This window comes from Sus scrofa, chromosome 15 (genome assembly GCF_000003025.6).
Source record: "Sus scrofa isolate TJ Tabasco breed Duroc chromosome 15, Sscrofa11.1, whole genome shotgun sequence".
In the NCBI taxonomy this organism is placed as follows: Eukaryota; Metazoa; Chordata; class Mammalia; order Artiodactyla; family Suidae; genus Sus; species Sus scrofa.
In genome coordinates, this window is record NC_010457.5 from 110,690,603 (window position 1) to 110,834,781 (window position 144,179).

The 144,179-nt window shown below is 40.8% G+C and overlaps 3 protein-coding genes across 18 annotated transcripts; 1 reads left to right on the forward strand and 2 right to left on the reverse strand.

Moving 5' to 3' along the window:
• Positions 6,467-15,422, reverse strand: LOC102167165. Its single transcript, XM_021074736.1, has 3 exons — positions 15,224-15,422; positions 14,809-15,162; positions 6,467-6,979 (listed from the first exon to the last, which is right to left on the reverse strand). The coding sequence occupies exons 1-3, from the start codon at positions 15,420-15,422 to the stop codon at positions 6,831-6,833; spliced, it is 702 nt and encodes a 233-aa protein (XP_020930395.1). The 3' UTR covers positions 6,467-6,830.
• CREB1 (cAMP responsive element binding protein 1) lies at positions 14,946-82,435 on the forward strand. Of its 11 annotated transcripts, XR_002339129.1 has the most exons (10): positions 14,984-15,174; positions 36,471-36,592; positions 42,897-43,043; positions 44,486-44,527; positions 51,995-52,095; positions 57,347-57,489; positions 64,670-64,852; positions 66,881-67,031; positions 76,204-76,777; positions 78,047-82,435. XR_002339129.1 is itself a non-coding variant. In XM_021075304.1 (9 exons), exons 2-9 carry the CDS (start codon positions 36,479-36,481, stop codon positions 76,346-76,348), a joined length of 1,026 nt encoding a protein of 341 aa, XP_020930963.1. In that variant the 5' UTR covers positions 14,952-15,058; positions 36,471-36,478; the 3' UTR covers positions 76,349-82,435. The 11 variants fall into 11 exon arrangements, 8 of the variants coding, with proteins under 8 accessions (XP_020930966.1, XP_020930963.1, XP_020930971.1 ...); XR_002339130.1 differs by lacking the exon at positions 44,486-44,527 and having other exon boundaries at positions 14,946-15,174; XM_021075304.1 differs by having other exon boundaries at positions 14,952-15,058; positions 76,204-82,435.
• METTL21A (methyltransferase like 21A) lies at positions 86,975-98,864 on the reverse strand. 6 transcript variants are annotated; one of them, XM_013984428.2, is made up of 6 exons: positions 98,602-98,739; positions 97,783-97,962; positions 95,632-95,743; positions 93,364-93,411; positions 89,320-89,535; positions 88,602-89,180 (listed from the first exon to the last, which is right to left on the reverse strand). In XM_013984428.2, the coding sequence occupies exons 2-5, from the start codon at positions 97,927-97,929 to the stop codon at positions 89,321-89,323; spliced, it is 522 nt and encodes a 173-aa protein (XP_013839882.1). In that variant the 5' UTR covers positions 97,930-97,962; positions 98,602-98,739; the 3' UTR covers positions 88,602-89,180; position 89,320. The 6 variants fall into 6 exon arrangements, with proteins under 6 accessions (XP_020930972.1, XP_003133659.1, XP_020930973.1 ...); XM_021075313.1 differs by lacking the exon at positions 93,364-93,411 and having other exon boundaries at positions 86,975-89,180; positions 98,602-98,859; XM_021075315.1 differs by lacking the exon at positions 93,364-93,411 and having other exon boundaries at positions 89,320-89,394; positions 98,602-98,851.

The window sequence follows — 144,179 nt, forward strand, 5'->3', positions numbered from 1 at the left end:
AAGGGAGTTAAGAACCTGTTAAGACAGTTGAAAAGGCAAGAGAATCCCTATTTTTTATAGTATTATTAAGACCTTAGAATTTTGACTATTAATACTAGAATGAGAGTAGTGCAGTCAAAACGCAGAATTTGGACAGGACTGCAAAAAAGTAGCTGTTATCCTTGGAAAGTCAAATGTCTCCACCTCCCTCAGGGTTACTGATGCTATTTTCCCAGGGCTTCTTGGAAAATGTCACTGTTTTATTTGGGTTCTTTCCAGGTGCTTTATTGAGAGAGCAAGATGGGGGAAGAGGAAAATATCATGAACAATTGATCATGGAAGGACGGGAAATGCTGACCTCAGTATGCATCTGTTCTTTCCACATAAATTCTCATAAATATACTTGTGGAGGAAGAAGGATGGTCAGAAAATGTGGTATTGGTCATCTTCTGATTGTTTTAGCAAAATAATTCTCAAATATATTCATTCTAAATCCTTACATTTATACCTTAAATGTGCACTTCTAAAACCATCTGTGGTGAAGCACCAAATCTTAAAATTTCCAACCCAATGCAAACATTTGTCAAATATAGTAGAAATGAGTTACTAGAAAAGTAATTTTTTTAAAAAAAGCAAAGAATACAAAGCATAAGCCCCTAAACTTTGTATTATTGATTTCAACAGACATAAATACTGTTCCAAATTGTCATTAAAATTTATAAATGCTTATTCTCAGCTTCTATACTAACTTAATTACAGTCTGAAAAGAACTGTCTTAATCAAACACATGTCCACAAACACAGCACACATACACATCACAAGAAGCACACACAAAAACACATCAAAGTATAACTAAATTTCTATCAATTTAAAAAAGAATTTAAATTTACATTATTATTATTATTATTTGCTTTTTAGGGCTGCACCTGCAGCACATGGAAGTTGCCAGGCTAGGGGTCAAATCAGAGCTACAGTTGCCGGCCTACACCACAGCCACAGCAATGCAATATCTGAGCCAAGTCTGCGACCTACACCACAGCTCAGGGCAATGCCAGATCCTTAACCCACTAAGCAAGGGCAGGGATCAAACACGCATCCTCATGGATCCTGGTTGGGTTCCTTGACCACTGAGCCACGAAGGGAACTCCCTATATTAAATTTTTATATGGCATTTTTTTAACTCGCTTCATATAAAAAAAGCTGATGAGAAAACAGCAGTCTGCTACCCCACCTTTTCCCACCTTCTAGTACCTACGCAGAGTGGCAACAAGCTAACAATCAAACCTGTCAGAAAAGCTGTCTATGACTATCTCCCCAGCCTGACCCTCCTCCTAACTCTCCTCTGCCTGCTTGTCACAGCTGCTGGCCTGGGTATTCCCTCTGTCTCTCTTCCATGCAGGTGTTCCTTTCAAGAAAGATTATATTACCGTTCAATATATTTGTTGCTCCTGCACTGGAGTTGATTATACTTGCCCCATCAATGTCAGGCTTGGTTATGACCTGTGATGTCCCATTCATTAGAAGAATTTTACATATCTGCCTTGTTAATCTTAAAAGTGACCATGTGACTTGCTGTGGCCAATGACATGCAACATTCCAAGGTGAGAGTTTAAGAGACACATCTAACATCTCTTTTTCCTCTGCCACCAGACTAGCAATTTCCCAGATAAAGGATGCGTCATCAGCCTGGGTTCCATTTTGAAGGTGACAAGGAGCAGAAACAAATGATGGACATGCTTGGTGAGAAGAAATAAACCTACATTGTAAAACCATGGAGGGTTTGGTACTGTTTGATACAACATCATAACCTCAGCTGACAGACACACCCTTGCTTCCTAGATCTTTTTTTTTTCTTTTTTTTTTTTTTTTTTATTCCCTCAAATACTGGCAATGTTTACCTTCCAGTAGTTTCCTGAGAAAGTGTTCATAACAGGTAAAGACCTAATATGTCTGAAGATAACAGAATACTGAATTTGAAATAATTTTCCCTCAGAATTAGAAAACATTGAGACATTGTCTTCTAGCTTCCAGTGATGCTGTTGAGAAGACCGGTGTCATTTTTATTTCTAGTCCTTCGTACATCCGTACCTTCATCCCCTCACAGAGACTTTTAATGGGTGTTCTAAAATTTTACAGTCCTGAGCTTTGACGTGGGCCTTTTTCAAGAGGTGTGAATATCTCTTTCAATTGTTTTTTTTTTGTTTGTTTGTTTTGTTTTTGTCTTTTTAGGGCCACACACTCGGCATATGGAGGTTTCCAGGCTAGGGGTCGAATTGGAGCTGTAGCCATTGGCCTATGTCAGAGCCACATCTTCGACCTACACCCCAGCTCATGGCAACACTGGATCCTTAACCCACTGAGTGAGGCCAGGGATTGAACCCGCAACCTCATGGATGCTAGTCAGATTTGTTTCCAATGAGCAACTACAGGAACTCCTCTCTTTCAATCTTAATGCTCAAGTTTTCAAATCCAGGAAAATACCTTCAATAGTTTTTCCTCTTAAGATCATCTTTAATTCCTTTTTAAAATAAGAATTTAGTTTTATCAAAGTTATACATGCTCAAAGTTTACAGACTCAACAGCCCTCTCACTGAATATTTACCATTCCCCGAGAGAGCCACTGTGAATTTTCCAGCAAATTCTTTGGAATTGACCTCCAAATCTCTACACAACATTTTAATTGGTAACTTGATATTTCTGCTTTAGACATTACTTGCTGAGTTTTCATTATGGAAATAAGGATTTATTCTCCTGCTTCTATGTACCCGCACCACATACATGCTCCTTTCACTATGTATCATAACTTTAACTAGGATAATAATGAGTATTTACATTATTAGGACTTTGTATTCCAGTTAGATTTGAGTCATATAATAACTAGGATTAGTTTTCCTTTCCTGCCAAACTTTTTGTTTTCCCTGGAGTTAATAATTGTATTGCTCTTTTTGTTTACCTAGTTTCCTAAGCACATACCACTAATTCAAAACTCTCTACTGCTTGCTTAAATCTCATCTCAAATACATTCATACACATCAGACTTTGTGTTTGGTTGGTTAGTTGGTTGGATAGTTTGTGGGTTTCTCTCTTTCATGCAGAATCATTTCCTTAAATATACTGGAGTACCCCCAAACAGAGGTCCTTTCTCCGTATTTCCCAAGATAGAAGGACTGAATGTATTTTAGTTAGCAGCTTGTTAGCTGGGTTTATGACTTTTAAATATTTGAACAAATGTTCTATAGACCTCACTTTGTACCCACTCTTCTCCCACTCTGCCAAGTCATTACCCTTCCTCCATCCATCCCATCTTCTAAATATGTGCTGAATTCTCTCAACAGCTATTATCTGCTTTTCTGTTCTTTTTGCCCTCAAGGAGTTGTATAAGTATCTTATTGCTGCTGTAACAAATTATCACAAACATAATGTCTTAAGACAATACAAATTTATTATCTTACAGTTCTGGAGGGTCTAAAGTCCAAAATCAGTCTCAGTGGGCTAAAATCAAGGTATAGGCAGGGCTGCATTCCTTCAGAAAACTCTAAGGGAGGATTACTTCTTTGCCTTTTCTAGATCCTACTGGCATCTGCATTCCTTGGCTCCTGACCTCATTCTCTATCTTCAAAGCCAGAAGCAGAGCACTTTCCATTTTTTTCCTCTCTCTCTCTGACTCTAACTCTCCTGCCTCCCTCTTTACTTTTTTTTTTTTTTTTTTTTTTTTTGTCTTTTTAGGGCCACACCCACAGCAAGTGGAGGTTCACAGGCCAGGAGTCGAATTGGAGCTTAGCTGCCAGCCTACACCACAGCCACAGCAATTTGGGAACCGAGCCTCGTCTTCGACCTACACCACAGCTCACAGCACTCACTGAGCGAGGCTAGGGATCAAAACCTCAAACCTCATGGTTCCTAGTCGGATTCGTTTCCGCTGCGCCACATGGGAACTCCCCTCCCTCTTTACTTATGAGGAACTTTGTGATTACAATGGGCCCACTCAAATAATCCAGGATAATCTCCCCATCTCAAAATCCTTAACTTAATCACTTCTGAAAAATCCTTTTTTTTCAAGAAAGATTACATATTCATATGTTCCAGGGATTAAGACATAGTATCTATGAAGGGACTACTGCTCTGTCTATCATATGGGTTTATACTTTTCTTACTCCCTAAATGTGGGATGTCAGGAATGAGCAAAGTAAAAAGTATGTATTCAATCACCTTGCCTGATCAGGAGCTCAAATTGTATGCGTGCTGTTTTCAATCCCTGGACTCTTCACGTATCTTGTTCTCAAATAGATATGATAATAGTATACAAATAATAATAGAAATAACCAAATATCACTAAAGCTCTTAATCTATACATATGATTAGGATAGGTCCCAAAAAATGTTTTAATAAATACTGAGCACCACTGTTTATGAGATAATTTGGCAGGGAGTTCCCGTTGTGGCTCAGTGGGTTAAGAATCCAACTAGTATCCATGATACAGGTTCGATCTCTGGCCTTGCCACGAGCTGTGGTATAGGTCACAGACTTGGCTCAGAACTGGCGTTTGTGTGGCTGTGGCGTAGGGCATAGGGCTGAGGGCTGTTTTTAGAACACCCATTAAAAGCCTCCAAATGGACCCCTAGCCTGGGAACTTCCATATGCCATATATGCGGCTCTAAAAAGACAAAAAAAAAAAAAAAAAAAAAAGAGAGAGAGAGAGAGAGAATATGGCAGAGTAGAAATCAGAAGAAAATGAATAAAAGTGGAAAACAGAACAAAGGAATGGGAAAAAATTTTTAAAGGAGGTGCTTAGAAGATTATAAAATATGCTCATCACTCAGTAATATGGGGTCAACCACAGACAAGAATCAGAGATGGGAAGTGAAAGGCAATATCACATGTGGAAAAAAACTAAATCCATTCCCAATTCTCAAACTTACAGTTTGATATTGCACAAGTCAACCAGGTATCTTGGTTGTACAGCTGAAGAAGCTGAAACCCCAAAAAAGTTATCTCAATTTAAATTAGCAGATATATAGGAAAGACCCCAGGAAGACATCTGTCACACTGCAGTTGAATGTTAATTGAATCTGAAGCAGAAAGGGGCACTAACTGAAAACTAGCATTATGGCATAGGTGATGACAACATACAAAGCCAACAGATAGAACGCAGACTAAAAGAAACTGATCTTTCCCATTTCTAAAAATATGGACTAGCCTAGTCACAAGAAAATTCACGAAATGCATGGGTGTGACTGCAGATATTCTATAGAAATACCACCTTTTATCTATTAAAAAAAAAACTTTATTGAATTTTTTCCAATCTGCCAAACACTATATTAAGCATTAAAGATATAGCAGTGAATAAGACTGACACAATCAATGCCCTCACAGAGGTTACAGTCTAGCAGGAAACTAGACAATTAAACAAATAACAACAAGTAAATGTGATAGTTGCTTTGACAGAAACGAACACATGGAATCCAAGCACCTAAACCAGACTGGGTGTTGGTATAGGATGAGGAATTAGGTAGGGCACTCAGAGTTCATTAGCTTTAAAGCTCAGCTAAAGAGTAGGAATTAGTGAAGCAAAAATGAAAGGGGGTGGTTAGGCAGCGTGTTTCAAGGAGCATACTCCTTTGCCTAGGAAGAGTGACAAGGTATCCTGGAAGCTTTTTAGCCTAATTCTTGTGCCGTGCATGAAAATGACAATAGAACCAATATGAGAAGAAAGTGCTGGGCTATGATGCTGCTTTCAGAATCACTCACAGTGATGGAATTATAATTACTTTGCTTTCTTCTCAAAGCCAATTCCCTCTCCCACTTTTCATTCTACACCCAGGCAGTAGAGCACAGTGGCTAAGAGTGCAGGCTCTGGAGCCAGGTTAACAGCCTGGTTCACAATTGGACTCTGCCGCTTCCTAGCTCTAAGACCTTGGAGACATTTCTTCACCCCTCTGTGCTTCAGTTTACTCATCTGCTAAAGTTCCCATTGTGGCTCAGCAAATTAAGAACCAACATAGTGTCCATGAGGCTGCGGGTTACATCTCTGGCCTCACTCAGTGGGTTAAGGATTCAGCATTGCCACAAGCTGTGGTGTAGGTCACAGATGCATCTCAGATCTGGTTTTGCCAGGGCTGTTGTGTAGGCCGGCAGCTGCAACTCCAATTTGACTCCCAGCCTGGGAACCTCCACATGCCACAGGTATAGCCGTAAAAAGAAAAAAAATATATATATATATATAAAATAAAATAAAATGTTCCTAATATTAATATTTTTCTTGCTGAGTTATTATAAGTATATATATATAATATATATAAATATATTATATTATGTTAGTTAATAAGTAAGTGGAAAGAGTTCCCATCATGGCCCAGTGGAAACGAATCCGACTAGGAACCATGAGGTTGTGGGTTCAAACCTTAAGCCAGTGGGTTAAGGATCCGGTGTTGCCATGAGCTGGGGTGTAGGTCACAGACATGGCTCGGATCTGGCGTTGCTGTGGCTGTGGTATAGGCCAGCAGCTGCAGCTCAGATTAGACACCTAGCCTGGGAATCTCCATGTGCCATGGATACAGCCCTAAAAAGCATAAACAAACAAATAAATAAAATGGAAAGTGTATAGAACAGTGCCTTGCACAAAGTAAAGACTCAATAAATCTTCACTTGTTGCTGCTCCTGGTTTTATATGCCAACCACTGGCTTTTTGTAATTTCTAGGAGGATAAGAGGCCATTTGACTTTGTTTACATGGCATTGCTTTTAGTCACAAATAAGACAAGAATGCAGCAATACTAGTAGCTTACCATTTTGTCTTCAAAATAGAAATTAAAAGCAACCAGAATTTTGCTGATCCATTCTCCAGTTCTGACTCTAGGACATGGGAAGATCATAAAGCTTCAAAGAAGTCTTCATCTCTTTCAGGTTATATGGAACTGAGACAGAGATGGCAGAGAGTGTGGCCATGTTGAAACCAGGCCCCACAAGAAGGCAATGCTTTAGTGGACCCACCATGATCCAGGCTGCAATACAGAAACAATATTAACAGGTGCATAAGAAATGAGTAGGCTGAGGGAGACCGGTTTATGAAAACCAATGCCAGGAGATGGGGAGTTCCTGTCGTGGTGCAGTGGTTAACAAATCCGACTAGGAACCATGAGGTTGTGGGTTCCATCCCTGGCCTTGCTCAGTGGGTTAAGGATCCGGCGTTGCCGTGAGCTGTAGTGTATGTCACTGACACAGCTCGGATCCCGCATTGCTGTGGTTGCTGTGGCTCTGGTGTAGGCTGGCAGCTACAGCTCTGATTGGACCCCTAGCCTAGGAACCTCCCATATGCCACGGGAGTGGCCCAAGAAATGGCAAAAAGACCAAAAAAAAAAAAAAAAAAAACCAAAAAAACAAAACACCAATGCCAGGAGAATAACATTAAATCCAGAATTTCAACTGCATCCACTAATAAACATTTGAGCGCCAGCTGTGGATAAGACACTGTCCTAGATGTTAAGAATACAGCAGTGAAAAAAGAGACAAAAGTCTCTGCAAACACAATAAATGACCTAAGTATACAGCACACCTGAAAATGATAGGTGCTACGGAGAAAAATAAAGTAGGAAAAGGAGGTAGAGCAAAAGCGCAAAGAGAGAGGTGGGGTGTAGGGTGAACAATTTTCACCAGGGTAGTAAGGGAAGGCCTCATAGAAATTAGGATGTTTGAGCAAAGAGTTGAGGAGCCGAGGAGTTGGAAACATCTGGAGGGAGCAGCCCTAAACGGAGAGAACAGCCTATGCAATGTCCTTGAAGACAGCGTGTCCAAACTGGTCCAGGAACAGCAAGGGGGTCAACAGGTTTGAAAAGAGAAAGGCAGGGGCAGAAGAGCTGGAAGGGAAGTCAGAGGCCAAATTGTAAGATTCACAGCTTTTTCTGAGTGAGATGGGGAGCTACTGGATAATTTTGATCAGAATCATGGTGTGGTTGGCTTCACAGTTGAAAAGGATCACTCTGGCCCCTGGGCTAAGAATGAAGGTTAAGGGGGATTAATATAAAATCCTAATCAAAGCTAACCGTAGCTTAGACCAAGGTGGTATCAATGGAGATGGGAAAAGTGGCCACATATTTGGAAGACAAAGAAACAGGATTTGATGACAGATAGGATGTGGGGTGTAAAACAGTTTTTGGGTTGGCCTCAGCAACTGGAATGATAGAGTTGCCATTAACTTAGCTAGAGAAGGCTGTAAGAGGTTTTTTAGGGGAGGAGAGATCAGGAGTTTAGCTTTGGACATAGCAAAATGGAAAGGTCTATTAGATATACAGTTAGGGATGAGGAATTTCCTGGATATATAAGACTGAGTCTGAGACTAGCTACTTGTGAGCATATTTATCCTATCTAATGCCATGAGACTGAATGACATCACTAAGAGAGAGTTCAAGGACTGAGTTCTGGGACATTCCAATACTAAGAAGGCAGCAAGCAAAGAAGATTGAGAACAATGACCAGCAGTGCAGGGCAAAAAAATCAGGAGAGGGAAGCGCTCCGCATCACTGAAGAAACAAGTGTAACAAGTGAAGCAAGTGTTACAGGAAGGAGGGAGTGATCCACTGTGTCAAAGGCTGCTGATAAAGTGAGAGGAAGCCTGAGCACCTGCCATTGGATTAAGTAACATGGAGAGCAGTTTGGGTGAAATGGGGTGAGCAAGAACTAGTTGGAACATATTTAACAGAAAATGAGAGAAAAGCAATCAGGACAGTAAATACAGACCTCTTTCAAGGTTATTTACTGTAAAGAGAACCCCCCAAAAGGGGGGGTGGGAGAACAATAGCTAGCGGAGAAAGAAGTTGAAAGTTTTGTTGCTGTTGTTTAAGGTAATTGTAAGACGCAAGGTATTAATTTATATAGGTAACTGTAACTGGTAAACAGACCAGAAATACATCTAACGGATCAGTGCTTTCTCTTCTCTGTTGGAAAACTATTTGTAATTAAAGTCACAGGATTACTTCGTGAGTCCTGACAACAGCCCTGCCTTGCCTTGATTTCCAACCGTGAAGAGCCTCAAGCATTCATGTACACTGCAAGGGAATAACTGCTAAGTAGACCAGATGCTGAAATCAGCTGGGCAAGCGACCTCTCCCTTGCACAGTGCTGGAGAAACTCTAACCATTCATTCATTCCTTCATTCAAGAAACATCACTGAGCACCTACTATGTGCGAATTGCTAGGAATGTAAGTCCAAAAAACCAAAACTGTGCCTTTAGGGAGCTCATGGTTCAATTAAAGGATGCAGACAAGCAAATAAATAGTTCTGTTGTAATGTTAAAAGAGGTACGTGTACATATGAGGGACAAAAATTGAATTAAATAGTTAACTGTTTTAGGCTAATTCCCACCCATCCCCTTTTTTTTTCACTGCTATAGAGATGTTCAGGATTTTAATTGCTTCCAGCAATACTTACAGATATTTGTTACACCAAGATTTTAGGAAATTTTACCATATAAGAAGGAAACCTATTATAAAACCTCTTCATTTTAACTGCAAAAGCAACCAAGTAAATAAATCTGAGCAGTATGAACCACTAGAAGACATGTGAGTTGGAAATTCATTCAACATATACTGAGCACCTATTACATGTTAGGGTATGCTTCCAAGTGTTTAAGATACATCAATGAACAAGACAAAGACATTGCTTTTCAGCACATGTACTTTAGCAGGGGAGACAGACAAGAGTAAACTTTAAAAAGAAGTAAAACAGGTATACAGCATATTTGAAGGCAATAGTGCCATAAAGGGCCGGGGAAGGGGTAAGTGGGTATCAAGTTGAAATTTTAAGTTGTTTTGGTCCAGGCCTCAGTGAGAAAGTGACATTTCAGCAAAGACTTGAGTGAGGTGAGGGAGTTAGCTCTCTTGATAACAAGAAAAAGAGAATTTTAAGCACTGAAACAGCCCCAGGGTGCTAAGGCAGAACCGTGGCTGGTGTATGGCAACAGAAGAAGTAGAGGAACTTCTTAAGAAGCAATTGCGTATTCCAGGTAGGAGATGAAGATATTGCAGACCCAGCTCCTTTGCAGTGGAGGCAGTAAGTAGTCAGTCTAGGGGTCTATTTTGAAGGTACAGCCAGTAAAATTTCCTACAGGAACAGATGTGGAATGTGAGAGAAAGGAAAGTACTAAAATCCTGCCAAATTTTTCAACCTTAGCAATTAATATGGGAAAGGCTAAAGGTGAAGGTGTGAGGGGGAATCAGTCCAGACTTGGACATTCTGAGTTTGAGGTGGCTATTAGCCATGTCTATAGCACCTAGAATCCGCTTGGCCTCCTTACCTGTGGGACCTTTCACCACTTATTTTGTCCCTGTTGCCATGGCCAATCAACCTCAGGCAGTAACCACCCCCAGTAGTGCTTTGCCCAGTAGTGCTTTGCTTAGCTCAGGTCACACATCACAACGCAGGTCTGTTCGGTGCCCACACAAGATCAAAGTATGTGCATGTTGCAGAGAAGGGTAGTGTTAGCATCCACTAACTGAATCTAGACCTCCCCTCCTGGCTCATTTCTTTGCCCTACACTCATCTCTCTAGGATTGCACTGCCTAATAAGATAAGAGCACAGCAGTCTTTGCCTCAGATTCTGCTTTCTGGGAGAACCAAGTATAGGACAATATCCAAATGGAGGTGTGGGTAGATAGCAGTTTAAATGAGTTTGGAGTTTGGGCAAGTGATTTGGGAAGAAGATATAATTTTGAGAGTTGTCAGCGTGGGCACTGTATTTACAATCACGGGACTGGATGAGAGCACAAAGGGGTAAACAAAACAGAGAAATGTCAGAAAGAGGAGGAGTTGAGGATTTTATTCTAGTACTTTTGAGAGCAGAAACAATGTTTATTTGCTGCTATGGCTCCAGTTTTGTAGTACAGGGCACAAAGTAGGTGCTCAATAGGTATTTTTAGAATAAGTAAAATAGGTCACGATGGCCTTGGGGTTAGGTAGAAAAACAAATGAAGTCATGCAAGGTGATGAACTAGAATAGGCAGGGTTCATAGAACTAGAGTACACAGTGAGGGTGAAAATTAGGTTCAACAGAGGAAGCAAGAGAGAAAAATAACAGGAAAAGGAAGCCGTGGTTAGAAAAAAGCTCTCAGATACCACTTTCTCCTTGAAGCCTTTCATAATCATGAGACTGTCCCCCTTTTTTGGACCTCTCTCAAGGCACTTATCTATCTTGTCTACCTTATACTATGTTAACTAGTATCCATGTGCTTGTCTCTACTTTCATCTCCCCAATATCAGCCACATTTTCCAATTGAAAAATTGAGTCAAAAATGGGAATAGCTTCCAAGTCCCAGAGATAAGGACGAATGCTAAAGCTGGACGCTTCTAGTTCATCTCTATGGTTTATGAAGATTTCAGAGCAAATTCACGAAATTAGGAGACTACAATTCCAAACCTCAAGTATATCCAAAGAGTATAGTAAAATAACCTGCCCTTGAATGACTGGATGATTGAATGAATAGGTGAATGAATAAAGGTGAGGACAGAGGCCAGAAGAGCAGAAGTCAGGAGAATACATGATTTAAAAACTGTCTGAGGCCCACTAGTCTGTCAGTAGGGCACGAGTGATTAGGGGAAGTAGGCCTGCAGTCAGAAAGCACCTAGGAAGTTAGCAAAGTAACTAAGACATGAAGAGGTACGGCCTAAATGAAGGTCAGTGTGAATAAAAAGGAAGAATATAAGGAAATTTTAAAATAAAAAAATTACCATATGTGGCAATAAGTTAGGTTATGAGTAAATAATTCCAATATTTTGGTATCATGTATAGGGTTAGAGTGAGAACAAGAGCAGGAAGATGATAAGCTCAATTTTGAAAATGTATTTGATGCAAGGGTGAGATACATAAATAAAGCTAGAAATAGGCAACATCTTAATTAACACTTATTACATGTCCAACATTGTGCCAAGTACACTTTCCATGAATGATCTCATTTAATTACCACAATAACACTATGATGTAGGTGCTATTAACCTTCTTTTCACAGATGGGAAAACTGAGGCACAAGAGTGAAGAATATGCCCAAAGTCACACAGCTACCAAGTAGCCAAACCAAGATTTGAACCCCAAAAATATTAAGAAATGTTGCCTGGGACCACACAGATATTCATTACTTGTTCAACAAATATTTAACAAGCACCCCTACATTCTAGACATTATACTAGGGATGAGAGGGGAGGAGAAATACTGGTGGTGAACAAGACAGACACGGTCCCAACCTGCACAGACCTTACATGGACATTAAACAAATAATTACAAGTATGATGAATCGGAAAAGAAAGTGTTGTTACAGTTAGATAGGAGGAATGGGTGACAGAAAAGAATCCCAAGGGAACTAGAATAGCATGTATAAATATTTTGAGGTGAGTGCCTACAGTAGGGAAGAAGAGAGAAGAGTCTGGAAAAACTAAAAAAGACTAATATGACTGGAGTACAGAGAGCTAGGAGGCTGAAAAGATAATGGAGGGCCTGGTCTCCAGGATAAGGATTTAAGATTGTGTTCAGTGAGCAAAAGGAAGTTACTGGAGGGAATCAAGCAGGGTAGTGACTTGGCCAGATCTGTATCTGTTTAATAATACTGCTTTGGCTACAGTACGGCAAATAGATTAGAATAAGCCAAGAGCAATTTTGTAGGACCTGGGTGGTCCTACAAAGACCAAGCAAGAGATAAAGGTAGCTTAGCTTAGACTTGAGTGCAACGAAAAAGTGGTCATAAGAATGGAGAGAAGCCACAAATCGAATTTTTTTAAGGTGGTCTAAATGATTCTGATGTGTGTCAGAGGTATCTTAGGTTTTTTGCTTTTTTTTTTTTTTGGCTTTTCTAGGGCCACTCTCTCGGCATATGGAGAGTCCCAGGCTAGGGGTCTAATTGGAGCCACCGGCCTACGCCAGAGCCACAGCAACGCAGGATCCAAGCCGCGTCTGCGATCTACACCACAGCTCATGGCAACGCCGGATCCTTAACCCACTGAGCAAGGCCAGGGATGGAACCCGCAACCTCATGGTTCCTAGTCGGATTCGTTAACCACTGCACCACGATGGGAACTCCTCTTAGGTTTCTGAAGAGAGTAGATGGATAGGATACCCTTTACTGATCCAAAGGCTATGGAAGGAGAGTTTGGAAGGAATATGATATACAGGTTGAGTCTGACATGCCCCAGTCACCCAGATCAAAGTGTAGCAAAGGCAGTTAGAAACATGAATCTACAGCTCAAGAGCAAGATCTCAGCTTGAGTATGAGTTGGACAGTTTTTGGCAGAGGGCATTTGAAGATACTGGAAAAGGATGAGATCTCTAGGAAAGTGCGTATGGTGGGTCTCAAGAAGAGTGCTCAGCTTAGCAGGATTGCCGTATTGAGGAGGTGGCTAAAGGAGAGGCTGTCTGTTTAAAAAAAAAAAAAAAAAAAAAAAAAGAGGTAAAAGGAAAAACTATAAGAGTGGAGGGAAGAGCACATTTGGAGGAGAGAATGGGCAATCGTATAAAAATGCCAGAATGAGGTCTTGAAGATGATGACTGACGCTTGTCTGGGAAAATTCAGAGCTGCTTCAAGGGTGTGGTAACAACAGAAGCTAGACTGGAGAGGAGTGGGACATGAGAGAACGCCCATGGGATAAGAGACAATTGCGTGTGGAGAGGGAGTTAAGGAGAGGTATCTTAAAGAAATGAGAGACTTAGCCTCGTTCAAGTACTAGACAGAAATGCCAATAGAGAAGGAAAGGTTGACAATAACGCAAGGAAAGGGGAGTATTCTTCAGCCCAAAGAGAGTGCAGGAGGGGCTCTAGAGTACCAGGCTAGGGAACTCTCACAGGAAGTCAGTACGGGGCGGGGCCTAGATTTGGATACTCTCTTGCTTCCTGAAAGATGTTTGCTTTAAGAGCCAGAAAGAGCTATAACAGACATGAAACCCCGGGGAGAGAACTGCCGGTTTCAATAAAAAAAAGGATAATGGAAAGTCAGTATCATGGTCTCGGGTGACCTCTGCGAGAGCAGTTTCAGTAGCTTCGAGGCAACGGCAACGGAAGTCACGCTGCCGGTTTAGAGAGGGAGTAGGTGGCGAAGAAAAGGGTGCAGCGGGTGCAAACCAGCGCCGGAGAAAACGGGTTGTGAAAAGACAGCGACACGGGATGGTGCGGGGCGGGGCGGGGAGGAAGGGAAGACATTCCGAGAGTGTTAAAGAGCAACCTCGGTCAGAGCAGGTCATAGCTAGGAGGCCAAAGATGTGACCGACGGGCCTGGCCACCCTCGCTGCCGCGCTAAACCCCGCCAGGCGCGCGAAGTCCCAGAGCTTCTGCCCCCCGAAACAGAATAGCCCCACTGGCGGCCGCCAGGTTTCTCACTGGATTCTCAGAGCAGAGCCAGCCAGCCTGCCCACAGAGAGGGAAAACCCTCCCCACCAGGACCCACGACGCCCGTGGGCAGGACCGGGTCAGCGCCGCGGCCTTGAGGCCCATCGCCCGGCCGAGGCCCCAGGGGTCAGGGGCGACCGCAGAGCCGCAGCAGCCTTCCTCCCCGCCTCGCAGGACTGCGGACCCGGAGCTGCGTCACCCTCGTCCCGGCAGCGTCTGAAAGTCCCCGAGCCGGCGGTGCTCCGAAGCCCAGACCCGGCTCGCCGTAGCCGCCCTAGAACCCGCCGCTTACCGCCGAAAGGCAGCCGGCGCGGGGGTTTCCAACAAGCCGTCGACACCCCTCGGGAATTCCCCACCCGGCCACACACAAGCCCAACTTCTTCCTGCAAATTTCCGCAGCCGGTTTTATCCGTCTATACCCAGCGAGGAGACGTAGACCACTCCTCCCCACCCTGCCGCCCGCCCCAGCCCACCTTCTCCTTCCCTCATCCCGCGGAACCCCTCCGCCGCGCCCGAGGGAACCCGAAGGTCTTCGGCAAGTTCCGCCTCCAGAGCGGAGGGCGGGGCCGCTCGAGCTCCACCGGGCCGAGCTCGGCTGTTTCCGTGCGCGGCCGCTGCGCACTCGGCACTGGGCGGCGCTGGCTGGCTCCCTGGCTGCGAGTCCTCAGTCGGCGGCGGCTGCTGCTGCCTGTGGCCCGGGCGGCTGGGAGAAGCGGAGTGTTGGTGAGTGACGCGGCGGAGGTGTAGTTTGACGCGGTGTGTTACGTGGGGGAGAGAATAAAACTCCAGCGAGATCCGGGCCGCGAACGAAAGCAGTGACGGAGGAGCTTGTACCACCGGTAAGAGGAGCAGGAGGAGGAGGCAGGAGCCGGAGAGAGCCGGGGGGACGGAGGGGGGACGGGGAGGCGCCGGACACCCGCGCTCGGGGCCTTCCCCTCGCAGGAGGGGCCGCGGTAAAGATGGAGCCTCCGCCCGAGCCCCACACCATCGCCGCCGCTCGCAGCGAACAAAGAATAATGGCGGCGGACTGGAGCCAGCGGCGGCCGGGGCGGCAGCGACTCTGCCTGCAGCCAGCGGCGGCGCTCATGGCGGGGGGCGGCGGGCGGGGTGGGAGCCGGCGGCCGGGGGTGTGTGCGGGCGGCCGGCCGCGGAAAGCTGGCGCCCGCGTTCCCGCCGCCGCCGCCGCCGCCGCCGGGCCGGGCGCGGAGCCGGGAGCCCGGAGCCCGGAGTCGCCCCGGGGGAGGCCGCCCGCGGGCCCGGCCCGGCCCGGCAATGCCCACCGCGCCGCTCGCCGGCCCCCGCCGCCCGCCTCGCCCCCGGCCCAGCCTGACCCGGCCCGCTGTCCGCCGGGGCAGCGCGCCGGGGTGCCCGCGGGGGGTGGAGGAGGAAGAAGGCGACAGTTGAGGGCAGAGGAGGTGAAGGTGCCTGCCTTCCTGGTCGCCTCCGTGTCTGCCATGCCCGCTTCGCGAGGGGAAGCGCTGCTGCGTCTGACCTACTCTCCTCTCCACTCTCTTTGTGCAATAAAGTTCGAAACCCAAGGTTTCCTCTCGTACTGTATTTTATTCACGCCTTTTCCCTCGGCTCCCACCCCACTGGGAAAATGCTGTTTTCTGTGCTTTTCTGCTTAGATGAGGCGATGAGAACTCGCGCTTTTTAAGATAATTTTTGACTCTTTGCTCACCCTCTTTTTTTTTTTTTTAAGTTAGTAGTCATGGAAATGCATTCTTTGGGGGAGGAAGGGGGTGCTAAGAAAAACATATTTGTAATAACTTTTTAAAAACTGTTGGGATCTTGTAAAAGGGAAGCTGATGTTTGAGAACAAGTTTCGGTTTTAACCCTTTTCAATAAGGTTAATGCTCACTTGAGAGCTATCATTCTGAAACACTTCGTTGAAACGAATATTAGGCGATGTACTTTTGTTTTACATCACTTTTTTTTTTTTTTTTTTGGCCTGACGTGCCTTTGGCGTTGGGTCTTCAAGATCTACCCTCGAACCCCTACCGTGTTTCTCACGCAAATAAGAGATTGGTTAATACTAATTCTAAAAATAGGTATCTAAAAGTATCCATTATCTGTCTCCTGTACTAGGTAACCCCAGCCTCAGACCGACAATAATTTAAACCACAAGATTTATTTTTTCTTTGCCTGTTAGGGAAAAGGGACAGCAGAAAAGTCATTGACACATCAAAGATTAAAAGACAATTTTTAAAGGACCAGAGATATGACCTATTTAAGTTTGTCTTACTTCCCTTCTTGAGAAGTTAGAATTTCGTGCTAGCCTTAGCTTGCTTCATTTCTGCCTTCTTAAAGTTAAGTATAAAAGATGCTTTTCGTCGCCAGCTATTGAAATCTTTTACACTCATTTCCTAATTTGAAAGTAAAGCCAAAATGGTTATTTTAGGTGGTACAAAAGACGAGCTCGGATTTGTTTTCAAAATATCTGTCACAGTGTGATAGAATTGTGATTGATACAAGGTTTCTTGTTAGGAATAAATATTGTTAGTAGAAGCACTGTCTTCTGATTTTCTCTATCCAAGTCACTTTTGCAAAACCTGCCTTGCTGTATTGCAAGTCTTTAAAAAACCACATTAACATTTTGTCATTGCCAAGAAACTTGATTAAGAAGATATAATAAAGAGTTTTCCCATAGGATTGGAAAGATGTTTTATTTCCAAACACTGAGGAAATTATAGGATTGATGATACTGTAGATTACTGGTTTTCCTTAAGAATTTTTCTGCAAATCCGCATAACTTGGGAAGAATTTTTTTCCCTTTAGAGAGACAATGACTCTGATTTTGTGAAAGTTTTAAAAAATGTTTTCCGATGGGCTTTTTTCTTCAGTCTTATCCAAAAGATCTTTTAAATTTTATTTATAAATTCATAATCTGTAATTCTTAGCAATCTCAGGTTAGATTCAAACTTGTGTATTCTTTAATATTTGAATATTCATTTGTAGCTTGGTACTAAGTTGTACTTTTGTTCCCTTCCAGGGGCTAGCAAAAATTACAGTTAAATCTGCTTAAACCTTTTTTCTTTCTTTTTAATGGACATATTTAGAAAAGCATTGAGTCTGACACAGATTGAAAAATGTTAAAGGGACACTTCTTATGAAATTTAAAATTTCAGTGTTACCCCTTTTGAATTTTTTTTCCGCCGCATAAGGACCTAAGGAAACTTAGAAACCTGATTCATAAAATAGCACCTTCCTTTTTCTCCTTTCTGAAATTTATATTATTGATTAGATCTGATTAATAGAAAATGTTTCTTCATAGAGAAGTAGCTTTATTTTGTCTTTCAATCTTAGATATTGAATTTTGTTTTGGTAATAGTAAAACCAAATATATATCCCCCACTTTACTTCATTTGAAAAATCTTTCTACCTTTTTTACACAGTAGAAAAAAATGATTTACTTGTAATCTAATGCTTAAAATGTATCACTGAAATTTATAATTTCATTTATTCTATAAATATCTTACCAGGTGTAGTTAAATAGACTTGTTTATAGCCACCCTGAGACCTAATCTTGTAAGCATATCTTTCTTGTGTATAGTGTCACTTCCAGTGACCTCTCCTTTATTGAGTTAGAGCCCAAATCTGAATTTAAGGATATAGTAGATAGGGAATGGAAAAAAATGAAAGAATCTTACTCCTGTATACTCATTTTTGCATTATCACTTGTGACACAATTTGTTAGCACTTACTGTGACAGAGAATGTAGTTAATGGAAAGAGTATTGGGTTTGGAATCACAGGCCTGGGTTTGAATCCTGCTAGGCCTCTGCTATTTTGTGCCTACACTCAAGGAATTTTGGGACTTACCGGAGGTCTGGACCCCTCTCAGCCTTAGTTTCCTTATCTGTTAAATTAGAATAATACCAGCTACTTTGTAGGATTGAGAGAGAATTATAGGACTTCCTTGGGGATTCAGTTAATGACAGCTATTCATTTTTAAGCTTTAACTTCCTAGCTGTGGAAGCTTGGGCAAGTTTCTTCTCCATACCTGAGGTTCCTTGGTTGTAAGTGTATAGTATCTGTCTCATACAAATGTGGGAATTAAATATAAGTGGAAACATATTAAATGCCTGGTTCAAGTGCTCAACAAATGGGCCAGAAACTGCAGTGAATCCAAAGATGAACTACACTGTTGTGTTTCTACCCTCAAGGAACTTTGGGGGACATAATAACTAATAAGGCAGAATATATAAGCAGTCAAAGAAAAGAAATCACACTTGATGAAGATGGAAGAAAGGAGCATTATGTTTTTATATTTCCAATTTTATTTTTTAGTAAGTTCATTCAGATTCTCCGTAATTCAAAATGTAAAATATAAACGGGCAAAAAGTCCTGGGTTTTACCCCCACCCCCCAGTCATCCAAGTGTTACCAATTTCTTATGTGTCCTTTCAGAGATACTCTGTTTATACACAAGCAAATATGTTTGTGCTCTCCTCCCCAACCCCCTTTTTATTTTACAAATGGTAGTGTGCTGTATACACTCCTATATCTTCACTTCATATGGCTTAGTATTTGGTTTGTGTCAGTGCATAAAGATCTTCATTCTTTTAAATCATTTGGATGTACCTGTTAAGCAATTAGTGAGCTGATGTTATTTTTAGATCTTATGTGACCTTTAGAAGTAAAAGAATTGTCATGCCTTTATTTCTTTTTTTAATTACTTGATGAATTTATTACATTTATAGTTGTACAATGATCGTCACAATCCAGTTTTAAGGTATTTCTATCCCACACACCCAGCACATCCCCCCACCCGCCAGCTTTATGTCTTTAAATGAAAGATTTCATTTGAGTGAGAGATACGAGTTTGTGACAGGAAGTTATTGAACTGCCTCAATTATCTTTTGTTTCTGTTTTTTAAAAGTTTTAGTGAAATGATCGAGATGTACATGAAGAGGGAAGCAAGCTGTATAAGAGTTAACTCTCAAAGTGAATTTCGTCGGAATTTAAGTGTTTTGTTGTGGTTCTTATATCCCTGAACAGACTACTTCTATTATTTCAGCTAAAAAAAATCTAAATGAGAAAGATGTCATATATAGTCCAGACCTTTTTTAAGCAGACTGTTCTTATAGGATATTATCACCCAGTAATCCCGCTTAGCATTCTAGCTTTCTCCCTGAGTTAATTTTTTTACGTACTCATTAACTTATTTTTGATGATGTTCAATATTTCTTAGTGTAATTACCAGTGAGTTTTATATTTGACACCTAAATAAATGGTGAGTTTCACCTATGCGAGTGTCTTCTGAAACTTTAACTGCTTAGGTGAGTTTTTCTTTTCTTTTTACTGTGAAAGTCCTTGGTCAACCAGCTGGACCAAGTAACATTCATTTCAACTAGAGCACAAAACAAATATCAGAACGTCTTTTGTGTGTGTGTGTGTGTGTGTGTGTGTGTTAAGGCTGCATCTGCTACATATGGAAGTTCCCAGGCTAGGGGTCTGATCAGAGCTATAGCCTCCAGCCTATGCCATGGCCACAGCAATGCCGGATCCAAGCCTTTCTGTGGCCTGTACCACAGCTCACGGCAATGCCAGATCCTTCACCCACTGAGCGAGGCCGGGGGTCAAACCCTCATCCTTGTGGATCCTACTGGGTTCATACTGCTGAGCCACAAAGGGAACTTCCTCTTTCTTGTTCTTTTTTGGCTCCTGTAAGCAGCATTTCATTTAGCTATAGTACATTTTAAATGTATGCGCTGTTACTGTATTTATCTTTAAAAAACACATGCTGTAAGTTTTTTAAGTTGATTAAACTTAGAAAGTGATAACTAATAATCCAGCAGCAGAGACATCAAAAAGTCGTTATCTTTCAAAAAAAATCATTAAATGAAGCTTTTGTGATATATTTCATTCTTTCTATGCTCAAGTTGATGTTGCATATGTTAAAGCTTTTAATGTAAAAATACTGTCTTAGAATTATTTTGAGGATTTATTAGTATTTTAGTATTGTATATAAAATACTAATACATGCTATTTTTACCCAGTCAGTAACTAAAATGTTTACAAAGCACTTATCTTTATAGATTCGGGGCAGTGGAGGTAGATAATTGAAACTTGTAAAGACAGAATAGTTCTGGAGTTCCCATTGTGGCACAGTGGAAACAAATCTGACTAGGAATTATGAGGTTGCGGGTTAGATCCCTGGCCTTGCTCAGTGGGTTAAGGATCTGACATTGCCGTGAGCAGACTCAGGTCGGATCTGGCCTTGCTGTGGCTTTGGTGTAGGCCAGCAGCTACAGCTCCGATTAGACCCCTAGTCTGGGGACCTCCATATTCCTTGGGTGTGGCCCTGGAAAAGACCCCCCCCAAAAAAAGGGGGCAGAAAAGTTCTTCTGGAACATATCTGGGGGCTACCAGGGAATTAATTGATTTCTCCCGGTATCATTATATCAGTGAGTTGCCTTTTGGGGTGGAGGTGAGATCATGAACTAAAACAACAAACTGATAGAGTGAAAATGGCTGCTTGTTTTCCTCTGCCAATTTAATATATTAGTCATTATATAAAAGGTTAATCCTGGTCAACTTTCTGAAGTTGTAAGAAGTAAGTATGGTTTTTAATTTATTGTACACTATCAAATCTGTAAATGTAGGTTTTTGAGACATATTTGAAACATAAATCTCCTCTCACTCAGCATGTGCCTCTCCTCTTAATATATACAAACTCATGTCTTGTGCCCTGTTTTGTTTTGCATTCCTTTCTTTTCTTACCTTTGCCAGTCCTGACCCTATAAAGATACGTTTTGTTATTTTACGTAGTTTTGCTCACCTGTCTTCTAGGTTACCAATAAGGGGAAGTGGGGAAGGTTTATCGTTCATAATCAGGTATTTATTCCAACAGATAAGTAGAAGACAGTATTTTACATATTGAGTGATGAAAAATTACCTTTTTATATTTAATTAATTTTTAAGGCTAGTTACATGAATCTCAACAATAGTACCCCTTGTTAAACTTCTAAATAACTTGAGTTGCTTTTTCTCAGAGTTGAGGTAATAAAGGAGTTTACCATAAATGAAATGACTGTCTGAACAAATTCTTTCTGATTGGATTAATCTGGGATCGCTGAATAATCTGTCAACAGTCAAGGTTTGGAGAGTAAGAGATCTGAGGGATTGATGGTAAGTTTTTTCCTAAAGCAAAGACAAGACTGACATTTGGTTGGAGGAGAGAATTGAGAAGTTAAAATAAGTAATGACCTTGGTATCAGTAGAGGATGGATCTGAAAGCTGATTTATACCAATAGTCATAGAAAATGTCTTTCCCAAAGATTAGTGAATCTTCTCTGAAACTAAGATTTTTTTCTGGAGTTCCCGTCGTGGCGCAGTGGTTAACGAATCCGACTAGGAATCATGAGGTTGCGGGTTCGGTCCCTGCCCTTGCTCAGTGGGTTAACGATCCGGCGTTGCCGTGAGCTGTGGTGTAGGTTGCAGACGTGGCTCGGATCCCGCGTTGCTGTGTCTCTGGCGTAGGCCAGTGGCTACAGCTCCGATTGTACCCCTAGCCTGGGAACCTCCATATGCCGCAGGAGCGGCCCAAGAAATAGCTTAAAAAAAAAAAAAAAGATTTTTTTCTCCTTTCTTTCCTTTTTTTTTTTTTTTTTGGCCCGAACCCACAGCATGTAGAAGTTCCCAGGCCAGTTACCAAACTCAAGCCACTGCACTAACACTGGATCCTTCACCTACTGAGCCACTGGAGAACTCCCTCTTGCTTCAATTTTAAATCTATTCCTAATGACCTGGTTATCTGCATGTGAGGTTCTGATGATAATTATGTGACACTATAGATTTAAGTAAAAATGTCTGTGATCTAGCCAAATTTGAATAAGTTTTAAGGGTTATCCCTATTTGTGTAAGTGATTGGCAATAGGAGTCTCAGAAATACCTTGTTTTTCATCACTGAAGTGAATATTATTGCTCGTTTTGAACTCTGTACTCTTAAAGGGGCATCATTTTCTTAAAAGAATCAGCAGCTTTATTATTTGCTGTTATCAGTAATAGTAGTATGACCATTTATCAGTGTAGTCATTTATTCATTGAACATTTATTGACTATCAGCTTTTTTATAGATGGTGAAATAATCAAAAAAATTATTCAGTTGATATTTTTATAGATATTAAATGTATTTTTCTAGTTGCTATAAACAATAAAGCCTATGTATGTGGCTTTAGTACCTTCAAGGAATTTACAGTGTGGTAGAGATGACAAAAATAAGTATAAGAAAGAATGATTTCTACATAGCAGAGTATCAATTTTCACTTCTGTCTTGAAGGACCATAGAGTTTAGAAGAGAAGTTGTTCAGTAAGGAAATGTTTCGTGAGAACGATAGAATTCACATTGCATATGGAAGAATATGGAAGGTAGAAGCAATGGGGAGTATATTCTAGGCAGTGACATGGACAACAAAAATGAAGACATGGACGTAGAATGAAGATATTCACAAGTTGGTGAAGAAAGTGTCTCGTCAACTATAAATTCACACTATGAGGAACCAGTATGAGATAGGAAGCTTAAATCTTTCATGTAAGAGGAGGAATGATATAAATAGAGGAATGACATGATACATTGGACGAAATAAATACCCTGACTCCTAATCCTTTCTTCTTCCATGGTAGGTTATATTGAAGTCTAAATTTTTTTTTCAGAAACTTGGTTGAATTACAATTCAGTCTACCAACTACATATAGTCTACCAATTTCAAGTGTACAGTTCTATAGTTTTTAGTATGTTCACAAGGTTTTGTATCTATCACCACAGTCAGTTTTAGGACCTTTTCATTACTCCCAAAAGAACCTCCATATCCCTTAGCCATCACCCCTCAATCCCTCCATACCCTGAGCCCTAGGCAACTACTGATGCACTTGTCTCTAGATTTGCCTGTTCTGAACTTTGCATGTAAGTGGACTCATACAGTATGTTGTCCATTGTGATGCGCTTCTTTTACTTAACATAGTAATACTTTCAGGGTTCATCCATGTTGTATCTATCAGGACTTCATTCCCTTTTATTGCTAAATAATATTCCACTTTATGGATATGCAATATTTTATTCATGAATTTCATGGACTTTTGGACCTTTTGGCTGTTGTGAATAATGCTGCTGTGAAATTCATTTATGCACATTTTTTCATTTCTCTTGGGTTTACTGAGTGGAATTGCTGGATTATATGGTTACTCTGTTTAACCATTTGAGGAACTCCAAGATTGTTTGCCAAAGCTATGGTTCCTGTTTTTTGTTTTATGTTTTTTGTTTTTTGTCTTTTCTATGGCCGCATTCGCAGCATATGGAGCTTCCCAGGCTAGGTGTCTAATTGGAGCTGTAGCTGCCGGCCTACACCAGAGCCACAGCAAAGTGGGATCCGAGCCGTGTCTGCGAGCTACACCACAGCTCATGGCAATGCCGTATCCTTAACCCACTGAGCAAGGCCAGGGATCAAACCCACAACCTCATGGTTCATAGTCGGATTCATTAACCACTGAGCCACGACGGGAACTCCTATGGTACCTTTTTACATTCCTACCAGAAATGTATAAGGATTCTAACTTCTCCATATCCTCACCAACACTTGTCTTTTTCATTGTAGCCGTTTTAGTTGGTGTGAAGCAGTATCTCATTGTGGTTTTGATTTGCATTTCCCTAATGACTAATGTTGTCTGGCATCTTGTACTTATTGGCCATTTGTATATCTTCTTGGAAAAAGTGTCTGTACAGATCCTTTGCTCATTTTAAAAATCAGGTTTCTGGGAGTTCCCGTCGTGGCGCAGTGGTTAACGAATCCGACTAGGAACCATGAGGTTGCGGGTTCGGTCCCTGCCCTTGCTCAGTGGGTTAACGATCCGGCGTTGCCGTGAGCTGTGGTGTAGGTTGCAGACGCGACTCGGATCCCGCGTTGCTGTGGCTCTGGCGTAGGCTGGTGGCTACAGCTCCGATTCAACCCCTAGCCTGGGAACCTCCATATGCCGCGGGAGCGGCCCAAGAAATAGCAACAACAACGACAAAAAAAAAAAAAAAAAAAAAAAATCAGGTTTCTTGTCTTCTTATTATTGAGTTGTAGTAATTCTTTATTATTCTAGATACAAGTTTCTTACCATATATATGATTTACAAAATTTTCTTTCATTCTGTGGATTGTCTTCACTTTCTTGGCATGAAAACTTTTAATTTTGACAATTTCCAATTCTTTTTTTTTTTCTTTTATTGCTTGTGCTTTTTTGGTGTCGTAGATGTCATAAATTCTTATTTAATTATTACATTTTATAAATTTCTCTGAAAGTCCAGGCAAACAGGATACTATTATTTAACAAAAAATAACTAAATCTACTAATGCATTTTGGAGTTTGGTCTTCTCTCTTATCCTGTGTCCAGACCCCTTAGTTGAGTGACTGATGAAAAGAAGCAAAGGTGAAAATCAAGAAATAACAACTTTGAGTGAAACATTTTAATTCAAAGCACTCTATGTTGAGAAATATTTTTTATGAGAAAATTTATTATGTTTGTGTGGATGTGGTGTATTACTCATAAATTCTGCTGTATTTGGGGAATTTTCACACTTAGTAAACTTTTACCACGAAGGTAAAAACTTTTACCATGAAGGTAAAAACTTTTGCCATGAAAGGTAACTCTTTCATTTTTTACAGATGACTAAACTGAGCTCTGGAGAATTTAAATTTACATGCTGGTAGACCCTTTTTCGGGGCAAGAAATAATAGTAAAGCGTCATCTTCACTCTGAACATTAATAGCATTATCTCTTTAGTGAAGAAAGTTTTCAAGGTTCTAGCTTTATTGATGATTGCTAGAACTTTCTGTTCCTCAAAGTACTTAAGTTTAGGTTTATGAAAGTTCACTTGGAGGAGGTATTGTAGCCAAGGTCTTGAAAAAAGTATATTCATTTCATTATCTTACTAATCAGGTCTCATCAACAGAAAGATTACCATAAATGGCCAGCTCTTGCTTTCCTTTTTTCTGTAATTCATTGTTTCCCTATCATTTCAAAATAGGAGTTCATGGTTTTAAATCAATGTTAACTAGATAATTGTTAGAGAATTTATAGGTAAACTAGTGGTGGGGATTACTGTATACTTTCGAGCTCATATATATACATATATAAAATGATACATATTTTATTTAAGCTCTTGAGAGAAAGATCCTTGTCTGCTTTAAACTGTAATCCCCATAGTTTTTGGCAGAATACTTTTACGTAGTAGGCACAGAAAAGTTGTGATGAGTGAGTCATCTTGGAGGGTCACAAATTTGAAAGACAAGATTAAAACCAGTCCCCCTTGGAGTTCCCAATGTGGCACTGTGGGTTAAGAAGTAGACTGACTGCAGCAGCTTGGGTCTCTGCAGATGCACAGATTCAGTCCACAGTCTGGCACAGTGGGTTAAATGATCCAGCATTACTGCACCTGTGGCTGGGATTCAGTCCCTGGCCCAGGAACTTCCATATGCTGCACCAGAACAATAGCAACAGTCCCTCTTCAGATTTGCACAGGTTCCAGAAAGCAGACATAGATGCTTAGACAGTGAACACTGAAATTACAGATTTATTTTTTAAAAGCCAAGGAAATTAGTTTTGTTTTTCATAGCTTTAAAAAAGGTTTTCTTCCTTGGAGGTTTAATTAATTCTGATGCTTTACTAATACTTCCTACTTCTGAAACATGAGAAATAACATGAGATTGTATTAATTGAAGTGATTACCAGAAGCCACTACTGGGTTGGGTTTTTTTAAAAAAGTACATTTACCTAGAATATTGGACTTGATACTGATTATTTCAGGATTAAAAATACCTAAACCTGAAGTGAGTCTTTATCAAAACTGTACATAAAGTCTTTGCTTTCATCTGCGTGTCATTTATCAGCTTTGTAGATTAACCATGGCTAATTTTAAAATTTAGTTCAATATTTTCTTGGGCTCTTTCTAGAAGCAAGACATGATTAAAATGATTAACGTGTTACTTAATAGTCCATGCAATTTCATTGGCAAATATTTCTTCACTTTTTATAATATTAGAGGCTGGATGGTACACTCTAAACAATCTTGTGAAGTCCTTAAAAATCTCAGAGCTCCTATTGTGGTTTAGCGGGTTGAGAACCCAACTAGTACCCATGAGAATGCAGGTTTGATCTCTGATCTGTATTGCCCTGAGCTGTGGTGTGGTTTGCAGATGATCCCAAGTTCCTGTGACTGTGGCATAGCCTGGCAGCTGCAGCTCCAATTCGACCCCTAGCCCTGGATTCCATATGCCGTGGGTGCAGCCCTAAAAAAAAAAAAAAAAAAAAAAAAGTCCTTACAAATCTCTTAACATCTCTAGTTTTCCATCTGTGAAGTCAGAGCTAAAACCAGAATTCCTGTCTTATGATTCTTACCGTATAACATGTGCTGTCTCACTTCAGGAAAACTGATTTTCACTCTTTGATGTCTAATTTGTAAATGATTCACCAAGAATAACATTTTAAAATTTAATTCAAAACAGAACTGTTAAAATAAGAACAACTAATTTATAAACTTATTTTTTGAAAACATGTAGACATTCATTTTCCATTTCAATGTAGTGATTTTCACAAAGTCCCTCAGGTTTTGTTGAATAAATGGCATAGTGGGCTATAAATATTTAACTTCAAGGCATAACTTTTGTAGGTCCTAAATAACAGTATCAGCCTTGAGCTAGTTATGAGGCATAACTTAAAATTTGAAAACAGTGTCACTCTTTAGTCAACATAGAAATTGCTTTTCTAAAAGTAACTATATGTAGGAGGTGCGTAATCCTTTTTTCCTTTAAAAAAAATCAGCTCCAAAAATCTACTTGAACTTCATATATAGAAATGTACATAGGATTACTTCTTTGAAAGGCTCAAAGTAAAAAGCTATGAAAGTGGTATCAGATGGGTGTTTGGAAAGAAAGGAGAATGGAAAAAGTTGGGTAAAATGTTATTATCTAAAATAATGCATAGTCATCGTTGCTGCTTTGCTAAGCAACACTATTTGTCTCTTGGTGACCAGATACATGAAGGCTTTTTTCAGAGCCATGAGTAGTCTTACCTGAAGGAAAACAAGACAAACGTTTTGCCAGTATTTTAAAAAATAATAGTAACTTTGAGAAAGCACTAAAGCTTTCATATTGAAAGATACTATAGAATTAGTCACACTAGAATGAGGATGGCTATCATAAACCACGTTATGCATTTCTATAAATGAAATTTTTCCTAATTCACTTCTGTTAAGTACTTTGAGGACAGTATCTTTCCCATAGGGCATTCCACACATTTTTAAATAGCTTTACTTATTAAAAATAACATTCAGGAGTTCCCCTTGTGGCACAGTGGAAACGAATCCGACTAGGAACCATGCCTCGCTCGGTGGGTTAGGGATCCGGTGTTGCCATGAGCTGTGGTGTAGGTTGCAGATGTGGTTCAGATCTCATGTGGCTGTGACTATGGCCAGCAGCCGTAGCTCTGATTGGACCTCTAGCCTGGGAACCTCTATATGCCTCAGGTGTGGCCCTAAAAAGCAACAAAATAAATAAAAATAAATAACATTCAAATTCTCTAGTAGTCACAAAACTACAATAAATCATAACATTAAAAGATTGAACTTAAAGCAGTTTCTCTGAGTTCAGTCCAATGAACAAATCTGGAAATTAGTTTTATTAAATAACATTGAAAAGATTCTCCCTTCTCCTGTATGCCTTTTTTTTTTTTTTTTTTTTTTAGGTAGTGGTAGTCGTTATAGTGGCATTTTACTATTAATATAAAGAATTTATTAAAACATAAACAAATTTTCAAGCTTTTATTTTTGTCTTATAAATGATTAAATATCAAGTTCAAGTCACAGAATTAATTTCATATGCAACTTTTTTTGCCTTCCTCTAATATCCAGACAGTAGGCTAAAGTATAGATTTGTATTCTAATTAAGAGAGAGAGAGACCTTAGTAGGAGCATAGAGAAAACTTTCTGAAAATTGTCAGAATTTACTTCACTTTGTAAAGACACCAGTTTATTTTAGTTTATCACATAGCCTGTCCTGACTCTTTCCCTGAAAATGTATATTTATGAAACCTCATTTTGTTAGGGTGTGATTAGTCTAATCTAATAAGGTTCTTATGGTTGAAGTTGATAGGTGAATTGAGAGAGGTTTGTGTGTGCATACACATATATGTACCTACATACATGTATGTAGACACAACATTTGAATATCCTGTTTTTCTATCTGGTTTCAGTGAAAATAGGCTGTATTTAATACCAAAAGACTATTATTAGCACCAGAAACTTAGAGCATTAAATTTCCAGTATTGATTGCATACATTCTGTTAGATAGGACATATGGTAAAGATAAGTGAACTATTTCAAGGTTAACAACAACAACAAAACACCAGGGGAAAAAAGGTAGAGGAAAGAGGCAATGATTCCTGGAAAGCTAAAGTCCATTATATAGCATCTGAATATCTAGCCACACTCTTTAGTAAATTAATGGTAACACTTTAAAACATTAAGACATAGTGAAGGTGTAAGAATGTGTTAGCAAGGCTCTCAGTTATACTAAAAACTAAACAGCAGGTACAAAATAACTATGTAGAAAGTATTGTATATCACCTCTAGATATTTTTAAATATACTTCTGCAAAATATTTTTAGTACTATATTTGACCATGACAACAAACTAGTCATTTAGTTTTAAAATCATGTGCCCAAGTATGACTTTTGCTATGGTTACCCTGGAGACTTAGACTTCTGCTTATGTGATTTCCTTAATCCCTGGACTTTGGGATTGGTGAGAGTTCTAGAGGAGTCACCAACTTGCTCAGTGCAGGGGAAGTTTTTTTTTTTTTTTTTTTTTTTCTCATTTATAATTAAGGTCATTTGCATTTTAAAAAACCACAGCATATATTCATATGTTCCATTAGTTATGAATGTATTATTTCTTGAGCCAGAATTCACAGTTTATCTCTCGGAGTGCTTACCTTTCATCCTAAAGTGGATAAAATTTGTCATAGATTTAAAGTATTAAAAAGTAAACTAAGTTGTGAGGGAAACTGATTTATTTTTCATAAACTTGAACTGTAGAATGTTTAGGATCGTAAGGACTTGGGCACTTCTTAAAGGTCAGAGTATTTTGGAGAAAAGAACAAGGTGACGATTACAGCATTCTTTCCTTTTGCTTAATGCTTGTTAGCAAAAGTGATGTTACGGGCTTGCTTTCTTTTTTGATGACCTTTAATTGACTTGACTTGGTAGAAGCAAACACATATAGAATTAGTGCTGCTAGAAATTTGTCCCTGATTTGGTATAGCTCTGTATAGGTGCACACTGGGTAGGTGAATTTAAAGGCTACCTTTTCAATGACGGTTTCACTGATCTGCTTTTATAATATTGGAAATCCCCCCCAGCATCTTTCTTAGCTCTTACTTTTTACCCAACACTTCTTACCTTATGATTTGTTATACATTTTGCTTGTTTGCTTTTTCTCCTCTGTTTCCCCACACTAGAATATGAATTACACAGTTTTTTAAATATTATTTATCTCCAGTAATTTGAACAGTACCTGATATATAAGTACTCAGATATGATACTGTAATTCAAGAATAATGTATATAATGTAAATTGTTAAAAATTAAAGATCCTATTGGTTTTGGAAAAGTGAATTATTTGCTTGTGGTGAATTAACTCAAGATATATTGGTGTATAGAGTATAAGTAAATACATTGCAACATAAAAATTCTAAAGCTAGTAAGTCACTTTAAGAAGCAGCCTTGGGGGAGTTCCCGTCGTGGCGCAGTGGTTAACGAATCCGACTAGGAGCCCTGAGGTTGCGGGTTTGGTCCCTGCCCTTGCTCAGTGGGTTAAGGATCCGGCGTTGCCGTGAGCTGTGGTGTAGGTTGCAGACGCGGCTCGGATCCCATGTGGCTGTGGCTCTGGCGTAGGCCAGCGGCTGTAGTTCCGATTTGACCCCTAGCCTGGGAATCTCCATATGCTGTGGAGGCAGCTCTAGAAAAGGCAAAAAGACCAAAAAAAAAAAAAAAAAAAAAAAAAGCAGCCTTGGGAATTACCTGGTGGTCTACTAGCTAAGGATCTGTCATAGTCACTGCTGTGGCTCTTGTTACTGCAGTGGCGCAGGTTCAATTCCTGGTGTGGGAACTTCCTCATCCTTCCAGCACAGCCAAAAAAAAAAAAAAAAAGGAGACATCATTCTCATATTCTCATTTTGCTCTAGTAGTTGCTGATTGATAGGGAAAACCATTCTTTGTCTTTTATCCTTGATTTTCTACAAAATCAGACGTCAACCACTGACTCACTTGTTTCTCTACAGGCCTACTGTAATTTAAGCCCTTGCTTATACCACTTTTTGTTATCAGAAAAATTGTTATTCCCAATTTATCAGTCCTGTATTTGTCCTCCATGTTTCTTTGGCATTCCACCACTCCTGACAATTCTACTTCTAAATGTCATGGACATAGTCATTTGACACTTTACTGGGATGTTTTTCTATACTACATTTTAAACTTTTAAATACCTACTGTGCTTACTATATAAAGGTACAAAAGTGATACAGAACAAGTTAGATAAACTTCTTGAAGCTTTCTTAAGGTGGAAAGAAAAAGCTACTTTACCCCCCTCAAAAATTAAGGGACTATTAAACTATTTGATTAATTTTATATATTATATATATGAATGGTAATACTTTTATTGCCCAAGATTAAGAGGCTAGGTGACCTATCCTTAAACTATCTTCTTTACTATGAACCACATAGTAAAAGGAAATAATATATGTATTATTTTATATATGTGTTATTTTAATTATGTGTGTGTATGCCTCCTGTGTTACCAGTTCCTAGGATCAGAGCATTTAAAATTGAGAAGTCTTGGAGTTCCTGTCGTGGTGCAGTGGTTAACGAATCCAAACTAGGAACCATGAGGTTGTGGGTTTGATCCCTGGCCTTGCTCAGCTCAGTGGGTTAAGGATCCATAGTTGCCGTGAGCTGTGGTGTAGGTCGAAAATGTGGCTCGGATCCACATTGTTGTGGCTGTGGCGTAGGCTGGCGGTGCCAGCTCCAATTCAACCCCTAGCCGGGGAACCTCCATATGCCACGGGAGCGGCCCTAGAGAAAAAAAAAAAGGCAAAAAAAAAAAATTGAGAAGTCTTTTACTCCATCTCCCTTGTTTTCAGATGAGGAAACTGGAACACAAAAAGCTTAATTTGTCCGCTGACCACTTGGTGACAGATCCAGCTTTTCACCAAGTGTTAGGCTCTTTCCCAACTACTTAGAACAGCATTCTTTGTTTCTCTTAAGATTATGTAAATAATATTGCAGAATTATTCCCTTTCTGTTTTTTATGTTAGGAGTTAGAACTCTGGAGACCATTATAGCAAAATGGTATATATCTTTGTGAATTTATTTTTTTAAATGTGAGGGTTTTTTAGGCATGACACTTTTGAAATTCATTTTAAGTTCATAGTTTTCAAAAGATTTTTTTTTTTTTTTTTTTGGTCTTTTTGTCCTTTGTTGTTGCTATTTCTTGGGCCGCTCCCGCGGCATATGGAGGTTCCCAGGCTAGGGGTTGAATCGGAGCTGTAGCCACAGGCCTACGCCAGAGCCACACCAACGCGGGATCCGAGCCGCGTCTGCAACCTACACCACAGCTCACGGCAACGCCGGATCGTTAACCCACTGAGCAAGGGCAGGGACCGAACCCGCAACCTCATGGTTCCTAGTCGGATTCGTTAACCACTGCGCCACGACGGGAACTCCCAAGATTTTTTTTTTTTTTTTAATTTTTAGGGATAAATTCATGCAAATACCTAAATCTCAAATATCAATTAAAAAAAAAAAAACCTTGGAGCTCAGAGTTACTGGAAGAACTCTTAAGAAACACAGAACTGTCAAGCTAATACTAGATTTTCCATGATTTCTAAACTCCATTTTGTTTCTAAGTCTCAGGGCCAGTATTTATACAACATTCTCTTTGAGTTCATATGTACCTGATCTTTTTGTTTTATAGTAGCATTCAGTCTTTTGTTTGTTTTTGCATTCCCCAAAAGTATTCATTTGTGTAATGAATTAGGAATCTCTTTTCCTCAAATAATTTTGGAAACCCACATATTAGCTCTATTAACTAACTGATCCTGTGTCTGAATATTGCACTGCTGGCTAAGACTGCTTCTGGGTTAATAGAAAAGTTGAAGACTACATATCACAGCATAACATCTTTTCTTTCCCACCTAAACATAGAAACAGAAAAGAGTAAAAGCCTTCAGAATCATAATTAATGTGCTCACTTTAAATGCTGGTTTAGTTGGAGACAAAAAAGAGTAGTTTTTCTTTTGGTTGGGTTCAAGTTTCTTAGGTGAAGCAAATTGTTTTTCCTTAAATAATTCTCACCTGTACTTTGAGAAAAGCCTGAATTATCTGATGAAAGGCAATATTTGTACTGTTGCCCAGGTGGTTTACATCTCCTCCAGGTAGTTAAGATGGCTGTCCCCCACCCAGGTAAAGGAGTGGTAGTCGGCGTGAATTAGATGATAATAAAACACTGGTAGTTTACTTGAGGGACCCTAACTGTTGGAGATGTCACACTTTGTTTTTAAAAGAAAGTAAAAAATAAATTAAAAGAATATAGTCTAGTTGGGGAAAGAAGAAGGGTGCAAATCACATTCCTGTTTTGAGTGACCTCGTAGCAATAATTGCTCATGTTAGATAATGGTTTTAGTTTTTTGTTATTATAAAGTCATAAATATATATTTTATTTTCTGAAACAAAAAGTTGTGATGGTGCCCTATACCTTAAATGTCCCCCCCAAAAAATTCACTAGCCCTGATGTATTTAAAAGTAAAAAAAAAGAAGATCTGTACCTTAGATTACTTTTAATCAAATGGTAGAGTTGAAACTATATGGCTGACAGTGTATGGGTGTTTTTGTTTGTTTGTTTGTTTGTTTTTGTCATTTCTTGGGCCGCTCCCGCAGCATATGGAAGTTCCAAGGCTAGGGGTCTAATCGGAGCTGAAGCCGCTGGCCTACACCAGGGCCACAGCAACGCTGGATCCAAGCTGCATCTGCAACCTACACCACAGCTCACGGCAACGCCAGATCCTTAACCCACTGAGCAAGGCCAGGCATCGAACCCGCAACCTCATGGTTCCTAGTTGGATTCGTTAACCACTGCACCATGACGGGAACTCCCGGGGTTTTTTTTTTAAATGTGGCTTGGAGTAATCAGTCTTTCAAAAATGGTTGCATATTCTCTGTCTACAAAGGAAGTACTATAATAAATTTGTGTTTATCTTCATTCTCATTAAGGGAGAAGATGGAAAAAAGTTGATGGGTTTCTGCTTGTATTTAGCTTGACATGATACTATCTTCAAATGGATTCATTTACCAATTTTGTTGTTATTAAGATTAGATTTTTTTGCTTTCACGTGCCATTTTCTACCAGACCAGATATATGGACGATATTCAAAATACATAAACTTGAGTTCCCGTCGTGGCTCAGCAGTTAACAAAGCCAATTAGCATCCATGAGGATGCGGGTTCATCCCTGACCTCTCCTCTCAGGGAGTTAAGGATCCAGCGTTGCTGTGGCTGTGATAGGCCAGTAGCTGCAACTCCGATTCAGCCCCTAGCCTGGAAACCTCCACATGCCATGGGTATGGCCCTAAAAAGACAAAAAAAAAAAAAAAACTATTGTCGATGTTGCTTTCTGTTTCTTTTGATGTCTTAAATTTTTAAATTTTTTATTTTTCTGCCTTTTGTCTTTGTAGGGCCACACCCTCAGCATTTGGAGGTTCCCAGGCCTGGGGGTCTAATTGGAGCTGTAGCTACTGGCCACAGCCACAGTAATTCGGGATCTGAGCTGCATCTGCGACCTACACCACAGCTCGCGCAGCAACACAAGATAGTTAACCCAGTTAGCAAGGACAGGGATTGAACCCGCATCTTCATGGATACTAGTTGGGTTTGTTAACCACTGAGCCACGAGGGGAACTCCAAATTTTTTAATTTAAGAGTATGATTTGAAGTGTATAACTCAATGAATTAGCATGGGGGATAATCATCCAAGAAATATGGGATAAACAGTGTACACAAACTTGAAACAAAAACACTAACTTCAGATAAAAAGTATTGGAGTTTAAAAGTGTTTATCAGCAGATATCTCAAAATCATGATTGATTTAAGGTTTTTGGTTCTTAGTTTCAAAATGTTGTCCATCATTTCTAGTATTAACCTTTTTTTTAATTGTACAAGTAGTCGTGAATCCATGCTCATGGGAAGAAAAAAATGAAAAGTAACATACCAAAAGATAGAAAAAGTTAAAGGTGAAAATCATCACCCTATGCAATTCTACCAAATCTTTTCTTCAAAGCCATCACTACAGTTCAGTGTATAACTTCCCACAGCTTCTTCCATGCATATATCTTTACACAATTTATTTTACTTGTTTTTTTAACATAAATGGGGTTCTACTTAATAATATGTTCTGTAACTTGCCATATTACTCCGTCTGTCTTGGGAAGCTTTGTGTCATTACATTATAGATAGACTTCATTTTTTTTCATTGCTAAAAGTTTTTCAGTGGTCTGCCTAACGATGGGCCTAATGAAGTACCTAATGATGGGTACTTGTTTCCAGCATTTTGCTTAAAAAAAATTCTTTTAACATATATCTTTGTGAACTAGTCAGTGAGAGTTTCTTACTGATTAGTAGTTTCTCTCTTCTAGATGTTATTGTGTTGATTATATGTAGCAGATATTTTCTCCTTGCGTACTTGTCTTAGTGGCTTTTGTCATGTTAATGTTTTAAATAATTTTGTAGTCAAGTCTGTTGTTCTTTTCCTTTGTCATCTGTTTTGCAGCTTCTGTATTTTAGAAATACAGAATTTCTACAGAGATTTTTTAATTTGTAACTGTCACATAATTTGTAACTGTCACATAACTTTTTATAGAATCCTGTGAATGATGGCAAAGTGTTAGTATGTAATACATTCTGATGACATGTAATAATCCACCTAAGGATCCCTGACAATTTTGTTTATCAATTCAGAGTTATAAAATAAATGCAATAAATTCTGGAAAAACATTGGAGTTTTTGTGTTATTTATGGAATCACTATAGGAAGTCCTCTTTATTAAATGTATTTTTGACAGGTAATATGCTAGGCACTTAATGGTAACAGTAGTACACAAGTAAGAAGTAATCCTTTTTATTGTGACTTCTTTAGAAACAATTACTTCCCTGGTTATATCTGCTACATATAATCAATTTCTCTAACCTCCAGGTAGCTGCTGCTGCTGCTGCTAGGAATTGCTCTCCACTGCTTTTGCTGTCAGTTAGTGGCTGTCCTAACAAATATACTAAACTCTTGGCGAAGCAGGGTCCAAAAAGTAAGAAAGATCAGCCTTGATTAACTTACCCAGAATTTTGTAGTTACAATTTTAAAAGGGGTGTGTGTGTATATGTATGCATGTATGTGCATATGGACTCCCACGGGTATATATGTAGTGTTAACACACACTATACATGGTAAGGAGTCAGAACACATGATAACCATTTCAGTGTTTGAGGTATCCAATAACGTGGCTATGAATCCCACCTTTTACCTTGATAACCCATAACATGGTCTCTTGAAACTTGGGCTGATTTTTGCCCTACCACCACTGATTTCCTGTGAAAGTAGCTTGTAATTTTTCTGTCTCTTCCCTATGATTGGAGGGAATACGTTTATAGAAGCTACCTTGAAATCAATATCACGTGGACCCTATCATTATCTCAGTCCTACTCTCTACCCTCCCTCCATAACTGATTGGTACATTTTGAAAAAATTGTAACTTTGCTACTTCCCATTCTCCTCTTATTAGTAGGGAAGATTTATGAAAGAGAGGAATCCCTTCTTCTAGATGGAGTAATAGCCTGTTGGGAAGAAATGGCAAAGGAAGAAGCTTTGAAAAGACAACTTTTACAGCTCAGCAAATTTGGACAAGTCTGACTAATTCAACTACCTTATAGTTTAACTCGATTCTGAGTGCATCTGCTAACCTAATCACCACATATACCTATTTTTAATTTGAAAATTGCCTTTGAAACCACAAACGCACAAAGCACTGTAGTGCTTGTAACACTCTTCCATATTATTGTAGGTAACTAAATGACCATGGAATCTGGAGCAGAGAACCAGCAGAGTGGAGATGCAGCTGTAACAGAAGCTGAAAACCAGCAAATGACAGTTCAAGCCCAGCCACAGATTGCCACATTAGCCCAGGTATAAAATACATGGAGAGATTCCAAATTGTGTCTCTTCTAAGAGGAATATGTTTTAGGCAAGAGAAATTTAGTTTTTATTACAAAGATATACATAGAATGAGTAGAGACATTCTTAGAATATCAAAATTCCTATTTATTTAACACTAGCCTAATTTTAGAAATGATAGTATTAACCCAGTAACGTAGTAGAACAATGTATTGTTAAACATTAACACACTGTTACAATGACATAATTCAGATATAATTACACTTAAACTGGTGGGTAGATTGTCTCTTAAACAAAGGAAGAAAACCTAATATGATAACTGCTTTTTTCATATCATACAGGTTTATTTTGGACCATGGGAATATAGATAATCTGAAAGGCTAAGTTTACATATGCTTAAACTGGAAAAAGGATAAGCAAATAAATTGACACACCAGTAAATTTCAAGGATGATAGTAGTTTTTTTGCTCCCTGTATATTTTGAGTCATGATTTTTTCATTTTGTCTTTGTCTTAACATGCTAAGGTTATATTCTCTCATCCTTATTTTTTGTTCTTATGTATTTTTCCTCATGTTTTATTAACAATTGTTTGCACATATATATGAGTGAGAAAAGTGGTTAATAATAAAAACCAAATAGCAACCTAGTAACCTGCTAGGTAAGAAAATGGGATATATTGCCTCATTCAGATGGAGGCTTCCAAGAGAAACTAACGTTACCAGAGGCTCTGGGGTGTTGAGCTTCAGCTTCCCAAACAGTTTTAAAAGCTCTCTTAGAAGGGTCACTGAGCAGGAATGGGTCTTGGGAAATAGTGGGCTAACCACAGATGTTTGCCACACTGAGCTAAAATAGGGCAAATTCTAGACCTCCACAGGGAATGTAGTCAGAGCAGTGGACTGTTGTATGTTTTCTCATAAGGTCATCAGAGCCCACCTGCAGCTCTCTGGAGTAAGGCAAAGCAAAATACATTTAGGGATGATGTAAACATGCCCAGATGACGCAGGTGCAGAAACAAAGGTGAGAATCAGGACTTTATTTGCACATGGTTGAGGCAAACATGCACAAATAAGAATCTGGGCTCATTTAAGCATTCAGCCCTCTAGTAAAACGGTGATACAATGCCAGCAGGAATCTTGTGATGACAACCCTCAGCATATCTCTCTCTTGTGACACCATTCTTCTGATCTGGTTGTTCTCCAAGTCCACAATATAATGTCATCTTGGAAATTTCCTTTCTTCCTCCTGTCTTTCTCTTGTGGAGCTTCTGTTCTTGTTATAGTAAAGCATGTTTTCTAGTGGTTTCTTGAGCAAGTTTGACTGGATAAAGAATTCTTGGTAAAGAAACAATTTTTCTTTCAGATTTTGAAGGCATGGATCCACAGTCAACTTCTAGTGTTGCTATTTGAAAAGACTAAATCCATTTCTTACTTTGTGTCTCTGTTATCATATAAAAATCTTCTCTCTGTTCCCATGCTTCACTGTTTCATTATCAAGGCCTTGGTTTGGATCAGTTTTCATTCATTGTGCAGTTGTATTCAGTGGGCCTTTTTAAAACAGAAACTCATGTCTTCACTTTTAGGCAGTTTCAAGTTGTTTAATGATTTTTTTTTTTTCCTCTTTTCTCCCTAGGATCTTTGTGATCCAGGTGTTGTGCCTATAAGACTGTTTCTCTAGTTTTCTCATCTTTTCTCTCCTCTTTTCTTTGTCTTTTTGCTCTGCTTTCTGGGAGATTTTCTCAACTTGTATTTCAACCCATCTGTCATATTTTTTATTTCTGCTATCATGTTTCCAAGAGTTTCTTTTGTTCTCTGAGTAATGCTTTTGTGTTTTAATAGCATCCTGTTTATGTTTCACAAAGGCAGTATTTTCTCACCTCTGAGAATATTGTTTTGTTTTTTTCTCCTCTTCATATAGATTTTCTTCTGTATACCTTTTCCCCCTTCCATCTGTTTTGGTCTCTATCTTTCATATTAGAAGCTTTCCTCAAATGTTTGATAACTCATGGTTGTCTGCTAGCATTTAAAAGTATGGGACGAAAACCTGTTGGAAGCTTTGTAGATATGTTTTGAACCTAACATCTTTGAATTGTGAGCTTCACGGTGGTGTCATTGTGGCCTTCCCAGTTTCATTATCTCTTAAGTCTTCTTCCTCTTGGTGTTGGCCAGGTTCCCCCAGAGAAAAGCTTGACTAATCCCTTGCTTATAGGGTAAAGGCCTGTGAGCCAACTGAGAGAAGAAGACTGAGGTTTTATACCCCACCTCAGAAATGCCTGATGCTAGGTAGTCAAGAAACCATCTATCCAGAAAATAAGCTTTTTTTTTCTGTCAGCATGAGTGGATTAATTGTTCTTCCACAGGGAGTCAAAGAGAAGATCCAGTTGGTCTCAAAGAGCCTTTAACTAGCCTTCCTTATTTTCAGGCTGTCCTTTCACTCTACCTTCCAGGGTGCCTTAGATCCTGAGCCTCAAGAATTTTTGTGGCACAGATCGGGCTTTCCCTGCCTCAGCCTCATGAATTGGTCTTCTGAGGTCTTCCAAGTTCATTACCATCTGTTTCCATTCTCCAAAACTGTTATCTCCTTTCCCATTCTTCTATGCTGATGTGATTATGCTTATAAAAACAAAATCAATTTCATGAAGCTTAATTGGAAATTCAGGAAGGAACAAAATTATTTGCACATGTTCAATTTGCATGTAATCACTGATAAGTGGAATGACATAATATTTGAATTTTAGGAAAGCTAGTATCTGTTCCCATTTGTTGTTTTGTTTTGTTTTTTTAATGGCTGCACCCGCGGCATATGGAAATTCCCAGGCCAGGAATTTAATCTGAGCCACAGCTGCAGCAACGTTGCATCCTTTAATCCACTACACTGGCCCAGGGATTGAACCCATGCCTCTGCAGTGACCCACACTGCTGCAGTCACATTCTTAACTCACTGCACCACAATGGTTTCTTTACCATTTGTATGGTTTCCTTGTTCTTTTTGTACCTGATTACAGAGGGTTTTTTCGCTTGCTTATCCAAGTCCTTAACCCACATATTATATGTTTTTGACATAATTTCCTTATAATTCTGATACCTGTTTTTTGTTGTTAGTCTTTTAATACTAGAAATATATGATAAAATGATCAAATCCAAGATAATTTGATTTGCTCAGTGAAGAAATCACAAATTCAGCCTAACTATTAAAAAATCAATCTAAGGAGTTCCTGTCCTGGCTTGGTGGTTAACGAATCTGACTAGCATCCCTGAAGACACAGGTTTGATCCCAGGCTTTGCTCAGTAGGTTAAGGATCTGGTATTACCGTGAGCCGTGGTGTAGGTTGCAGATGCGGCTCAGATCCTGTGTTGCTGTGGCTGTGGTGTAGGCCCTCAGCTACAGCTCTCTGTTTGACCACTAGCCTGGGAACCTCCGTATGCCACAGGTGCGGCCCTAAAAAGCAAAAAAAACAAAAACAAAATCAATCTAAAACAATAACGAGTTCCCGTTGTGGCTTAGTAGTAACGTGACTAGTAACTATGAGGATGCAGGTTTGATCCCTGGCCCTGCTCAGTGGATTAAGGATTCGGTGTTAACCATGAGCTGTGGTGTAGGTCACATACACAACTCAGATCCTGTGTGGCTGGTGTAGTAGGCTGGCAGCTGCAGCTCCAGTTCAGCCCCTAGCCTGGGAACTACCATATGCCGCAGGTGAGGCCCTAAAAAGCAAAAAAATTTAAAAATAAAAACCAATAATGAAATGCTTTATTTCACTTTTGGAATTTATAGAGTTTTTTAAGTGGGAAAAAACAATTTTGATTTGACTATGAGAATGTTAATTTTTATGGATGGATTTAACTGAAGAGTTGGGTAAAAGGAAGATTGTTTTACTATTGTTGCAGAATCACTTTCTTGTAATAGACAAATTTGAAAATGGGTAAATATCCAATAATAAGGAATTTATTATGTAATTTTTACCATTATATGGCCATTAAAATCATTAAAGAAGACTACTAATGGTATGAAGAGATACTTATAATGGATTTGAAAAATAAAATAGTTTCCATAATAGTTTTATAAATATTTAGCGTATATATGCATCTTTAGAAACACCTGTTTCTACAGCAAAAATATTAACAGTGATTATCTTTGAGTGGTAGGAATATAAATGATTTTAATCTTTTTTGCTGTATCTATATTTTATAAAGTTTCAGTGACAGGAGCCATTAGGTAAAATGATTAGGGTAGAAAATGGATTATTTGTTGAGTTAGCTTATTATATTACCCTAGAGAATACTCAGAGAAGAGGACATAATAATTGCTTCAGATATTAGAAGAGCTTTCAATTGAGATGAGATACTCTGAATAACTTTTGGTTGTGGTTCTCAGAGTTTTGTGTAGAGGAAAGTGTCCTTGGGTCCATCAGGGATTCTGACTTTATAAACAGGCACCCTGTGTAATTCTCATGAAGACAGTCTATGGACTACATTTTGAGAACCAGGTAAACCAAGCAGGATTTAGAGCGGCCAGAGATAAGGAAGGACTTCCTAACTATCCAAAGGGGAAGCTTGTGGTTTTAGCCTCTACTTTCAGTAATAGGTATCTGTCCCCCAAGCTTCACAGTCAGATATTTAACTTCCTGTTAAACATCTCTACAAATTCAGATATCAGAACAATTCTGTCATCTTCCACCACTACCCCAACCACCCATAAGCAGCTTCTTTTGTTTTCTGTTTGTATGGCATAGTCTACCAGTTAGTTCTTAACCAAGCATGAACTATGTGGGTCATCTTTGATTTCTCTCTCACCTCTTTCAACCAATCATTTATAAAGCCCTTCTGGTCTGCCTCCTGAATTTTCATTAAATCATTCAGTCCATTTCCTTCCCTTCCGCAACTAGTGCCTAATTTCTAGCCTTGATCGTCTTACCTTCACTACTATATATAGAGACTTTCTCAGTTGGTTTCACCTCCACTTTTTTCTTCCTCTGAAATAAGTATCTTTCACACTGCCATAAAGTGATCTATCCTAAAATGCAGGCCTCACCATTCAGGAGTTCAAAAGCCAGTTAGCTCATTTCCAGTCACCTCATGATAACATACAAGTTCTTTAATATAGCAGGTGTAAGATTTCACATGACTGGCCACCTCTGTCACTTCCTCTCTCCACACGTTCTACATCATACAGTAGCAAACCTGTGTGCTCCAGGAGTACTAACTGCTGGTCATCCCTCTCTGCCATGTACAGACACTGCTGTTTCTCTTTGCTTTTGCCAGTGCTACCCCCACTGCCTGAAGGTCTGTGTCTCCCCACTGCAAGTCATAATAACATGCCGTACTTGCAGTCTTTGTTTCAAATTCACATTCTTCCCTAGTAGCCTCCCTGCCTCTTGGGTGTGGCAGGATAGCTTTCCTCAGTGTCTCCATTTTTCTCTTCACAAACCTCATCACTTCACTGAACTCATTCCTTCATACGTATGCCTCAATAATTTCCTTAGGGGTGGGGACCTAATGTTTTTCTCATTTCTGTAGTTTCAGTTCTAACATGGTTTCTGGCACACATACCCTCAATAACTGTACATCAAATGAGCAAATAAAACTGCTCCCCCCGAACACATTCAAGCATAGGGAACAGTAAATACCATCTGATGGACATGTATTTTCATTTTATAATATCTATTAACACTTTGTCATTCATGAAAAGACATGCTTGTAATCAGTTTACAAGAGAAAAATATGCTGTGTACCGTAAGATGTTTATTTGTTCTAGTCTTAGTAGCTAAGTTTTGCTGAAGTTTAGGAACAGGTATGTTTTAGAACATAGCTTATTTAACACATGTTATTCTGAAGATTTTAACCATGTTTCTTCAGAGCTAGCATATCTCTTGACCTTGGGTAAGTTACTTCATCTCTTTGAGCACTTCATATTTCCATCTCCAAAATGAAAAGGACTCTTATTGGAACCCAGTCTTTATTTCTTTGAAGGGCAAAATGAGGAATTGACTATGAAAGCAGGTGGGAAAATGTAAGCAGTATACAAATAAAGTGGTATTCAGTGTTCAAGGGAAGTCTCTTTCTGTATTTTAGTATTACAATAAGATAGTTTTTTGGTTTTTGCCATTTGGGAGGAATTTAAAAGTGGGGGGCAGGGGAGGCATCTATAGTCTTTTAAAAAAGAATATTAAGTTTAATCTTAGTTTCTTTCACACCAATAGAATATTTAATCCAGCAGAAAGGTCATCCTTTTGCTGCTAAAAAGTTGCTTCATATTAAACATGAGTACTCCCAAGAAGGTATGTGTGATGGTAATTTTTTTCCATGTTCAACACTATAGGTATCTATGCCAGCAGCTCACGCAACATCATCTGCTCCCACCGTAACTTTAGTACAGCTGCCCAATGGGCAGACAGTTCAAGTCCATGGAGTTATTCAGGCGGCCCAGCCATCAGTTATTCAGTCTCCACAAGTCCAGACAGTTCAGGTATGTGTATAAAAAGTTCTGCATCTATTTTCATAACTGTCGTTTATAGCCATATCTCTCTCCTTTCACTATGAAACAGGAACACATCTAGTTCAGAATTTATTTTACTTTGTAAGTATGGAATATGTTGCGTTTGTATAGTGAAGTACAGGAACATACATACATAAGAACAGACATATAAGCAAAAGACTTTTTCTTAAACTGAGAAAGAAAAAGAATTGATTAGGAAGAATCATAAAGTACATGGGGTAAAGTGGAAATGTTTAGGACAGATTGTGAGGCTGACGTAGGGAATTCTCGTTCTGGCACAGCAGAAATGAATCCGACTAGTATAGTATCCATGAGGATGTGTGTTCAATCTCTGGCCTCGCTCGATAGGTGGGGGAGTCCTGCATTGCCATGGCTGTGGCGTAGGCCAGCAGCTGCAGCTCCGATTCAACCCCTAGCCTGGGAACTTCCATATGCTGCTAGTGCAGCCCTAAAAAGCAAAAAAAAAAAAAAAAACAAAAAAAAAACCATTGTATCCATGTAAGGCTAATGTACATCAGTTAAGGAAAATCAAGATACAAAAATAATAACTTTGTAATTATTTTCTTAACAGGCAATTAGAGAAAATAAACCCTTATCAATAATAACCTTACCTAAAATATTATTTGAATTTAGAGAAAACCAGCTATGTTTAGGGTTCTAAGTTAAAGTATATAACTTTCAAATAATATATTCAGAAAGTACACCTTAAGAATCAAAGATTGGGGAGTTCCCATCATGGCACAGTGGAAACAATCCAACTAAGAACCATGAGGTTGCGGGTTTGGTCCCTGGCCTCCCTCAGGCGTTGCCGTGAGCTGTGGTATAGATCACAGACACTGCTCAGTTCTGGTGTTTCTGCAGCTGTGGCATAGGCCAGCAGCTATAGCTCCACCCTAGCCTGGGAACTGCTGCAGGTGTGGCACCTAAAAGCAAAAAAAAAAAAAGAAACAAGATTGGAGTTCCACTGGTGCTCAGTGGAAACAAATCCTACTAGTATCCATGAGGATAAGGATTCGATGCCTGGCCTTGCGCAGTGGTTAAGGATCCAGCAGTGCTGTGAGCTGTTGGTAGCAGGCATGGCTCAGATCCTGCCTTGCTGTGGCTGTGGTGTAGCCCGGCAGCTATAGCTCTGATTTGATTCCTATCCTGGACTTCCATATGCATAGGGTGCAGCCCTAAAAATCAAAAAGAAACAAAGAATCAAGTATTATTCCATGCATGATATCTTATTCTTTGGAGAGGTTGTTCCTTTGGGTTGGATCCAAAGAGAATAAAGGCATGTAAACATATGCTTGACTATAGGGAACCTAGGGCTTATACATCTTTGCAATGAGCTTATTGAAAAAAGACTTGAACATTCATTCAAGTAGGCCATAACCCCAGCCTCCCATTTCATATTTTTTGCTTCACAGTCTTCCTGTAAGGACTTAAAAAGACTTTTCTCCGGAACTCAGGTGAGTCCTAGGTCATAGATTTGGAGAGAACTATTTTTAGAAAGGAAGCTAAAAAATTATTCTTTATGTCTTTGTTCCTCTTTAACTTGGAACTCAAAATTTGAATAACTTGGAGGTCTTCTGGATCTAGACCAAACTTGTTACCTATTGAGACTTTAGTCTATTGCTTAAATTTATATATATCTCCTATGCCTCTCCTCCAAATGCAGTGTGGCATTACATGAATACTTTGAGAGGAAGCTCTGTTTCTAGAGGTAACCAATTTATAATTAGGGTAGTTGCTAAAATAGTCTTCCCCTGTGATGAACCAGAATATCTTTCTGAAACTTCTACCTAGTGGGTCCCAATTCTGTTCTCAGAAACTGGTTAAGCAAGTGTAACTCCTTTTTCTATTGGACTGCTTCCTCTCTCCATTTCCCACATCCTTCTCATTTAAAAAAAAGTATCCAAACTAAGTAAATGCCTGTTTTTCTTCAGCCATTTATATATGTCATAGCTTTGATTTTCTCTTCACCATCCTTGTTGTCTTCTTATGGATGACAGCTATTGTGTTTTCCTTGAGGAGAGTGGCCAGACCGGATGGTATATGTAGAAGGGAAAAGTGCCTCCTTTGCCCTGGAAGCATTGTTAGTGTCATCAAAGAACATAATGGATTTTGTCAGCCATGTTATACTACTGAGTCACTGAGCCACTGTTAACCCACCTCTACTTCATTCTGTCTCTGTGCTTTTGGTTTGCTCGGACATTTAAGTGAGGAGAGGGTTGGGAAGAAAGAAAAAAAAGAATATTTTGATGTGAAATTATCACATTGTATGAATATTCAAACTGAAAAATGTTGGAAATGGGATTTGTTCTTACTAAGTAGGAGATAGTACAGTCCAGATAAAGACTGAAGAATTTGGTATTTCTGTGGAACCACACTGACTGAGCAATAATCACCTGTCCTTTGCCTCAGTTTTTATTTCCTTGAATGCTGCCTTACTGTTGTTCATATCTTCCTTTTATAATGGTGGAAAGAACCTGACCTGCTGGTCGAGAGACCTAGGTAGATCCCAGACCTCACATTAACTTTCACTTTTTCTTTTTCACTCACAACAGGAGGTCTTTCTATAAAGAATACAAAAAAATTATCACAAAAGTTGCTAAGATTACAAATTTTGGTTATAGTATATAATGTGTAATTGTCAATTATATTCTTAATTTTAATCTTTACTTTGTGGTAAGAAGAATAACAATCTGGACCTCAGGGTTATATGAACATTAACTTTATGGAAATGTATATTCATCTTTTCACAAATACATTTTTCCATTAAGGTGATCTGTGTTTATAATTAAAAGCCTGAATTCTACAAATGGAAATACAAACAGTATTTTTTTTCTTTAAAGGCCCAAAACCATGGAGAAGCTCTTAAACTTCAGCTGGTTGATAGTGATTAGCATTAATAAGTAGGAAGTGTTTTATATCAGAAGAGGTGATCAAACAAGGAGAGAATTGATCCCTTAAACTTACAGATGGGAGCATGTTAGTATTCTAGAACAGCATTTCCAAAATATACAAGGTACATTTGTCTTGATGTGAGAATAAGATATTAGGACTTCATTTATCTTTTTAATCTCAGACTATTAGAAACTAAGCTATGCTAATATTTCACATAATGCTTGACATCGTGCCCTAACTTTAATCCTGTGTATATGTATAAGACAAATCTCAGAGGTTTTTTTTTTTTTTGGTCTTGTCTGGGGCCACACCCACTGCATATGGAGTTTCCCAGGCTAGGGGTCTAATGAGAGCTGTAGCCGAATGCCTACATCACAGCCACAACAACTCGGGATCCAAGCCGAATCTGTGACCTACACTACAGCTCACAGCAATGCCAGATCCAAGCCGTGTCTGTGACCTACACCGCAGCTCCTGGTAACACTGGATCCTTAACCCACTGAACAAGGCCAGGGATCGAACCCGCAACCTCATGGTTCCTAGTTGGATTCATTAACCACTGAGCCATGACGGGAACTCCCAGATTTCACAGATTCTATAAGAATTCCCACAAATGTATAGAAGTTGACAGTGGCATCCTCACTTTTCAATTGTTAGTTTGGATTCATTTTTAATACAGTGCAGTTAAAACATGTCAGAGGATTTATGAATTTTGTTACCTTAAATTATTACATTCATTCTTTCAGTGGATTTTTATTGATCACATGCTATGTGCCAGTCACTGTTCTAGGTGCTATGAAAGACAGCAATGAACAAATAATACTTCTCTATTCTCATGAAGATCACATTTGAGCGAAGAGAAACAATGAAAAAGTAAAATATGTCAGGTGAGGATAAGTGCTGGGAAGATGATTAAAACAGGGGAAAGGGATAGAGAATGATAATGTGGAGGGAAGGGTGATTTATTTTATGTAGGGTGGTCAGGGAATATGGTGAGCAGAAAACTAGAAAGCAGCCAAGGAGGCTGAGCCATACAAATAATAAAAGCAAGTCCAAAGGCTCAGAAGTGAGAATATGCTTCACATACCAAAATTTGAATTGCCCAACATAAGGATGAGTTATTTTTGTTTATTTTTTACATAAGACAAATGTAAAAATGATGGCAATCGAGGGTTGCAAGGGATGTGTTAGCTAACAGGTATTTTTGGAAAAAAATCCCTTTCAACTGTCCTTTCTGGAAGAAAGTGACATTTTAACAATGCATGAGAGAGTAACTGCTTTTTCCAAAGAAATCTGTGCAGAGAGCACTTTGAGTATAGAAATTTGGAAATGTTCCCATACCTTTTTTTTAACTGCAAACAGTATAAATTTGTCACCTAAAAACTCAAATATGTATACTTTTAAAACTCTGGAAATACGGTTTTCTAAACCATTCAGAAGTCTTAGACAGTTTCAGTAGGTGTTGAACATATTTGTTAAAGTATGAAACCTTTTGTTAGCATATAATAACTGATGAAGAGCCAGGGAAATGAAAATATACTAGGTAAATCTTATCAAAAGTTTGTGTAATTGATAGATGAAAATGAAACATGATTGTTCTATTTAGTAAGACCAGCCAAAAATGTACTTATTTTTATATTTACATCTCATGAGTTCTCTTTTTCAGCAGATACTAAATCGCATTTCAAGAAGTTGAAGCTTAGAATCAGATTTTTAGTCACTGATTTAAATATTAAATAATATTAATGATTTATCTTTAAGAAATTTATAAATGTATTTTAATATTTGTTTATCCTAACCCTTTAAAAATTAACATGTATTATGATACAAATAACACTTAAAATTTGGAAGTAAATATATATAGTTTTCTTATAAATAAGGGAGAGCTGCAGATTAAAAGGGTTTGGAGGTTATCGCTCTAGACTTTTATTAAACTTCTTGATCCAGTGAGTAAAAAACTGTACCTAAACCTGAGTCTAAGCTTTACCCAGGGAAAGTAAGTGCTTAAGTTTCCAGGGGACCAGGTATAGTTTGAGATAACATCTAATAGTATCATTTTAAACATTTTGTTCCAGTTACTGTATATCTTATTTTGAAATTTGAAATAACATCAAAATAGGAAGTTCTTTCCTCCCCCTTCTAAACAGGAGGTGTGGGTTTTTAACAAACAAAGAGAAAATTGAGAAAGATCTAAAACTTTTCATATACAGTGGTGGTTTGGCTTTTTAAAAATTTCTTATCTTGTAAGTGGCCATGGTATAAGACCTATTTAAGGAGCTCAATAAGAGGTTAATAAGAAGTGACAGGAGGTGAGGACCAGAGGAAGGGACTTTATCATTGGAATGTGATGGTAGTCTGTGATACCATCACAGATGTTGGTAGTATAGTTTTTCATATGGTTATTTTTAATAACCATTGAAATATATATTAAACTGTAATTGTTATTTAAGAAGGATTTTCGATAGGATTTTTACTAGTTAAAAATGTGGGTTCAGTGTTTTGAGGGTGTTTTGGTTTTGGTTTGGGGGATTGGTAGATATTCCGTAGGAATTGGCTTCATACTCAGAGTTCCTTTTGTGTGTGGGTATGTGTGTGTTATCTTTTTAGGGCCACGCTCATGGCATATGGAGGTTCCCAGGATAGGGGCTGAATCGGAGCCACCAGCCACAGCCACAGCCACACCAGATCCAGGTTGTGTCTGTGACCTACATACACCACAGCTCACAGCAACACTGGATCCTTCACCCACTGAGCAAGGCCAGGGATTGAACCTGCATCCTCATAGATACCAGTCAGATTAGTTTCCGCTGAGCCACAGCGGAACTCCCTACATTTAGAGTTCTACATTCTTTCTGGATAGTATTCCGAAAGAGGAAGTGTTACATTCATTATGTAGTATTGAATAGTCCTGAATTTCTTTTACATTAAAAAAGTTACAATACATATCACTTACATGTGGAATATAAAATGTGCAACAAACTAGTAAATATAACTTAAAAAAAAAAAAACAGATTCAAAGATATAGAGGCCAAATTAGTGGTTACCTTTGGGGAGGGGAAATATAGGGGCAAAGGATTAAGAGATACAAACTATTAAAATAAGCTGTGAGGATATATTGTACAACACGGAATATAACCAATATATTTTTAATAACTATAAATGGAGTATAGCCTTTAAAAATTGTGAATCCCTGTACTGTACACCTGTAACTTACATTATACATCAATCATAATTCAATTTTTTTTAAAAAGTTACAGTCACTACGTGGTGATAAATTAATTCCTTTTGTATAAGGAAGCAGGGGCCTTTTTTCTGCTGGAAGCAATAGATCCATTGAGTTTGGGGGGAAAATTAAAGGCCATATATCGATCCCTGGCCTCAGTGGGTTGAGGATCTGGCGTTGCTGTGAGCTGTGATGTAGGTCGCAAATGTGGCTCAGATCCTACATTGCTGTGGCTGTGGTGCAGGCCGGCAGCTGTAGCTCTGATTCAGCCACTAGCCTGAGAATCTCCATATGCTGCAGGTGGGGCCCTAAAAGGCAAAAAAAAAAAACAAAAACAAAAACAGAAAGTAATGTTAATTATTTCATTTCAGAATTGTCCATGGACTTCCCGTGTGGCTCACAACAGAATTGTCCAATGGGTGGTTTATGTAACAATTTTTTAAATTGTTTTAATGATTTTCAGCTTGGGAAAGTGTGCCTAAGTTATTATATATCCTTAAAAGAAGGTTGTAAGGATGAAGCTCAAGCAAAAAAGGCAGAACAGGGAGTTCTCTTGTGGCTCACTGGGTTAAGGATCTGACGTTGCCACTGCAGTGGCTTGGGTCACTGCTGTGGCACAGGTTTGATCCCTGGCTGGGGAACTTCCACATGCCAGGGGTATGCCCAAAAAAGAAGGAAAAAAAGGCAGAATGTTAGAGAAACTAGGGAGTTCCCTTTGTGGTTCAGCAGTTAATGAACCCAACTAGGATCCATGAGGTTGTGAGTTTGATCTCTGTCCTTGTTCAGTGGATTAAAAATCCGGTGTTTCCCTAGGCTGTGGTGTAGGTTGCAGACGTGGCTTGGATCTGGCATTGCTGTGACTGTGGCATAGGCTGGTGGCTATAGCTCTGAATCAATCCCTAGCCTGGGAACTTCATATGCCGCAGGTGCAGCTCTAAAAAGCAAAAAATAAAAGTAAAATAAACTAAAGTTCCCAGAACATTGTCGAGAATAAATATTTATCATGGTACTGTCCACTTTGTGAGTTCAGTCTTGTTATTCCTTGAAATTCTAACGTTCTGCTAAGGCCTTTTCACAGCTCCTCATCAGTTCTACATCTGTGAGTGAGTCTATGCAGAGATTATGCTGAGTGAGCTAGTTAGTTAACAGCAGCTATGGATTAGTGGGGATTAGGTTCTGTGTACTCCTTTAGCGGTAACTATAGCGTTATTACAGACTAAATTCAGCCTTGTCCATCTTTTTATCTGTCATTTCTGGATTCATTAAATATTGCATGTTAATTTTTAGGTCTATAATACTCATTTCTTATACTTAAAGTGATGGTCACATTACTTTATTGTAGATATATTTTGTGTAACTTTACTAGATTTAGCAAACTTGAATTTACAGTGAGAGTGTATCACAGAGCCCTATGAAAATGCATACCTGCTCTCCAGAACCCTTAGGCTTGGACCACATATAGAGTTCATTTGGGATTTCTCAGGTTCCTCTGAATATGTTCTTTCTCATTGCGATTGCCATAAATTTTGATGAGGAGCAAAGCCACACAGACCCTTTTGCCTTGGTTAAATCTAATTCTCATCTGACACCATCATGCTCATCTGGTTCAGGAAAGAGCAGGAGGCTCCTGATGATTAGACTAAAGAAACTTGGTAGTATAAATATGACAGACAAGCTTGCCCTGGTGAGTGATTTCTAGTCTAAAAATGGTTCTGGTTGCTGCTTCTGACAAAATTGGTTTGAAATTGGAACCAACAGGATTTTGATGCTGGTAAGGCTATCTAAAATTGTGATGCCAAGTGTTGACAGTGGCTTTGCTACTTCCTAGTTTGTGACTTGAGTGAGTTACTTAACCTTTTTGTGCCTCAGCTCTTCTATCTATAAAATGGGCATAATAATCGTACTTATCTAACACTTTAAGTTACTGACAGTATTAGTGTTTAGTAATGGAGTTCCCTTAACAGCATAGTAGTTTAAGGATCTGGTATTGTCCATGCAGCAGCCCAAGTTGCTGCTGTGGTGCAAGTTCAATCCATGGCCCTAGAACTTTCCCATGCTGCAGGCAAGACCAAAAAAAAAAGGTGGGGTGGGGGGAGATAGGCACTTTAGCATAGCACCTGGCATGTAGTAAGTTTTCAATAAATGATAGTTGCCATTATTATTATCCATGTAAAATCTGTATTCAACTTACCTTTATTACTTCTCAATCCGGGGGTACTTTCAAGAAATGCACAGGTCTTTTCCTTGACATTTTACTGTAAAATTGTAGAATGCTAACTTCGAAATGTGCCTATATGTAGGAGAAAGTTTCTTCCAAAATTGCTAAAAACAAGCATCTGGATCATGGTTGAAGGGTAATGGATCTGATTTGTATAATTGTAAATATATTCACAAGTGTTTACACAGTACTTAAAGGAAAATATTTGTGTAGTCACTAGATTTATGGCCAAGTGTATAGTCATTTATTCTTTCTTCATGTCAGAAACTATTTTACCTGGTAGTTTTGTTCTAAAAACTGACAAGTAATACTGATAGGTTCAGGGTTAATTACATGAACTCCTGAAAGAGATTAGGCTGAATATCACAAAAGTTTGGTTTTGACAAAAAAAATTTTAGGTCCTTTGACTCCTATAGGATGAGTAAGAGAGGAAAGAGGTGATATGATTGTCTCTTATTAAAACTGATTTGTTTTCTACTCAAGAACGAATAAGACATATATCCTTTTTGTATTTGACTTCTTAAAATCTATAAAAAAATTGTGGAGATGAAATTTGATTATCAAGATAAAGTTCTTTTTAATTTTCAGATTTCAACTATTGCAGAAAGCGAAGATTCACAGGAGTCAGTGGATAGTGTAACTGATTCCCAAAAACGAAGAGAAATTCTTTCAAGGAGGCCTTCCTACAGGTATGGAATTTAGTAATTTAAAAAATTTAGGAAGCTCCCATCGTGGCTCACTGGTTAACGAATCCAACTAGGAACCATGAGGTTGTTGCTTCGATCCCTGGCCTTGCTCAGTGGGTTAAGGATCTGGCATTGCTGTGAGCTGTGCTGTAGGTAGCAGACATAGCTCGGATCTGGCGTTGCTGTGGCTCTGGCATAGGCTGACGGCTGAAGCTCCCATTAGACTCCTAGCCTGGGAACCTCCATATGCCACAGGTGCGGCCCTAGAAAAGGCAAAAAGACAAATAAAAAAAAAAAAAATTAGGGAGTTCCCACTGTGGCTCAGCAGTAAAGAACCTGACTACTATCTATGAGGAAATGGGTTCCATCTCTGGCCTTGCTCAGTAGATTAAGGATCCATTGTCGCCATGAGCTGTGGTGTAGGTCACAGACAGGGCTTGTGGCTGTGGTTCCGATTCGACCCCCAGCCTGGGAACTTCCATATGCTACAAGTGTGGTCCTAAAAAGAAAAAAAAAAATTTAGAATCAAAGAAACACTTAGATTGTTACAGATGAAGAGATGTCAGAAGACCAGTTAGCTGCTTGATTCAGGACTGTGCAGAATACTTCTTTTCATTTTGAGTAGCTTCTCTGAAATAAGTTGAAGCTTATATCATACAGAATAAAGTACTTCTTACTCTGAACAGTTCTGGATAAACAACGGATTTTTTTTCCCCTCTGTTTTTGCAGACTATGCTGGCTTGCTGCTTTTTTTCTGTTTAAAAAAAAAAAGTTTGGAGTGCATTTGATAAGGTTATGGCATTTTTTTAGTTATGCATCAGTTTTGCAACTACACTATGTACTTTGGAGCCCATTTGCAAGCCATTTCTTATGCCATGCTACTTAGCATAATTTCAAAATTTAATAGTTGTTTAGGGTGATGTTTTGCTGATACGCCCTAATTTTAGGGGCACCTTACTATAGTTTTGTGTTTAGCTAAAGAAGTTCCCTAACCCAGAGCCCTGGTGGCCTAGGGATTAAAGGGCCGGGCAGGAGTTCCCGTTGTGGCTCAGTGGTTAACGAATCCGACTAGGAACCATGAGGTTTCGGGTTCGATCCCTGGCCTCACTCAGTGGGTTAAAGATCCGGTGTTGCCGTGAGCTGTAGTATAGGTCGAAGACTCAGCTCGGATCCCGTGTTGCTATGGCTGTGGTGTAGGCCAGTGGCTACAGCTCCAATTAGACCCCTAGCCTGGGAACCTCCATATGCCACGGGTGCGGCCGTAAAAGGACAGAAAAGGAGGGGGGGGCATTGTCACTGTAGCAGCTTGGGTCACTGCTGTGACACCAGTTGGATCCTTGGCCTGGGAACTTGGCATCCATGGGCACTGGAGGAAAAAAAAAGCGATATTGTCTGACCCATGCCTTGCCTCCAAAATGAACCTAAACCATTCTTAATAGAAACTGGCTCCATATTAGTTATCTCCAGGAAGAGAATTCTGCAAATCTTCATGAGCTTGCTTCAGAGTTTAATAAAACTTTAAACTTATTTTTCAAAATATAGCTAATTTTATATTTTAGCTTTGAAATATATCTCATGTTAGTATATAAGACATTTGAGGAGTTTCCCTTGTAGCCCAGTGGTAATGAACCCAGCTGGGACCCATGAGGACATGGGTTTGAACCCTGGCCTTGCTTAGTAAGTTAAGGATCAGGCATTGCCATGAGCTGTGGCATAGGTGGTAAACACAGCTTGAATCCCGAGTTGCTGTGGCTGTGATTTAGGCTGGCAGCTGCAGCTCCGATTCAACCCCTAGCCTGGGAACTTCTGTATGCCGCAGGTGCAGCCCTAAAAAGACCAAAAAGAAAAGAGACATTTTTATTCTAAAGCAAATCTAACCAGGTACTAAGAAACAAGCCATATGGCTTCCCTCTATAAATTCTAGGCAAATCTTAGTTGTAGACCTTATAAAATATGAGTTTTATTTTGTAAAAAAAATCTTTTATTTGCCTTGATTGGCTTATAATTATATCCCAGCAAAGGTAATTTAAATAATAATACTTTAATTAAGAATCAGAAGGAGTTCCCATGGTGGTGCAGTGGTTAACGAATCTGACTAGGAACGATGAGGTTGTGGGTTCGATCCCTGGCCTCGCTCAGTGGGTTAAGGATCTGGCGTTGCTGTGAGCTGTGGTGTGGGTCACAGATGCGGCTCAGATCCCATGTTGCTGTGGCTCTGGTGTTGGCCGGTGGCTGCAGCTCCTATTAGACCCCTAGCCTGGGAACCTCCATATGCCGCAGGAGTGGCTCAAGAAAACAAAAAGACAAAAAAAAAAAAAAAGAAGAAGAATCAGATAGAAGATGCCTGAGCCCACGCATGTGTAAAGAAAGCTTTAATTTTATGAAAGATAATGGGATATTCCCTTACGATCAAACCTTCAGTGGAATGTAAGATTATTTTGCTTTTAGTTTATGAACTCGAAATCTAGCCTCTATTCTATGTCTTGATTATAAAAAGATCTTTATCAAAATTGTTTTTTTATTAAAGTATAATTGATTTACAGTATGCCAATTTTTGCTGTATGGCAAAGTGGCTCAGACATACATACATATATATACACACATTCTTTTTTCTTTTTCTTATATTATTTTCAATCATGGTCTATCCCTGCAGATTGAATGTAGTTCCCTGTGCTGTACAGTAGGACCTTACTGTTTATCCATTCTAAATATAATAATTTGCATCTACTAACCCCAAACTCCCAGTCCATCCTATATCCCACCTCCCCCTCGGCGACCGCAAGTCTGTTCTCTATGTCTGTGAGTCTCTTTAACAAAATTGTTGATATTTTTGTGAAGTTGAACAAATAGGAATTATAGCTAGTTTTTATTGGAACAGCCCAGCTTTATTGTGATCAGTTTTTACCCAGAGGAAGTCCTTAAAGGGTTCTCACTTGTTCTCATCTGGCTTGGTACTTTTACCATGAATTTAGCTGAAAAAGGTAGAAGTCATGCTTATCAAATTTACAAATGTCGTAAACTTAAAGGGCTAAGTACCCGAATAGATGATAGAATAAGTATTTTGAAAAGATCGTAGCAGTCAAGGGAGGTGGATTAAAACAAGATGAAATGTTGGTGGTAATTGTAAAATTTCTAGACTTGAGTTTAAGATCAATCAGTTATTCAAATACAGGATTCTGGATTAAGAATTCATCTAAAAAAGATAATTATGTTCTTTAATTATCATTTATTAGATGTGGTTGCCAAAAAACCCCAATACATTGCAATACGCTGTAAGATTACGTTGGTTTTAAAAAAGCAAACAGGAGTTCCTGTTGTGGCGCAGCGGAAACAAATCTGACTAGGAACCATGAGGTTGTGGCTTTGATCCCTGGCCTTGCTCAGTGGGTTAAGGATCGGTATTGCCGTGGGCTGTGGTGTAGGTTGAAGACGTGGCTTGGATCCCATGTTGCTATGGTTCTGGCGTAGGCTGGCAGCTACAGCTCCAATTAGCCCCCTAGCCTGAGACCCTCCATATGCTGTGGGTGCAGCTAAAAAGCAAAAGTAATTTAAAACACAAACAACCAACTAACATCTAGATTAAGGGGCAGAATTAGTTCTACTACTGAGGCCACATCTGGAATACACTCCAAGAAAAAGTAAACTGTATCTCTTAAGGGGAGAATGTCCAAGATGGTCTGGAATAACAATTTGAGAAACTGGAAAAAAAGACTAAGAATGATAAATGGCTTCATGCAAGAGACAAGTAGGTGTATTTGCAGGTCTAGAATAGTCGCTTTTAAACTTTTTTTTTTTTAAATCACAGTAACAAATGTATTTTTACGGTTTTCTCTCTCTCTGCATATATATAAACAGACACACACACCTATATATATAGGCATCTGAAGCAAAATTTCCACAAGGTAGTACTTACCCTTATGTGTGCTCTAGAGACCAATACTGCTCAAAATATGATCCACAGACCAGACTGATAAATCAGCATCTGGTTAGAAATGCAAATTCTCAGGTGCCTACCCTATACTTAGTGAATGAGAATCTCTAGGGAGGGGACCTAGGAATCTTGTCTGTGTTTTAACATGTTCTTCCAGAGCTTCTTCTGTATACTGCAGTTTGAAAAACTGTTCTAGAACAGTGATAGCCAAATCGTGCTCTGTTGACCAGCTGTTGGTTCACAAGCTGTTTAAATATTTTCCTCTTTCACCCTCATTCTTACACAAAGGTATCAAGCTGTTATTTGAATGAGCCTTAGTTTATTCAGCCATTCTCCTATATGAGGGCATGGAGATTGTTTCTAGTTTTTTGCGGTTGCGATCGGTGCTGCCATGAAAAATATTATGCGTGTGTATTTTCATACTGTTGAAAGTATTCCTTAAGGGTTAATTCCCTAACACGTTTGATTTCCCAAATTCCCTCCACAAGGGTTGTGTCATTTTTCTACTTCTAGTAGCAGTGTACGAGACTGCATTTTCTCACAGCTTTGCTAATAGGATATATTGTTATCCTTTGTTTTATTTTTACCAATCTGAAAGTTGAGAACTTAAAAATTAGGTTTTTGTTCTTTTTTTCCCCTTAATTTTTATTTGATTGATTGATTGATATTTGTCTTTTAAGGGCCACACCCACAGCATATGGAGCTTCCCAGACTAGGGATCGAACTGGAGCTGTAGCCACTGGCCTATCCTACAGCCACAGCAACTCCAGAACCAAGCCACGTCTGCAACCTACACCACAGCTGACGGCAACGCTGGATCCTTAACCCCTGAGCGAGGTCCGGGATTGAACGCACAACCTCGTGGTTCCTAGTTGGATTGTTTCCACTGTGCCATGACATGAACTCCTCCCCTTAATTTTTACGTTATTTGTATGTTAGGGATATTGGACCTTTATCTGTAATATATGTAAATGTTTTTCCTAGTATTATTGATCACCTTTTGACTTTATTTTTGGTGTTCTTTGCCATGCAAAAGAATTTTATTTCCTGTAGTTAATTTTATTAATCTCTTCTTTAATTGCACCTGGATTTTGAATCAGTCTTTCTTTATATTCTTTTTTTTTTTTTTTTTTTTTTGGTGCCGAAACCCGGGAGCGAATCCTTATATTCATCTTAAAGAGAAATAAATACATTGGTGTTTTTTACATTTTCAACATCCGTCATAAGTGTTATCAGCTCTGCCAGTTTTCTCATTGTTTCCTCTTCCTTGGTATTTAGCTTATAAATGTTACTTTTAATTGATAGAGTTCTCTATTTTTCTAGGAAAATTTTGAATGATTTATCTTCTGACGCACCAGGAGTGCCAAGGATTGAAGAGGAGAAGTCTGAAGAGGAGACTTCAGCACCTGCCATCACCACTGTAACGGTGCCAACTCCGATTTACCAAACTAGCAGTGGACAGTATAGTGAGTAATAGATATTTCTGTTTTGGAAAATGAGATGAAAAACTAATGGCCGCATTCTCCTTAAAGTAATCTTATAAAGCACCAGCTCTTTTCTCAAACTCAATTGCCGTTATTACATTTCCTTTACTGTTGAATATGCAGTTTTGTAACAAAAGTATTTTCTTCAGGGTTTTAGTAAGGATTGTTCAAGTATGTAAGACCTTTAAATGCCCCCTTGTTTTGTGCAAATGTATGGAGAGTCTTAGAAGTTTTTCAGACCACTACTTCAAACTGTATTTTAGTCCTTATGTAGTATATGATGTTAATCGAAAACATGAATTTTTCAGATAATCATTCAATTGTATTTCAGGCCAAAAATGGTCTCGTAGTCATCTATTTTAATAATTCACCTTTCCTTCTAAAAGTAGCGTTTTAAAATTGTATTACTATTTCAAGGTGGGGGTCGATAGGCTTGGTTACAGTTTACCAGCACATTCATTATTATTCCTTTTAAAATAAATGGTAGTGTAATGAATTATAATGTAAACATAGGATTAATGAAATTAAGAGGATACTTTTTGTGCCACAGAAAGTAAAGCTTTCTTTTGCAGAATTGTCAAAGTTTGTATTTCTCTGATGTCTCTGACACTTAGGTCTCTTCTTATCTTTTACCTAAATCTTTTAGAAAGTACTTCTGAGGTTTGCTTTTATTTGATCAAAGTGATTTGTGTGAATGGTACCCTTTTCTCTTTTCCGCTGTCTTTTCCCCTCCCAAAGTGCCTCACACATTGATGTCTTCATTTTGATTTGTTCATTAAATCCAGTGCTGGCCATCATACAGTTTTTCTCCTTCTCTTCCTTAATTACAAATTAAATGTACACATTGAAAGTCTTTTGCTGAATGAATTTTCTAATGCCTTGGGGGTAATATGTCAGAAATATGTACAAAAGTTTGACTCCCAAGTTCAGTTTTCCAGTTAAAGGTCAGCCTTGGTTTGTATAACCTATTTGCATTTCAACTGCATTAAAAGTAAGTAGCAGATTTTTTAGCTCTACCAAAGCTGAAATTTAATAATAAGTAGAAGTCAGGCATTTCTGACTAAGCTTCTTATCCATTCTGTAAATTCAGTCATCTTTTTCTTTCTTAAGTTCTTTGTTCTTAGTTGGCAGAAATAAGTACTATCTATATATGTGTGTATGTGGGTTTTGGGCCTGATATACAAATAGTTTGAGTTATTCAAGGTATGCATTCTAAGTCATTGGTACATGCACTTTATTTTTCTCCAATGTTAGGAAACCTGAAGGATACGGAATACTCCTGTGATTAATAGCAGTGATTCACTTATTGCAGTGAGTCTCACTTAAACTAGAAAATGTGCTGTTTAGGAAAGAGGCATATCAGAATCTCAAATAGGGAAATGAAGTCGAGGGAAGTAAAGCTGAGAAAAGTAGATGTTTAGTTAGTTTGGCACTCTCCTCCCCTCTAGCAACTGACAGTTATTAATTTTAAAAGTTATTTTTTTGAGTTTTTAAAAGCTTCATATGTTATCTTTATCCCTTATTCTCTCTGCGTATGCACACACGGCCTTGATGGTGCTGATTAAACAGTATGTTGTCATTAACAATAAAAATAATGACCACTTATATTTACAACAATATCAATTCCTTAACTTATAAAACAAATACATGCTTGTAAAAATTCAAGTGGTAGTTTATAATATTAATTAAAATAGCCTTTCCATCTTTCCCCAGTAACAAGAGTTTACTACATATCCTTCCATTCTTTTTTTTTTATATAGCTTTTTTTTTTTTATTTTTTTCCTATTTTTTGGGCTGCTCCTGCGGCATATGGAGCTTCCCAGGCTAGGGGTCCAATCGGAGCTGTAGCCGCTGGCCTACGCCAGAGCCACAGCAACACGGGATCCGAGCCGTGTCTGCAACCTACACCACAGCTCACGGTAACGTCGGATCGTTAACCCGCTGAGCAAGGACAGGGACCGAACCTGCAACCTCATGGTTCCTGGTTGGATTCATTAACTACTGCACCACGACAGGAACTCCCTATCCTTCCATTCTTTTTCATTCTATTTATACATAGACGTTGTGTATCTTTATACAAGTGAGACCTACATTATTTATATACCATAGACAAATGTACGCATATCTAGTTATGTGTATGGTTTCTTTAATAGCTGCATTGTGTTTTGCTTAATAAATATAACATTTATTTCAAAAATCACACACACTAATGAACATTTAGGACATTGCTACTGTTTCAGACAATGCTATAAGAACATTCTAATATATGTAGTATCCAGTGGGGTAGCACCCAAAAAGTGGAATTGTTGAGTCCAAGCCATCCTGCCGAGTGACCCTTCCCGGTGCCTGCACTAGTTTGTACTACCTCAATTTTTTGTTGTTGTTGTTGTCTTTTTGCCTTTTCTAGGACTGCACCTGCAGTGTATGGAGGTTCCCAGGCTAGGGGTCTAATTGGAGCTGTACCTGCCAAGCCTATGCCAGAGCCACAGCAGCGCAGGATCTGAGCCATGTCTGCAACCTACATCACAGCTCACCGCAACGCTGGATCCTTAACCCACTGAGCAAGGCCAGGGATCGAACACACTTGTTAACCACTGAGCCACGACGGGAACTCCAATATATATATTTTTTAATTAATACTTTTACTTGTTTTATCCCTTACTTGGTTCATAGTTCCTTGATAAAAAGTCTTATTTGAGACATTCTGTTCTTAGATAGGAACACCTGTTTCTGTCATTTTGAACTTCAATTTTTTGTTTCACTAAATAAAACTAACCCATTGTGTTTTCTTCGCCATTTTGGCTACTCGAAATCGCAGCTAAGTTTGTTTAATTATATTCTTTCCTTCTCTAGATTTTTGTGGTAGAACCATTATATATACCTAGAGACACATCAGTTACTTCTTTTTCTTCCTTTTTTCTTTTGCCACAGGTGAAGCATATGAACGTTCCCAGGCTAAGGGTCTAATTGGAGCTGCAGCTGCTGGCCACCACAGCCACAGCCATAGCAATGCCAGATCTGAGCTGCATATGCAACCTATACCAAAACTCATGGCAACTCCAGATCCTTAACCCTCCCAGCTGGGCCAGGGATTGAACCTGCATCCTCTTAGATATTAGTTGGGTTCCTTACCCCTGAGCCACAATGGGAACTCCCTGTCTTTTTATTCTTGTTTCAACTAATTTAGTGGGGTTTTTTTAATCTATGTTTTTTGTTTTTGTTTATCTTTTGTCTTTTTAGGGCCACACCTGTGGCATATGGAGGTTCCCAGGCTAGGGGTCTAATCGGAGCTGTTACTGCCGGCCTACACCAGAGCCACAGCAGTGCCAGACCCCAGCCGCGTCTTTGACCTACACCACAGATCCTGGCAACGCCAGATCCTTAACTCACTGAGTGAGGCCAGGGATTGAACCTGCAGCCTCATGGTTCCTAGTCAGATTCCTTTCTGCTGCACTACAACGGGAACTCCTAACCTGTGTTTTATTGTATGTAAGTTTTCTTTTACATTTTCTTCATATTATGGTAAAAGCATTATATTGATTTTTAAAATTTTATTTTATTGAAGTATAGTTGATTTACAGTGTTGCATTAGTTTCTGCTTTATAACAAAGTAATTGTTATGCCTGTATATTCTTTTTCGTATTCTTTTACATTATGGTTTATTGCAGGATATTTAATATAGTTCCCTATGCTATACAGTAGGACCTTGTTGTTTATCCATTCTATATATGATAGTTTGTATTTGCTGTTTTCAAACTCCCAATCTATATCCCTCCCCTGAAATTAGTTTTATTGAAGGCTATCATAAGTATTTTTGGAATAATCAAGTGTATAAATAAATATTAAGAGAAGAACAATAGTAGAATCAGACTTCAGTTTTCAGAGTACTTTCATATATACCTGATCTCATTTGATTTTTTATAACAATTGTACTTAGTGACTAGAACCAGATGTTTTTATTTTTACAAAAGAGATTACAGATTCAAATAATAGTTTAGTAATAGAACTTGGATTAGAATCCAGATTTCCTGATTTCTAGTTTCCTTCTTCTTTCCTCCCACCTTGACTACATTGGTATGTAGTCAAGAAGAAAGCTTTGTATGTTGAATACAGTGGAATTTACTTATTTAACTCTGTATGAGAAATTGTAGTTTGATTCTGTTAACCTTCTGATTCTTTCAAGTTAACCTGCAGTATTAATCTCAGAATAGGTCTTACATACTCCTTTTTTCCTTGTCTAAGATAAGTAAAATTTATGGGATTAGTTAGTTAGAGTGGATGGGTTATATATCCCAGTATCTTAATTTCCACAGGCATTATTTACTAAACTAAATCATAGCAAATAACTTATTTTTTCCTGATTGAATTATAAGTAACCCAATTTTCCATATATAAATGACTCAGGATATTAGGTACCCAGAGCTGGTTGACAGTTGATCCCAAACTAATTCCCTCCCAAAAGACAAAAAAATAACACATTCAAGTCAGACATTCTGACTTAGTTTAAAATCCATTATGCAATTTTATATTAAATATTGTGATTCTTAGTTCTTCTCTTTCTGGAATTCTTGAAGTCTAACAGGGAAATTTTCTTATTAGTTTTCTCCATGTATTATAGCATAAAGGTTAATTCAGGAGTTCCTGTTGTAGCGCAGTGGAAACGAATCTAACTAGGAACCATGAGGTTTCGGGTTTGATCCCTGGCCTCGCTCAGGGGTTGAGGATCTGGTGTTGCCATGAGCTGTGGTGTAGGTCGTATCCTGCAGTGCTGTGGCTATGGTGTAGGCTGGCAGCTATAGCTCCGATTTGACCCCTAACTTGGGAACCTCCATATGTTGCAGGTGTGGCCCTAATAAGCAAAAAAAAAAAAAAAAGTTAATTCAGTTTTTTTATATAAAGTGATACTAGTATCAGCCAAATTTGATTCCATTGTAACACTTATTCCTTTTAGTAAGTGTGATTAATTCATGAATAATCAATGGATCTAACCTGAGAATGCTTGAATATGTAACTTATTTTTATCTAAATGATATTCTTGGGTTCTTATTTTAAACTCCATGAGAGGTCTGTGATAATTAAATTCCATTGCTCATTTCAGTTGTTTCATTGAGTGGACTTTTGTTATAGTTTATGCATTGCTAAGTGAGTCAGAGAACAGAATGTATTACTGAACTGCTTTATTAATTATGCACTTAAACAGTCATTTATTGGGTGTCTATTACATGCCCATATCTGTGCTAATAAGTACATGAACATAAAAAAGAAAAATATTTGTAGTTAATGCCAGAATGAAGGAGTATAGATCACAGAATGGTGCCTTCTTTGAACCAAATAACTTCAAAAAGTATTTAATATTCTCTCATTTATGTATTTTTGTAAGATTATTAAAAGACCTTATTATAAATTATAATGTCATTCATAGAGTACATTGATGTTCTAGAAATTGGATTAGGTTTTCTGAGCAGAAATTACTTGAGTATATAAAATCCATCTTGGCTAGCATCCATGAGGATGCAGGTTCGATCCCTGGCCTCTATCAGTGGGTTACGGACCCGGCGTTGCCGTGAGCTGTGTTGTAGGTCACAGACGCAGCTCAGATCTGGTGTTGCTGTACCTGTGGTGTAGGCTGGTGGCTTACCTCCGAATCAACCCCTAGCCGGTGAACCTCCATATGCTGCAGGTGCGGGCCCAAAGAAAATAAAATCCGTCCCAGTAATGTTATTTGCTGTATTAATTTCTCTTAGATTATGTCTAATTTTTTTATTACTCAAATAAATTTATCACATCCGTAGTTGTATAATGATCATAACAATCCAATTTCATAGGATTTCCATCCCATAACCCAAGCACATCCCCCCACCCCCCAAACTGTCTCCTCCGTAGACCATAAGTTTTTCAAGGTCTGCGAGTCAGCATCTATTCTGCAAAGTTCAGTCTGTCCTTTTTTTCAGATTCCACATGTCAGTGAAAGCATTTGATGTCATGTCTCATTGTATGGCTGACTTCACTTAGCATGATAGTTTCTAGGTCCATCCCTGTTGCTAAGAATGCAGATATTTCATTCTTTTTAATAGCTGAGTAATATTCCATTGTGTATATGTACCACATCTTCTTGATGCACTCCTCTGTCGATGGACACTGAGGTTGTTTCCATGTTTTGGCTATTGTAAATAGTGCTGCAATGAACATTGGAGTACATGTGTCTTTGCGAGTCGTGGTTTTCTCTGGGTAGATCCCCAGGAGTGGGATTGCTGGATCAAATGGTAGTTCTATGTTTAGTTTTCTGAGGCATCTCCATACTGTTTTCCACCATGGTTGCACCAACTTACAATCCCACCAACAGTGTACTAGGGTTCCTTTTTCTCCACACCCTCTCCAGCACTTCTTGTTTGTAGACTTTTGGATGATGGCCATTCTGGCTGGTGTAAGGTGGTCCCTCAGCGTGGTTTTGATTTGCATTTCCCTAATAATGAGTGATGTTGAACATCTTTTCATGTGTTTCTCGGCCATCTGTATGTCTTCTTTGGAGAACTGTCTGTTTAGATCTTCTGCCCATTTTTGGATGGGGTGGTTTGTTTTTTTGGTGTGGAGCTGCAGAAGGTGTTTGTAAATTTTGGAGGTGAATCCCTTGTCAGTTGATTCACTTGCAAAGATTTTCTCCCATTCTGTGGGTTGTCTTTTCATTTTGTTTAGGGTTTCCTTTGCTGTGGAGAAACTTTTCAGTTTGATTAGGTCCCATTTGTTTATTTTTGTTTTTATTGTCAATACTCTAAGAGGTGGATCTGAGAAGATGTTGCTGTTGTTTATGTCAGAGAGTGTTTGGCCTCTGTTTTCCTCTAAGAGTTTGATAGTGTCTGGTCTTATATCTAGGTGTTTCATCCATTTGGAGTTTATTTTTGTGTATGGTGTTAGAGAGTGTCCTAATTTCATTCTTTTCCATGTGGCTGTCCAGTTTTCCCAGCACCACTTCTTGAACAAGCTGTCCTTTCTCCAGTGTGTATTCTTGCCTCCTCTGTCATAGATGAGTTGGCTGTAGGTGCGTGGGTTTAATTCTGGGCTTTAGATTATGTCTTACAAATTATGTCTGCTTTGAATTTAGTGTGTGTATAAGTCTTACATGGTATTAATTAAACTTGTAACAGTAAAATCCATTGGGTTTTAGTTGCCATTACCCAGGGAGGAGCAATTCAGCTGGCCAACAATGGTACCGATGGGGTACAAGGCCTGCAGACATTAACCATGACCAATGCAGCTGCCACTCAGCCGGGTACTACCATCCTACAGTATGCCCAGACCACTGATGGACAGCAGATCTTGGTGCCCAGCAACCAAGTTGTTGTTCAAGGTAAGAGAATTCAAAATTCACAGGTGTGGTAAATTCTTTGAGAGGTTAAAATTTTATAAACTCAGAAAAAGTAAGTATGATACTGCAAAGCACCATTAAAGTATAGTTTATTTTTCTTTGTTATAGATAATATTTTTCATGAGCTCTTCTTCCATTATTCCAACTGGACCAAAATGTCATGGCATAAAAACAACTATTTTTAGTTTTAAAATTATAGCACTTTTTTTGGTTATAGGAGAAATGGGGTAAATTAGAGGCAAAGGCAATAAAATTTTAGTAGTTAGAAAAGCTAGATTGTAAATCTAACTATGTAGCTTTGCTCTGTGACCTTGAATAAGACCCAGTCTCCCTGGGCCTTATCTTTTTTCATGTGTCAGATGAAAAGTTGAACTTAATCACTGATGAGAAACTTGGAAGTTCAAAATTTTGTTTTTATGCTTTGTAGTCAAAAGAAATTTATATCTTCATTTCTAAGATCATCAGTTTTTATTTCAAAAGAAAGAATTAAAGTTGTCTCTGAGGCAGCACAGGTTTGATCCCCCAGCCCAGAGCAGTGGGTTAAGGATCGGGCATTGCTGCAGCTATGGCGTAGGTCACAGCTGAGGCCAAAACCAAGGAAGAAAACAAGCATTATATTCTGAAAAAGCTTATACCAGCATGCAAGTCTGCTGCTCTCTAAGCAAAAGTTATCATTAAATCCTTGATGAATTGTAGAAATAGCTTTTTTCTCTTTACTTTTAATTTTTAAATTTTCTTCATATTTTGTTTCAGGAATCTTTATGAGTAGGAGTTAATCATCTTTCTTTGAGTTCATTTGAATATTTTAAAATATGATTTATGCCAGATTTAAAATTTACATATTTAGGGAATAGTCTTTTTAAAAATTTTATTGGAATAATAAATCTGCTTCTAAAAATATTTTCATTAATAGTGTTTTACCTCTGTTAGGTAATGACAGGTGTGCCCCTTCACTGTGGATTAATTTTGAGTAATCCTGAAACACCCACTAGAGAGTCATAATTTATTTAAAAGGCCCTAATGTTTTTACAGAATATATTCTGTTACTAAACAAATAATATTTGAAGAAGATAATATTTTGCTTATTAATGGGAGTAAAACACCTTTTCACTTTACATGCAGGTACTCAAAAATTGTAAAGCAGGATGTCAGTGAATTTGAATTCTGAACGTCAGTTTGAAGATGGTAACATGTTTAGTATATAAATCTTTTCCACTCAAACTCCACGTTTTAATTGATATTAATACAAATGGATGACTTCATAAAGAGCTTCAAATTCTCTCAAATAATGTTAGGTTTCTTATTCTTAGGAGGGCATATATTAAGCTGTTTTTAAAAGTGGTTTGACAAATAGTGATTTATTTCTTTTCACAAATGATGTATCATTTCGTTAGAAAAATAAAGTTTATTTAGCCATTATAATTTACATTAAAACATTGCTTACAGATAACATAATTGGCATTATGGTTATGGTACACTTTTTCATACTTTCACTTTTGTTACAATTAGAAATTTATAATAGTTGACCATAATGCTTTATTTTCTCTTCCATTTTGCTATCTTATGAAAAATCATGGTCGTTTTTATGTCGTGGCAAGAGTCTACTTGAAATTTTTTAATATGAATTTACCAATATCAAAGGAGGACATTGAGGACTATATCTAGGAAGATCACTCAAGCTGAGTCCTACTTACCTTTTAGACTTAAGGTTGGTAAGCATGTTTACAACAGAACAGAATCACATTCCGTTGAGAGAGAAATGTAAGACCCAGCAGACACAGGTTAAGACCTCTTTCATCCAAATGACTATACTAATAAATACACTAAATTGGGAATTATTTCTCAGTAATGTCCCAAAGAGTGCTGATTCTCTCAACATTTTAGTCAGAATCATCTGTTCCTTTTTTTCCTTTTAATCCAAAATGTATGTTCAGATTGATTGGCACATGTAGTTTTCCCAGGTCACAGTGCTTTGGTGTCTTACACCATGCTCACTATTTTTCTTTTCAGCTGCCTCTGGAGATGTACAGACATACCAAATTCGCACAGCACCCACTAGCACCATCGCCCCGGGAGTTGTTATGGCATCCTCTCCAGCACTTCCCACACAGCCTGCTGAAGAAGCAGCGCGAAAGAGAGAGGTCCGCCTAATGAAGAACAGGTACGCATATTGCATTTACTTAGATTGTTGTCAGTCAGGTACCCTTCAGATTCTGCCAGACATGTGTCTTTAACATCTGCCAACAATAGGATCTTTGCATTGAGATGTTTTTTTTGTTTTTTTTGTTTTTTTTCTGGTAGAATTGATGGACCTTGTTGAAACTTCTTTCTTTCATAAGCTGCACTTATGAGATGGCTAATGGGATTGTGGGTCAATCTCTGATGATAGAGTAGTTGTTTTTCATGCGGTCTCCCCATGGGAGATTTAATGCACAATTTTGCTGTATTTTCACTATTGCTCTAGCTAGGTTATTTAAAAATTGTTTCCTATCATGAGTAATATTTAAGAAGATCAAGAGTATTATGTGTATATGTTAAAATTAAATGTTAGGCTTTATTTATGTTAAATATATTTGTAATAAGGTAAATGCATAATGGCCGGTCCAAGTTTTAATGCTTATTATCTTTACTCAAAATAACAGTTTAACACAAAAATCTTAAGAGTTAGTCTTCAAAAATGAAAATGCTACATATCAAAAATTTATTAAATATGGGCAAAGCTACTCCTTAAAGTAACTTCATAACTTTAAATGGTTTTATCATCAAAAACAATAAAAAATTCTTTTATTTATTTATATTTATCTTAGTATTTTTTTTTTTTTAGCTTAGTTTTTTTTTTTTTTTTTTTTTTTGTCTTTTTGTGTTTTTCTTGAGCCGATCCCGTGGCATATGGAGGTTCCCAGGCTAGGGGTCAAATCGGAGCTATAGCCACCAGCCTACGCCAGAGCCATGGCAATGCTGGATCCTTTAACCCACTGAGCAAGGGCAGGGATCAAACCCACAACCTCATGGTTCCTAGTCGGATTCGTTAACCACTGCGCCATCACGGGAACTCCTTTTAGCTTCGGTTTTAAATACTTAGTTAGCTTAAGATACATAAATAACCGAAGACAAACCAAGGAAAATGAAAATAAAGATATTGAAAGTTTGAAACTATGAAAATACCCCTCTGCTATTCATCCGAAGATTCTTCAAATGTTATAATAAAGCGAAAGAAACCTAGAGATTGAATTTAGAGAGGATCTGGATTCAGGTCCTAGATCTACCCTTTTCACCATGACTTTGGAAGGACATAACCTTCCTAACCTCAGTTCTCTCCTTTCTAAAACACAATCTCACTACCCACCCAGGGGGTTGCTTTAGGGATCAAATAAGATAATTCCTTTGAAAGTACTTTGATTTTGTTTGTTTGTTTTGCTTTTTAGGGCCACACCTGCAGCATATGGAAATTCTCAGGCTGAGGGTCAAATCAGAGCTGCAGCTGCCTGCCTACACCACAGCCACCGCAACCTGGGATCCAAGCCTACAGCTGCGACCTACACTACAGCTAGGCAATGCCGGATTCTTAACCCACTGAGCAAGGCCAGGTATTGAACCCACATCCTTATCATTGCTAGTCGGATTTGTTACCACTGAGCCACAACAGGAACTCTTGAAAGTCCTTTGTAACTGCAGTGCTCTGTTGAAATGTCTGTTTTTATGGAATTTCATGTTTCAACTCAGATCAGCCTTTCATTTCTAAAATATTCCTGTTACAGAATTACATCTAAGCTATGAGAAATGGCAGTTTTTTCTCGGATATTAGGAAAAGAGTTGGAAACAAGCTAACTTATTTTATTTGTGCTGCACCGTCTGTGATTTTCTTTATTTACGTTACAATAATAAACAGAAGCATAAAAGGCATATTCATGTTTAAATGTATTTGAAAATATGAATTAAACTATGCATTTAAACTCTAAGCTTTAAAATGTAAGGAAATGTTTAACACTTTTTATTTTTTTAACACTTTAAAATTTAAAACCATGTCTGATTAAAAAACAAGACTAGATTATAAAATTTAAGATAACAGTATTTACTAAAGAAACCAGTTCTCAGCAGACAATCAGGTAGAAAATAAATCTCCTGATTATGAAAACAACAGAAGGACTTCAGATTACGTCTGTATAGTTTGGCTCTGTGTAACAGAAACATTTCCTCTTACATAGAAAAGACTTTAAGCAGCGTAATCATATTGGTTGAGGCAGCAGCACTGTGTAGCTTCTCGTCTGCTCTGTTATGCAGAAAGCTGCACATTTATGAAAACTCATTAATTTGACTGGTGTGCCAAATTTTCCTTTTTCTCTCTTTATGATTCCCACCCCCACACCATGTTGGGGACAGGGCATACATTCATAGCTACAGTTGCTAACAACCTTTCCTTGCCTGAGATCTTCAGAGAAGCTACTTGGCTTATGTGGATGCTTTAATAAAATACTTTGGCTTGGCTTTAATTTCACTGTAAGGAAACTTCCTATTGTCTCTGTTATAGCCCCCTTTTCCCTTTATTCTCAGATTACTGCTGCTTCTACTTTTCCAACCTCCATTCATTAGAATCTGGCTTACATGCCTACCTCACTCCTATATGTATTCTTCTCATTTCATTTTATTTTTCTGGGAGTATTTGACACTTCTGACTGCTTCTTTCCTTCAACTCTAGGCTTACTCACCTGGCTTTCTGACTGCTTCTTTCCCTCAACTCTAGGCTTACTCACCTGGCTTTCTGACTGCCTTTCAGGTTTTCCTTGAAACTTGCATCCATACCCATATATCATCAGCTGTCTGCCGATACTTCCTAGTTGTATATATTCTGTCTTTGACCTTTCTCCCTTGAGGTATTATTTATTTAGAGCCCAGTGTGTGCTGGACACTATACTTCATTTCTTTACGTATTTTATTAATTTTGCCTACAATGAGAGAGAAACTCATCTCCACTTTACAGAGGACATATGGTTCTAAAAAAGTTAAATATCTTGCCAAAGGTCGCACCTTTTAAGAAATAGGTTGAACTAAAAGATGAGGCTGGGTCTGGCACCAAAGCCTGTGCACATTCTGCCTCCCAGATTCCGGTATGCAGCAGTCATCCGCTCTGCCACTCAAGCTGGAAACACATGGCAGTGTGCTGGAAGAATGTAGTCCCAAGAGGCAAGACATGGTGTGCATTCCTTGAATTTTTATTTTGCTCAAATAAACATAAAATTAAAGATTTAAACTCGCATTAGTAACAGCTGCTTTGGACCGTGCCCCACGTTTCATTTCCTCTGCCACTGTGGATACTTAAGTGGAAAAGTTAGAGAAGCACTCTCCTCCTGGACATGTTCACCATGATGAACATCCCTTATGCACCTCAAACACAGCTTATCCTCTTAAACTAAACTTTGGTAAGGAAAAGTTGTAGGAGTTCACGTAATGGCACAGTGGGTTGATAATCCGGCTTGTCTCTGTGGAGGTACCAGTTCAATCCCCACCCTGGCACAGTGGGTTAAAGATCTGGCGTTGGCTGCAGCTGTGGCGTAGGTCACAGCTCTGGCTTAGATTTGATCCCTAGCCCGGGAACTTCAGTGCTGCAGGGGCGGCTGCAAAAGAAAACAAAAAAATTGATCCTCAAAGCCTGTAATCTAAAAATTGCCATTTACTCAAAAATGAAGTGGTAAGAAGGTATGGATAGTTAAATTGTGTTGCTGTGGTAACAGAAAAATAAAATCTCAGTGTCTTACAGAACCACAAAGATTTCTTCCTCACTTGCGTTATTTTGGCAACTGCAAGTCAGCTGCTGTGGTTCATCTCCACATGCTGCCAGCCCAAGGAGAAGTATCTCTTTTGAGACCTGTCATTCTTGTAGCATAAGGGAAAGGGGCACTGCTTTTTAAAGTATCTCTTTGATTCTGGTGAACACGTCCACTGGGAGTACCACTGGCCGAAGCACAGACAAGGACAAGCCAAATGTCACTGAAACAGGGGTGTGTGCTCTTCCCACAGGGTGGAGGAGAAGTACAAAATTTTGGAAGCAATACAACCCACCACTCCTGTCTTACAATTTTAGATTTTAGGAAGAATTTAATAGGTTTCCTAAAAGCAGAAATAATAAAGGAAATGGTTAATAGGTTTGAGTCTAAAAATATAAAACCTTTGATTAGCTGAGGAAAAGATAAAGTAACAAAGCAAACACCAAACTAGAAACATTTTAACAAAGTCAGTAGACTGATGATTAAGGATATGGATAGGCAAATTCAAAGAGAATGGATTAGAAATGGGGTTCAAAAATTTGAAAATTCAAAACAGTGTATGCTGTGTAATTTAAGGCACATCCATTCAGCTGTAAGAAATCAACCATTAAAAATGAAGATATGGAGTTCCCATAGTGGCACAGTGGTTAACGAACCTGACTAGGAACCATGAGGTTGCGGGTTTGATCCCTGGCCTTGCTCAGCTCAGTGGGTTAAGGATCCAGAGTTGCCGTGAGCTGTGGTGTAGGTTGCAGGCACAGCTCGGATCTGGCGTTGCTGTGGCTGTGGTGTAGGCTGGCAGCTACAGCTCCAATTGGACCTCTAGCCTGGAAACCTCCATATGCCACGAATGCGGCCCTAAAAAGACAAAATTCAAAAAAAAAAAAAAAAAAAAAAGATTGAGATAGGAGAATGTTCATAGTGGAAAAGAGCAGTAACCTTACCAAAGAATATATATTATCCCATTTTTATTTGTGTTTATTACAGAAGTAAAACACACATTATAAGCACATTAGAAAACATAACTTGAAGCTCCTGTTGTGGCGTAGTGGAAATGAATCTGATTAGTAACCATGAGGTTGGGGTTTGATCCCTGGCCTCACTTAGGGGGTTGAGGATCCGGCATTGCTGTGAGTTGTGGTGTAGGTTGCAGACACGGCTCAGATCCTGCATTGCTGTGGCTGTGGTGTAGACTGGCAGCTGTAGCTTTGATTTGCCGCCTAGCCTGGGAACCTCCATATGCTGTGGCTGCGGCCCTAAAAAAGCAGGAAAAAAAAGATATTTAATCATCACTTTTGGGAAACCACAGGTGTTGTATGCACTGTATTAACATGCCCCAGCTAAAGGCTACCAGAAATATATTTGCAGTTGAACCAAAAAAGGGGGGGGGATATTTAATTACCACTAATTGTGTCACTAAAAATATTAACATCCTGGAGTATAACTTTTTCCCTTAATATGTATATATATGTACGTGAAAATAACGTATTTTTAGCATGCAGTTTTTGATTTTTAACTTTGAAATAATTTTAGCTTACAAGAACAGTTGTAAGAAGAATGTAGAGTTCCAGATACTCTTTATCCAGTTGCCTTTAATTTTAGCATATTAATCAGGCTGTGTTTATCAAAACTTAACATTCTGTCATATATAGTGAATGCTAATTAACATAGTATTTATTGTGGTATAATACTCTTAACTCTCCATTTTATTAGAATTTCCTCAGTTATTCCTTTCTATTCCTTTCCCTTCCAGAGTGCAATCTAGGATCCAACATTACATTTAGTCATCACAGTTCCTCACCTCCTCCATCTCTGTAGCAGTTTTTTCCTTGTCTTTCATGGCCTTGTCATTTTGAATAGTAGTCAAGTTTCTTTCAGAATATCCCTCAGTTTGAGCTTGTGTGATTACCTTTGTAATGGAGATAATGGATTTGGGGGAAGAATACAACTGAGGTGTGGTGTGCCTTCCTTGTCACATCATATCAGGGAGTGTATGCTAACATAACTTATTATTGGCATCAGTAGCTCTTGAGTATTTGGTTAAAGTGCCATCCAGGTGTCCCCACTGCAGAGTTATATCTTTCTTTATATATTCTGTTCCTTAGAAACAAGTCACTAAGTCTAACCCACATTCAAAGGGAGCAGAATTAAACTCTACCTCCTAGAAAGGAGATATTTCTCTTTAAAGTTTTCCCCATTAATTTTAGTAGTCACAGGTGAATTTTTCCTGCAGTAGTTATTTCTGTGATATTCTAATGAGGATTTTCTATTTCCCCACTATTAACTGGAATTCTTCTATAAGGGAAGTTTGTCCCTTCCCTGTGTACTTATTTATATCAGTATGGGCTTATGGATTTTTGCTTTATTCTTGGGGCTGTAATTCAGTATTATTTATGTTATTGTTAAGATTATTCCAGCTTTGGCCATTGGGAGCTCCTCCAAGTTGATTTCTGTGTCCTTTGGATGACGTCTTATTTTTCTTTAAGCACGTCTTTACTTTCTGGCACTACTACGGGATCATTCAAGCTCAACATCTCATCTTGTGTTTTCCCTGTTTTAGCCTTGAAATCTGCCATTTCTTATATAACCTCTGGTTTCTTTTTATTTGTTTGTTTTTGGTTTTTTTTGCCATTTCTTGGGCCGCTCCCACAGCATATGGAGGTTCCCAGGCTAGGGGTCGAATTGGAGCCATAGCCGCTGGCCTACGCCAGAGCCATAGCAACGCCGGATCCGAGCCGCATCTGCAGCATACACCACAGCTCACGGCAACGCCGGATCCTTAACCCACTGAGCAAGGCCAGGGATCGAACCTGCAACCTCATGGTTCCTAGAGTTGGATTCGTTAACCACTGCGCCACGACGGGAACTCCCAACCTCTGGTTTCTTTCATTGAAAAATGGTATATAGAAATCAGCTGGGCATTAGATGTGCTCTTTGCTGTTACAATTTCACAGGCCCTCTCCCAAGACAAAGCTAGCAAGTGTGTATGTATGTGTGTGTTTAAGTATATTTGTACTGATCCCTCTGATTCTGTAATCTGTAACTACAGGGTTCATTTTAACCCTCCCTCCCTTTGCTTATTTGTGACTTGGTTCTCTGACAGAAACCTGGCTTCCCATTAAGGACAGTTTATTTATATATTTGTAAACTCTAGTATTATATAAAATAGTTTCATAATTGCTAACTTGTACTCCTTTGAGAAACAAATTTACAATATAGTATTTATGTATAATTCTTTCTGTGTTTAGCCCTAAAGAACTAGGCAAAGCATTGTTTTCAGAGTTCCTTAAGTCTGCTGCTTTTTTCTCCACCCTCTTCAGTGAGGTAATGTCATACATTTACAGTACAGTTAGATTTTTCAATGTCTTCATTCAGTTCTGGGATTCCCCGATAATCCTAGCTTTTATTTTTAAATTTTCATTACTTTGGAATTCCTCTTGTGGCTCAGCAGGTTAAGAACCCAACATAGTGTCCATGAGAATGTGGATTCAGTGCCTGGCCTTGTTTAGTGGATTGAGAATCCAGCATTGCCACAACCCGTGTTATAGGTTGTAGATGGAGCTCAGATCCAGCTTGCTGTGGTTTAGGCCTCAGCTGCAGCTCTGATTCGCCCCTAGCTCAGAAACTTCATGTGCCACTGGTGCGGCCCTAAAAAGGAAAAAGAAAAAACTAAAATAAATTTCCATTACTTTGTGCTGTATAGTTCTACCTATGGGATTGACAGACGTATAGTGTTATATATCTGCCATCACAGTGCCATGCAAAACATTTATACTACTCTAAAAAAAAATCTCTTGTGGAGTTCCTACTTGTGGCACACTGGGTTAAGAACCTAACTATAGCCAGTCAGGTCTCTGGGGGTGCAGGTTCTATCCCGGGCCAGCACAGTGGGTTAAATAATCTGACCTTTCTGCAGCTGTGGCTCAGATTCATTCTCTGGCCTGGGAACTTGCATATGCCACTGGTGCAGCTATTTAAAAAAAAAAAGGCATTCCCATCGTGGCACAGTGGAAACAAATCCGACTAGGAACCATGAGGTTGCGGGTTTGATCCCTGGCCTCGCTCAGTGGGTTAAGGATCCGGCATTGCCGTGAGCTGTGGTGTAGGTTGCAGACGTGGCTTGGATCCCCTGTTGCTGTGAATGTGGTGTAGGCTGGCAGCAACAGCTCCAATTAGACCCCTAGCCTGGGAACCTCCATATGCCTAGGGTGAGGCCCTGAAAAGACAGAAAGCCAAAAAAAAAAAAAAAAGACCTTAGATAAAAAGAATCTCTTAGGATACCTTATTGCCCCTGGAAGCCACTGAACTGTTTGCATCTTTTTTTTTTTTTTTTTTTTTTTTTTTTATCTATTCCAGAATCTCATGTAAATACAGTATGTAACCATTTGGATCTGGCTTCTTTTATTTAGCAGAATGCATTTAAGATTCATTGATAGTGTTGCACGGATCAGTAGTTGGTTTTATACCTGGTATTCTATTGTATAGATATGGCTTATTCATTTACCTTGAAGTTCATTAGTTGTTTCCAGTTTGGGAGGATTATGAATAAAGTTAGTAGAAATGCTTACTTACATATAGGTTTTTGTATGAACTTTCAATACACTTGAGTAAATATCTAGGAGTGGCCTGAGTGGATAGAATGGTAAGTGTATATTTAACTTTGTAAGAAACTGCCAAACTGTTTCTTAGAGTGGCTGTACCATTTTGCCTTTCCACCAACAATGGATGAACATTCCAACTGCTCTCCGTCAGGTGTTATAATTTTATGTTTTACATTTAGGTCTGTGATCCGTTTTGAGTTAACTTTTTTATAAGGTGTGAAGAGTTTCAAGGTTCATTTTTCCATATGGCCACCTGTTTGTTCCTGAACTATTTGTTTAATAAAAGACTATCCTTTCTCTATGCTACCCCTTGTACTTTTGTCGAAATTTAATTGACTGTATTTTTATCAGTCTATTTCTGGGCTATCTAGCTGGCTTCAGTGTTTTGAATATCTGTTCTTTCACCCATACAATCCACTGGGAGAGTCTTTTCATTCTCTTCTATTCTTAAAAATATTAAGGAGTTGCTGTTACGGCACAGCGGAAACAAATCTGACTGGTAACCAAGAACCCAGGTGCGATCCCTGGCCTCCTCGCTCATTGGGTTAAGGATCCAGCATCACTGTGAGCTGTGGTGTAGGCCTCAGACGAGGCTTGGATCCTGAGTTACTATGGCTATGACGTAGGCCGGCAGCTGTAGCTACAGTTCAACCTGGGAACTTCCATATGCCACATGTGTGGCCCTAAAAAGCAAAAAAAAAAAAAAAATTCTACATAGAAATTTTTGCAAAGATTTGAGGCTATCTCCAAGCTAAAGATTTCTTAAAAAGTTTTATTTTAAAGTTCATTTCAGTTTTTTATTCTACTACAAGATATAATAGTATTTAATATGAAAATGCTTGCAATGCCTCTGTCCCATCGATTTAAGATTGGTGCTTTAAAATTTTTTTTAATCAACTGAGTATTCTTTCTACTCAAAATAGATGATATAGAAATGTTGCATAATTTTTCTGTCCTTTTTTACTTGTAGGGAAGCAGCACGAGAATGTCGTAGAAAGAAGAAAGAATATGTGAAATGTTTAGAAAACAGAGTGGCAGTGCTTGAAAACCAAAACAAGACACTGATTGAGGAGCTCAAAGCACTTAAGGACCTTTACTGCCACAAATCAGATTAATTTGGGATTTACATTTTCACCTATTATGGTGGAAAAAGGACTGGCCTGGCCACAACCAGAAAGACGAAATAAACATTTTATTTTCTAAACATTTCTTTTTTTCTATGCGCAAAACTGCCTGAAAGCAACTACAGAATTTCATTCATTTGTGCTTTTGCATTAAACTGTGAATGCTCCAACACCTGCCTCCACTTCTCCCCTCAAGAAATTTTCAGCACCAGGAATCATGAAGAGACTTCTGCTTTTTATCCCCCACCCCCTTCAAGAAGTAATCATTTGTTTACTTGTAAATTGATGGGGGAAATGAGGAAAAGAAAATTTTTTTTTTTTTTAATGATTTCAAGGTTTGTGCTGAGCTCCTTGATTGCCTTAGGGACAGAATTACCCCAGCCTCTTGAGCTGAAGTAATGTGTGGGCCGCATGCATAAAGTAAGTAAGGTGCAATGAAGAAGTGTTGATTGCCAAATTGACGTTTTCACATTTTCATTGTGAATTATGTAAAATTGTTAAGAGATATACCCTCTAAAAAAAGAATTTTAGAATGGTGTTGAAGAAATTAATGAATTCAGAGTGCTTTCTGTGTACATTCTCTTCAATACTGAAAACTTGTTCTTGGTTCTTAAAAACATTCTGTATTCACTGCAGCTCTTCCATAGGGCAGTTGTTGCTTCTTAATTCAGTTCTGTATGTGTTCAACATTTTTGAATACATTAAAGAAGTAACCAACTGAATGAAAAAGCATGGTATTTGAACTTTAAATCAAAGTAAAAATACAAAGCCTGTTTTAGTTTAGTACTAAATTCTAGCAGAAAGATGCTCATTAGTACAGTCCCTTGAGTTATATAACAAGGTTTTTAAATAAATGTTTTTGTCATCGCCTTCAAAAATATTTATATTGTCACTCATTTACTTTAAAAGATTTTTCTAACTGTTCCCCTTTGCACTTATACCACCAACAGGAAAGCCTTCAAAATGTTAAAGCAAAGTGATGTATTTGTTTGTAAAATATTGTGTGTTGTAGAAAAATACTGATTTTAAGTCTTTTCCATATTAACATACTTTAACAGAGTATCTAGTGAATCTTTTAAATGAAAAAAGTTATAAGGTATAGTTCTTTAAAAGTACAGTATTAGATATGCACAAGGGAAATAATTTTCTTCAGACATGTTTGAATGACTGCTGTACTACAATATTTGGATTGTCATTCTTGAAAAACTTTTTTTGTTGTTGTTTTCTTCTCAAAAGAATAGTTACACATTAGCTTTCCAAAATGCTATATAACTTTTGTCATTCTGTGAAGGAGCTACCTGTTTTAACTCCTAACTAGAAAAGTCTGTATTTGTATGTATCATGCATTGTTTCCAATACTACTTTTAATTATTATTATTCATTCTACTCACTAAGCCTGATAAATTTAAGAGTTACCATTTGAAAAAATAATAACACTGAGATGGCTTTGAAAAATTGGAGATTGACAATGTCAGATTATAGTTTCTCATTTGAGAAGGTTATTCCTTTTTTAAAATAGACTATAGAATTTAATGTTTTATGTTTAGTCATGGGTTATTTGTTAAGTTTATTAATGTGTTAAAATATGCAGATATGGGTGTTAATTATTGGTCCATTTTGAAAAGTAAGATTTTTAATATCTGTAAATGGTATATTTTTGTTTGTAACAAACTGTTATCTTTTTTCAAGGATGAACAGTTTGTGAAGGAGCATCATTCTAAGAATTGAGTGATGTAGTCTTATATTTGGACAATTCACCAGATTCTCAAGAAGGCTTTCAAACGACTGTAAATTTTGTTGTTTATCCTGCTGAGCTAATGGGGAAAGTTATAGTATAAAAGTTATTTGTATACCAGCATAGATATATCGTTTTCCAAAACTTGTTTAATAGAAACCAAGCAAAATTACAAATCTGTTCACAAACTAGAATTCTTTCTTAATGAATCAAAACTGAATATTTTGAAAGTCATAATCTTTATAAGTGAAAATTGCCTAGTATTTAGCAAATGAAATGTTTTTCAAAAGTTAGGCCTTTCTATTTAATTAGAAAGTTGGTAGCTCTCTTAGTCCCTGATAAATCAAGGCAGTCACATCCATACTAGCTGGTTGGATTTATAAGTTATAGACTGGGTCCTTTGTACCTTGGGGGTGACTGCACTGGTTTGAAGTCATTAACTTAATGGTGAGGTAAGAAATATATTCTGTTGCTAAATCTGTTTAGACCCTTGGAGAGACTTGAAGATTTCAGTTTATACAAATAGAAATTAAGCCTCTTTTGTGCAGACTTTTTTTTTTTAAGAGAATTGGGGGAGAAAAGTATTTGTTTTTAAGCATGCAACTTTGAGAATCTTTATGAAGAAAATAGCATAATTTTAAAAAATCTTATAGCCAAGAACATATGCGGCCACATTATAAATGTTTTTTTCTCTTCATATTGGCCAAAAGGGAATAAAAACACCATCATAGGAATCTGTACATATGCTACTGATTTGCCTAGAAAATAGCAAGTTTGGTATTGCTCACTTTGCAATATAGGGCCATGTGGCACTTTTATCTATAGGACAGATTAACTCTAATAAAAATGAAGTGGGAGGGGTTTATTTTTGATATATTGCTCTTATGAGTTTTCAAGCTTTGATAGTGTTTAACTGAAAAGTGGTTTAGAAAGGGCTAGATCCATTGTGTTCACATTATTAAAAAAAACCGATAACATGTAATTCATAAGTTTGTTCTTTTTCAAACTCAAGTACCATATTGGCAACCATAATATTGTCATAGGTGCTCTGTTCATTTAGATATTCTTGGTGGGGGGGAAATGGCATTTGTATAATATAAGTGTACATATATATATACATACAGTATATAATCTGAAGCTCTGAGAGCTCTTAAGTCAGGAATGCTGAGTATTATAGTATATTGAGGTCAGATGAAATTTTACATTTTTACGTGTTCTATTGCATCCCTTTTGGTAGTTTCTTGGACAGCATTACTCCAGCACTCATGATTGATTTGTGTCCTAATTTTCTTCCAAGAATTTTTTTTTTTATTGTTTTCTTTGGCTTGATATTTAAATATGTTACTAGTCACTTGAACACCCCCCGCTTCAAAAGTATTTGGTTTCTATGCTTTGTCTCTGGCAGCTATAACAATGGAAAGAACATTTTGAAGATAGTTTCTGAAAGCTTCCACTGATTTTTCAAAAATCATCCTGGGGGCAAAATTTTGGTGTTTTCATTTGAGCAGGGATTTTTGTCAGAAAATGTTTTGATGGTAAGTCATCAGCAGTGCTAGTATCTGAAAGCACAATACCAATCAGGCAGGCTGTCCAATCAGGAGTCATCTGGCTGAAGTTTATCTCTGTCTCTCAGGCCTAATCCCTAGTATCATTTTGACCATTGGGGTGACGTGTGGAATCATACAAAGGCTTATTAGGAAGAAACAAGTTTTTCATTTTTAATATGCTTTTAATTCTGTGATCAACTACAGTCAGCTATTAGCACAAATCGGTCTCTTTATTTTGAAGATCAAAAGTCTGTTTCATTTTGCAGGATTAAATAAGGCTAATATCTTAAAGTTAAGATTTTGAATTAAAGTGGTTTTTAGAGATAATTGTTACACACCTTTTCAGTTTTTTCAAGAGGCTTTATTTGTGGCCTTTGTAATCCTGAAAACTGTTGGTATATTGTTTCCCATTGACTTAATGCAAAAGGTATGTATTTATTTGGATTATATTTACATTATGTTCTTTGTAAATGTTTGGGTGTAACTTGCACTTTTAAAAATGACCCAGTTTGGGTATTAGCAAACTTGAGAAATTCCCTCATCAATTAATTGTCAGCTGATTTTTTTCTGTCTTTCTCCTCTGTTCAAATCATGTGGCTTTTTAATGGAAACTTTTCACTGATTAAAATATTTTAACACCTAAAGGCTAGCCTTATAAATAGCTGCCAAAAAAAAAAAAAAAAAAATCAGGAAATTAGATTTGACTAGCCCAATTAAAGATGGGTTCAAATCCTATCTTACTCTTTTTCATCATGGATAAAGATAGATGGGAAAGCAACTCAAGTGAATAAGTATTTATTTCCAAATTTTAAATGAGACTTTGTCCTCACCCCAACATTAATGCTATTAATACTAGAGGATCCCAAGATATCCATGAATTTGTCCAGAAGAGTAAAAGATTTTCCAAGACAATTATTATCATCATGGAGAACATATGTAATCATTTGATTAAATTTTTTTCACTTTAAAATTGGCTTTGTTAACATCAAAGGAATGCTGCCTAAATTTCAGATGAGGGGGAAAGTGAGGTGTGTTTATTTATTAGTAAGCCTGTAGGTAAAGAATTGTGGGACAGATTTGTTCGCTCAGTTGTACAAAGCACAACTAGAACTTTTTGTTGAATGGCTAACATACATCTTGAATCCTTTTAATGTTGATATGTTGACTTTTTTTAAGTTGACTGCACAGTCATTCTATGTACTAGGAACTGGTTTCCTTGACGTTCTAGAATCAATGGCTGAGAGAGGCACTAATCCCAGGAGGGGTGGAACATATCATGAAGCTGAGTCAGTATGGAAGAATTTCAAATAATCAAACAGGGTGCTGAAGTTCCATCTGTCTCATTTGCTTATGATAAGTTCTTACTGATTAGTGAATGTAGCTTAAGCCTTTGTATGTGTCCTCAGGGGGCAAACAAACTAAGAGGGACCAGATAACATTTGAATGGAGGGATTATATTTCAGGTGTTTTAGCTTGAAATTTATTTTTTAAAAAAATAAAAATAGAAAAAAAAATAGAACAAAGCCTGTGAAGCAAGTTGATATAATGAACAGGCTGAGTTGTTTAGCACAGAGAGAAAATATTGACCTGTCTGCATTCTGGTACTGTGCATACAGGTCCTAGCTGGGCAAAACATGATACATTTTGAATTATTCTCACCAGCAAGTCAAAGGAAAATGAACAATCTTCAGGAAATGTCTGTGAATGAGTTAAACAGTAGGAAATTCAGATTTTACCTACTTCATACAGGCATTATTTAATACTTGCCTACAGAAGTATAGCATTTCCAAGCTTGTGTTTGAGGAGCATCTCAGAGATGTGAGAGTAAATCTGAGATAGTTTAAAAATTGGTAGGGGAGGAAGAAAATCCCTGCAGGTAATGATCTTATGTTAGGTGGCCAAGTGAAATGATCTATCATTGTATTTGGGAGGTTTTATTTTCTTATGTTTTTAAAATTGGTATATGCTTTGTAGACATTGTATTTTTATCCAGGTGCCACTCCAATTTGTGTATGTAATAAAATTATTTATATTACAAGTGGGAAATGATCTGTCAACATTTTTCTGTGAATATAGATTAGGGTGGCAGAGTGCTAGCTCACAGTTTTCCATGTAAAGTCGTCCCCAACTGATTTGCCACATATCAGTTGTCATCCCCACCCAAAAAAGGAATTATTTCTAACCTAGCTGTATCACTTGAAACTAGAAGCAAAATAATCAGGGAAGTTTCTAGAGAAAGGTGTTAGGGTTTTGGGGGTTTTGGTTTTCGTTGTTTTTTTGTTTTTTTTTTTTTTGGTTTTTTTTTTTTTTTTTTTTTGGTTTTGGGCCAGGGGGTTGGTTGGTTTTGGGTTTTCCTTGAGGATTGGGGTAAAGGATACCTCCCCCCCCAAACTATCAGCACAAAACAGGGTATTGATTTTTAACTCTGATGTTGCTATTGGAGTTGAATACTAAATAAGTAACTATAGTGAGGGAAATACATTTCTAATAAAATTCCCTACATTCTAGAGACATCCCTGTTTTAATTTTTTACCTAAATCTTTTTGTGCTTTATCGTGTAAAGAGAAAAAAAAATGTACTGAGTTATAATGCATTTTATTAACACTATGTACATATTAGCTGCTTTGTGTTCAGAATGGTAGCAGTTGCTTTGTATATTAAAGTGATCCTTGTGAATTTGTGAAATATTGTCATAAAGTGCTTTTTCTTACTGTAATCTTTGTGGTATCAACTGTCATAATGCCCTTTTTACACAAACATTTATGTGCAGTCACATAAACATGCTTTTAAAAACTCTGTAAGTCTCTTTTTTGGGGCTGGGGTCTCTATATTTTGGTTTTTGCTAGTCGTGTGAAGCTGTATTTTTTGGACTTGGGTTTATTACTTTTGTTACAGAGCAAAAGTTATGTTAGAAATGTTAGAATATATCACAAGGTTGTGTTGCCCAGCAACAGGAAACTAATTCAAGCAACAAGAACATATCTTCAGTTACTTAATTTTCCTGTATTCCTAGTTTTTAGCACTAGATTTATTTTTTCAGTAAGATTGAATGGTACCTATTTGAAGATGTGGAGATGTTACTGCCCTGTCGAGACAACCAATGGGAAACCTATGGCCGGCTATCTCTGATGTCATAAAACGCATGTTTGCGTTGGAAGAATGATAAGAATAGATGGCTTCTTGGTCCCCTTGTAATTCTAAAATTCAGTGATCATATAAAATGGAAAGAACGGGGAAGGGGGGTATGTGGCTAATCCGCTCTTTGCTTAAAGCACAAGAATAAAAGATTCTCTCCTGTGCTATTGATTCAGTTTCTGAAAATAAGCAGCTGTATTCTAAAATACATTTTAAAAATTGCCATGTTTATTAAGCTTGTTACACTTGCCATTGTATTGAAGGAACTACATGAATTTTATGCCTTTTTTTCTTCTGCAAAGAGGGACCACATAATTTATGGTACAAAGACATTCCTGAGAGCGAAAGGATGATAGTGTTAATTACACAGGGACAGCAAGTGTAAACCAGGATTGTGCTGAGCAAATCAGGACCTAAGGTGACCGACCTTGTAGGCTGTGTTCAGGTGCTTGGACCAATAAAAGCACCGAGTGCCCGTCTTCTCTCCATCCATACCTTTGCTGTTATTTGCTCATTTCACAAATACTTGTTGAGAACACACTTCTGGGCACTGAAGAGTCCCTGTCCTCAAGAAGCTCCATCTAAGACACACCACCAAGGAAACAGTTCTAACATGTTCATACACTTTTATCCCTGAGCCAGACACATTTGCCTTCTCTACTCCAACTGCAAAATGGGCCAGAACTGAACGTTTTAATTTTTCTAAATCTGTTCTTCAGCTGGTTCTTTTCCACCTTGTCAATGATGCCATTATCTACTAAATCACTAAACTGGTTAAGACAAAAACTCATAAAAGCACTACTTTAATCAGGGTTCTATTCCTCTCATGCATATTAACTTTCTTAAGCACACTGGCCAAAATGGGGCTTAGAATCTAATGAGGGTCTGTAACAAGTGAAGATTTTGTGTCTGGCTTCTTTCAGTTAGATGCTTTTGCGGTTGCTCCACATCCTAGCGTTTATCAGTACCTCATTCCTTTTTATGGCTGAATAATATTCCAAAGTATGTATACAACACAGTTCTGCTCTGTTCCTATTCTCGGGCTGCTGTGAATGGTGCTTCAGTGAACATTCACGTGCAAGTATTTGAGTCCCTGTTTTCAATTCTTTGGGCTATGCATCTAGGAGTGGAACTGCTGGGTCATGTGGTAATTCCATGTTTAACCTTGAGGAACTGCCAGACTGCCTCAGAAGCTGCAACATTTTACAGTCCCACCAGTGACGTTTCAGTGTTCTAATTTCTCTGCATCCTGGCCAACACTTGTTACTCTGATTTTTTAAAAGTTATTTAGCCATCCTCATGGAGTATCTCATTAGGATTTTGATTTGTAATTCCTTAATGATTGATGATACTGAGCATCTTTTCATGTGTTTGTTGGCTATTTGTATATCTTCTGTCCCAGGTCATTGCTTAATTTTTTTAACGTTTTCGTGAGTTCCTTATATATTCTAGATACTAGACCCTCATCAGATACGATTTGCAAATACTTTCTCCCATTCTGTAAGTTTTCACTTTCTTGAAAATGTCTTCATTATTTTTTAACTTAGTATTTTAAAGTAATACGTACATTTGGAAAAAACTAACCAGGACAAATGGCAAGTCTGTATATCCTTCTGTTGACAATCCGTGCAAGTGTAATGTATATTCTCCCTCTCCCTTTTTTCCATAATTGGTTCTTTTTCTCACTGAATTTGTCTTGGCAGTAGTTGCATTACACTATATTTATATCTAACCCAGTCAAACAGGTGTGAAGTACCCCACATATAGATGTGTCATAGTTTATTTAACCAGTACACTCTTTTGTGGACATACAGGTTGTTTGAAACTGTTGACTGTTAAGATAAACACAAGTTAGTACAGATATAAACACCAGTTAGTATCTCCAGGCTAGGTACAGAGAATTGGAAATTATTATTTATCAAGTATAGTTTTCTTCATATTTGGGGGTTGTTTCCTAAGCAGTATTAAGAATCTACTAAGTTAATAAAAATATCATGTTGTTAGTATTTATGTCAAACTTCACAGTCTCTCTTCATATACATATATATATATATGAAGAAAAATGTCTTACACAAGGTTACAAAGTAGATCATCCTTCCTTTTCTCACCTCTGTTAGTTTTCCCTTCGAATCTCCCTGAGAAACAGTTGTTCTCAGCTAGGGAACTTAATTTTTCAGTATACCATCTTTCCCAGTGTTAAAATTTAACCCTTATCTATAGAAAGAAAGGCATAACATTTTAGAGCAGAAAGACACTCTATGCTAATAAATCCTCAATTTTTTAAGTGACAAAAAGACCTGAGGATTACCCTGCTTTCCTGCAGTTCATGTCAGTGCTAAGAGAGCCTTCCACAACAAGGCTCTTTACTCACTGCAGTATCTTGCCTCCTTACTGTTAAAGAACTTGAAAATGCTACTTCTGTCTTGGTAGAGGTTCTGGGGGTAGGAGAATTACCAACCATTTCTCTGACACTAGAATAAATTACATGTTTGTTACATGTTACATGTTTGTTTCACCAACTATAGCAGGCCCTATATCTAGGACCTCTACAAATACTGATACATTAAAAAAGCGATTTTTAATTTTTGTATTGTTTTTGTGGGCACACTCACAGCACATGGAAGTTCCTGGGCCAGGGATTGAACCTATACCACTGCAGCAACCTGGGTCACTGCAGTGACAACGCCAGATCCTTAAGCCATTGTGCCATAAGAGGACTCCTAAAAAGTGACTTTTAAAAGTACTTTAAATGCTATTTTTGGAGTTCCCATCGTGGCACAGCAGAAATGAATCCGACTAGGAACCATGAGGTTGTGGGTTTGATCCCTGACCTGGCTCAGTGGGTTAAGGATCTGGCATTGCCGTGAGCTATGGCATAGGTCGAAGACATAGCTTAGATCTAGCTTTGCTGTGGCTCTGGCATAGGCCGGCAGCTGTAGCTCCGGCCTATGCTGGAGAACCTCCATATGCTGGGAACCTCCATATGCTGCAGGTGCAGCCCTAAAAAGGAAAAAAAAAAAAAAAAAAAAAAAAAAAAGATGGAATTCCCCTTGTGCCTCAGTGGTTTAAGGACCCTACACTGTCTCTGTGAGATTGCAGCTCTAATTCAACCCCTAGCCCAGGAACTTCCATATGTGCTAGGTGCGACCATTTAAAAAAAAAAAAAGAAAGCAGGAGTGCCCGTCATGGCATAGCAGAAACGAATCCAACTAGGAACCATGAGGTTGTGGGTTCAATCCCTGGCCTTGTTCAGTGGGTTAAGGATCCAGCGTTGCCCTGAGCTGTGGTGTAGGTTGCAGATGCCACTCGGATCCTGCATTGCTGTGGTGTAGGCTGGCAGCTACAGCTCCGATTAGACCCCTAGCCTGGGAACCTCCACTTGGCGCAGGTGTGGCCCTATAAAGAGAAACACACACACACGCACACGCATATACAACACATTTATGGAATAAATTAATGCTTTTATCATAAGAGGAAAATGTCAGAACTTTGTTGACATTTATAGTGGACCATATGGCACAATATTCAGATGTATTCTCACCGCCCCCAACACACACCCCTGAAATACTCATTTCCCCAGCTTCTGGGAATATTGGTGGCTGATGGTTCTCAGCTACGTCTTTCAGGGTCACCCCAAGGTTAAGCCCCTTGGAGCCAATGACTAATCTACACAAGGATATAAATTCCACCCCCTTGCCTCAACACGGCCCAGCTTCTGGTCAACCAAGCTCTGAATTCCAGAGGACTTTCCTGCCTGCATCCCAACCTAATTTCTTCTTCTTTCCCTGTCCTGCTACAACTACTCCCTCAAAGCATTCTCATTTAAACTTTCTGTACCTTAGCTTTCACCTCTATTTCCCCAGGCAAATGGAGTTGGGGTAACATTTTAAACCCAAAGACATTTGTTTAAACATTTTAAACCCATTTTACTTGTTTTAAAGACCTTCTGTGTCCATGGTGCAGTATTGGCATTTTATAGACCCGGTAAGCTATGGATATTTCTTTTCTTGTTTTTTTCTAGGGCCACACCCACGGCACATGGAGGCTTCCAGGCTAGGGGTCAAATTGGAGCTGCAGCGGCTGGCCTATGCCACAGCCACGCAGGATCCGGGCTGCATCTGCCACCTACAAACTGTGGATATTTGTATTTCATGCGCATCTATCAGAATTGTGTTGAACTGGTACATCACAATGCTCAGAAATTTTCATTCATCTTTATTAAAGTAAAACCTCTATTTAAAATATGAGTAGAAAACAATGTACTGCATGTTTCCACATCCAAGATATTCATTAAAAGGTTAAGAGGAAGGAAGATGTTCTAAAGTTTTACAAAGGAAATTTATCTCTAGTACCAAATACCATATTCAGATTATAATATTCTTGTGATCTTAATCTGTTTAAGCTATTGTTTTTGACTTGTTTAAAAAAAAAGGTGGGGTGGGGTAGGGGGAGTTCCCATGATGGTGCAACAGAAATGAATCCAACTAGGAACCATGAGGATGCACGTTCGATCCCTGGCCTCGCTCAGTGGGTTAAAGATCCGGCGTTGCCATGAGCTGTGGTGTAGGTCGCAGACGAGGCTCGGATCTGATGTTGCTGTGGCTGTGGTGTAAGCCAACAGCTGTAGCTCCGATCAACCCCTAGTCTGGGAACCTCCCTATGCCACAGGTGCAGCCCTAAAAAAACAAAACAAAACAAAAAGGGGGGTAGGGGTATGTATGTGACTTCATAAAGTCTATCAAAGATGATCATAAAACAATGTCACAATCAATTAACCCAAAGACCAATACCTTCTAAATGTAATGTATCTTTTTCACAACAAATATTTGGTTATGATATACTGGACACTGGGAAGGCTACAATGAAAGAGGCAGAAGCACTCCTGGACCTCAAGAAGCTTACAGTGTTCTGGGGAACATAGACATTGAAAAAGCAATTACAATGTGGAAGGAGCTTATACTTGGGGAGCTAACCTCCTATGGAGGGATGAGATTTAGAACCTTTTTCACTGTCATCCTATGCATTATAAGGAGGCAGGGACAGCCTAGGAAATAAATTTTAAAAAAAAATTGAGAAAGGGTAGAGCTGAAGGGAGAAACTACAGCTTTTGATTTCAAGAAGAATACCTATTTTCAGCACACAGAGGTCCAAGATTTGTGCTGCTATGAAAAAGTAACTAAAATTTTATTTATTCCTTGGTTTATATAGCTAAATCTGAAATTAAGCCAAAAAGCATATGAGACCTCATCATAAGAGATCCTAATCTCAAACAACCTAAAGCATTTAAGACCTAAATGTAGCAAAAGATTTTAAAAGCTTAACAGCTCAGGGAATGTAAATTTTTTCTTTTTGTTCTTTTTCTTTTTCTTTTTCTTTTTTGGCTTTTAGGGCTGAACATGTGGCATACGGAAGTTCCCAGGCTAGGAGTCCAATCAGAACTGCAGTTGTGGTTGGTCCTACACCACAGCCATGCAGGATCCAAGCCACATCTGTGACCTACATCACAGCTTACAGCAATGCCAGATCCTTAACCCACTGAACAAAGCCAGGGATTGAACCCACATCCTCATGGATACTAGTTGGGCTCATTACGGCTGAGCCATGACGGGAACTCCAGGGAATGTACGTTAAACCTCTTGTTCTCTACTCAATTAGAGAACTGGGCTAGAGCTATGTCTTACAATGTGTTTTAAATGATTTGCATGATCTAGCCTTACCAAAACATGCTCACTGCTTTGAAGATGCCTTTATGCTAACCCTTCATCATAGCATCACTGAACATTGTTTATCAAGAGGGAACAGTATACAGAAACAACATAAACCAAAATCTCGAACTTTCCTTTAATGGCACTTGAATTTCAGAGTTATCAAAATATAACTAAAAAGTCACAAATATGGGACAAAACACTGCACATTTTGCTTTGCCTTTTTTCTACAGTAAGCCATTTCATTACATGTGTTTATATTCCCAGTCTGAGACCTTAATTGACAACATAAATCATAGCCAACTATAAGTCCTCCCTCAGGTTTCTCTTCTGTGCTTTGTAAATATGAACATCTTTTTCAGGATCATAGTGAACCTTACTCACAGTAAATTGCCTCTCCAGCATCGCTAAGAAGTTGTGATCCCGTTCATAGCGAATTCGGCAAGCTAAAAGAATCACAGAGTGGTTGCTACAGAGATGTTCCAATGTTCGAAGAAGATCTGTAAATGTTTCTTCTAAATATATGATATCAGCTCCAAGTATCAGGTCAAATTCTCCAGGTGAAAAACTCCCCAAATTCTGTCCCCAAGTCAGCTCCTTAACAACAGCTTTGGGTTGGATATGGGGCGGTAAGTTGGCTTGCACGTTTGACTTAAGAAACTCTAATGCTACTTTTCGATCCGTGATAGTCACATGAGCACCTAGAACGTGGGACAGAAAGCAATGCGCACATCAGTACAACTAATAGGGAGAGGGATGAGGTTAAGCAGCAGGGTGAGTGTCTCTCAATAGTCCACCTCGCATACAGAAGTTCGTGCCCTTTGTGGACAGCTGCCATACCTCAGAACAATGGCCAGCTGCTCCTCCTGCACTGCCTCCAGGTAAAAGTGAACTTCTGATTTGCTGAAATCATGCCTATAAAATGTAGAGTCCCCATGTGACAAGCTAGCCAAAGCTTCTGAGTTCGACAAGCAGAAGTGGCCCCCTCTGCACCCTCAGACTTCACTCGGGAGCTCATCCTCTTCAGGGATAACGTGGAGTCCAAGGATGAAAAATCTGGGGGCAAACAATTATGAAGATGACAAGATACCAAAAACAGGGAAAGGTTCCTTTCTGGGGCTAAAGCTTTAAAAAGAATCAGGGGAAAAAAAAAAATAAAATAACTGGCTGCTAAGAAATCCCGGTCTACCTCTCCTTATGCTGTTATGAAGCAGTCAAACTATTTGTGTTTATGTAATTCACATGTAATTACTGAAAAAGGGTAAAGTCAGAAATGAGTAAATTATATTCAAGTGCTATAGGCTAAATGTAAGATACTGTCCTCTTAGTGCTAAGTTTCTACATGAAGGGGTAAAATGAATGAGGCAAATACTTCATTCATGTTTCCCAGGGATGATTACCATAAACTAAAAGAATCCAACTTTCTGCATCAGTATGGCTGAGAGAGAGAAGTCTGAACTGGGAGTTACCCTTCTGGGAAAGCAGCCCTGAAACACCTCACCTGCACTGCAATCTCACTCTAATACATGGCATCTTGTTTGGTTTGGGCCCCACACATTCTGAAATTTTGGAATTATGTTGCATTCCTTTACTAAATTATTTCTCATCTGCCTCCTTCAGTCTGTAATATTCATGAGGAAGCCCCCACAGGACCCCAGACCAGCTGCAGGAAGCACCATTTCAGGGGCGGCTCATCCTGAGTGTTTCTTGATGTGTGCAGTAGGACAGGATGTATGTCAGTTTGACATCTGACTCAGTCCTGAGTAGGATATGGTGAAAATGCACAAGTTGTCAGACACCGTGCTGACAACGAAGAGCAACTGTGCTACTTTTCACCTCTCCTGGTAACAGAAATCACATACAGCCTTTTCCTGGTTTGACGTAGAACTTTACTGCTGGACTTCCTCACAGTCTACTGGGCACTCAGCAGGCAACACAGAATGATCTGGTCTTTGCATGGCACCTTGGTGTGCATTTGAATAGCTCTCAGATGTAGACCTCCTCTAATGTCTGTCTCCGAGATTTCCAAGGCCACTGCTAACCTGCCCGGGGTTCCAGGAGTGGGTCCGGACACAGGGAGGTAGAGGCAGGGCTGGGAGGCTATAGAAGTTCTCCCCTGATTGCGTCAATTTTCTCAGTGAAATAAGGAGAAATGTCATCAGCTGAGAGTGAAGAAGGAGGCAAGAGGGCTGGAGGGAGCAGAGCGGGATGCCTCCGCAGCACTCAGAGCCCCAAAGATGGTTTGGATCAGCAATCCTTTTTTTTTTTTTTTTTTTGGTCTTTTCTAGGCCCTCACTCGCAGCATATGGAGTTCCCAGGCTAGGGGTCGAATCAGAACTACAGCTGCTGGCCACAGCCACAGCCACAGCCACGCCAGACCCGAGCCACATCTGCGACCTACACCACAGCTCACGGCAACGCCGGATCCTTAACCCACTGAGCAAGGCGAGGGATTGAACCAGCAACCTCACGGTTCCTAGTCAGATTATTAGCCCTGAGCCAATGACGGAAACTCCCCGGATCAGGAATTCAAAATGAGACCCAGAGGCAGTCCGTTTCCTCCAGCCACATTCAGCTGCCTGAGTGCAGCCTGCGAATAAGTGGAGACACACACTTAACCTTGTTTCTAGCCCAGTAAAGAGGAGGAAGCAGCAAGAAAGTGCAGGGTGTTGATGGTACGTGAAGATGGTGACAGATGACTGCTTGTGAGACTTGCGCAGGGTAAGGAGGGAGATGAGACACTATTTCGTTCATGAAAAATGAATGGAAAATGACCCAATAAGACAATATAGCCTGCTGTCACTCACTTGGTAATGGAAAGACAACATGAAAACATTTGTCATCCCTTTTGGGTTTTAGTTTTGTAGGCAACGCCTTAATTAAGTCAATTGGGGCACGTACCGTGTGCTAGAGATATGGAGACAAGTAAGAAGGTCCTTGCCCTCTAGAACTGAGAGTCTTGAGAGAGACACACATAAACATAATTGTGATGCAATGTGGGGAGTAAAATATAGGAATATGGGTGTGCCAGGAAATTCTGTGGTTACAAAGGAAAAATTCTTGGAGAGGAGCAGAAGGAGATTTTGGAAGGAAAGGAAATCTGAGCTTACACTTAAATGATGTGGCATTAACCAGAGGAAAGAGGCAAAGAGGGTATTCAAAGCAGAAGGGACAGACCAGAAGCAGTGTGTGTGTGTGTATCACAGAAACTTCAAACAGTACAATCGTGCTGAAAAACAGTGAGGCTTTAGGGTCAGGCACAATGAGATTACAGAGCCTTAGAAAGAAGCCTGGGATTTGGCCTGCGGGCAGTGGGAAGGCACAGGCATGTTTCAGTATGGGCCACCCCATGCTTCTAAATTTTAGATAGGCCACTGACAACTATGAGCAAAAGTGGGTTTGATAAGACAGAGGCAGAAAGGTCCAGTGGGAATGTGCATATATAATCTTGCAGGAGCTAAATGAGAAGAGCTAGAGCCAGACAAGGGGGAGAAAGGGAGAAACAGAATCAAGAAATAGTTAAAAAGATAAAATCAGCAGGGCTTAAGGGTGGGGGATTGTGGCGAGCAGGGCAGGGACTTGAGTGACTATTCAGATAATGATGCTCAGAACAAAAGCGAAAGGACGAGTTGGAAAGGGAAGAAGAGTTCAAGTTTAAACACATGCTGTTTGAATTGCTCCGAAAGAGCTAGATAGAGACATCGACAGCTTTCTGTTAAATGTACAAGCTGAAGGTTCAGTGGAGACTTGCACTGGAATTACAGAAAACTCAAAGAATTTATTCCTGAGCATTATATTTGAGACAGTGGTCCTTAGACGTGGTTGGGCATCAAATCACCTGGGAAGCTTTTAAAATCCAGATTCCCTGACCCCACCCCAACTTGCAGAACCCAATCTTTAAGATGGGATTTTTTTTTTCCTTAGAATATAGTTCTCAAGCAGTATAAAGGCTGAAGAGATTTTCAAACTAAGACCCAGGATTTGATAGTCATAACTGGATTTGAATTCAAAATCCATAATCCATTAACTTTGTGACTAAGTGGGCAAGTTACTTGACCTCCGTTAAACCTGCATTTGGCCTCTTTGGAAAGAACTCCAAGTAGACCTCCTGGCAGGGTTGTGGTGAGGCTGAACGACTGTAAAGATGCAGCATCCAGAACACAGGAAGCACCCAGGGAACATCAGTTGTTTTCTTCTTCTAACAAGGAAGTTTTCGACACCCTATATTAACCTTCTGCATAGCATTTGTCATGGAGTGGAGGTGGGGGGGCTTTTGTGTAATTTGTGTCTTCCTCCCTGTCCCCCAGTTAGAATTAGAATGGAAGCTGGCATTGCTGTGGCTGTGGCGTAGGCTGGCAGCTACAGCTCCGATTAGCCCCCTAGCCTGGGAGCCTCCACATGCCGTGCATGCGGCCCTAAAAAGACCAAAAAAAAAAAAAAAAAAAAAAAAGATTTTCAAGTTTCCTTCGTGGCTCAACAGTTAACCAACCCGACTAGTATCCATGAGGATGCGGGTTTGATCCCTGGCCTCGCTCAGTGGGTTAAGGATCTGCATTGCTGTGGCTGTGCTGTAGGCTGGCAGCTGTAGCTCTGATTCAACTCCTAGCCTGGGAACTTCCATATGCCACTGGTGTGGCCCTAAAAAGGAAAAAAAAAAAAAAAGAATGGAAGCTTCTTGAGACCAGGTGACCTGTCTGAGTGCTGCTCTAGAACCATGACAGGAACATGGAGTGGGGGAGGTTCTGGGAATTTAGGAACTGACTAAGGCTTACAAAAACTGTTTAAAAGGGGGGGGGGAATCAATCTCCTTCTGAACACTTCAAAACCACTGCCTAGTCCCAAGTTGTCACTGTTTCCATTTTAAAGAGATTAACTTTTTCTTACCCTCAAGTTTTAACATCAGTACTTCTCCATCCCAATACTTTGTAGCCACTATGAACAAAGAGTATGAAAATCATGTAGTAACACAGAGAAATGCGTATGTGATATGTTAAATGAAACACCAAATATATGAATGTTTGTATACACACACACACACACACTCACACAGAGACACACTGTGGAATCATGACGTCAACTCTCATTAAAATAGGAATAGAGAAAAGGAATGGAAGGAAATACACCAAAATGCTAATGGCAATTATGTTGCAAAGTCATGAATAATCAGAATCTTTGGTGGGTTTTTCCCCTTTTTTTAAGGCTGTACCTGGGGCTATTATTTCAGTAATAGAATTACTTCACTTTTATATCAGAAACATTGATTTTTCCTGATTTTCCAGTTCATCTCTCTCTCTTTTTTTTTTTTTTTTCTTTCTTTTTTCCTTGGCTGATCTTCCCTGGATGTGGAAGATCCAGGGCCAGGGATCAAAGCAGCGCCACAGCAATGACAATCCTGGACCCTTAACTTGCTGCACCACCAGGGAACTCCTCTAGTTCATCTCTTATTCCAGAACTACTTGGGTATCTACTGTGCGCCAGTTGCCTGTACTGGGGCCAAGTTCACACAGAATGAGACTTCGTCCCATTGCTCATGAGCCTCGGCCTGGGAGGAGAGACAGATACACAAAACAGCTGCCGGGAGTGAAATGTGACAGCTGGGGCAGAGGTGGGGAGAACACCAGGCACTGTGGGGCAAAGAAACAAGGCAGCACTTGATTCTGCTGTGGGGCAACCACAAGAACACCATCTGCCAGTCTGTGGTTCGAGCCCCTCCCTGAGCTGACTTTTTGTGGCAGCATCTAACTAGTCCCTTAATCTCGGCTGGTCTTTGAAGAACCTTCTCCTGGCTTTCCCGGCCCTGCAGATCTGGACCTCCAGATCAGAAACGAACAAGCAGAGAGGCTCCCAACACTTGCTGGACATTCACTTTGGGCCAGTCAGTGAGCAAACAGATTCCTATGCATGATCTCATCTGATCCCCACTGGGCAGGGAATATGGTTATATCCTCATTTTATGGAGAAACTGAAATTTAGTGATTCAGCAACTTGCCCAAGGTCCCAAAGCTATTCAAAGTTCACAGAGGTCAGAGGCAAATTGGCCCCTAAGCCTGTGCACTTCACCATGTTCTCCTGTCTCTACAGCAGTGAGGAAGCCCTTGTTCTCGGGAGGAGACAGAAGAAAGCTCATTTCCCCTTCCAGTTAACCGCTCTCTCATCGCTGAGACTGGAGTTAGTGTCATGCAAAGACAAGAACTGGGGCCGCTGTGTCTGACAAACCTAGTTTAAGTCTCAGGTCTCCACTGATCAGGAATTCAGGCAGTGGCTTAATCTCCCGGAATCCCAGCTTCACTGGAAAAATCGAAATTAAATATGTATCTCACAAATATGGGGATGATGTAAGGTTAACCTCTTTTGAGGAAAACAAAAGCTGGTGCATTGGCTGGAAGTGCCGTGGTACTGGAGAGATGGACCCAAATCAGTCTACATACATATGCTTCTACCCACTGACCCTGCCCATTGCCCCCCATCATATCTTGGAAGGCGAAGTCTAAACAGAGAGAGAAATTCTGAAAAAGATATGTTACCAGCAGCTCCTTTCGTGGCTCAACAGTTAACGAACCCGACTAGTATCCATGAGGACACAGGTTCCATCCCTGGCCTCGATCAGTGAATTAAGGATTCGGTGCTGCCATGAGCTGTGGTGTAGGTTGAAGACGTGGCTTGGATCCCAAGTTGCTGTGGCTGTGGCTCTGGTGTAGACCGGCGGCGGCTACAGCTCCAATTTGATCTCTAGCCTGGGAACCTCATATGCTGTGGGTCTGGCCCTAAAAAGACAATTTTTTTTTTTTCTTTTTTAAAGTATGTTACCAGAAAAAGAACAGGATGAAAGTGGGGCTTGGGTGGGTCCTGTACACATGTGATGGATTCTAGGTCCTCATCACCCAAGGCTAATTCCTTTTCTTTTTCTCTTCAATTACGAATTAACATGATCTTAAAGCAGTCTTCTGTGAGAAGTATAAATATAGGAAGAGAAATGAGAAGGAATTAGCTTTCCTGGAGGTAAAAGCACAGCAGGTGGCCCATGACTCATAATAAGTACAGGGGAAAGAAAAGTAATCCAATAAAAGAAAACTAATAATGGGTTTGGCATCATGAAAAGGCACAACTCCAAGAGTTCCACTCGCAAAAGAGGGAGCACCACGTCACACTCACCCAGCAGGGCAGCCACTATGCCCACCAGCCCTGTGCCAGCACCCAGCTCCACGGCAGAACAGCCCCTGAGCTCCACAGCTCCCATCTCCAGATACGTGGAAAGAACGACAGCCTGAGTCAAAACATAGTGTTACAATTAAGGTCAATAAGTGATTTAGGGGCTGAAAGGTTTCACGCTTGTGCACCAGGAAGACACCACACACCCTCTCCCACTGCAAGGTTCAACTCCCCGTTCAACAACACACACAGGAACTCAGCTAATGCTGGGAGGTCACCGAGAGCAAGCACAGACACTGAGTCCCACAGTCCAGCTGCCCCAGGCCCCAGCAGAGGCCCTGACGGAGACAGCAGTGGTCAGTGATCCTGTCCACCCAAGCCAGGGTCCTGCTGAATCTGGGAGGTTTCATTTTCCTACTGTACTATATCACTTTTAAACCTAAGGTTTACAAAACTACTATGGAAGAGCTGACATGAAGGGTCTCTGTAATTTTGCTTGCAGGAATGTCCAGTTCCTGAACCAAGTTCAAATCAGCAATGCCACGACATCACCCAGAGGGAAAAAGCAAAGCAGCACCAAGGCTTCACGGGCTGTGTTCCTCCATCCTGTGCCCCTAACAGTCACCACCCCACAGGAACCCGGCATCAAAAGCTAGGTTTTAGCTAAAGGTTTGGACTTACTGTGTGAGTTAGCATTTGCATACAACTCTATACTGTTAACATAAATTTGTTTTTCATGGCCACATGCTATTAGTATATTTAGCAATTCCTCTTTTTTTTTTTTTTTTTTTAATATTTTTAGGGCCACACCTGCGGCATATGCAGGTTCCCAGGCTTGGGGTCTAATTAAAGTTCCTCCTGCCCCAACTCAGGAGCGCCCCCTGCCTCCCAACCAAAGGCCAAAGCCACAGCCACAGCCACACCAGATCCGAGCTGTGTCTGCTCCGGGTCTTTAACCCACTGAGTGAGGCCAGGGATAGAATCTACATCCTCATGGATGCTAGTCAGATACTGAGCCACGATAGAAATTCCCAGCAATTTCTCCTCTTGATGAGAATGTAGGAGGCTCAGCTACTCCTCACTTTCATGTATCTTTATTACTCATCCTAGGAACACTCTGCATGTAGTTACCCTGGACTTGCTTCTACAAGTAGTATTACTGGACTAGGCTATGTCAAGATTTTTATTACTAAATGTTTCTCTAACATCCCTAATACAATGTTAAAATGTAAAATTGTATCTACGCCAATCATTTATCCAACATTCCATGTGCTCCCCCTTAATCCCAGGTGAGGTGCTAGAAGCTGAGGACAAGGTTCTGTCACATGCCACTGACAGAACAGTGCTGGGAGAGGAAAAAGAAGCAATTATGGTATAATTGTTTGATCCTTACAACTATGGAAAACTTCAAGAAAACACATGCTCGTCACTTTCGGCTTCGTTACTTTACAATATTCTTTGTGCAACGTTAAACTTAATGTGAAACCTAAATGAATGAGTGTCCCAAACAGGGTCTCCAGCTTTCTTTTCAGTCTTCCTTCTTCCCAATGGGTAAATTGCTGGCAAGTCACTTCGTTTCTCTCAGCTTTCTTTATTCACCCTTAAAACACAATCTATTTGGTGGTAAGGGAACAGGGAATTGATTCTAATAGTTTTTTTTGTTTTGTTTTGTTTTTTTGTCTTTTTGCCTTTTCTTGGGCCGCTCCTGTGGCATATGGAGGTTCCTGGGCTAGGGTTCGAATTGGAGCTGTAGCCATCAGCCCATGCCAAAGCCACAGCAACACAGGATCTGAGCCGCGTCTGCAACCTACACCACAGCTCACAGCAATGCCAGATCTTTAACCCACTGAGCAAGGCCAGGGATCGAACCCTCAACCTCATGGTTCCTAGTCAGATTTGTTAACCACTGTGCCACTACAGGAACTCCTAGAAATTTTTTTGAAGGGAGTGGGATGATGAAATGTTTTCAATTGAGTGTGGCGACAGTTGGGCCACTCCGTGGATTTACTTAAGAAAAAAAAAAACAAAAACCAAACTACTTTAAATAGATGAAATGTACGGTATAGAATTATATCCCAATAAAACTATTATTAAAAAAAAATAAAGACCAGTCTTATAATCAGTTGCTGGAGGCTCCCCCCGGGGGTTACTTACCGCGTCCCAAACCACGGCAGCGACTCCCAGCTGCTTCCAGTCCTGCTGGATCTGGATCCTGTGGTTTGCAAAGGAGAAGGTGGCAAGAGGCTTGTGGAATCTCTGCAGCCCCATTCCTGCGGTCTCCTCATAGGGCACCAGGGCCATCTCGTCCGAGCCCAGCTCCCTGCTCCCTCAAAGCTGTGGAGCAAAAGAATTCTGCGTGATGCTTCTAGCCAGAAAAAGTATTATTACCTCTTAAGTAGCTACAATTGCTTTCTTAAGGTCATTTTACGAGTTCAAAATAATTAACACTCGAGGAAAGAAGCCTTTGTCTCATTCCTTTTACATGGCTCTTCTGGGAAGTGAGATATCGCTCTGAGTTCGTGCTGTAGCCGCTCGACGAATTCGCAGCTGAGCGAAGAGTGAGCAAAGTAGAGGTGACAGCCCAGGACTGCGGAGAAAGTAGCGCTTTCTAAACTGCCGGGGCCCGTGTAGACTGCAGCTGCAAGCCGCTGCGTTGGGCAGGGCATTATATTGTTGTTTCTTTCTTGGTCTTCCTTGCTCTCTCTAAATCGTTGCGTTCAAGAGCGACCCCACAGACGTCTGAACTTAAATGAAGGGTTAACGGTAAGATTATCCCGCTTTACGACACCAGCCGGCTATACACGCTCAACGCAGTTACATTTCTTGCACTGGAAGTGAAAGACGCTAGTGGATTCCGAGTCGCTTTCAGCGAGCGAGACCCCGGGTCCAGGATAGATTGGGGCACCGCGGCTCGGAGACCTCCTCATAGTCTTGACCCCCGCCCGCCCCACTGAAGGTCCGACAGGTACGTACGTCCTTCCCGCGGGCCCCAAAGCTGCGGGAACCGGCGGGATCGGGCCGGGAGCTACGGATCCCCAGACGCGCGGGCTTCCTGCCCCATCTCGGGAGCGCCCGCGGCCTCCCTGCCGAAGGCCGAAGGCGCGCTCAGCGTCCCAAGAGCCGGGCGGGCTACACACCCCGGCCGGCAGCGCAGCCTCCCCTCTACCTACGGCTCCCGAGGCGGCGCCGGGTTGGTGCGCGCGTTGCTCTCCCCGCCCCGAGGTCGGCGGCGGAAATGACCCGCGCGCGGAGGTGGGCAGCCCGCGCTGGGGCCACGCGTTTCCGGCTCCCCGCCTTCCCAGCTCCCCGCCTTCCCAGGACAAGTGCTGGCTGGGGGCGGGCCCTCCCCCGCGTGGGTCCCCAGGGGATTGCGGCCAAGTCAGTTTCCCGGGGGGCCCGGGAGAGCGAGGTGCAGAGCCGCGGGCGGGAGCGCCGAAGGCGTGGGTACCGTGGCGACCGGGGAGTGGGAGGCCGCCCACCTGGTGCTGGGGCCGCTTATCTATGCGCTCGTTTTGGCGCGCGCGTCTTTTTGTGTGTGTTTCTTAAACGTGTGTGTTTGCCTGTTTTTAGTTTTAAGGGTGGCTAGTTAGCGGGTGTAGGAGAAAATTCGCTCCAAAGAATACGTGGTCACCCATCCGTCCTTGTATTAGCAAAGTGAGGTTCGAATTGGTGCAATCCGGCGCTCCGTGGCGGTAGAGTGGGAAACGTGACAAAGCCCTTCTCAACTAGAGAGCAAAAGCCGAGCGGGGCGCCCGGTGTAGACCGGAGGTCCAGGTCTTCCTTCCTCCCCGGACAGAAAGTTAGCGCCCCTGGCTTGGGAACGAACACCCGTTCTCCAGACGAAAGTTGCTGAGAGTGTGGCACCTGGCCGCAGGCCCTTGGGAAGCGCTCAGCTTGAAGTGAGCACCCAAGAATGTGACGGCGGCAGGGGCCGCATCCTTCTCTCCGAAAGATTCTTTCTCTTCTCGGATCTGGACTCCCAGCCGCCGTGACCCCCCCGCCGCCGCACTCTCAGGAGAGGGCGATTTTCAGCTCTCCCTGCACGTTGGAATAAACCGGAGCGCTTTTCATCTCCGCAGACCAGGACTCTGCCAGGGGAAAGTTTCAGCTGGTGTGCGGTGGGACCCGAGCCTTGGCATTTTTTTTTAGAGCTTTCCTGGTGATTGCGCCCCGCGGCCACTGGTTAGAAGCTTGAGCCAGACCTAAACCACCCCCTCTCCTCGCATCCCGCAGGGGGCGTGCCGGGCTCTGTCCACATTTCCTTTTCCTTCCTGGAGGAGGGAGGCGTGGGTGGGGCCCTGGGACTGCAAAGTTGATTTGAACGGAACTTTGAAGGTCACTGGTGAAGGTCTTTTACTCTTTTTTTTTTCTTTAGCTTTGCTTCTTTATTATTAATTTTTTATGTGATTGAGTTTATTTTTGAGAGCAATGTTTTTTATTTTATAATGATTTTTATTTTTTCATTATAGCTGGTTTACAGTGTTTTGTCCATTTTCTACTGTACAGCAAGGTGACCCACTCACACATACATGTATACATTCTATTTTTGAGGGCAATTTTAAGTTCACAGTAACGTTGGCAAGATTTCCCACACACTCTCTGTTCCATGCATAGCCTCCCTCATTATCAACATCTCCCGCTAGGATGGTACATTTGCTCCAACTGATAAACCTACACTGACACATCATTGTCACCCAAAGACCACAGTTTATGCATTAGAGTTCACTGTTGGTGTTATATATGTTGTGAGCGTGGACAAATGTAGAAGATGTGTATCCACCATTATAATATCATACGGAGTAGTTAGTTGTACTTCCTAAAAAATCCTCTGTCCTCTACACATCAACTTTGGCAACCACAGATTTTTTTTTTTTTAAACTATCCATAGTTTTCCTTTTTCCAGAACGTCATATAGTTGGAATGGTTCAGTACGTAGCCTTTTCAGATTGGCTCTCTTCACTTAGTGTGCGTTTAAGATTCCTCCATGTCTTTTTTTTATTGTTTGCTCTTTCTTTTTAGTGCTAAATGACAAACATTCCAGTGTAGTACAGTTTATCCATCTATCCTTTAAGGGACATCCTGGTTGCTTCCAGGTTTTGGCAGTTATGAGTAAAGCTGCTATAAACATTCCTGGGCTTTTCAGTGGATGTAAGTTTCTAGGTCCTTTGGGGAGATATCAAGGAGCATCATCCTTGAGTCACCGAAAGAGTGTGTTTAGTTCTATAAGAAACTGCCAAACTGTTTCGAAGTGACTGTACTCTTTTGCAATCCCACCAGAAACGAGAGTTCCTGTTGCTCACATCCTTACCAGCATTTGGTGGTGTCAGTGTTTTGAATTTTGGCCATTCTGATGGGCTTTTAGTGGTATCCTTGTTGTTTTAATTTGTAATTTCCTAGTGGCATGTGTTTAGTTCTATAAGAAACTGCCAAACTGTTTCGAAGTGACTGTACTCTTTAGCAATCCCACCAGAAACGAGAGTTCCTGTTGCTCACATCCTTACCAGCATTTGGTGGTGTCATCGTTTTGAATTTTGGCCATTCTGATGGGCTTTTAGTGGTATCTCCTTGTTGTTTTAATCTGTAATTCCCTAGTGACATATGATGTGGAGCATGTTTTTTCCCCAGTTTTATTGAGATATAATTGACATGTAATGTCATATTAGTTTATGGTATACGACATTATTACCAGATATATGTAAATACTGCAAAATGATTACCATAGTAAATTTAGTTGACATCATCACTTCACTTAGTTTTTTTCCCCCTGTGATGAGAATTTTTTTTTTTTTTTTTTGGACATTCCTGGGCCAGGGATTGAATCCAGTCTGCATCTGGAACCTACAGTGAAGCTGCAGCAATGCTGGATGCTTTAACCCACTGCACTGGGCCAGGAGGAGATCCACCTGAGCCACTGTAGTCGGATTCTTTTTTTTTTTCTTTATTAGGGCTGCATTGAGGCACATGGAAGTTCCCAGGCTAGGGGTCAAATCGGAGTTACAGCTGACAGCCTATGCCACACCCACAACAATGCAGGATCCGAGCCGCATCTGCAACCTACACCACAGCTCACAGCAATGCTGGATCCCCCTCATGGATACTAGTTGGATTTGTTTCCTCTGTGCCACAATGGGAGCACCTGCTGTCAGATTCTTAACTCCCTGCACCGCAGTGGAAACTCCCTTGTGAAGACAACTTTTAAGGTCTACTCTCCTAGTAAATTTCAAATACATAAAAGCACTGTTAACTACAGTTACCATTCTGAACATTACATCCTCAGAACTTACCCACAAAAAGAAGTATGGATCACTTTTGATCACCTACACCCTCCCACCCTCTGCCTCTGACAACCACCCCCTGTTCTCTTTTTCTGTGAGTTCATTCTTTTTAGATTCCACGTGAAAGTGAGATCATAGGGTATTTTGTCTGACTTACTTCAGTCAGCATAATGCCCTCAAAGTCATCCATGTTGTTGAAAATGACACAATTTCCTTTTTAATGACTTAATAATATTCCAGTGTGGTTGGTGTGTGTGTGCGCACATACACATCACATTTTCTTCATTCATTCACCAATGGATAAGCACTTAGGTTGCTTCCACATCCTGGCTATTGTGAGTAATTCTGCAGTGAACATAGGGGTACTGATCTCTCTCTCAGACAGTGATTTCATTTGCTTTGTATACACATACACAGAAGTGAGATTGCTAGATCATATGGTAAATCTGTCCTGTTTTTAATATTTTGAAGAACCAACATACTGTTTTCCATAGTGGTTGTACCAGTTTACGTTCCCTCCAACAGTGCATAACTGTTTTCCTTTTCTCCACATCCTCGCCAACACTTATCTCTTGTCTCTTTTTGGCCACACCTGCAGCATGTGGAAGTTCCCAGACCAGGGATTGAACCTACACCATAGCAGTGACCAGAGCCACTGTGGTGACAAGGATGGATCCTTAACCGCAAGGGAACTCCTTTATCTCGTCCTTTTGATAACAGCCCTTTTAACAGGTGTAAGGTTATATCTCGTTGTGGCTTTGATTTTCATTTCTGTGATGATTAGTGATGGTGAGCACTTTTTCATGTACCTATTTAGACCATTTTTAAATCTGATTGCATTCTTACTAAATTTCAAGAGTTCTCGGTATTTTGGATAACAGTCCTTTACTAGGTGTGTCCTTTGCAAATATTTCCTCCCAGTCTGCTTTTTATTTTCTTAATTTCTTTCACAGAGCAGAAATGTTTAATTTTAATGAAGTTCAGCTTATCAGTTATTTCTTTCATGGCGCATACCATTGGTGTTGTACCTAAAACATTATCACTGGAGTTCCAGTCGTGGCGCAGGAGAAAGGAATCTGACTAGGAACCGTGAGGTTGCGGGTTTGATCCCTGCCCTCACTCACGTAGGTTAAGGATTCTGGCATTGCCATGAGCTGTGGTGTAGGTCACAGATACGGCTCAGATCTGCCGTTGCCATGGCTGTGCCATAGGCTGGCAGCTACAGCTCCAATTTGACCCCTACCCTGGGAACCTGCATATGCCTCAGTGTGGCCCTAAAAAGCAAAAAAAAAAACAACCCACATTATTACTTTACTCAAAGTCATGTAAGTTTTCTCCTATGTTATCTTCTATGTTATCTTACATTTTAATATAAGTCTGTGATCCATATCACGTTAATTTTTGTGAATGGTGTAGGTCTGTGTTTAGATTTATGGGGTTTTTTTTTGTTTTTTGTATTTGTCTTTTTTTGTGCAACCTACACCACAGCTCATGGCAATGCTGGATCCTTAACCTGCTGAGCGAGGCCAGGGATCTAACCTGCAACCTCCTGGTTCCTAGTCAGATTTGTTTCTGCTGCACCATGACAGGAACTCCAGGGCTCCACCTTTATTTTTCTCCTTCAACATTATGATTCTTCCTTCCTCCCTCCCTTCCCTCCTTCCTTCCTTCCTACCTTGTCTTCTCTCCCTCTCCTTTTTTCTCTGCTAGAATCTCCTATCTTTCTCACCTCCTCTACTTCTGTGTTGCTTCTTTCTCTAAACTTTCCTTTTTCTTTTCCATTTTTTAAACCTCTCTTTTCCTTATTTTCTCTTTTCCTCTCTTTGTCCCTGTCCTTTGGGGAGCCATCCTAGGGCACAAGAAAAACTCTGTGCTTTGAAGCCAGAGGAACCATGAAAATGTAAATTCTGCCGCTGAGAATTTAATTTCTGTGACCTTGAGTAATTACAGTTGACCCTGGAACAGCGCAGGTTTGAACTGCCCTGGCCCACTTAGAGGCGGATTTTTTGCAATAGTAAAACTTTAGTACTTCATGACCAGCAGTTGGTTGAATCTGAGATTATGGGGGAACTGTGGACAGGAAGGGCGAGCTCTAAGTTATATGCAGATTTTTGACGGCACCGAGGATCAGTGCCCCTCACTCTCTTGTTGCTTAAGGGTCAACTGTACTGTTAACCGGCTTAATCCCAGGCTTCTCATCTGTAAAGCCTGGTGCCGAGAGTGTGGCCCTCCCCTTCCTTCTCCCCACTCTCCACGGTGTCTGCTGAAATCATACCTAGAACTTGCAAAACAAGACCTCCCCAACCTCTGCGCTAGGACTGACAGAGGACATCTGCCTCATATTTACTTACGGTTTATGTAGAAAGTTGTCATTTTCTTTTTCTCAACAGTATTAGACAAGAACATCTTTTAGCCCAACCACTGTTCTAATTAGTATTGTTTGGCTCCGAATGCACCAAAAAAGAATATTTGGGAATATACAGCTCATATAGACACTCAGGGTCTACTCGTTTTGTGAACATTAAGGGCAACTCTGTTTTTATCAACGTAAACCTGAACAGCCAGTGGTTCCCTGTGAATACTTGCAGTTTATTTATTTGTTTGTTTGTTTATTTTAGGGCCGCACCCACGGCATATGGAGGTTCCCAGGCTAGGGGTGAATCGGAGCTGCAGCTGCAAGCCTACACCACAGCCACAGCCATGCCAGATCCGAGCCGCATCTGTGACCCACACCACTGCTCAAGGCAACACAGGGTCCTTAACCCGGTGAGTGGGGCCAGGGATCAAACCCGGGTCCTCATGGAAGTGAGCCACAATAGGAACTCTGAAAATAAGTTTTTAATCCTAGAAAACAAGTTGGATATGTGGGAGACAGTATTATTTTTGATTCCCAGTCAGCATTCCTCAGGCCTGTCCTTGGTGTCTCTTCCCAAAGGAGGGCGGTCTTCCCACCCTGTTGAGGTCAGGCTTGGCCATATGACTTGTTTTGGCCAGTGGAATGTGGCTGGAAATGACACTTGCCACCTTCGAGCTGGAGCATGAGGTACCATTCAGGGCCCTGTCCTTGCTCCTTTTCCCGTTGCTTCAGACCCGCAGGCCTCAGATGAGGGCGCTCCCTAACCCCATCCCCACGTGGAGCAGAACCACAGCTGACCTGTGAAATAGGGGAATCATGAGTGAGGAGCCTTTGTTGCGATCAGGGGTTGTTACTGCCGTGTAACTCAGAAGCTAACAGAACACAGGTGTGAAAGAGACGTTCCAAAACGAGCTCTTAGTGTGGGCGGCTTCATTTCAGTAAAATCCATCCTTTTGGGAGCTCCACCTAGCTCATGATGATGCCTCGATTGCCCGCTCCTGTCACCCTCCCCTGTCAGCATCAATCTGAGCCTGCTGACTGCCTTTATCCAACTGTGATTCTAAAGCTTAAAGCACATTTTCCTACTGACAGTCTTGTAGGAAATGTGCAAAAAGGTAGATTTTCTGAATTATCAGTAATTCCAAAGTGCAGCTCAATTGTAATACAACAATCTATAGATCTATGTTCTTTTATCCTTTTTCTTTCTTTCTTTCCTTTTTTCTTTTTTTGCTTTTTAGGGCCGTACCTGTGACATATGGAGGTTTCCAGGCTAGAGGTCCAATGGGAGCTACAGCTGCTGGCCTACACCACAGCCACAGCATTGCGGGATCCCTGACCCACATCCTCACGGATCCCAGTTGAGTTTGTTAAGCACTGAGCCATGACAGGAACTCCCTGTGTACTTTTTTCTAATAGCAAAGGGGACTGGGCTTCACTCCCTGGTCCTCTCCTGAACCAGGCTTGGCGTCCCCTGCAGCTCCATGGCTTCCCAAGTACCTTCAGTATTTTGGACCCTTCCTACCCACTTACCCCTTGGGAGCAGAATTTCGGGTGGGGTAGAATATAAGTAAGTTCCCCAAGGGTCTTTTAGTCGGCAGGTTTTTACTGTTATCCCTGTGACTAAAATCGCCTTTCCCCAGTCATATGACATCACCAGAGAATAGTGGTAGAAGGGCGCTTACTCTTTTGCCCCTCCTGGTTTCTGGAACTAGTCCACGGTTGATGTCACAGTAGATGCAGCCACCTTGGTACAGCATGATCCTGCCCTGGGCCAAGGTGGAGGGAGGGCCAACCTGGGCTGGGCAAGTAATTCTCTCTGCAGAATGTGAATTTGGGGCGGCTACGGAACATCTCTTGTGTCATCTTTATTAGCTCAGCATCTATTCCCCGTTTTGTTGGTAGCAGTCCCCCTTTGCCAAAGGTTGAGAGCCCAGCTTCTAGGGCCTGAGAGTCTGGATCAGATCTCAGCCCTGCAACTTGGCCGCAACCTGCTGTGAAACCTTGACTGAGATGCATTCACCTGTGCCTCCATTTCCCCATCTGTAAAAAGGGGATAATGGGCAGATTTAATTAGTAAACAAATAACGCTGAAGTTAAAATGAGTTGACTTATCTGAAGCACTTAAAACCATGCCCAGCAAACAGTAAACTGCATGCAGCATGTGCTCTTGCTGTTCTGTGTTTGGGGTGGGCTGTGGGTCTGACCACACCCTTGGCTCCATCCAGTCACGGGTGGTTCAAAAGTGGGCATGTGACCAAAGCTGGGCTTTCGCGCAGCCCATCCTGGCACTTGTTGGGACTCTCGGAGAACCAGGGGGTTGGGGAAAGAGAGAAGCCAGAGTCCCTGTTAGTCCTCTGGTCCCAAGAGGGCTGAGCCAGCAGAATGGGGCAGGTGCAGGTGCCAGTGGAGGGAGAGGCTGCCTCTTGTGCCCTGTGACCACCTGGATCCAGCTGGCCAGGAATAGTTACTTGAGCGGTTAAATTCCCTAATTAGCTTAAGCCAGTTTGAGTTGCTTTTTTTTTTTTTTTCCCTGTCCCTGGCAGAAGAAAAACAATCTTGCTACTTTCAGGCTGGGCTGGTTCCTTGAAGTAAGGAGATGTAACGTTGTGCCGGTGCTGTGTGTGGAGAGGCCAGGCTTCCCCGTGGTTCTCCAGTGCTGAGCCTTTGGTGGCTGTTCCTGGGCTCCCAGGGCCTTTAGGACACCAGTGTAACCTGGTAATGAGTTGCCCTTTTTTTGCTTTAGCTGGTGTGTTTTCTGTTGTGTGCTTTTAGGAAACAATGTAAACAGAATATAAACATTCCACGGAGTCCTTGTATATGATGACTTGCTATTGCATTTACAGAGAAGATCCAAAGAGATGGACTTGTGTTTGACAGACAGAAAGCCTCTCTCCACACTAACAGTCAGCAGATGACTTGGCTCCACACACACAGCTCGATAAATGACAAAAGCATGATCTCTGGCTGCAACCAGAGATCACAGATGAAAACATGGCCTTCCCCCCCGCCCCGTAACTCCCCCCAACCTGGCCCCGGGAGTTATAGCCCCTGCCCAGTCCTAGGGACACTTGCTCCCCAACTTATTTCACCAATGGCTTCTCCTTTTTGCCCTCATACAAGAGTCCCCTGTTATCTAAAAATTCAGGATTTTAAGAGTGATGCAGGCTTGCCTCTGCTCGTCCTCTGCCTACAGCCTGCCTGCTGCTCTCTGTACCCTAGGGACATGCTTGGTCCTCTCAGAGCGACTCTGGCCAACGCCAGAGCCAGGACGTCAGGGCATCAGTCTCTGCCTCTGGGTGCCCCCAGGCTGCTGCTGCAGCTTCTGAGGAAGCTGGCCTTCCTTTCTTCCTATACTCCTACTTAGCCGCTTTACTGTGATTTCAGGTTCCATGTACTCAAAAGCACCACTTCTGCACAAGCCCCATACTTTGCTCAGCAGCATGCCAGGACTGTGGAAGAGTGTGTGTGGCGGGGGTGGGGGTGGAATTGCAGGGTGTAGACTCAAGTCCCAATTCCACAGGTCCCTAATCCCTGATCTTGGGCAGGTCAATACCACCCCTTGAGCTTTGGTTTTCTCGTCTGTAAATGGGGTTGATGACAACACCCATCGCACAGGGTTGCTGTGGGCACCAAAGGAGCTGATGTATGGAAAAGCTCATTGAACCCTGCAGTGCATATTACTGAGTTATCTTGAGAGTGAAGAATTAAGAAAGCAGGCTTGGGAGCTCCTGTCGTGGCACAGTGGTTAACGAATCTGACTAGGAACATGAGGTTGTGGGTTCGATCCCTGGCCTTGCTCAGTGGGTTAAGGATCTGGCGTTGCTGTGAGCTGTGGTGTAGATTGCAGACGTGGCTCGGATCTCGTATTGCTGTGGTTCGGATCCTGCATTGCTGTGGCTCTGGCGTAGGCTGGCGGCTACAGCTCCGATTGGACCCCTAGCCTGGGAACCTCCATATGCCGCAGGAGCGGCTCAAGAAAAAGGCAAAAAGACCAAAAAAAAAAAAAAAAAAAGCAGGCTTGGAGTTGAAGGACTGGATTTTTACTCCTGGCCATGTCCTTTGCTAGGTGTATGACCTTGATCTTAGCAATTAGCACTTTTGTGCCTTATTTTCCTCATCTGCAAAATGGGCATCTTATCATAACCCTGCTGGCTGGATGGGAGGAGGAAGGTGGTTCAGCCAGGCTTAGCGCTTTTACTCAATGCCTGCTGTTGCTCACTTCCTCTCTGTTGTCTGCTACCCCAGCCTTTTCCTAGTTCACAGCACTTGCAACCTTCCTGCCTTCTAGTACCCATCTCTTTCGATCTTTTCTGTGTTCCTGTAATCCCAGGTGGTTTTCAAGCAGTGGCCCTGGTGGTACACACGTGGGGAAGAAGCCTGTGGTTTCCCTCTTCTCGGCCTCAGCCCAACATCCTCCTCTTCCCAGGCTGCCTGCCGTGGCATTTACCTCAGACCCAGGGACACCATGAAGGACTTACATGATTCGCCGTCTTTTGGTTTATGCAAACCTTAGGATGCTTAATGTATAACAGCATTTCTTTTTATTATTATTATTTTTTTTATTACTCAAATGAATTTATCACACAAGTAGTTGTATAATGATCATAACAATCCAATTTCACAGGATTTCCATCCCACAGCCCAAGCACATCTCCTGAACCCCCAAACTGTCTCCTCCGTAGACCATAAGTTTTTCAAGGTCTGTGAGTCAGCATCTATTCTGCAAAGAAGTTCAGTCTGTCCTTTTTTTCAGATTCCACATGTCAGTGAAAGCATTTGATGTCATGTCTCATTGTATGGCTGACTTCACTTAGCATGATAGTTTCTAGGTCCATCCCTGTTGCTAAGAATGCAGATATTTCATTCTTTTTAGTAGCTGAGTAATATTCCATTGTGTATATGCACCACATCTTGATGCACTCCTCTGTCGATGGACACTGAGGTTGTTTCCATGTCTTGGCTATTGTAAATAGTGCTGCAATGAACATTGGAGTACATGTGTCTTTGCGAGTCGTGGTTTTCTCTGGATAGATGCTCAGGAGTGGGATTGCTGGATCAAATGGTAGTTCTATGTTTAGTTTTCTGAGGCATCTCCATACTGTTTTCCACCATGGTTGCACCAATTTACAATCCCACCAACAGTGTACTAGGGTTCCTTTTTCTCCACACCCTCTCCAGCACTTCTTGTTTGTAGACTTTTGGATGATGGCCATTCTGGCTGGTGTAAGGTGGTCCCTCAGCGTGGTTTTGATTTGCATTTCCCTAATAATGAGTGATGTTGAACATCTTTTCATGTGTTTCTCGGCCATCTGTATGTCTTCTTTGGAGAACTGTCTGTTTAGATCTTCTGCCCATTTTTGGATGGGGTGGTTTGTTTTTTTGGTGTGGAGCTGCAGAAGGTGTTTGTAAATTTTGGAGGTGAATCCCTTGTCAGTTGATTCACTTGCAAAGATTTTCTCCCATTCTGTGGGTTGTCTTTTTGTTTTGTTTAGGGTTTCCTTTGCTGTGGAGAAACTTTTCAGTTTGATTAGGTCCCATATGTTTATTTTTGTTTTTATTGTCAATACTCTAAGAGGTGGATCTGAGAAGATGTTGCTGTTGTTTATGTCAGAGAGTGTTTGGCCTCTGTTTTCCTCTAAGAGTTTGATAGTGTCTGGTCTTATACTAGGTCTTTCATCCATTTGGAGTTTATTTTTGTGTATGGTGTTAGAGAGTGTCCTAATTTCATTCTTTTCCATGTGGCTGTCCAGTTTTCCCAGCACCACTTCTTGAACAAGCTGTCCTTTCTCCAGTGTGTATTCTTGTCTCCTTTGTCATAGACGAGTTGGCTGTAGGTGCGTGGGTTTAATTCTGAGCTTTCTATCCTGTTGTGCTGATCTATATTTCTGTCTTTGTGCTAGTACCATACAGTTTGGATGATTGTTGCTTTGTAGTATAGTCTGAAGTCTGGAAGCCTGATTCCTCCAGCTCCATTTTTCTTTTTCAGGATGTCTTTGGCTATTCTTGGTCTGTTGAGCTTCCAAACAAACTTTAAAATATTTTGTTCAAGTTCTGTGAAAAATGTCCTTGGTACTTTGATAGGGATTGTATTGAATCTGTAGATTGCCTTGGGTAGTATAGTCATTTTGATAATATTAACTCTTCCAATCCACGAGCATGGTATATCTTTCCATCTGTTTGTGTCATCTTTGATTTCTTTCTTCAGGGTCTAGCAGCGTTTCTTACTCATTTCTCTCTGAACCCTTTTTTCCTCCTCTGAGATAAACCCCAGTGTCTCTAGACTGGCCTTTTGGTCTACTGTCTGCCAGCAACATCAGGACACATTGGGCAGCACTGCTGGTGGTTAAAACACTGCGTACAGGCATTCCCATCATGGCTCAGTGGTTAATGAACCCAGCTAGCATCCATGAGGACACAGGTTTGATCTCCGGCCTCACTCAGTGGGTTAAAGATCCAGCATTTCGGTGAGCTGTGGTATAGGTTGCAGACACAGCTGGGATCTCACGTTGCTGTGGCTGTGGTGTAGGACTGCGGCTACAGCTCCAATTGGACCCCTAGCCTGGGAACCTCCACATGCTGCCCTAAAAAAGACAAAAAGACAAACCAAACCAAACCAAAACAAAACACTGCATATGGTTCAGCCAGCTGCCTGAGGGTTGTCTCCATGTCTGGCCCATCAATTGCCATCCCATGGGTCAGTGTCCTGCCAGATGACCACTCTGCCACCCTTCCCTTCACAAAGTCCACTTTTTTTTTTTTTTTTTTTTTTTTTGTCCTTTGTCTTTTTAGGGCCGCACCCACAGCATATGGAGGTTCCCAGGCTAGGGGTCTAATCAGAGCTATAGCTGCCAGCCTATGCCACATCCATAGCAACGCCAGATCCAAGCTGCATCTGTGACCTATGTCACAGCTCACGGCAACACTGGATCCTTAACCCACTGAGCAAGGCCAGGGATCGAACCCGCAACCTCATGGTTCCTGGTAGGATTCGTTTCCACTGCGCCACAATGGGAACTCCTCTACAAAGTCCACTTTTAAAAAGATCACTCTGGAAAAAAAAAAAAAAAGGAGTGGGGGAGTCCTTTTGTGGCTCAGCAAGTTAAGGATCTAGTATTGTCACTGCAGCAGCTTATATTAATCCCTGACCCCAAGAACTTCCACATGCTGTAGGCATGGCCAAAAAAAAAGATCAGTCTACTTGCACACCTTCTTTTTAGCCGTGCATTTCATTGGCTCTCCATTGCCTACAAATTCATTGCATCAAATTCAAAGACATAATTCTTTTTTTTCATAGGTCTTGTTCCAAAAATATTTAAGGTAGTATTTTATTTAATTTTTTAAGGTTCTCAGTGATCTCATGACAAAACTGGACCTGCATAATTGTCTCAGAACCTGGACCAAGTATTAGCTTCATGTGTTCAGGTCATCCATTCATTTGCTGACCAGGTCTCTGGGGTCACCTGCTCTGTGCCTGGCACAGCAGTGCCGCAGTCATCAAGGCCTCACTCTCAGGACCTTGGATTCAGCTGGGGCTCCAGCCCATGAAGTCAGTGATTTTGTATCCTAGAGCTGCTGTAATAAAGCACACAAACTGAGTGGCTTATGAAAACAGAAATGTAGGAGTCCCTGTCGTGGTGCAGAGGAAACGGATCCAACTAGGAACCATGACGTTGCGGGTTCGATCCCTGGCCTCGAGCAGTGGGTTAAGGATCCAGTGTGGCTATGGCATAGGCTGGCAGCAATAGCTCTGATTTGACCCCTAGCCTGGGAACCTCAATATGCCATGAGTACGGCCCTTAAAAAACCCAAAACAAACAAACAAACAAACAAAACCCCCCAGAATGTATTCTCTCACAGTTCTGGAGGCAAGGAGTTAGAAAACAAGGTGTCGGCAGGCAGGGCTGTCCTCCCACCAAAGGTTCTCGGGAAGCATCCTCCCCTGCCTCTTCCAGTTTCTGGGCCTCAGCCTTCCTTGGCTTGTGGCAGTGGATGTAACCCAGTCTCTGCCTCCGCCTTCACATGGCAGTCTTCTCCCTGTGTGTCTGTGTCTCCAGATCTCCCACTCTTTATAAGGACACAGTCATGGGGTTTAGGGTCCAGCCTAATGGAGCTTGACGTCTTTACTTGATGACCTTGTTTTGCAAAGACCTTGTTTTCAAATAAGGTCATGTTCATAGGCACCCGGTATTAGGACTTCAACTTACTTTTTGAGGGGACACCATTCAATCCACAACAAAGCAGCAAGGACAACAAATGAAGACAAAAATGTCAGGAAAATACCTTTTTTAAAAACTCTGAACTTGGGAGTTCCTGTTGTGGTTGAGCAGAAACGAATCTGGCTAGTATCCATGAGGATGCAGGTTTGATCCTTGGCCTTGCTCAGTGGGTTAAGGATCCGGCGTTGCCATGAGCTGTGGTGTAGGTTGCAGACGTGGCTCGGATCCCACGTGGCTGTGCCTGTGGCATAGGCCAGTGGCTACAGCTCTGTTGGACTCCTAGCCTGGAAACCTCCTTATGCTGCGGGTGCAGCCCTAAAAAAGACAAAAATAAATAAATTAATTAAAAACTCTGAACTTGCTTAAAATTCACAATTTTATAGTAGAAACCAGTATAGGGCAGTGTTTGGGAGCATGGGCCGCTAAATCACAGCATCTGACTTTAAATCCTGGAAAGATCAATTTCTTCCCTTTTGTAGAAGTAGAACCATAGTAATGCCTACATCACTGGACGGTTGGGACACAGTGGTGGTGGTAAGTGAGCATGTCAGTTGAACATGCCAAACATGACGTGATAAACTTGTCAGTCACCACGTGTAACACCTACACAGAAATCTCCTATTAAGACCTCTCTATTATTAACTCAATAGCAGTATTTCACCATTTATTCTGGTTTACTGCTTCTTAATTTATCATTTGGGATCTTAATTTTTCAAAAAGCTAGAATATTCTAAATAAATGAGTTGTTATCAAACCTTAAATCAAGCATTACTATATACAGGGGCGAGCCTTGGCTGTCATTTTGTAAATGGGCTACTCTGCTGGTACAACTTACCTCTGTTAATAACGGGTGTTATGAATATCAAATTATTCAGACACTGAATTCCATTGCAGTGAACATTCTGCTCAGATGGCCTACCCTCTATGTGGGGGTAAAATAGACTGTATAATCAAGCAATTGTGACAATGTATAGCCACTGCAGTGAACTGGAAGACAGTGCCTACTTGATTTTATTTAAACTGAAATTTACCATAATGACAGCAGCATGAGACAACATACTAAGCCATCAGCCAAGTTCAAGAGCGATCTGTTTACCTAAATAAATAAATAGATGGAGTTCCCATTGTGGCTCAGTGGTTTAAGCACCCGATGGAGTTTCCGTGAGGATGCCAGTTCAATCCCTGGCCTTGCTCAGTTGGTGGGTTAAGGATGTGGCATTGCTGCAAGCTGGGTCATAGGTCACAGATGTGGCTCAGATCATTGCTGTGGCTGTGACGTTTGCTGGCAGCTGCAGCTCTGATTCAGTCCTAGTCTGAGAACTTCCATATGCTGAAGGTATAGCCATAAAAAGAAAAAATATCTGTTTACACAATATGCAGGTAAAATGAGTTTTGCTACCAGGGAATTTCACCTATAGTGATTTTTTCATTAACATAGGCCAAGGTATGGACTTCCTGTAGTGGCGCAGCAGAAACGAGTCCAACTTGTATACATGAGGGTATGGATTTGATCCCTGCCCTTGCTCAGTGGGTTGGGGAGCCAGCATTTCCATGAGCTCTGGTATAGGTTGCAGAGGAGCCTCAGATCCCATATTGCTGTGGCTGTGGTGTAGGCTGGCAGCTGCAGCTCCGATTTGACCCCTAGCCTGGGAACTTCCATGTGCCTTGAGTTCAACCCTAAAAAGCAAAAAAAAAACCCAAAAAAAACAAAAAAACGAAAAACCATGGACCAAGGTAAATTGATTCAACTATTAACCTCCGAAATGTAGAAGTCTTCACTGATTGAATGTTGTGGGAAGAGCAAATTGGACGCATTTTCCTACTATTCTTGAAAAGAATGGAGTTGAAAGAAAAAGGGACAGAAAGTTGAGGATGTTTCTTTGAATTTACTATTAAATAATAATATTTCTCTCTATCTTAGTTTTTTAGAATACTTGATTCTAATCCAAACTACTATGGTAGATGTTTAAATTATTCCTTTATTCAATGTTTTAATATAGATTATTTGCACTATATTATAGTTGTACCATAACCTCATTTGAAAGATGAAAAAATTGAGATGTAAACATTTTAAAAAGGTAGTTTTTAAACTGAGACTCTTTTTTTCTTTTTTCTTTTTTTCCTTTTCAGCCAGATTCACAGCATATGGATGTTCCTGGGCCAGGGACTGAATCCAAGCCACAGCTGTACCTATGCTGCAGCTGCAGCAACACCAGATCCTTAACCCACTGCACTATACACAGCAGGAAGTCCTAAAATGAGACTTTTAATTGCTATACAGTAGAATTTAAACCGAGACTGAAAATACATTTCCTTGAATTTCTAACCCAGTGGCAGTTCTCAAACTTTTTAGTCTCAGGATCCTTTATACTTTTTAAAATTATTGAAGACTCCCCAAGCACTTTTCATATGTTTTGTGGATTATAGCTATTAATATTTGTCATATTAAGATTTTTAAGTTTTAAGAACTCAAAACTGGAGTTCCCTGGTGGCTCAGCAGATTAAGGATCTGGTGTTGTACTGCTGTGGTGCAGGTTCGATCCTTGGCCCAGAAACTTCCCCAGGCCATGAGTGTGGCCAAAAAATAAAAAATATTAAAACTTAAACTAGTTGTTAATTCATTTTAAAGTCACAACCGGGAGTTCCTGTCGTGGCGCAGTGGTTAACGAATCCGACTAGGAACCATGAGGTTGCGGGTTCGGTCCCTGCCCTTGCTCAGTGGGTTAACGATCTGGCATTGCCGTGAGCTGTGGTGTAGGTTGCAGACGCGGCTCGGATCCCGAGTTGCTGTGGCTCTGGCTTAGGCTGGTGGCTACAGCTCCGATTCAACCCCTAGCCTGGGAACCTCCATATGCCGCGGGAGCGGCCCAAGAAATAGCAACAACAACAACAACAACAACAAAAAGACCAAAAAAATAAATAAATAATAAATAAATAAAGTCACAACCACACCTCCATTATGTGTTACTATCAAGTAATGACATCATCATATGTAAGGAGCCTCTGGAAAACCCCAAAGTACATTCTTGAGCAAAAGAGTGAAAAAGGTGAATGACATCTTAGTATCATTATGAAAATAGTTTAGATCTCACGGATCCCCTTAACAGTCTCAGGGAAATGACACAACTGAACTTATTGACAAAACAGAAATAGACTCAGACTTAGAAAACAAACTTAGGTGTACCAAAGAACAAGGGGGGAAGAGGAAAAATTAGGAGTTTGGGGTTAACGTATATATACTACTATATATAAAATAAACAACAAAGACACAGATAAATAGGACACTATACTTGATATAATCTGTAAAAAGAATTATTAAGGGGAAGGAATCTGAAAAAGAATGTATATATGTATATATAACTAAATCACTTTGCTGTACACCTGAAACTAACACAACATTCTAAATCAAGTGTACTTCAATTTTTTAAAAAAGTCTCAGAGTTCCCCTGAAACTCCTTTGAGAACCATTTGTCAGAGTCCCTGCTGGCTTAGTGGTTAAGGATCCAGCCTTTTCACTGCTGTAGCCTGGGGTGCTTCTGTGGCATGAGTTTGATCCCTGGCCCAGGAACTTCTACATGCCCTGGACATGGCCAAAAAAAAAAAAAAGAACCAGAGTTTCCATCGTGGCACAGTGGAAACAAATCTGACTAGCATCCAAGAGGAAGCAGGTTTGATCCCTGGCCTTGCTCAGTGGGTTAAGGACCTAGCGTTGCTGTGAGCTGTGGTGTAGGTTGCAGACATAGCTCCAACCTGGCGTGGCTGTGGCTGTGGCTGTGGCTGTGGCGTCGGCTGGCAGCTACAGCTCTGATTCGATCCCTAGCCTGAGAACCTCCATATGCTGTGGGTACAGCCCTAAAAGGATAAAAAGTGAAAAAAAAAAAAAAAAAAAAAAAGAGAAAGAGAGAGGAGAACCATTTGTCTAAACAGTTCTATAGACTTCATAGTAAAACTGTCTTCTATGTCTAAACTGCTGTTATTTAGGGAATAAGTAACAAGGATCCTTGCAAAACTCTGGGTTTTTCACACCAAATGTAAATATATAATTGATAAGTTATCTATTTTCTTGTCACCTTTAACATGGAAGCAGCATAGGCAATACAGAGTTTGGGTTTCAAGGGGACCCTGGAGGCTGGTGCCCTGGGTTCCAATCCCAGCTCCACCACTGAGCTATGTGGCCTTGGGTGAGGGGTGAGGGGTGAAGGGGTTGCTCACATGGCCTCTCTCAGCCTCCGTGTCTGACCTGTAAAGGAGCAGCTGTTACTGCTTCGAGGCTTGCTGTGAGGACTAACTGAAATAATCACACAAAGGAACTCCTTTCCCAGCCCCTTTTCAGGGGGCTTGGGCTGTGTGCCAAGGTCTGGCCGCAAGGATGAGGCCAGAGCGCCCTGCCTGAGAGCCTTCTTTTGCCCATCCTCACGCCCCCAGAGGTGGACATACCGGAGGAGCTGGGTCCCTGAGCCACTGGACTGCAACGTGAGCAAGACATAAGTCTTCGTCGCATTAAGCCACGGACATGCGGAGTTTATTCACAAAGGCAGAGTAGCCTGAGCCATTCTCACTAATACATAAGGGAGCCCATTTGAAGGAGTGGAAGGACAGGGCTCTAGGGGGTGACATTTCAATGAAAATTTAATGGACTAGAAGCTTAAAGGATAGAAGGAAACTGCTACCTAAAGAGACATGGGAGGCTTTCCACGCAAGGGGGTTGAGGATACAAAAGCCCCCAGGCAGGAGGGAGAAGCTGTCCAAAGGCCAGCCGTGAGCAAGGGGGAGGGATCAGGCGAAAAGCCTGAAGAGTAGTCGGACCGAAACTGAAGCCTCGATGAACCCAATCTCAGCTGACAGCTTACACCCTGCAGGAGAGGTGTTCCTGCATCGCCCCTGCCTGCCTAGCTCCTCTGGGTGAGTCACAGAGCCCTGGGTGGCTCCAGGGGGTGAGGCTGCCTGCCCTGGATGCGAACACAGCCAGAGAGTTACAGTCTTAAGGATACTGGAGAAGCCTAAGGAACAAAGCTCACGTTGGTGCCACAGAAAGATACCCACGTGTGGGGTCCTGGCCTGACCATATTCTCCACCATCTTTCAAGAGCCCCTCTGGCTCCTCCAAGTTTGCACAGCCCCTCACTGCAGAGAAAAGCACTGCACCGAGGAACGGGCAGCATCAACAGCAGTATTTGGATTTTTCATGTCGCGGATGAAGTCATGTGTGTTCGTAGCTGCGGCCGAGCATGATGTTCTCGTTCAGCAACACAATAGGAGAGACAGCTTGGGGAGACGTTTCCAGTCTTGTGGTCTGATGGGCTTTGGCATCACAGCTGAGGTTTCTAGAGAACTGCCGAGCACATACTTGCTGAATGAATGAATGAATGAATGTTACAATTCATAACCGTCACGCAAAACCATGCACCACCTCACTGCAAGCCTGTTTAAGAGCAAATTCCACTTATTAGGCCCCTTTGAGGTAACGATGCTGAAGGGTTCGAGGGCTTAATCAACCTGAGATCCGAAGGTGTGGCCCATGTTTAGGCAAGGAGTTATTGGAGTTCTCGTTGTGGCACAGTAGAAATGAATCCCACTAGGAACCATGAGGTTGCAGGTTCGATCCCTGGCCTCACTCAGTGGGTTAAGGATCCGGCGTTGCAGTGAGCTGTGATGTAGGTCACAGACGAGGCTTGGATCCTGTGTGGCTGTGGCTGTGGTATAGGCCGGCAACTGCAGCTACGATTCAGTCCCTAGCCTGGGAACCTCCATATGCCTCAGGTGTAGCCCTAAAAAGCAAAACAAAAAAAAAGGAAATTATTGACGTGTGTGTGTGTATGTGTGTGTGTGTGTGTGTGTGTGTGTGATTACAAGAAAAGGGATTGAGTCATTTGCCTCTTCATACTGGAGATATTAATTTATGTGTAACTGGTATAAAAGTGGATACGCTTTAAGTCAGATCAAAAGATATCATCAAATGGAGAATTGGGAGTTCCTGCTGTGGCACAGTCTCTGCAGCGCTGGGACACATGTTCAATCCCTAGCCTGGCACAGTGGGTTAAAAATCCTGTGGCATAGGTCACCATGGCAGCTCAGATCTTATCTTGGGCCCAGGAACTCTATATGCCATGGGGCAGCCAAAAACAGAAAAGAAGAAGAATCGTACATTGTCAAATGAAAATGGTTAGCTTGCAGTTCCAAAGTACTTTATTAGCGTACATCAGTGCCCCTCCTCAGATGACCCAGGGGCATTTGGAGTTCAGGTCTTGCTGCAGGGGAGTAAGGATGTTTTCCCCGTGGGCTGATGGCAGTGGAATCAAATGCACGCGTGAACAGGGAGGATACAGGCAGCTGTCCCCAACTGACAGCTGGCAGACAGCCTTGGCCTATGGTTGTGTTTTATTTGTCCCACACCAAGTGGACTCTCAAGGTGTTTGGTTTATTTGTTTAATTGTGTTGTCAACATTAAAAGTAGGGAGATGTGGGAGTTCCCGTCGTGGCGCAGTGGTTAACGAATCCGACTAGGAACAATGAGGTTCAGTCCCTGCCCTTGCTCAGTGGGTTAACAATCCGGCGTTGCCGTGAGCTGTGGTGTAGGTCGCAGATGAGGCTCGGATCCTGTGTTGCTGTGGCTCTGGCTTAGGCTGGTGGCTATAGCTCCGATTCGACCCCTAGCCTGGGAACCTCCATATGCTGTGGGAGCGGCCCAAAGAAATAGCAAAAAAAAAAAAAAAAAAGACATAAAAGTAGGGAGATGTCAGATCGAAACCAAAATCTCTAGCTTTCTGTGAAAAATTGGAAATGATCTGGCTAGAGTGGGCCTAAGTGCCCACACGAACGCTGAGCTGGCTCCCCTGGCTCTGGACAGTACATGCTATCTTCATTTTGCCGCAGTCCCCGCCACTCCTCACTGCCTTTCCCGTAGCCAGTCACTGGATGAGTTCCCTGACATGTGCTTGGAATCTTTGAGGGGGTCCCCATTGAAGACCATCTCTTTTTTTCTTTGGAAATAAAGCAGTGAATAAAGTTGAAGGCAAAAATATCCTCTTTATTTACTGAGAGAGAAGAGGCTGGAAGGTGTGGATTATACCAGTAGGCAAAACCAAGCTGGCTTTCGCAGCTGGGCTACAGGTAATGCAGGAGGAAGGCAGGACTCGCGGGTGATTCTCACGGCACAGCGAGTGTGGGCTCTGTGCGCAGGCCTGCTCCCAGAAGGGTAAAGGACAGAACTGAGCCACATCTCAGGGGTTAGCTCTTCCTGGAGCAGGGAGGCCTGGGGTGACCGTGTGGGAGCTCTCACAGGGGAGGGAGCCCTCCTCGCTGACCTGGCCCTTGAGGCCCTGCTGCCGACAGAGGCTGGAGCACGGTTTCTGCAAGACCCAAGCCGGGAACACCCCTTCTCCTCCCGAGGTTGTGGGGATTTCTTCACAGGGCTTTAGCACGCAGTGGTAAATATGGTATCATTCAGCAAAGATGCAAACAGCCTGTCTAGAAAGAAGGAAGCAGAACCCCCTGTCTACTGGGATCAGCAAGAAGGAATCAACTGGATCCAACTGGAATCAAATCACTTGGAATGGAAAGCAGTGAAAATGAAGGCAAAAGAAAAAGACAACTGAAAGGGAATCCAAGATGTGCTGATGAGAGAGATGCTAAATTCAGAAATATGAGAGAGAGTGAGCCCAAGTGCAAACTGGGCCCAGCAGAGACAGAGGCCAGCGGCTGAGGGAGCGTCATCGTGCCTGGTGAGCAGCAGGTGCCCTGCAGAGTGCAGGCATTGCTCGCCTTACTGCTCTTCACTTTCCTGTGCTTCACAGATAATTGTGCTTTTTACGAATTGATGGTTTATGGCAGCCCTGCATCGAGCAAGTCTATCAGCAGCATTTTTGCAACAGCATTTGCTCACTTCATGTCTCAGTATCACATTTTGGTAATTCTTGCAATATTTCCTACTCTTTCATTATTATATTTGGGGTGTTTGTTTTTGTTTTGCTTTTTAGGGCTGCAAAATTCCCAGGCTAGGAGTTGAATTGGAGCTGTAGCCGCTGGCTTATGTGGGATCTGAGCCTCATCTGTGAGCTATACCACAGCTCATGGCACCACCAGGTCAAGCCTCATGGATACTAGTCAGGTTCTTTACTACTGAGCCACAATAAGAACTCCTTAATTATTATTTTTGTCATGGTGCTCTGTGATCAGTGATCTTTGATATTCCTTTTTTTTTTTTTTGGTCTTTTTATCTTTTCTAGGGCCACAATCATGGCATATGGAGGTTCCCCGGCCAGGGGTCCAATCGAAGCTGTTGCTGCCAACCTATGCCAGAGCCACAGCAACGTGGGATCCAAGCCACGTCTGCCATGTACACTACAACTCACGGCAACACCGGATCATTAACCCACTGAGCAAGGCTAGGGACTGAACCTGAAACCTCATGGCTCCTAGTCAGATTCATTAACCACTGCGCCACGACGGGAACTCCTGATATTACTATTATAATTATTTGGGGGCACTGTGAACCTTGGCCATAAAAGACCGCGAACTTAAACCGTAAATATTATGTATGCGCTCACTACTGGACTGAGCAGCCATGTGCCCATCTTCCTCCCTCTTCTGGGGCCTCCCTATTCCCCGAGACAACGGTATTGACATTAGGCTAATTAATAACCCTATGACGGCCTTCGGTGTTCAAGAGAAAGGAAGGGTCGACGTCTCTCACTTGAAATCCAAAGCTAGAAATGATCAAGCATGGTGAGGAAGGCATGTCCAAAGCTGAGATAGGCTGAAAATCTAGGCCTCTTGTGACAAACAGTCAAGTTGTGAATGCAAAGGAAAAGTTCCTGAAGGAAATTAAAAGTGCTTCTCTAGTGAGCACAAGAATGATAAGAAGGGGAAACGGGCGAGTTCCCTTCGTGGCTCCGAGGTTAATGAACCTGACTAGGATCCATGAGGATGCGGATTTGATCCCTGGCTTGGAAACGAACCTGACTAGGAATCAGGAGGGTTCGATCCCTGGCCTTGCTCAGTGGGTTAAGGATCCGCTGTGGCTGTGAGCTGTGGTGTAGGTCGCAGATGAGGCTTGGATCCCACATTGCCGTGGCTGTGGTGTTGGCCAGTGGCTACAGCAATGATTTGATCCCTAGCCATATGCTGCGGGTTTGGCCCTAAAATGCAAAAAGAAAAGAAAAGAAAGCGAAACAGTCTTATTGCTGATACAAAGAAAGTTTAAGTCGTCTGGATGGAAGATTACACCAGCTACAATGTTCCCTCAAGCCAAAGCCTAATCCAGAGTAAGGGCTGACTGTCTTCAGTTCTATGAAGGTGAGGAATTCCGTTCTGTGAGATCAGGAAGCTGGCAGAGATTGGTTCATGCGGTTTAAGGAGAGAAGCCATCTCCATAACATGAAAGCACACAGTGAAGCAGCAAGTGCTGATGTAGAAGCTGCAGCACATTATTTAGAAGATCTAGCTCAGATCATTAATGAAGATAGTAAATGAATACTTACTAAACAACAGATTTTGGGGGTCTAGGAAACAGCCTTATATTGGAAGAAGATGCCATCCAGAAGAAGTTTCATAGCTAGAGAGAAGTCAGTGCATTCTAGAGGGGAATTGTTTGCAAAAGGAAGAGTAAATCAATGAGGCACACTTCACTGTTGTCTTATTGTAAGAAATTTATCACAGCCACCCCAATCTGCAGCAGCTGATCAGTCAGCAGCCATCAACAGCAAGGCAAGACCCTCCACAGGCAAAAAGCTTATGACTTGCTGAAGTCTCAAATGATGGTTAGCCTTTTTTTTTTTTTTAGCAGTAACATATTGTTAAATTAAGGTAGTACATTGATTTTTTTTTAGACATAATGCTATTGCACATTAATAGACTACAGTACAATGTAAACGTACATTTTCTATGCACTGAGAAACCAAAAATATCGTGTGATTTGCTTTATTGCAGTACAGGCATACCTCAGAGATAGTTCAGGTTCAGTTCCAGACCCCTGCAATAAAGCAAATATGAATAATGTACTATGTATGTACTCTTTAGATGGGAAGACCGAAGCCCAGAGGGATTCCACTGGCTTCGAAATCCTCCCCCCTCCCTCCCTGTCCTTTAGGCCAAGTGTTTGTGGTTTCCCTGAGAGCAGGTGGCCAGGGGCAGCCCCCTCAGAGAACCACAGTCCAGAGTCAGGACCCTGGCTTGAGATGGGGGAGCTCCCGCCTGCCTATCCCTGCCTGTCCCTGGTTGGCCTCTCCCTGCTGATAGATTGGTTACGTATCATATGAGGTGCTGTGACCCAGCCTTTCCCATCCTCTGGCTGGTTCACTCCCCTCCCCAGAGGACATGGGCAAAGGCAGATGGAACTGACCCCGAACACACCGCGTTTGACAGGAGAGCTGCAGGCTAGAGCATTCCCTGAGGGGCTTCCTCGACTCCAGACAAACCTCACCCACACCTGCCCAGAGGCACATTCACCCGCAGTTCTCCAAGAGATCAGCCCCAAGAGATCAGCTGTTGAACAGTCTTTAATCAGGAATGTTTTTGGAAGGAACATATGGAGAATCAAAAGGGGGCTAAATATAAACCTGTATTTACAGAACTGAATAAGGAGCAGAGAGAAGCTGAACAGAAGGAGCTGGATGGAGCAGCTCTCTCCTAGAACAGGTTTTTTTGGTGGGTGTGGGTGTGTGTTTTGCTGTAGGTGTGAATTTCTAGAACCCTTGAGTTACCTATAATTTAAAAAAGAAAAAAAAAAAACAGCTTATGAGGCCAAAAATAATTTTGATGCCAGTCACATTATGGAAGTACCTGAGGCTATTTGCACTAACTTTCATCAGAAGGAAACCCATGTGTTTGCGTTTTATAGACTTAGAAAACAGAGACTTAAAATAGAAGTTTCAAATTTAAGACTTTTTTAAGTAGTTAAGGCAATTCTAGGGAAAATGTTCTACATCATTAATCCTGAAAGAAAAAAGAGGCAAACTTGGAAGTTAGGGCAAAACAAGCATGAGAGAAATTCCCATGGTCTAAAAAAGGTGAAGAAAGACTAAACATTTACTGAGCAAAAACCACATGCAGAAGGATTCTCTCATTTAATTTTCATAATATTGTAAGCTAAGGGGATGATTATTCTTTCTTATTAAAAGAAAAATCTCAGGAGTTCCCGTCGTGGCACAGTGGTTAACGAATCCGACTAGGAACCATGAGGTTGCGGGTTTGATCCCTGGCCTTGCTCAGTGGGTTAACGATCCGGCGTTGCCGTGAGCTGTGGTGTAGGTTACAGACGCGGCTCGGATCCCGAGTTGCTGTGGCTCTGGCGTGGGCTGGTGGCTACAGCTCTGATTAGACCCCTAGCCTGGGAACCTCCATATGCCCTGGGAGCGGCCCAAGAAATGGCAAAAAGACAAAAAAAAAAAAAAAAAAGAAGAAAAATCTCAGAGTTCACCTTGCGGCTCAATGGAAACTAATTTAACTTAACTAGCATCCACGAGGTCGTAGGTTCAATCCCTGGTGTTGCTCAGTGAGTTAAGTATCCGGCGTTGCCGTGAGCTGTGGTGTAGGTCACAGACGTGGCTTGAATCTGGTGTTGCTGTGGCTGTGGTGTAGGCTGGCTGCTACAGCTCTGATTCAACCCCTAGCCTGGGAACCTCCATATGCCATGGGTGCAGCCCAAAAAAGACAAAAAGAGAAGAAAAGAAAAATCTCAATGTTAAAAGTCACACTCTAGTAGGAGTTCCCACTGTGGTGCAACAGGATCAGCTGCATCTCTGCAGCTCCAGGACACAGGTTCCATCCTTGGCCCAGCAGAGTGGGTTAAAGGATCCAGCATTGCCACAGCTGCAGTGTAGTTCACAACTGTGGCTCAGATCTGATCCCTGGCCTGGGAACTCCATATGCCTCAAGGTGTCCAAAAAAGAAAAAACAAAACAAAACAAAAAAGATTGCACTCTAGCGTATGGCAAGCTTGGGTTCCAGACCTAGTTCAAATCCAGCTGTCTGGTTCCAAAGCCCCTAGGTCTTTCAAATACCGTGTCCTTCACACTGCACCCCACCAAAAATTTTCAACTAAACTCTATTGGAAGATTTTCTTCTTTCTTTAGGGAAAGTTATTTCCATGAAAGCTCTTGGTGGTAATTTTTACTACAAAGAAATTCCCTGATTTATTTGCATATTTTTTCCTTTACTATTTCATTTGAATTTTTACATTATTTTGCATGTATATTTCTCTGCACTGAGACCTTGCGTGTTTATACAGCATGATATTATATAAATATTTTACTCAGTTGGATCACTGTGACGCAAAATCTAACAGCAAATACTATTTTGTGTGTGTGTGTGTCTTTTGAAGGCCGCACCCGTGGATACGGAAGTTCCTAGGCTAGAGGTCAAACCTGAGCTATAGCCTCTGCTTATGTGATAGCTACAGCAACGCCAGCTCTGAGCTGCATCTGTAACCTATGCCACAGCTCATAGCAATGCCGATCCTTAACCCACTGAGCGAGGCTAGGGATCGAACCCAAGTCGTCATGGATACTAGTCAGGCTCGTTAACCACTGAGCCAGCATGGGAGCTCCTAGGCTCCCACTCTTGCTTTCCTTTACTCAGACATCTTGGCAACCTTTGAATAAGTAGATTAGCTGCCAGTTGCAGGGCAGCAGACAATGAGGAGAGTGGAACAACAGCCAGTACTGTCACCTTTCTGGATTTGGCCCTCACAAAAGGTTTGCCTCAGAGGACACTGAGCAGCTTACAGAAAGAAATAGCACCGAGCAAGAAGGAACAGAACTGCTGGTTCTATACATCTTTTTCTTTCTTTCTTTCTTTCTTTTTTTTTCTTTTCTTTTTTTTTTTTCTGTCTTTTTGTCTTTTTAGGGCCGCACCGTAGCATATGGAGATTCCCAGGCTAGGGGTCTAATCAGAGATGTAGCCTCCGGCATTCACCAGAACCACAGCAATGCGGGATCTGAGCCGCATCTGTGATCTACACCACAGCTCACAGCAATGCCAGATCCATAACCCACTAATCAAGGCCAGGGATCGAACCTGAGTCCTCATGGATGCTAGTCGGGTTTATTAACCTCTGAGCCATGACGGGAACTTCCTATACATCTCTTTAATCTCACCTTTTAAAATGTTGAATTTCATATGATAGCTTTCCATGTATTTAATACATTAGTATTATAGGACATACATAGGCTTTATTAGTTAATAGGCATATATTGGAAAAACATGCTCCAAAATTATTTGCCAATATGGATGCCAAACCAAAAAAGCTTAGTGACTCTCTGCCTAGAGGAAGGTGAATTGCACTGGAGGTAGAATGGCAGTGAGAACCTACCCCTAAGTTCCTAAGATTGGAAATTGCTCAGGTCCTGGTGCCAGAAGCAGCATACAGTGGGATTGCCAGAGAAGCAGGTGTGTTGTGACAGTCACAGAACAGCCCTCTTGTTCCCTGAGCAGTCCCAAGTTGTGGCCCCCAGGACTCAGAGAGACCAGCCTTCCTCCCAAAGTGATGAGCCCTGCTGGTCAAAGGAGCAAGTGGCAAAAGACATTAAAAAGTTGAAGGGTGGAGTTCCCGTTGTGGCGCAGTGGTTAACGAATCTGACTAGGAACCATGAGGTTGCAGGTTCGATCCCTGCCCTTGCTCAGTGGGTTAACGATCCGGCGTTGCCGTGAGCTGTGGTGTAGGTCGCAGACACGGCTCGGATCCCGCGTTGCTGTGGCTCTGGCGTAGGCTGGCAGCTACAGCTCTGATTCGACCCCTAGCCTGGGAACCTCCATATGCTATAGGAGCGGCCCAAGAAATGGCAAAAAGACAAAAAACAAAACAAAACAAAACAAAAAAAAACAAGCAATGTGCATTAGGACATTAAGAGTTCCCTGGGGTGTCTAGCCGGTTAAGGATCCAGCATTGTCACCGCTGTGGCACATGTTCAATCCCTGGCCCTGGCAAGGCCAAAAAACAAGTTTTTTTTTTTTTTTTTTTTTAAAGAAATATACACTAAAACTATTAAGAATATCTTATTCTTCAACCATCAGTTGCAGAGATTTAAATAAATCAGTAGTTGGCCATAGTAGAGAAACAGGTATATACCAGTGGATGTGTACATTGGCAAAATCTTTTTGTAGGCAGTTTGAAAATACTGGCCAAGGGCTTAAAACTGCCAACCTCCCCACCCATCAATTTCTCCTCTGGGTTATTTTTTGAAGGAAATAATCGCATTTGTAAATAAAGGTTTAAGTCCATAAAAGCTTGTCATTCAACCACTGACTCATTCTACACACTTACTGGTATCTTTTATGAGGTAAACTGTGTGGTAGATGCTATAATACAACAAAGAATAAAATAGACAGGGCTCCTGCTCCCCTGGAGGTTATTGATAATCATAGCAATGTTATTTGTGATAGAGCAAAACCAGAAACTAACAAAATGACCAACCTTAGTGTTTCTCTTTGCAGTTATGAATTACTATGTAGCCATTATAAATTGTATTGTAGAATACACTGGAAAATATTCACATTAGGTGGTTGAGTGGAAAAAAGGAGTTAACAAACTAATATATACAATACAGACCTCCTCAAGGCCCTGAGTGCTCAGAGAAGGGTCACAGCTCAGCCCAGTGTTTGAGACAGACATAATTTAGAACAAATAGACTTTCCTTTCATGTGAAATAAAACTAAACAGAACAAAAAGACACTGGGAAATATGCCCATCATTTCCTCCTACTTCATAAACGTTCTCTGAGGTTGATTCTAGGAGGAACTAGAAGTCACAAGAGCACTGATAGAAGATTCCGAGAGGCTACAGCCCAGCAAGGCATCTTGGAGTTCCCACTGTGGTGCAGCATGATTAGGATCAGCGTGTCTTTGGAGCCCTGGGACACAGGTTCAATCCCTGGCCTGGCATAGTGGATTAAAGATCCAGAAGTTGCAACTGTGGCTTGGATCTGATCCCTGGCTCTGGAACTCCACATGGCATGGAGCAGCCAAAAAAGAAAAAGGAAGAAAAGAAGGAAGGAAATAAGCACTCATCCAATCATTTAAAAGAATCTCCGGTATAATCAATAAAAAATCCCTGAGAGAAATGGGCTTGCTCCTACATTGCTGATATGACAGTACCTTGTTATAAACTTTTGAGAAAGCAATTAGTAATATCTGTCAAAAGTCTTAATGTCACTATTATAACCTAACAATTTTACCTGTAGGTGTATATATACAGGAGTACTTATGCCTGCATTAAGATATCTGAATAAAGAAATGAAAATTAACCAGCATATACATATAAGAGGAGTTTGTAGGATACAAGAGGAAAAAAGAGGCAGGAAGAATATTTGAAGTAATAAGTAGCCAAAAACTTCCCTACTTGATGGAAGAGATTAATCTGCACATCCTAGAAATTCATCAAACTTCAATGGATGCCCTCAAAGGGATCCACGCTGAAATACATCATAGTCAAACTGTTTAAAGCCAAAGATGAGGAGAGAATTTTGAAAATAGCAAGAGAAAAATGACACATCATGAGCAAAAGGTCTTTGGTAAAATTAATGACTGATTTCTCATCTGAAATTATGAAGGCCAGCAGTCAGTGCGATGAAATATTTAAAGTACAAAAACAAAAAAAGACAGAATTGTACACCTGGCAAAATGTCCTTCTAAAATGGAAAAGACATTCAAATAAACAAAACCTGAGAAAATCTGTCACTGATAGACCTGCCCTACAGGAAATTATTTATCAGGCCACATGAAAGCAACACTAGACAGTACTTGAATCCACATAAAAAAATAAAGATCTGGAGTTCCCATCGTGGCACAGCGGAAATGAATCCGACTAGGAACCATGAGGTTGCAGGTTCAATTCCTGTCCTCCTTCAGTGGGTTAAGGATCCAGTGTTGCCATGAGCTGTGGTGTAGGTTGCAGACGCGGCTCAGATCCCACAGTGCTGTGGCTGTGGTGTAGGCTGGCCCCTGTAGCTCCGATTAAACCCCTAGCCTGGGAACATCCATATGCCATGGGTGCAGCCCTAAAAAGCAAAAAAAAAAAAAAAAAAAAAAAAAGAAGAAGAAGAAGCCAGCCACAAAGACAGTTAGAATGTATGTATATATGCTGTGTATTGTATGATGCTATTTACAATTGACCTTTTTTTCCAGGGGGTTGCTTTTTTAAAATGTTCTAAAATTAGGCTGTAGTGATGGCTGCACAATTCTTTGAACATACTAGAAACTACTGGATGTATATTTTATTTTATGTTTTGCTTTTTACGGCCACGCCTGCGGAATATGCAAGTTCCCAGGCTAGGGGTGTAATCGGAGCTACAGCTGCCAGCCTACACCACAGCCACAGCAACACAGGATCCAAGCCCTGTCAGCAACCCACACCATAGCTCATGACAACACCAGATCCTTAACCCACTGAGTGAAGCCAGGGATCGAACCCACAACCTTGTGGTTCCTAATTGGATTCATTTCCGCAGTGCCACAACAGGAACTCCGGATAACTAAAGATTTTATTCTATTTCTTCATTAAGTTATTATCTCTATTTCTTCATGTTACATTAAGAAAAAATACTAATTATTAAAATCTTGATCGTTCCCCTTTTCCCTTCTCCCGAAGAAACTCCAATAAGAGCTAAATTATTAAGACAATAATAACTAGAAAAATATCTACTCAGTCAATGAGTTTCAGACTTTTTTCTTCAACCCACCCTGAGAAATATTTTATTTTGCCTTTTAGTAATGCCAATATATAAGTAACTTAAATAGAAGTTTCATGAATCAGTATTTACCTGCTACTACATCCATAACAGTCTCTAATATATATTTTTTCGTATTCTATTTTATTTCACTTTTGGAAATACTGGTTGTGACTCAGTAAATTTATTGTTATGAACCACTAATGGCCCCCCAAATTGGGTCTGAATCATATCCCACTTGCTATCAGAAAGTGTGGGTTCAGCTTTTCGTTTTAGGAAAAAACAAGATATTTGGAAAAAATTATCAAAAACAAATGTTTACATGTTCGTGCTTTTATGGGAAACAATCTGATCGTACAGCAGGCCAGCCAGGCAAATTAAATATCTAGGAATACGGATAGATCATAAGGAAGTTTATCTAAACAGAGACAGGACTAGGGCTCCATGTAGGTGCCTGTTTGCTGAGATAGAGGAAAAATAAAATGGTTGAAGGAGCTTAAAAAGAAGCAGTACACTGAGAGAAGACTGTAGAGTAACCACAGGAAGAGCTATATACCATATTTGTGGTTATCTTATCACCTTCCTCTTACTCTTCAAGCTTTACACACTGATTTTCTAATGCAATATTCAGGCATACTGGATTAGCCTGAAGTTCCATCTGGAGGGCTGACAACTCAGTCTTGTTTTGGCCTGATGACATTGTGAACTTGGAGCTAATAGAGAGCTCCCTTTTGTATAACTTAGCTCAACCTAAAAAAATTATACCAGCAATAATAACATCATCATTTTATGATGAAAATCTAATCGGGATGTGCATGAAATTCTATTGGCCAAGGGGCCCTACCCACTGATTATGTCTTATTTGAGACCCTGACCCAAGTATCTGACAATCAAGAGCAATATCTTTCATGTCGCTGTTATGTGTTCACAGTTATGCCATCTGGCTCATAGAACCAGAGGAAAACTTGGCACCCACATCCAACCTTTTTTTTTTTTTTTCTTTTTTAAAGAAAATAGGGTTGGAGTTCCTGTCTGGCTCAGCGGAAGTGAATCTGACTAGTGTCCATGAGGGCACGGGTTCAATCCCTGGCCTTGCTCAGTGGGTTAAGGATTGGGTGTTGCCATGAGCTGTGGTATAGGTCGCAGACACAGCTTGGATCTGGTGTTACTGTGGCTGAGGAGAAGGCCAGCAGCTGCAGCTCCGATTCAGCCCTTAGCCTGGGAACTTCCACATGCTGTGGGTGGGCCCCTAAAAAGACCAAAAAAAAAAAAAAAAAAAAAAAAAAGAAAATAGTGTTGAAAGAGCATTTTGGTGTCAACAGAGATCTCAAACTATGTTGTAGCAGTATAATGTAATTTATATTTCTTTGTGTTTGTCTCTGAATTTTCGGTTCCATTTAATAAGTACTTTTCAAGCACCTGCTGTATGAAATGGAATGAGCCAAGCACTGAAAGGACATACAGGCTCTATTGGTCAGGGAAATGCTCTAGCTCTGTAAGAAAGAAAACCTCGGATTTCAGTGGCGTAACCCCAGGGATGTTGATTCTACACTCACCTAACAGCTCAGTGATGCTGTCGCAGGTCAGCAGGCAACCTTCTTCCACCTGGTGATCCAGGGATTCGGGCTCCAGCTATCCTGAGTACCTGCCCTGCTATAGGGTATCAGAATCTTCAGCTTCAGGCTGCCCAAGAGGTGGAAGAGTAAAGAAGGCAGGACCCTTCTTAAAACACTCAGCCCAGAAGTGACACCTGTCACTTCCACTTACATTCAGCCAGTAGGAACAAGTCATTCGGGCACACCTGGCTGTACGATACTGGCCGAGGTAGTCCCTGGCTGGGTACCCACTTCCTTGCAAGTTTACACTCAGGAAGGAAGGGAGCGAACTAGAGGTCTCTGCCATTCATATTGTGTAAGACGCAGCTTTTACCTTCAGAGAACCTTGGTCAGAGTAGAGGAGGAGGATGACAAGGGAAACGTCATGGTGGAGGGGACATTTGAGATGATTCTTGATTGAGACAGAACTGCCAGACAGCATTGCTAAGAGGTGGGTTCCAGATAGAGTGACTGGCACTAACAAAGCATGGCGGTGGGGAGAGAATGTTGAGTAACTAGTTTCCCTGGAACCAAGCTTCGCATAGGAGAGAGATCAAGCTTCAAAGGTTGGTTAGGTCGGTGTTATGTAAGGCCTTGAATCTTGGGAGAAAGAGTTTGGAGTCTGTGTTTCCATTTTCATGATCATCATGCATTTCTAACACAAAGGCCCCAGAACAATGGTAGCATTAATCCCTGATGAGTAACAGTCACAGCCCAGACAATACATTCAGTATGAAGAGATTTCATTTTTTTTTTTTTTTCAGATTCTAACACTAAGGAGAGCATCATGTTGCAGTCACAGGCTGTAATAGAGTCCAACGTTTTGCATTTGTTCCCATGTATCTTGATGTTCACGAAATACAATCCAAACATTTCCATTTCACCCTTGCTCCTTCTCCCACAGTTCTTTCGCATAGTTATCTAGAGATGCCAGGGGTAGCCTTCCACCCTAATAGCATATACCTGCAGTGCTTCCCTCAGCAGAGGACCTTCCCAGGGTTGTGAACTCTGAATGCCGACACCAAACACTGCACATTCCAACAACGTCATTGCCCTTCCTCGTCAACCAATGGCACAGTCACTTATTAAGGTCAACAATGGCACATAATTTTTCTTTAATTTTATTGGAGCATAGTTGACTTACAACATTGTTTAAGTTTCAGGTGTACAGCAAAGTTAATCCTTTATGCATAAACATATATCCATTCTTCTTTCTTATATAGGTTATTAAAGACTATTGAGTAGATTTCCCTGTGCTATATAGCAGATCTTCGTTAATTATCTATCTTATATACAATAGTGTGTATATGTTATTCCCATCCTCCTGATTTATCCCTCCTACCCATGGTTTCTCCTAAAGTAACCATAAGTTTGATTTCAAAATCCATGAGTTGGTTTCTATTTTAGAAATAAGTTCTTTTGTATCATTTTTATTAGATTCCACGTATAAGTGGTATCATGATATTTGTCTTTCTCTGTTTGACACGCTTGACTTAGTATGATAATCTCTAGGTCTATCCATGTTGCTGCAAATGGCATTATTTCATTCTTTTTTTTTTTTTTTTTTTTTTTTTTTGTCTTTTGTCGTTTGTTGTTTGTTGTTGTTGTTGTTGCTATTTCTTGGGCCTCTCCCACTGCATATGGAGGTTCCCAGGCCAGGGGTTGAATCGGAGCTGTAGCCACCGGCCTACGCCAGAGCCACAGCAACGCGGGATCCGAGCCTCGTCTGCAACCTACACCACAGCTCACGGCAACGCCGGATCGTTAACCCACTGAGCAAGGGCAGGGACCGAACCCGCAACCTCATGGTTCCTAGTCGGATTCGTTAACCACTGCGCCACAACGGGAACTCCTATTTCATTCTTTTTATGGCTGAGTAATATTCCATTGTATATATGTACCACATCTTCTTTATCCATACATCTGTTGATGGACATTTAGGTTGCTTCCATGTCTTGGCTATTGTAAATACTGCTGCAATGAATGTTGGGGTGCATGTATCTTTTTTTTTTTTTAATTATGGTTTTCTCTGGATATATGCCCAAGGGAATTGCTGGACCATATGGTAGTTCTGTATTTAGTTTTTTAAGGAACCTTCGTACTGTTCTCCATAGTGGTTGCACCAATTTACATTCCCACCAACAGTGTAAGAGGGTTCCCTTTTTTCCACACCCTCTCCAGCATTTATTGTAATATGATGTAATTTATACTAAACATATAACGTGGAGTTCCCATCATGGTGCAGCGGAAACGAATCCAAATAGGAACCATGAAGTTTCGGGTTAGATCCTTGGCCTCTCTCAGTGGTTTGGATTCCAGCATTGCAGTGAGCTGTGGTGTAGGTCACAGACCTACATTGCTGCATTGCTGTGACTCTGGCATAGCCCAGCAGCTGTAGCTCTGATTTGACCCCTAGCCTGGGAACCTCCATATGCCATGGGTGTGGCCCTTAGAAAAGACAAAAAAAAAAAAAAGAAAAAAAAAAGATACAATGGGCATAAATATTTGTTTTTAGAAATTCAGGTGCAAAGGGACAGAAGGGTCATATACGTGGCACCGGGGAGCCTTAGGAACTGGACTAGAAGTTAAACATTTTCTGAAAGTGTTTAGGTTTCCAGCTCTAGTGTTCTGCGAATTGTGACTTTGATATACAGACCTCCAAATCAGGAATGGCTTAAAAATATACCCAAATAGAACATTTTAAGAATTTTGATTGCAGGTGGGAATCTGACTATTTGCATTGTGCTACGTTTTCCAGTTTATCAGTTGTCTTTTTGGCGTACAGTAGGAAGGAAAGAGACAATTACAGAGATCCTGCCTTCATCTCTTCCACAGAGGTTTTATGTGAAGCTATTTGACCTGCCTTCCTGATACTTTCTTATCTTTCATTTAATATAATGCAGAATTTTTCTTCTTGTTTCTGTTTTTGTCTTTTTTGGCCATCCCGAGGAATGTGGAGTTGCCAGGCCAAAGATCAGATCCCAGCCGCAGTTGCAACCTGTGTATGCTGCAGCTGGGGCAATGCCAGATCCTTAACCCACTGTGCTGGGCCAGTGATCGAACCTGTGTCCCAGCACTCCAGAGATGCTGCCCTTGCACCACAGTGGGAATTCCTATAATGCAATCTTGCAAAACACTTTTTAAGCCACTGTTATCTTAGTTTAAAATAGTCTAAATAGGGATGAAATAAGCTAGAGTTTAGTTGTACAGAGCTCTCAACTATTACATACTTAATCTTTTTTGCTTCATAAAATGAGACAATTATAAGCAATTATTTTCAAAACCATCGCCATTTTTAAGTTCACATTCATAACCATTTTCTCCACTATAAAATAAGAAAAAAATTTTAAAGGTAATATTTAACGTTGGTGATGATATTGTGAGATTGATATTTTCATTCACTAATGCTGTTAATTTAAATAAGAACAAACTTTCTGGAAAGTAATTTCGCAAACATGTATCAAGTATTGGAAACATCTGTCTCATTTGTCTCTATTATTATACACATGCATAAACAGCAGAAAGGCACACTCCTCTCAAAAAAAAAAAAAAAAAAAACCAAAAAAACCCCAAAATCCAAAGTGTTAATAGGATTATCTCTTGGTGATGAGATAATAGGTAGTTTTAGTTTGGAATTATACTTTTTTTTTAATGCTTCCCAAATAGAAAGTATTACTTTTATGATTATAATAAAAGTCTTTTAATCATTTAAGAATATTTATAAAGAATTTGTCTTTGTTTTCTGTTTGTTTGTTTTTTTGTTTTTTGTCTTTTTAAGGCCACTCCTGTGGCATATGGAGGTTCCCAGGCTAGGGCTTGAATTGGATCTATAGCTGCCAGCCTACGCCACAGCTCACGGCAATGCCAGATCCTTAACCCACTGAGCAAGACCAGGGATCAAACCCGCATCCTCATGGATACTAATTGGGTTCGTTAACCACTGAGTCATGATGGGAACTCCCAAGAATATTTATAAAAAATTTTAATAAAATAAGGAACTATCCAGTGAGGATACCATATTTTATAAAGAATATATCAACTAATTAAACGTGTACATGTGTGTAAATATACAAATATGTAACCATTCACCCAACACTGCATACCTGTTTTCTAAGACCTGAAATGAGGTACAAATGAACTAAGTCTAAAACCATGTTGATTAATGTGTTAGGATTATTGGGATCTGAATTATGGATAATCTTTAATTATTTACTTTTATTTATTTAAAAATTTTTCAGCACCAAACTTTATTGCTTTTATACTTAGGGAAAAAAAAACTTAAAAATTCAATAGGAAAAAAAATCTTCAGAGAGCATGATTATGTCATTCTATTTACTGTATGGTTTATAAATCATGTCAAATTGTCAGCTTCCTCATTGTAAATTAAGGGGAATAGACTAGATGTTCTCTAAGATATCTGCCAGGCTTAAAAGACTCAGTTTATGAGCCAAACAGACACTAAGTAAATAATTATAAAAACAATGGACAGTGTCTACTGTAAATCTAAAAGGACTACAACCTTGGATGTCATGATATAACAATCAGAGCATGGCCTTAGCATTAAAGAAACTTGACTAGTATCCTTGTTGGATCTCATTTTCCTCTTTTGAAAAGTGGAGGAGTTCCCCACTTTTGGCTCAGTAGAAATGAATCTGACTAGCATCCGTGAGGATGCAGGTTCAATCTCTGGCCTTGCTCATTGGGTTAAGGATCCAGCATTGCCGTGAGCTGCTGTGTAGGTCACAGATGCGGCTCAGATCCCACATTGCTGTGGTGCATGCCAGCAGCTCCCCCCTAGCTGATTCGACCCCTGGGAATCTCCATATGCTGCGGGTGCAGCCCTAAAAAGACAAAAGAAGGAAGGAAGGAAAGAAAGAAAGAAAAAGAAAAGTGGGGATAACAGAGTTCCCAAAGGACTGAAGAGATTGAAATGTGATAACGAATTTAAAGGCTTCGTGTGTTGGCTGCCATGGAGTAGATGTTTCATAAATGTCGCTTTCTCAATAATCGAGACGATCAGTATATTTGCCAGATTGCACTGGATGGTTGTTTGCAGTCCCTGAATCTACACTTGCATTTTGAACTCCACGGCTGGAAGTAGCGGGTGACCTTTGTGAGGACTGAGCCATTTCAGCTTGAGGAAGTTGAGACGGGCTTGGGTGGGATCTGAGTGTGACAGCCTGGGTGACGAGGTCTTCAGGGCTCTCTAATCCTGCGTGAGGAGGAATGGGCAGCGCAGGGCACAGAGGAGAAGCCCAGCTGTGTGTTTTCCTATGCACCTGCTCACTCACCTGCCCCCTCAAACTTTCTTCCTGCTCCCCTCCCTTCCTGCAGAAAAAAATTTAACAATACAGATTCTGTAAACAACAACAACAACAAAAACCCAATGCAGATTCCATGGCAGTCTCCATGCTTGGTATCAGAGTTTGAATATTAAATAAGATTCTGCTGACCTTAAGAAGTTTATCATCTCACAGGAGAGGCAGATCATTTTAAAAATCACAAGCCCACCTAATCAGCCCTGGACTCAGAGTAGACTGATGGTTCAGAGGAGGGAGAACTCAATTCTCTTTGGAAGGGGTAGTGGGTGAGCAACAGCTCCTGGTGAGAGAAGGCTTCTCAAAGGGAATTTCTCTAAAAAAAAAAATATATATATATATATATTTTTTTTTTTTCCTCACAAGAGTAGATTTTGCTTCAGCAGTCATGATGTGTTTGGGGTCAGGAACAACACAGGGAGCTCTCGGTAGCACAGCTCTTCCAGTAGGGAGCTTGTCGGAGCTGAGCTTGCCGAAGAGAGGTGTGTGAGGTTAGGAGAGGATAGAAGTGAGGCTTATAACCTGATCAGACCATGCCGAAGAACTAGAAACATCTCAACCACGGAAAAACAAAATAAAACAGATTAAAAAACAGGATTTAAAAAAAGAAACTCACAAAGGACTTGACTAGACATTTCTGAAAAAAAGACGTAAGATGGCCAACAAACATGAAAAGATACTCAGTTTCACTAATTGACGGGAGATGGCCACTGTAAAATAATAATAATAATAATAATAATAGTGCAATAGTCTCTACCAGCATCAGTACTCTTGCACTTGGGGGCTGTTATTAAATAAAATAAGGGTTCCTTGAGCACAAACCCTGAGATATCATGACAGCTGATCTGATTACCAAGGTGGCTACCAAGTGACTAAGGGGCAGATTCGCTGGACAAAGGGATGATTCACATCCCGTGTGGGTCAGAGCAGGATGGCGCAAGATTTCATCATGATACTCAGAATGGCCCACAATGTTAAACTTATGAATTGTTTGTTTCTGGAATTTTTCCATGTAATATTTTTGGACTACAGCTGACTGAAACCACGGAAAGTGAAACCATGTATACAGAGCTGAGGGGGTGGGGAACGAATGTGATGAGAGTTGGTGAGGATGTGGAAAAATTTTTTTCACTGCTGGTGGGAAGGTAAAAATAGTGTAGCCACTATGGAGAACAGTGGCTACAAAAAATTAGGTTCTGTTGCCGAAATTTGGCCACTGCTGGTGCCGAACCGAAACACAGTGACAGTTTTGGGTAAAGGAGAAGAAGCTAGCTTTATTGCTTTGCCAGGTCTTAAAGACTGTGCCCCCCTTGGAAGGGATTAGAAGATGGTTTTATAGTTTGGGGAGCAGAAAATAAGGCCATAGCTAAGGACCAGGGTCGAGGCAAACTTGCATTGTCTTTCAAAGCTGATGTTTAGTGTCTCAGGAACTTGTTCTGGGGGTCCTCCTTCTTCCCGGAATGAAGACTGCTTCATCAAGTAGTTCTTCCATTTGTTGAGGCTTTTAGTTCTGCAGAAAGGCTCAAAGATGTTGTTACGTATATTCTTTGAAGGGGAACCAGGACCCTGCCCCAAGGCTGCAAGGAACAGTCTTTTGACTGCTTCAGCCCCTCCCTGATTAGCAACTGCCCTTTGGAACTCAAGGAGGGTTGGGGAGGCTGGAGCTTAAAACAAGAAATGGAGGACACAGAAAGGTTTGTGTGCCCAGGAGCCCCACAGGGCACTAGCTCGACTTCAGTTCCTCAAAAAAATTGAAAATAGGATTTTTTCAATGTGATCCAGCAATCCCATTTCTTGGCGTTTGTCCGCAAAAATTGAAAGCAGACTCTTGAAGAGTTATCTGTATACTTTTGTTCATAGCAGTGCTGCCGAAAGGTGGTCCCCTTCCAGGGCCTGAGAATGGGCTCTTGTCTAGCACTCAGAAATGTACTAACTGTCCAAGGAGACACTTGCCCTGACAAAGCAAAAGACTTTATTGGGAGGGGGCGCAGGGAGGCAAGCAGCAGGGTGAGGGGACCTAGGAGAACTCTCTGCCACGTGGCTTGCATGCAGTTTCAGGTTTTTAGGGAATGGGGTTAGTTTCTGGGTCGTCTCTGGCCAGTCGTCTTGTTCCTGAAGGTTTGGTTCTTGTCTCATCGCAGAAAGAATTCAGAAACAAGATGGAAATTGAGAAAGAAAATTGAGGATTTATTTAAGGGAGAAAAACACCTTTTTAGGAGACGCAGGCAGCTGCCCTGCATTTTTTGGCATCTAATTGTATGGGCAGGATATTCACTGGGAATGTGGGGTTTTGGGGTCATATTCCTTAATTTTCATCCCAGCTTCACCTTCCCGTAGGGATGAGAGATTTTTGTCCTTATTTGGTTTTGCCAGAAGTGTCATGGCATCAGTGTATGATGGGTACTTCTTATCTGCTTAGCTAATTTTATTACAATTTTATTAAAATGAGGGCATAATGAGCAACAGGACATTGGAAATTCAAGCCATTTTCACCTTTCTTTGTCTGCCTCCAGGGCACTTATCACCCCAAGAGGCGTGGTTTCCTATCAGTCTGGAGGTCCTGGCTTTTCTTTGTCCAACCGTGGACCTTGCTGTTTACATGAGGCATGGTTTCTTTCCTGCCATCTGGCCCCATGCCCCCCTTCTCTGCTCATGCCTGACTATCTGCCTGCTCTAATAGTCTTGCTCAGTCCATGCTTGTGATGCAGGGTCCTTCTTGGTGGTATGCGTACCTCTCAGCCAAGATGGATTCCAGCACCAAGGATCCTGGGAGGTTGGTCATCTCCTCCCTCCGACTGGCCCCTCCCAGATCCTCCCAGTTAGTCTTCAGGGCAGCACCATGTTCCTTATTGGGGCCTCCTGTGAGACAGTTCATGCCAGTGGCTATTGCCGTGCCTGGCCAAGGTGGACAGCTTCAGTCAATGGTTCCTTAACAGCAGCATTATTCACAATAGCCGAGAGATGGCAGCAACCCAAATGTGCATCATTGGATGAATGGCTGCATGAAATGTGGTATATACAGGCAGTGGAATATTACTCAGCCTTAAAAAGGAAGGAAATCTTGTCACAGGCTACAGCCTGGATGAGACTTGAGGACATTTTGCTAAGTGAGTAAGCCAGTCACAAAAGGACAGATGCTGCCTGGTTTCACTTAAATGAGGTACCTAGTGGTATTAAATTCCTAGAGACAGAAAGTAGAATAGTGATTATCAAGGACCAGGGGGAGGGCAAATGGGGAGTTGTTCAATGGGTATAGAGTTTGAGTTCTGCAAAAAGAAAAAGGTCAAGAGATCTATTACACAACCATGTGCATATAGTTAACTGACACTAATGTGCCTACACTTAAAAAGGGTTATGGGAGTTCCCGTCATGGCTCAGTGGTTAACGAATCCAACTAGGAACCATGAGGTTGCGGGTTCGGTCTCTGCCCTTGCTCAGTGGGTTAACCATCCGGCATTGCCGTGAGCTGTGGTGTAGGTCGCAGACGCAGCTCGGATCCCGAGTTGCTGTGGCTCTGGCGTAGGCCGGTGGCTACAGCTCTGATTAGACCCCTAGCCTGGGAACCTCCATATGCCGCGGGAGCGGCCCAAGAAATAGCAAAAAGACGAAAAAAAAAAAAAAAAAAAAAAGGGTTATGATGGAGAGTTCTCTTTTGCCACAGTAGGTTAAAGATTCAGCATTATCACTGCAGTGGTTTGGGTCACTTCTGTGGCATAGGTTCGATTCCTGGCACAGGAGCTTCCACATGCTGCTAATGTGGCTTAAAAAAAAAGGTCACGGTGTTACATTTCTTTCTTTTTTTTTTTTTTTTTTTTTTTGCCATTACTTGGGCCGCTCCCACGGCATATGGAGGTTCCTGGGCTAGGAGTCGAATCAGAGCAGTAGACGCCAGCCTATGCCAGAGCCACAGCAACATGGGACCTGAGCCATGTCTGCGACCTACACCACAGCTCACGACAACACCGGATCCTCAACCCACTGAGCAAGGCCAGGGATCAAACCCACAACCTCATGGTTCCTAGTAGGTAGGATTCGTTAACCACTGAGCCACAACAGGAACTCCTTTTTTTTTTTTAACCACAATAAAAAAAGAAAGAAAGAATTGGGAAGTCTCTTGAAGGCAGTGGGCCATTCCCTGAAACATTTTAAAGCTGGGAGGGACATGGCCACACTTGCATTTCAGACAGCAACCTCTTGGGAAAGTGTTTGATGGATTGGCCATGGAACAGGCTGGAGCCTGGAAGGAGTGGTTGGAGGGCCTGCCATGGTCCAGAGATGGGTTAATGATAGTGGGACAGGCTCAGAGAGAAACAGGAAGGGGATGTGACAAGCTGCAGGAATGCAGGTGTGGCTGGGAACCACTGTTGTCATTCCTGAGGTGTGTCACCTTTGGCCCTGTCTGTCTGGGCAATTCTGAGCACTGTCCAGGTGGCGGTGTTGTTAATATTGCCTGGAGGGATCATTTGCTTCAAGAGGGCTCCCTGTCAGGAAGCACAGTAACTGCTTGTGGTTGTTGTTCTGTATGACAGAGACTGGATCCTCTGCCTCTCTCTCTTTTCTTTTTGTTCCTTTTCCTTTATTTATTATTAACAGCAGCATCGATTGATTCCCTTGACTACTGTTATTCATTTTCAAAGTTGCAATTTTCCTAAAGTCAGTTAGAATCCTGATTCAAGCAATATCTCTAGGAACTCAGCAACTTTCCATTTCTCTTTCTCTTATCTCCATTCTATGGAATTTCCTAGCAATGATATCACTCTCCAGAAATGTATCCTGGGTGAAACTTTTTCTCTTTTTGTATTTTTTAGGGCCACACCTGAGGCATATAGAGGTTCCCAGGCTGGGGGGCGAATTGGAGCTGTAGCTGCTGGCCTACACCACAGCCACAGCAACCCCAGATCCGAGCCATGTCTGCAGCCTACACCGCAGGTCACAGCAACACTGGATCCTTAACTCACTGAGCAGGGCCAGGGATCGAACCTGGGTCCTGAGTCACGATGGAACGCCTTGGTGAAAACTTTTTGAGTCTCCACATTTGAGAAAAACCATTGCAGTGAATGCTTTCCTTTGTACAAATCTATGGACATGTGACTCCTGGCGAGAAGTGTGTCACAATGAACAGGAGAGAAGGACAAGGCCATCTTGAAATTCAGATGCTAGGGGTCAGACAGGGTACTTTCTTTCTTTCTTTTTTTTTTTTTTTTGGCTTTTTAGGGCTGTACCTGCATCATGTGGAGGTTCCCAGGGTAGGGGTCAAATTGGAGCTATAGCTGCTGGCCTACACCACAGGCACAGTAATGCCAGATCCAAGCTGCATCTGTGGCTTTCACCACAGCTCATGGCAACACCAGATCCGGATCCTTAACCCACTGAGCGAGGCCAGGGATTGAACCTGAAGCCTCATGATTCCTAATGGGATTCCTTTCCGCTGCACCATGACGGGAACTCCAGACAGGGTGCTTTCAAGTGAGGGACTCTGTCAAGCACACCATGTGACTCCAAAATAATATGCTCTCTATGTCTTTGGCTTTGGGGATTACTTGTGAGAGGTGGATATCACTGAGCATCAAAAGGCAAGAATAATTTCTTCTGAAGTAATCTTTTTTTTTTTTTTTTTTTTGTCTTTTTGCTATTTCTTGGGCCCCTCCCGCGGCATATGGAGGTTCCCAGGCTAGGGGTCGAAACGGAGCTGTAGTCTCCGGCCTACGCCAGAGCCACAGCAACGCAGGATCCGAGCCGAGTCTGCAACCTACACCACAGCTCACGGCAATGCCGGATCGTTAACCCACCGAGCAAGCACAAGGACCGAACCCGCAACCTCATGGTTCCTAGTCGGATTCGTTAACCACTGCGCCACGACGGGAACTCCCTGAAGTAATCTTGAGTGACCTTTGGTAAAACAGCGTTGCTAGTTAAAATCATCTTTAATATTACAAGTTACAGCCCATCAAATCTCTTGTTTTTGTTCTTTGGCTAGTTCATTTACCATTTCCCAGTTTGGAGACATTATAATTCCCCTAAAGATGGCATAACTACTTGTTTCTGTTTTCCACTGCTTTGCTATGACTTTATTTATATGTTTAATTGTTAAATCTATCTAAAGATTTTTTTTGTATAATGTAAATTAAATTGTTTTTCCATATTGCTAGCATCAAGAAATAAATCCAGGAGGAGTTTTACTTCTCCATAAAGCAGACAATTTACACGTTTTGTAAAATGCTTAGCACAGTATAAATGTGAGGTAATTTAAGCTAGAGGAAACAATTTGTTTCCCTCCACCTCTCCCTTGGAAAATATTTGATGTACAGTCGTCACATATCTAATTTTCTTTGAATATACTTTTGGAGAGAATCCAGGAAAACCACCCTTTGTGAAACAATTGAATGTTTCATCTAAAAACTTGGTCCACTTAAAAAAAAATTAACTACTAAGCATGTTTAAGTGTCTGTGTTAGTTACTCTGGTACAAATTCTATTCAGTAGAAGTTTCCTGCTGAGAAAAACCATGAAGTTGGTAAGATGAATGCCTTCGCTGTGATTATTCTCTTCAGGAGCTAGAAAATAACTACTTAGAAAGATTATGCATGAGGGTAATTGCCGTTTAGTGGAGAAAAACTGAGGCAAATAATTATAAGAGTGAAGAAGATATTTCCAAACCATCTGTCTTTTAAAAATAAGAAACAAAAAAGAAAACATAGTACGTTTTTCAGAAAGACTCAGAAATGATGCCACGAGGCAATATTCTAATGGAACACACACACAAGAACTTTCCATGAAGAAATCTGAGACTTCTATGTGTAAAAGGTCTTTGTAGAGCCATCCCCAGGATGTGTTTTACTGTGACGGTCAATGACATTTATTTGACATCTCTACATAGCCAAGGTGGTGGAACACACCCAGCTTGAGGTGTCATTAATCAGAAGCAGGAGGTGCCAACAGAGAGACCTTTGCTCCCACCAGGAAAAACACAGGGCTGGGGAGTGTATGGTGAAAAGCCATCTTTTAATTGCCCATTCGGTTTAGTGCATTGAAGAAATATTAGTAAGATAATAAAAGGTCTAAATTTATGAGCATATATAGACTTTATTCCAGTAACATTTGATCGATGCTTTCTTCTGTTGGAACCAGCATCCTTGAGTCTGGAAATATAGGCCCCTGCAATATGCCCACCAGAGTTCTCCAGCCCTGCTCGGGGGAGCTGGTGGTTGGGATGCAGGGGAAGGAGCTGTGCTGTGAATTACTCGGCGTGACTGGTATTGGCGTTAAGGACCAGACAAGACACCAATGTGAGAGCTGTGAGGCAGCATGTGATTAAGGGCGTAGCTGGACGTGATCTCCCTCGCCTCTGAATGTCCACAGCACTTTATTGGTGCCTCTTCTGGTGCCTCCTCCTTTCTCTCTGATGTCACTGTTTTTCTCTCTGTCCCCTACTCAAGAGTGAACAACTTGTGGGCAAGCTCCAGGGCTGACTCTTCTTTGATCCCCCCCTAGAGCCTAGCCTAGGCCTGCCCAGCATTGCAGCAAGTAAACATTTGTTATCTGAATAAGATGAGAGACACAGACAATAAGTTTGGGTGTGAAGGGCATGGAGGGAGGGCCAGGGGTTTGTGTGAGGTTTCTCATGTTGGATGAAAATAGATTTGAAACAAACAATGGGAGCTCCTGTCATGGCTCAACGTTTAACGAACCCGACTAGCGTCCATGAAGATGCAGGTTCGATCCCTGGCCTCGATCAGTGGGTTAAGGATCCAGCATTGCAATGAGCTGTGGTGTAGGTCACAGACGAGGCTCGATAGGGTGTTGCTGTGCCTGTGGTGTAGGCCGGCAGCTGTAGCTCCGATTTGACCCCTGGCCTGGGAACTTCCAAATGCCACTGGAAGAAGAAAAAAAAAGAAACCAACAGTAAATGTCTGAGATGGCCATTGTTTTTACCGCTGTAGCAGCCATTCATCTTTTTTTTGTAGGAGTTAGACACGTTGATTTTCTTCAGGGGAATTACAGCTCCCCTATTGCATGTCCTTGGGACTGACATCAAGGGACCCACCCTTCCTTGGCCTAGACAGTCACACTCTCAGGGAGATGGAACTCAGACCAAACAAGGACAAAAATGGCCGGTGACTCCTCCCAGTGGT

Coding starts and splice junctions, on each gene's coding strand:
- LOC102167165 (XM_021074736.1), bottom strand. CDS start 15,422: ATGAGCGCCGCCGCTGGCTGCAGGCAGAGTCGCTGCCGCCCCGGCCGC. Junction 15,163..15,223: donor CGCCTCCCCGTCCCCCCTCC/GTCCCCCCGGCT, acceptor CGGTGGTACAAG/CTCCTCCGTCACTGCTTTCG. Junction 6,980..14,808: donor CGGGATGAGGGAAGGAGAAG/GTGGGCTGGGGC, acceptor TCTGTATTGCAG/CCTGGATCATGGTGGGTCCA.
- CREB1 (XM_021075304.1), top strand. CDS start 36,479: ATGACCATGGAATCTGGAGCAGAGAACCAGCAGAGTGGAGATGCAGCT. Junction 44,528..51,994: donor GACTTTTCTCCGGAACTCAG/GTGAGTCCTAGG, acceptor TTTAATTTTCAG/ATTTCAACTATTGCAGAAAG. Junction 52,096..57,346: donor TCAAGGAGGCCTTCCTACAG/GTATGGAATTTA, acceptor CTATTTTTCTAG/GAAAATTTTGAATGATTTAT.
- METTL21A (XM_003133611.4), bottom strand. CDS start 97,929: ATGGCCCTGGTGCCCTATGAGGAGACCGCAGGAATGGGGCTGCAGAGA. Junction 95,744..97,782: donor CTGCCGTGGTTTGGGACGCG/GTAAGTAACCCC, acceptor GTTTTGACTCAG/GCTGTCGTTCTTTCCACGTA. Junction 89,181..95,631: donor CATAGTGGCTGCCCTGCTGG/GTGAGTGTGACG, acceptor CCCACGTTCTAG/GTGCTCATGTGACTATCACG.